The sequence below is a fragment of the Telmatherina bonti genome (assembly GCF_933228915.1).
Source record: "Telmatherina bonti genome assembly, chromosome: 24".
NCBI classification, from domain to species: domain Eukaryota; kingdom Metazoa; phylum Chordata; class Actinopteri; order Atheriniformes; family Telmatherinidae; genus Telmatherina; species Telmatherina bonti.
Genome location: NC_136633.1, coordinates 17,545,418 through 17,689,596, shown reverse-complemented (window position 1 = coordinate 17,689,596; position 144,179 = coordinate 17,545,418). Strand labels below are relative to the sequence as shown.

The following is a 144,179-nucleotide window of genomic DNA, read 5'->3' as shown; positions in this document are numbered from 1 at the left end:
ATATATTGTAAACATAAGCATAAGCATAAAGCAACAAGATGTAAAACCATCTTTAACAGCTGGACTTCTGGTACTGAACAGCCAGAGACCTTCAGGTCATAATAAAGCTGTTTGTTTTCTATCTACATTTGAACTAAAGCAGCATTTAGAAACAAACTTCTAATACTGATGGTAAAGCTGGTTTCATCTACAACAACACGACACACGCATGTACGTGCACACACTCACAGCAGCATTTCTTCCTTAATGATTTTAATGCAAACGTGTGTAACAGAAAAGGCCAAGGCTAACGGTTTAGCATAGTTAGCTTAACTTTGGAAGTATCAATACTGTTACAAATAATCTGCCTCATATTCATGTTATTTTGAGGACATACAGGGCTTAAATGACTTGTTTGTTTACTTATTAAGCGTGTTAACTAAGAGACTGGTCTGTTTACTGGCAGCCATCGCAAGAGTTGGTTCTACTCTTTAAACAAAAGTCATCTGATGTGTATTTTAACCGCTGAGCATATCTGCTTTAATTCAAAATAATGAATTCAGATTAGGGATAAAACACCAGCTGTCAGCAAATAAAACACGGAGATTGTTGTACTTGTGTTGCATTCGCTGAAGTCAGGAAATTACAAAGCTACCTTCTTATTTAATGTCATATAGCGGCTTATTTTTTCTCTTTTGACATCTATTCTGTCTCAAACATTAAAAACGTAGTATTCATCACTTTTTTTTTTATCTATTTATTTTCCTATAAAGCATAGCGTGCCAGAAGTTAACTTGTCTGTATGAACTGTTCAGCTTCCCTGCAGCAGAGCAGAGATGTCTGTGACATTGTTCAGTTGCAGAAGTCTGCAGGAGTGCAAAATTTTATGCATGCTCATAAATGTGGTATAAAGCTAAGCAGAAACAGTGAGTAAATGTTTGGTTGTAGGGCCTTATTCCTTGGCCTGGTCTTGTGTATAATCATTCAGCTCGTATCACTCGATCTGCTCAGGAGTCAGACGTGCCACAGCCACCATGCTCTCCTCCAATCAGCATACAATCAGAAATTCATGCCAGGAAGTGCCCGACACATGTTCATCAAAGCTTCCTGGTAGATAAATCAGATTCATATGTGTAATTAATTAAGAGTAACATATAAAGGATCAGAGAGTAGGCAAAAGTTCCAGGAAGCAGATCCAGGTTTTCCACAGAGAACTGAGTGAACCCAACAGTCTTTCTGACAGAATCAGGGTGCAGCTTATTCCAGAAAACATCATCTGATTCTGTAGTCGGGGTGGGATCTTGCTGCCTGTCGGCCACATCCGTTAGTCTTTTACTTCCAGAAAATCCCACAACTGAAACACAGTCTGAGGACAAGGAGGATCCATCACCTCCAGAGGTCAAAGGTGAAAATCCAGCTCACATGTCCACCATAGGAGCCATATCCACACTGTTCACAGTCACAACCAACAGGGCTCTGCCGGACCCTCTGGTTCTGGGATCTCCGGGCCCCATCAGCAGCGGCCGGGTCCATGCAGCCACATCTGCATATCAGGTTCTGCTCCAGGACTTAGATCGGTCACAGAAGGGAGGTGGAATGATGCTGTAGGTTGTAGGGACCGTTTCTGCTCCAGTCTCCTGACTGACCACGCGTGACACCCAGAACTCTGCAGTGACCCGGATCAAGAACTCACTCTCCCCCAGCCCCTCCTCTGAATCCCCTCAGGCAGGATAGACATTTGAGGTCCCTGTGGACCAAGCTGCATGCTGACAAGGGTTTAGAAGGGAAAGCTGCAATGTGTCCAACACCATACAGCAGACGAGCTTTTGAGACTGAACCATTTGGTCATGTGGTGTATTTTCTTCTCCAGTAAGGGGAAAATAAAGATCATAGCCTCATAATTATAATAGTTTTCTTCTGAATCCTGTGGCAAACATATTATGTGAACCATGTTCTGTGCTGTGAACATCATGTAACTTGAATATTACATTGTAATTGTGTGTGTGAGACTATATTGTCAGTGGATTCATAACTCAGTTCTCTCCTGGGAAAGCTGAACATGATCTTGCTAAGAAGATACACTTGTTCTGAGAACTTCTCTTCTTGCCGTTAGCTCACATTTAGCTAAAGTGAATTTATTGCAAGAGAAATTTACTCTAGCAAAGTTACGTTGGTTCACCATTCCTATTTTAAGGTCAAGAATTTTCTTTTTTTCCTAACATTATGCTTAGTTTCAGCATCCTTCAGCTGCATTATTTATTTCCAGTTTATCTAGATTTATTTAGACATGCTAGGCATAAATTAATAATTGCAGTAGTAAAGGAATAAAAATCACCTTATGAATGTCTGAAAGGGAACAGACAGAAACCTAAGCTTATTGCCTACACAATGTACAGTAATTAACCAGAATAAGTCCCTAATACTATAAATCACATCTCTCACATTTCTGATTTTTCTTTCTTAATATGTTGTTGCTCTTTAAAATGTTCTCAGGTGATAATAAAGAATGCTTTTCCTCAGGAAAAGGTTCCACATTCATACAGGGAGTGGCTTTTATGCTCTTATAAAAGCTTTAGGAAGAAAAGCACAAGCAGCTATTTTACACAGGATTTATATGTTTGTTTCTGCCTAACATGCTATGACATCATCTCCTTCAGTGAGCAGAAGGCCTTTAATGAACACACTCTTTTCCTCACTTCCCTCTCTCATACATTTTTTGTTGTTTGTTTTTTTTTTTCTTACTGCAGTAAATTAGATTTTACACAAACAATTCACTCCAACAGTTGGATGAATGCATGTGAATGGGTCGTGCCCCCACGTTTGTCTACCCCCACACAAGCTTCTAGGCTCTCCTGCGAGAGTCCGGTGTGGCTTCACAAGACGTGGTTTTAATTCTCCACACAATCAGTCCAATCAAGTTTAACACAGGAAATTTTACACAACCACCCCAGTTTCCCCTCACATGAAGACAGAGATTTCAACTTCTTAATGGTGCTGTACATCAACCTCCTACTGCAAAGGAACTAGTTCTGTTTGCAGCGGATGTACACAGAGGTCAATCCCACACCTTTGTAGAATTATCAGGCAAAATTCTCAATGTCTCCAGAAACCAGCCCACACAGTTTCTTCTCTGTTCCTCCTCACTCAAGATGGCTATCCCCTCAGTTTTCTAACTCAAGGTTGGCCTGGTCTTGCTTCTCGAGCTCACAGGACTTACTGACTAATTTACTGGTCTCGGTCTTGTAACTCACAAGATTTACTGGTCTGGTCTTGCTACGTCTAGCTCACAGCACTTACGACTTGGTCTTGTTACTCACGATTTTTAACTTAAACTTTAACCTAAACTTAACTTAAACTCACAGGATTTTATTTATGACGTCAACCTGATCTCGTCTTAAGTTATTCTCTTATCCCTTGAGTTATTCTTTCGATGAGGAGGTGAGGAGGAGAATCCCTGTCACAATGAGAATAATGAAGACAATTGACCACAAAACAGAAAAATATTGTGATTATTAATTAAGATATTGATTATTAATTTGTGATAAATTTCTAGTAATGTTTGACTCCAGTTTGAGTCTGAAAATTAATATAAATTTAGAATAACACTTCTCACCATTGTCTTTTCACACTGGTTCAGAAGGAGTCCTGGCGTAGTCGACCACGGGTGGGAGAAAGACGTCCTGTCCTCTGAAATTCTCTAATTGAGGTTCTTAGGATGAATCTGTGGATTCAGGTGGCCAACCCGTCTAACCCCAACCTGGGCGGACTGACGCAGGATCCCGAGACGAGCCCCCAAAAACTGTGGTGGAAAATACTCTGGTCTTGAGAAGTTGTAATACATCTAAGAGTCAACTGTCTTCTTACAATGAACATTTTATTATAAACTAATACAAGCACACGCTGGAGCTTGGAGAGAGAACCCTCTCTGCAGATGCTGAAGTAACACCCGATTATAAACCATGCTTAACTCCTCCTAGTTGCTGGGCAGACCACAGAAAACAATCATTCTCTTCCTGACCTTTAACCTTAAGCAACTGGTCAACCAAGCAGCTGACAAAAACAGATGTCCTGCAGGAAACTCTTCCTGTCTCAGACTTTGTCTGCACATTCCAGACAAGGATCATATAACTTAAAGAAAGCTTTGTGCATTGACACAAAACACAGCAGGATCACAGCAAATCAATGCATATATGTCTAATACTTAATTCAAACCAAAACCCATAACAATTTTCCCCAACACAAGTTAAACAAAAGCTTTCTTTACAAAAGTCTCCATCTCATTCTCCAGTCCTGGGTTTTCAGAAAGCAGAAAGTCAGCCTACAGTGATTACTATTCATGCAACCAGTTAATCTCTTTTCTCTTTCTCTCTTCCCTTCAGCCACACACTCCCGAATCATGCTTCTGCACAGTCTGAAGAAAGGCAACTACCGGCTGCTGCTGATCATCACTGACTCGGGGTTCCCCCCTTTGTCCAACAGCACAGAGCTCAAAGTTGAGGTGTGCAGCTGTGATAGTCACAGGAAGCCCTGCAGTGGAGCCCCTTCCCACCACATCAACTTTCTCACCCTACTTGTAATTCTCCTGATGATTTACATCCGTAAGTTCCATCACACGAAAGCTTGTTGCATACTCCATGCAAAGGGAGAACGTTTTTCTTGTTCTTGAGTCCCCGAGAAGAAAATGATGACATTTTGTTCCCCGTGGATGTGGTTGAAGGCGATTCTCGTCACATCAGGCTTGCAGAACATTTTTTTCCAAGAAGTATTGTGTGATTGGTCGGACATTTGAGGTGGGCGTGGTGAACATAGAAACCATGAAGCGGACAGTTGCTGCTTCCGCATTTTTGCTGATGCAGGTAAAATGGATTGTTTTGATAAAACAGCTGATCAAGGAGGTAAGAAAGTATGAATATTTTTACAGCATTCAGCATTTAAAGACACAGATGCAGGCGAATGCATAACCCTCCCTGCCAAGGACTAAATTTCTTGTTAAATATGAATTTACCGGGTTCCTTGCACATAAAACCAGACATCGCTCGTTGCAGACAAAGCTTCTTGTGGAGGATGAATAAACCACACCAGAGTTTTCTTTTTCTTGTTGTTGCAGCCTTGAGAGCAAGAATAAAGTTCTCGCTTCTTATGGAGGACGGAACAAGCTTTACCCAACAGTCACAGAAAAGTGGCCTCTTGATCTTGCTTCTGTTATTTAAAACTGAGTCCTTGTGCTGAACAAGTGAGCAGTAAAGTCTCCTGGTTGTGGCTTAAAGGTGTCTTTAATTCAAACCCAAGGCTCTTCTCAGAAAGTCTAAGTTAAGCTCCACTAAAAATGCCATTTAAGCCAAAAAGCAGCATTAAAAATGCAGAACACGTAGTCCATGGCTGAGGAAGTTAAACAGCTAGGCATTCACAGCACTGTTTTCTCTGGTCTGGATAACTTCTTTAAAGTTTATAGTCCGGCTTAATGTCCGCCGGAGGCTTTGTGCAGTGGAGTAGAGTGGTGATAGTAAATGGAAAGAGGGAGACAAGGAGGAATGAGACAAGCTTTGATAGGTGAAAGGAAAAGTGAAAGGGAATGTTTGACTTCAGGCCAAAAAGATGAGGAAGTCTTAATGATTTCATCTTGGTTGTGCTTGTTGGTGTTTGACTGTAGAATGAACCAACTGTCAGTCATTTGACAATCTCAGTCATGTTTTTTTCTGTCTTTCTGCTCTCTTTCCTCCTTTTCTTTTCTTGTTCTATTGATTTTACGAAAACCTGTTCATTTTCTTTTTCATGATAACTACGTGGCAAGAATTATGCCAAGGAATTGAGTGTTTTGGTGCATGTGTGTCCTGGTCTCTGAGAGGGAAGAGGACTCCTTCGCCTTTCTCTTGAGCGATACGTAGCTGACATTCTGTACTTTCAACCATATTGTAAAAAATATGTTGTTGGTTTAGAACTGTAACTCCACATTATATGAGTATAGGCGCAGTCCTTTAAGGCTACGGCTAGTGAGGTTATCCCTCTGTGCACATGGGCATTGCACTGAAAACTTTAGTCCATGTCCACCTACCGGCTGGGCCCTGTCTCAACCTCGAGTATAAATTAGGCTGAGTCCCACAATGGGCCAGCTTTTCTTCAGCCGGTTTAGGAACCGGTGAGGCCCAGGGCAAGTAAAAGCAGACATAGGGGCATGGTGATGCCTACCAAGCTGCATTACAAATTTTTTCTACTGTCATACTTCCAAGCAAAGCTGTGGAAGATGAATTTCCTCTGGTGGAATGAGCCCTGAGACCATCTGAAGGGGCCGATCCAATGACAGCGTGGACACCGGACAGAGCAAGTGAGAATGCACAGTCTCCTCTGACGCGTGAGGAGGAGGGTAAAATTATATAGCATAATCACTCTTGATCTGAAAGAGTTGGTGATGTCTTTTGCAGTGTAGTCTGGGTTAGGACACAACATGGCTGAAGTACTGTCCCCTTGTATTCTGAGGCAGGAAAAAGCCACTGAGAGAGCAGATCAAGTTTTTACTCTCTTTGCCGATGTCAGAGCGAGTAACAGGGCAATCTTCTTGGACAAAAACTTCAGTTTGATCCAAAGGTTCAGAAGGCCCCCCAGTAAGTGCACGTAAAACAAGAGATAAATCCCACTGGGGCACGTGAGATAGATCTGTGTCTCTGTACACCTTTCAGAAAGCGTTTGACCAGGGATGACTGATCTGTCATCAAAACGTTCCTGACAAGATGAAATAGCTGCAGAATAAGTTTAATGGTGCTGAAAGCCAGAATGCTCTCCAACAGCATCTGGAGGAAGGAGAGGACGCAGGGTAGCATACACGTCATGGGATTCACTCCTCTTTCCAGACACCAGCGCTGGAAAGCTGACCACTTAGTATGAAGCTCTTATTGAAGTGGCCCTCACATTCTGGATCGTGCACAAGACTTCCTGAGAGAGTCTGAGTTCTTCTAACTGTTCCCACTTACCGGACAGTCCCAGTGACCTATCTCTGGGTAACTCTGGTTCAATCACCCAGTTCGGAAGAGTGCGGCTGTGCGCCACAGGCGTTGCCACAGTCGGCCTCCTGCATGAGGAGGGTGGGATGCACTCACTGTTGCAACCGCTGTTAAACATCTCTGCTTCTGTCTGTGGTCCCGGCTGTCCTACCAGTGACCAGATATGCGGCTGGGGTGTGAGTCGGTTTGAGGATGTTCCACATGTTTCCTGAACCTCTCTGCTTCTTCAGAGGTGTACCCGAAGAGATCGGAAGTGAGGACCAAACAAGCCATGTGGCCTGATGGAACCTTCCAGTGGCTCCTTCCTCACCTCCTCACGAATGGAGGATGACAGGTGCAGCCAAGTGTTTCTGTGGATCATATGCTGCTATGTAGGGCTGGGTATCATTCAAAATTTTTCGATACTGGTACCGGTACTGATACCTTCACTTCAATACCGGTTCATCAACGATACTTTTTTCGATACTTAACAAAAATAAGTTACACATTATCAATAAATTCTGAGTTTTATTTTTCAGCTTTGGCTTTCTTACACTCAAAAATCAGTTTTCCAACATCAATTTAAATGCAAATTTTTAGTACAAAAAAACAGTTGCAAACAAGTTACAAGGCAGCATCTGGTGCTCATTGCTGCAGACTAAACACCCTCAAATTTTAGTGAGGCTTTACTTAGTAATTCTTTTTCCTACCTGAGAAATTAGCATGTCTGCTTTCTCAGGTAGGAGACAAGCACGCTCCAGGCTGATGGTGTCCCCAGCAGTAGAAAATGTATGCTCTGAGGGTGTGGATGATGCTTGCACACAAAGATGCCTAGTTGCCAAGTTTGATAATATTGGCAAAGTATCCCTCACATTCCACCACCAGGTTACTGGATTCACTGAGGTTAGGGTGGATGGCAGATCCCTGTAATGCTGTATTTCTCTCTGAATTGTCTGTGCGGTGGTTAGAGTACCCTCTTGTCTCCTTTCAACTGCCATGTCCTCGTCCGCAAATAGCTCCTCAAGGGCAGAGAGCTTTGGCTTCTTCTGGAAACAAAAAAAAGGAAAAAAAAGAGAAGCAAAAGACAATCAGCTTTGGTGCCAGTCAATTTTCTTAAAATGATAAATGGGGGAATATATATATATATATATATACACACACACACACACACATACATACACACATTCATGCTATATTACCACTGTTGCTACTGCAGCTGTACAGTCTTCATCAGAGGAGTCATCAGTAACATGGTCACCAGCAATGGTGTCTTCAAGGTTCTGTTTCAAGTTCTGGGCCTGGACCTTGGTCTTTACACCCTCATTCTGTATTCAATAGATTATATGAGTCATATACACTGATATACTACAATGGAAGAGGAAAAGAATACGACCAACAACAATAAACACCTGTTGTGAGGTTCTACTCATGAGCTCCTCCTCTAATCTGGTCCACACTCCATCGGCCACTTTAGACTTGAATCTCGGGTCTAAGGCTGTGCCCTCCTCTAAGAACTGCTTGATGCTCTCATCCTGCACAGCAAAAACATGCTATAGTAGTTATGTCTGTTTGAGTATATTTAATGAAAACAACAGAGAAATCAGAGTTATGTTACACACTTGGTATCGTTTTGAGAGGTCTTCCCAGATCTTCTCCTTTATGGACTGTGTAAAGGAAGAGTCCTCATCAGTGGACTGTAAAGTGCTGCTGGAAAGTGCTGCTGGAGTGTAAAGTGTAAAGTGCTGCTGGAGCTTCCCCAAGATGGGTAGAATCTGGCCCAGAGTTGGACTCCTTTCAGCAGAGATGCAGATGGTTGACGTATAGAGGACCTTCATTACTTTGACAAACTGTTCTGCTTTTCTGTAATCGTCATCAGAAAGTCTCTCCAGTCTGAAAAAAGTACACATTTTTTTTGTAGCTACAGCCTTTTGAGCACTTTAGCTCACATTGATAATGGAATCAGGTAATATCAATGTACTTCCTGATCTACAATACCTGTCCTTCTCCATTGGTTTTTTTAAACGAGGGTCCATGGAAGCTGCCTGGATAGCAGGGAACTGCTCCAGAAATCGCTCCACCATCAGAAACAAGCTGTTCCACCTGTTCTTCACATCCAGAATGACAGCATGTTGTGGAAGACCTAGAGAGAGCATGTGTTTGGTTGTCAAATCGGTTGTCTTTTTGTAGTAGTAGTAGTTCAATAACTGATTTAGCCATGGAATTTTGCTCCAAGTTTAGTCTGTTTCCATTTCCAGACTTACCGAGAAGATGCTGCTTCTCTTTTAGGACAGGTTTAGCCAAACTACACCTCTTTAACCACACCACCATAGCTCTGATCCTTCCTGCCCACCTGGAGACTGCTGGTATAGTGTACAACTTTTGAGCAGCAATGTTTAGAGTATGAGCAAAGCAGCCAATTTTTCTAATGCTCTTTTTTTTTTTACTGCTACATCCATATTAGCTGCATTGTCTACAGTAATGGCAACAACTTTTTCCTTGATATTAAATTCATCAGGAATATCCCCTATTTCCTCAGCTATTACAGCCCCTGTCTGTGATGTGTAGACTGCCCTGGTATGCAGGATTTTCTCCTTCATGGCACCCTCTCTCACATAGTGGACTGAAACAGTCAGGTAGTGGTCCTGTGCCACACTGGTCCAGCCATCTGCGGTCACAGCCACATCCCTGACATCTTGCAATTCTGTCTTGACATTTCCCTTCTCTAATGCAGGTATGAGTGTATTTGACAGAGTGTCTCTGCTGGGGGACTGATATCTGGGGTTTAGGGCCCTTATCATCTCCCTAAATTGAAATTGGAACACAAAACATCAATGACCATATGGTTGTATTATTATTACTGCTTACTATAAAAGTAAAAAAGAAACATCATCTAAGCTGTAGCTGAGAGATAACTAATCAACAATAGCTTTTGAGGCTTACTTACCTCCACCATGGAGCCTCCACTGTGGAAAAAGGCAGCAAACCTTTAACAATAAAGTTTGTAACTGCCCTGTGGCACTCATCTTGTTTTTCTTTTGACAGTTTTCCTTTTTCAGCCAGTGTGAAAGGATTCACATTGGCTGGCCTTGTCTTCCTCCCACCATGGTGAACTGGATCAGCAGTTTCTGTGAGGAGAAAATAAACAAAGCACCTAAAATAAGATGTACTCTTCAACCAATCGACCGACCTAACAGATAACCTCTTATAAAGATGCTAATATCAGTCACTGTTGTTCATTTGTTAGCTTTCTAGCTATATAGCCATAAAATAAAGCTACACAACAATATATCCAGAACGTGATAAAGTGACATTTTAGTCATCTTGGTGCATCTTTTTAGTTGCAGTAACGTTAACATAAGTAAACAAACATAACGTTGGCCCAATTTTGCTAAACTTACCTGTTGTAATCCCAGACACAGTGCCGTCGTCGGTCCGCTTGGGTAAAACGGGGTCCGTTGGTGCAAGTTTTGGAGGCCGCCCAGGCTCTTCAACGTCCTCAGGCGGACTTGAATGATGTGAGGACGACACATGCGGTCCACTCTTCTTGCAGTCAAACACGGAGCAACTTTCTGCCCTTAAACTGATTCCGTGCACATTCAAATGCTTCATCAAATTCGTCGTGTTACCAGCCTTAGCAACTATTTGTTTTTGGCAAATATTGCACCGCGCACTGTTGGCATCAATCTTGCTAAAATGGAGCCACACTTTTGACCTGGGAGGCATTTTTTCCCTGCTTTGAAAACACTCGCGCTATAGTTAGCAACACAAATACACGTGAACCTTGTTGTGGGTGTAACCACACAGTATTGTCACTATGTGCCTGAACCACGTGTGGCATTACAGCCAATCAGCAGCAGCATTGCCAGATCTTGTTCCTGTTATTAACCCTTAAAGGCACCGAAACTTGGCACCGACAGACACGTCATATTTTGATACTGTCCAGTATCAAAGTTTTTCGGTCGGTGTAATAAAAGAACCGAAGTTCGGTACCCAGCCCTACTGCAATGCGAGCAGTGGCAACTGCTGTGGCTGCGCACAGGTTCAAGATGGTGCTGGCTGCATTAGCATTATGTCGTCTGCATGGTCGGCAAGGTGGTCGGGTTTCTCAATCAGCAGCAAATAGAGTACCATGTATCCAAAGAGATACACATCCTCCACGTCATCAACTGACAGAACCACCAGACACATTGGCCTTCACTTGGCCCATGAGTCCAAAACTTTTCCAGCAGGATGCGTGTCGTCAGGACATGTGGGCTCCCCTTCTCCCAATCTCTGGGAGGAAAAAATGTAGGTCAATTGCATTGAGAGACCAGCCGATCAGATCCATGAATATAAAAAGTTAAGGAAATCAGAGATATAAAGCGAGGCTCTGAGTCAGACAGGAAAAAGCAGCAGGGCAGAATGGGGAGGGGGGGGGAGCAGAAAGGGAGCAAAGAAAAAAGTGTCCACCTTCACTGAGAGCAAGAGAAGAACAGGCTAATGCTGCAACACGCTATTTGTTATTTAGCTTTGAAATGTTCTGGTGTTTCATATTTTCCATCTTGTCCTTTTCAACCATTTGATTCCTTCTTTCCCAACACCACAGACAAATGAACACCACAGGAGATCACTCCTACCTGTCGCCACCAAACTGTACTGCTCCTCTTCCTGACATTTGTTCTTAAATATCTGAACTAGAACAATTTAGCAGTGTTTGATACAGTTCAGTTATTATGTGCTCCAGTCATTCTTCTCCATGCTTTATGTAAAACAAACACTTTTACTTTCCCATTTTTAATGTTTCTATTTCTTCATGTTTTCTATGGTAATATTATGTATAATTGTGTTGATCTTTTGGGGTTAATAATATACTGTTATTGTCTTTGTGTTTCTCACACTGTAATCACAGGAAGAGAACACAGTGCCGCTGTGTCCCAGGACATCAGTATGGTGGATCTGACTGAATCCATCAGACACACATCAAGTTGAGGATATTTGGCATTTTTATGATTAGAACTGCAACAGGTGGGCTTAATTTGACCCAGTCTGAACTTTCAAATGAAATGAAATGAAATGAAAAATACTTTATTAATCCCAAAAGGGAAATTCAGTGTTGTAGTAGATAATAATAATAATAATAATAATAATTAGTTTGAGGAGGTCTTGTTCCGGAGGCTGATGGCTGCTGGCAGGAATGATCTTCTGTATCTTTCAGTCTTGCATCGGACCTGAAGAAGCCTCTCGCTGAACACACTTTGTTGTTTCATCACTGTGTTGTGGAGATGGTGTGAAGAATCCTCCATCATCTTCATCAGCTTGAGCAGCATTCTTCTTTGGACAATCAGCTCCAGCGGCTCCAGAGTTACTCCAAGCACAGAAGCAGCTTTCTTGATCAGTTTGTTGATTCTCTTCAAGTCTCTGTTTCTGATGCTACTACCCCAGCAGATGCTGCAAAGCTGACTGCACTCTCTACAACAGACTTACTGAAGATATGCAACATCTTGGTGCAGACGTTCAACGATCTGAACTTCCTTAAGAAGTACAGTCTGCTCTGACCTTTCTTGTAGATGCAGTCAGTGTTGCATTTCCAGTCCAGTTTGTTGTCCAGCTGAACTCCAAGATACTTGTTTTCCTCCACCACCTCTCCCAGGATGGAAACAGTGCTTTGTTTATTCTTGTTCCTCCTGAAGTCAACAATCATCTCTTTTGTTTTGCTGCTATTTAATATAAGATGATTGTCACCGCACCATATAACAAACTGACTGACCAGTTCTCTGTACTCTGCTTCTTGTACATCCCTGATACACCCCACAACTGCAGAGTCATCAGAGTATTTCTGCAGATGACAGGACTCAGAGTTGTACTGGAAGTCTGAGGTGTACAGAGTGAAGAGGAATGGGGAGAGTACAGTTCCTTGTGGTGCACCAGTGCTGCTGACCTCCATCTCAGACACACAACCTTTCAGTCTCACAAACTGTGGTCTGTTTGTGAGGTAGTCATAGATCTAGGTGATTGTGGAAGTATACACCTGGAATATTTGGAGCTTCTCACATAACAAATCAGGCTGAATGGTATTAAAAGCACTCGAGAAATCAAAGAACATGACCCTCAGAGTGCTGCCTGAATGGTCCAGATGAGAGGGTGCTCTCTGGAGCAGGTATATGATGGCATCTTCAACCCCAAGTCCATTACGATATGCAAACTGTAATGGGTCCTGAAAGGTATTTACTTGCTTGTTGAGGTGAGCCAGTCAGAGTCTCTCCAGGACTTTCATGATGTGAGAAGTCAGGGCAACTGGTCTGTAGTCACTTGGTTCAGCTGGTTGTGTTTTTTTATGCACTGGAACAAGGCAGGAGGTTTTCCACAGCACTGGGACTCTATTTTGTCTCAGACTGGTGTTGAAAAGGTGCTGGAGAATCAGACATAGTTGTTTTGAACAAGTCTTGAGAACTCTTGGACTGACACCATCTGGACCTGCAGCCTTGTTCTGGTTCAGTTTCTCAAATTGCCTCTTAACCTGATTGCAGGACACAAACAAGGTGGAGGTCTCAGGATGTCCTGATGTGGAGGGAGATGAAGCTGTGTTCTGGTCCATGACTGAGCTGCAAGGTGACAGATTGGAGGCGTGACAGGAAAGCAGTGGACTTATGGAGGGTGTGTGATCTGGAGGTAGGGGGTGAACTGAACCTGTTGAAGAATATGTTCAGCTCATTAGCTCTGTCCAGACCTCCATCAGGCTGGTCCCCCTTTAACTTGAAGCCGGTGATCTTCTTCATTCCAGACCACACATCCCTCACGTTATTCTGCTGGAGCTGCCTTTCACAGAGGACGTTCCAGTTTGTAGCCTCAAAGCCTCCTCTAAGAGCATCTTCAGCTTCAGCAGACCAGATTGTGATAGTCTTTGTGATGACTGGTTGCTGCTGAACAATGGGCTTGTAGGTGGAGGTGAGAAGAACCAGATTATGGTCAGATCTTCCTAAAGGAGGCAGGGCAGAACAACTGTATCTGTCAGGTTTAAAACCCCTGTGACATGTAAAATAAAGATAGAGACACGGACTTAGAACTCAGTGTAACCTTTGCAAAGGGGAAGAGAACAGTCTCAGAGCTCGCACAGAGACTCCTAACTGTCTTCTTCGCTTGCTCTTCCTCTGCTCAGGCTTTTTATTTGACAGATAATGGCATGACACATGTCATGAGTTCAACACACATTTTCCAGTTAATGTATAGTATTAACTTCATTTACTCCTGCAGCTGCTAAAACAATAAGCATCTATTTTAACAGACTACCAGAAGCAAGTCATGAGTAAAACACGAGGTGCAAAGATAACAATAGGTTGGTATATCTGTGTGAGCCAAGCTCATTAAACATGAGGCACCCTGCTTCACCAGAAAGAATCAATCTTTGTTAAAGTAATCTCAAAAGTTTAACATATGATAAAAGAAAAGATAAGTCATGAACAAATGATAATATATAAATTTTCTAACAGTATCCATTATTCATATTTGCATAAAATAAGTCCAAGATCTTTGGATCTTTATTTTCTTTGGTGGAGCAGCTGACAAACTGCTGGAATTTTGGTAGAGTTGCAGAGAGGGAGGCGTTGTTGAAGTCTCCAGAGATCGCCATGAATGAGTTTGGACTCTGTGTTTGCAGCCGGGCAACGACGGAGCTGATGACGTTACAGGCTGTGTCTGGTGCAGTACCAGGTATTATATAAACCGCTACCAGAATAACACAGGTAAACTCTCTGGGTAAATAATATGGACCCAAGCTCACAGCTAACAGTTTGATGTCGCTTGTGCATATCTTCTCCTTGACAGTAACATGTCCAGGATGACACCAACGCTGGTTAACCAGCACTGCAATTCCACCACCCTTTAGCTTTCCGCTGTGTTGTCTACTGCGGTCTGCACGGACCGTTTTAAAGCCTGGTACAGAAACATTACAGTCAGGGATGTTTTCATGCAGCCATGTCTCGGTGAAGCACATAATACTGCACTCTCTGTATTCTTTTTGAGACCTTGTTAGCATCTCGAGCTTGTCTGTTTTGTTAGCTAGCGATCTCACATTACCCATGACGACGGTCGGGCTCTCTCAGGACCAAATGGAGTAACCATGCTCTACAGAATATTCCTCCTTTTCTTTTTCTCTTCAATCCATTTGTTTTTTCCTCTTTTCCCCTCATCTGTCCTCCTGTCTGTCCTCTGCTCTTCCACCAGGTCTTTAGATCCTGCTGAGACCTCCCATCATCCTCTTTGCAACAGTGAAAAGCATCGACTTATCCTTCTCACATGACCCAGGCTTAGGAGAGAAGAAGAAGCAAGATGTCTTCTCCCCACCATTAATCCAACAAGCAAATACACACACTGCCCATGGTACCACTGCTGTGTAGCACCACTCTGTCATCTAGTTATTTCTTATCTAAATGATTCCTCACTTTTCCTCACTTTTCTTTTTCTCTGCTTCTCTCATTCTTGACTCTTTGACCTTACTCTCTATCTTTACTCTCCTTTCTGTGTTTCATCCACTGTTACTCAGGAGACATTCATGCTACTGTGATCCTGTTGAAACAATTAGTTAAAAACTCTTTGCCAAAACCAATATGAATTCAGAGAACAACATATCATCATTATAAAGCCTGAGGAGGTCAATTCTGCTTTGGACAATGATGATTTTTTAGACCTCCAGGTTTACACAGAGTCAGAAAGCTAAACCCTGTTATGGTTTAGAAAAAATGAGAAAATCGGCTGAAATTTCTCTTCTAGCATATGACATCACGCATTGTAAATCTGACCCAAAACTTTGTTCTCAAAATGTCTGTATACAGATGTGCATGTCAGTGGCTGCCACACTGGGGAGCGTGCAGTAGCTGCATCTGTACTCATCACAATGTTCTAGTTCACTAATTTACATCATTTGCACCTCCTGGAAGCCATTACTTCATCATAGACAAATATTTATTTGCTTGGACTCGAGCATACAAGTGTCCCTCAATGGCCTAATGGTCATACTGGGAGATTGTAGCAATGAGGGACATAAGTTAAAGTCTACTAAGAACATCTTTGAATAAGAATCTGCTGATTGCACCAGCCTCCTCTATAAAATATTCTCATCCATCCATCCATCCATCTTCTGCCGCTTATCCGGGGTCGGGTCGCGGGGGCAGCAGCCTAAGCAGGGAAGCCCAGACTTCCCTCTCCCCAGCCACATTTGCCAACTCTGCGGGGGGGATCCCGAGGCGTTCCCAGGCCAGCCGAGAGATGTAATCCCTCCAGCGTGTCCTGGGTCTTCCCCGGGGTCTCCTCCCCGAGGGACGTGCCTGGAACACCTCACCAGGGAGGCGTCCAGGAGGCATCCTGACCAGATGCCCGAGCCACCTCAACTGGTTCCTCTCGATGCGAAGGAGCAGCGGCTCTACTCTGAGCCCCTCCCGGATGACTGAGCTCCTCACCCTATCTCTAAGGGAGAGCCCGGCCACCCTGCGGAGGAAACTCATTTCAGCCGCCTGTATACGAGATCTCGTTCTTTCGGTCACGACCCACAGCTCATGACCATAGGTGAGGGTAGGAACGTAGATCGACTGATAAATCGAGAGCTTCGCCTTCTGGCTCAGCTCCTTCTTCACCACGACAGACCGGCGCAGAGCCCGCATTACTGCAGACGCCGCACCGATCCGTCTGTCGATCTCACGCTCCATCCTTCCTTCACTCGTGAACAAGACCCCGAGATATTTAAACTCCTCCACTTGAGGCAGGACCTGACTCCCGACCCGGAGAGGGCAATCCACCCTATTCCGGCTGAGGACCATGGTCTCAGATTTTGAGGTGCTGATTCTCATCCCAGCCGCTTCACACTCGGCCGCCAATCGCTCAAGCGAGAGCTGGAGATCACGACCAGATGAAGCCAACAGGACCACGTCATCCGCAAAAAGCAGGGACCCAATCCTGAGGCCACCAAGTCGGATCCCCTCAACCCCTCGGCTGCGCCTAGAAATTCTGTCCATATAAGTTATGAACAGAATCGGTGATAAAGGGCAGCCTTGGCGGAGTCCAACCCTCACCGGAAACTAATCCGACTTACTACCGGCAATGCGGACCAAGCTCTGACACCTGTCGTACAGGGACCGGACAGCTCGTACAAGGGGGTCCGGTACCCCATACTCCCGGAGTACCCCCCACAGGAGCCCCCGGGGGACACGGTCGAATGCCTTCTCCAGGTCCACAAAGCACATGTAGACTGGTTGGGCAAACTCCCATGCCCCCTCCAGGACCCCAGAGAGGGTATAGAGCTGGTCCACTGTTCCGCGACCAGGACGAAAACCACACTGCTCCTCCTCAATCCGGGATTCGACTATCCGGCGGACCCTCCTCTCCAGGACCCCTGAATAGACCTTACCAGGGAGGCTGAGGAGTGTGATTCCCCTGTAATTGGAACACACCCTCCGGTCCCCCTTCTTAAAAAGGGGGACCACCACCCCAGTCTGCCAATCCAGCCGTACTGCCCCCGATGTCCACGCGATGCTGCAGAGGCGTGTCAGCCAGGACAGCCCCATAGCATCCAGAGCCTTAAGGAACTCCGGGCGGATCTCATCCACCCCCGGGGCCTTGCCGCCAAGGAGCTTTTTGACCACCTCAGCGACTTCAGCCCCAGAGATAGGAGAGTCCACCCCTGAGTCCACCAGCTCTGCTCCCTCATGGGAAGACGTGTTAGTAGGATTGAGGAGGTCTTCGAAGTATTCCCTCCACCGACCCACAACGTCCCGAGTTGAGGTCAGCAGCTCCCCACCTCCACTGTACACAGTATTGATGGAGCACTGCTTCCCCCCCCCCGAGCCGCCGGATGGTGGACCAGAATCTCCTCGAAGCCGTCCGGAAGTCTTTCTCCATGGCCTCGCCGAACTCCTCCCATGCCCGAGTTTTTGCCTCGGCAACGGCCGAAGCCGCATGCCGCTTAGCCCGTCGGTACCCATCAGCTGCCTCCAGAGTCCCACAGGCCAAGAAGGCCCGATAGGACTCCTTCTTCAGCTTGACGGCATCCCTCACTGCTGGTGTCCACCAACGAGTCCTGGGATTACCGCCACGACAGGCACCAACGACCTTGCAGCCACAGCTCCGGCTGGCCGCCTCAGCAATAGAGGCACGGAACACAGCCCATTCGGACTCAATGTCCCCCGCCTCACCCGGGACATGTTCGAAGCTCTGCTGAAGGTGGGAGTTGAAGCTCGCTCTGACAGGGGACTCAGCCAGACGTTCCCAGCAGACCCTCACAACACGTTTGTGCCTGCCAGCTCTGACCGGCTTCCTCCCCCACCATCTGAGCCAACTCACCACCAGGTGGTGATCAGTTGACAGCTCCGCCCCCCCTCTTCACCCGAGTGTCCAAGGCATGTGGCCGCAGGTCCGACGATACGACTACAAAGTCGATCATTGAACTGCGGCCCAGGGAATCCTGATGCCAGGTGTACATATGGACACTCTTATGCTGGAACATGGTGTTCGTTATAGACAATCCATGACGAGCACAGAAGTCCAATAACAAAACACCATTTGGGTTCAGAGGGGGGGGGGGACCATGCCTCCCAATCACTCCCCTCCAGGTCTCACTGTCATTGCCCACGTGAGCATTGAAGTCCCCCAGCAGAACAATGGAGTCCCCAGAAGGAGCACCCTCCAGCACTCCCTCCAAGGACCCCAGAAAGGGTGGGTACTCTGAACTGCTGTTCGGTGCATAAGCACAGACAACAGTCAGGACCCGTCCCCCCACCCGGAGGGGGAAGGAAACTACCCTTTCATCCACCGGGGTAAACCCCAACGTGCAGGCACCAAGCTGGGGGCTGATGAGAATGCCCACACCTGCTCGGCGCCTCTCACCATGAGCAACTCCAGAGTGGAAGAAGGTCCAGCCCCTCTCGAGGGTACTGGTTCCAGAGCCCAAGCCATGCGTCGAGGTGAGTCCAACTATATCTAGTCGGAACCGCTCAACCTCGCGCACAAGCTCAGGCTCCTTCCCCACCAGAGAGGTGACGTTCCACGTCCCTAGAGCCAGCTTCTGCAGCCGGGGATCGGACCGCCAGGGTCCCCGCCCCTTGCTGCCGCCCAGCTCACATTGCACCCAACCCCTACGGCTCCTCCCGCAGATGGTGAGCCCACGGGAGGTGGGGCCCATGTAACCCTTTCGGGCTGAGCCCGACCGGGCCCCATGGGCGAAGGCCCGGCCACCAGACGCTCGCTCTCGTACCCCGCCTCCATGCCTGGCTCCAGAGGGGGGTCCCGGTAACCCGCGTCCGGGCAAGGGAACATTCATGCCCAGGTTGGTCGTCATCATAGGGGTCTATGAGCCGTGCTTGGTCTGGTCCCTCCCCTAGACACCTGTTTGCCATGGGTGACCCTACCAGGGGCATAAAGCCCCCGACAACATAGCTGCTAGGATCTTCGGGACGCACAAACCCCTCCACCACGATAAGGTGACGGCTCAGGGAGAGGAAAAAAAAATATTCTCATATTCTTTCAAAATAAATGACTGTTTCTGCTTGTTGTTAAGTATTTAGAATATTTTCTGTGGTTTTCAGCTTTGTGCATTTTCCTTCAACTATTCAGTATTAACATATTCATCCACATTGTTATGCAATAGCAGCAAATGTTTCTAGTAATAAAGAGAAACAGCCTCTCAATAGTAAACCTTTGTGAAGCCATATACAACACTTAAACTGTGCTGAGGTCATGCCACCAGTGTCCTTCGCTGGTCTAATACCTAAGTGGGGGAAAACAGCATTGTCTCGGGAGATGGGAAGTTCAAACCCAGGAAAGAAACTCAATCTCAAACCAAATATGAAAGTACAATCCTACGTAAGAAAATGAAAAGAAATCAGATCAGGCAAATTCTGGCCAAACATATTATAATAAAACTAGTAACCAAACACAAGTATGACAAAAAAATATGTTTATATTTGTCATACATCTGAAAATGTGCACCATTGTTGTCCTGCTAGAACACACTGACTGTTAATGATTTCTCTGTTTCTAGCCATGGCTCTGCTACAGAAATGTACCATAGCTTTATCATTTGCACCAGTGTAGTATGCATCTGCTTCTATGCATACACTTGCTGCTGGTGGTTTAGCAGAATGACTGCGGTTCTGCAGGTTAAATCCATCAAGAATGAGATGCAATATTTACTCTGGAAACCAGCAGAAGTTTTGGACAATTTGCTTGACTCTACAGTCATTTTGTGCTGAAGATGGACAACTCTGCGTGTGGTACATTAAAACATGAAAGCTGCAAAAATACTACATATTTTTTGTAGGTGGAAAGTAAAGGACAAGTTTAAAACATCAGACAAGTACGGCAGACATAACTGCAAGCAGTAAACACAATTATTTCTGCTTTGTCTTCAGCAGTTAGTGACGTGGTTTCTTTCAGCAGAACATACTTGCATAATTCTGCCATCTTGTGGAAATTTCATGCTTCTGCCTGTACACACAATGATCCTTCAGACCTTCAGATACTGACAGTGGTCTGTAAAGTAGTAAAAACATGTGCAGTTTCAGTAAAGTTCACATTCTACTATCAATCTGTTGAACACATTGATTCTACTATTCAGAAACTCTGATGTCGTTTTTTCATGCCGCTTCTGCTTTTGTTGTATTTGTTGTCATAAAGTGCAAAACTGTGTATCTTTATAGTATTGCTGTCAAAAGGAAGAGGAATTACTGTTACCTAAATATTTTATCCATCACTGTGGTATTTAATATTAATTAACTTGTGTGTGTTGTACGTTCTGTGGTCAATAAATGTGAACTTGTGTGTGTTGTGGTTTTTGTGGTCAATAAATGTAAACAAAAACTGTCAATTTAACAATGACTAAACCAGTTTCATGTAAATGTAGGTATTGTTTCTAGTGCAGATGACGTGTTGACTAAGATCTTATCTAGTTGATGACTGTATTTGTGTTTAGGTTTGAGTTTTATCTCCTATCTGGTCTTTGTTCATTTCTTGTAACAAGTCACAAGAAGTTGTGCAGGAAGAAAACAAAGGTTGTGGTTTTGGTAGATAGTTCAGCTTTTTTTTCTATTGAGCTTATTTAAAGAACTTGTGTTTGATGGTTTAAAACCACTTTATAGAATCCATCTGTGATATTATCAGAGAATATGAACCAATCAGAGTTGTTAGATCCAAAGACTCAGGTCAACTAGTCCAGACCAGAGTCCAGACTAAACAAGGAGAAGCAGCATGTAGCTGTTATGCTGCAAACAAGTGAAACAAACTACCAGTGGAGATTAAACTTTCACTAAATGTCGATGCTTTTAAATGCAGGTTAAAAACTCTTCTCATAAAATCAGCACGCTAACTTTTAATGTATCTGCTTTTAATCTATGATTTTTCCTATTTGTGGCTGCCTTTTGCTATGTTTTCATGCTCTTTTGCAACATCTGTAATTCTATTAAAGTTTATGTAAAGCACTTGATTTGTCTTGAACATGAAACGTGCTGTAAAAATAGTGTTACAGACAAAATGACAATCGGAATGTGTTTTGCGCCATTTTAATAAAGTCTTGAATGTTCCACAGTGCTGTTTTACAGAGTATTTTTTCTGTCAATGATGGTGTTATGTGAAAGTGGCTGTGCCAGCATTTACTTCAGTTTTTTGCTTTGTATGATCATATGTTTGACAATGTGACACCAAGTCTCAGGGGCCACCATAGAAAAAACAGATTCATGATTCATCATAATCACAGCATATCTGAAATTACACATCTTTCAGACTTCTGAATGTTGAAATGTGATCCGGTGTTGTTGATGACTGTCAGTTAGCCGTCGGTCATATGATTGATATGAAGAGGCATGAGACTGCTTTATAATCCAACAATGAGTACAACTCTTTATTTCAATGTACATTCCAACCAATATCACATTCCACACAGATACAGCAGGCTTTTATACTCTCTTAGAAATCGGCCCATTACAATACCTACAATACCAAAACCACAAAATACTAACACCTATTTAAAAGCATTAAACACAACAAAGCATAAATATTTACATATACACATCTCTTTCTATATATGTACATCAGTCCGTGACTATCAAACCTTGATACATACATACAACTATTTTATCTTTAAACTATATCCCCCTCCTCATTAATATGGTCCATTCCTGCAGCTCTTAAGCAGGTAGTTGAGCCTACTTTCCTCTTTTAGCTCCTGCAGTTCTTCAAAGAAGACAAGAGGTATGTAGTAACTTTAGCTCTTGAAACGATAACAAAAACAAATGCATAGGAAGTTTTATAATCAAACAATGCTAATCAAAACTTTCTTCACAGAGGAAGGATGGCCAGTCCCCCTCCACAAACCTATCAACATTTGATTTTGAACATTTTCAATAAACAATTGATCAGTGTGCTTACTCATTGTCATCACATACCTTTTGCATCAGCTATAAAACAATACTTGGTGATGGAGTCACACATCTCCATCACAATGACCTGTTAACAGGAAGACAGTGGGTGTTTCTCAATTCAGGGTCTGCACACTTCCAAGTGTGCATACTGCGTAGGCAACGAAGTGTTCTACGTGGTCTGCACACAAGTGCACTTACTGCCAGTAAAATGAGACTGCCTCTCTAGTGGACGAGAATTACCCATAGTGCTTCAGTTCAGCCAAGTTTATCTAATTACTGATCCCATACTGCCACAAAAAGACACAAAAATATGTTTTTAAATGACAGAAAATGGTGCCAGTAATTAAACTTTGATTTATTTTCATTTTCCTTTATGTGTAAATAACCAACATGAGGCGGTTTATACAGCTCTCCTCTGGCTGACAGCTCATCCTATCAAGCTGACGTTAACTTCAGTGGAAAATAATCCTTGTTTGACGCATATACAGTCGTCCTCATATGTATTCATACCGTCCCATTAAAGAAGGAGAAAACAGCTGCCTGGGAAATAAGCTGAAATTGACAATAGTACTAATAAATAAGTGTTATGAAAACCATGACATTATTTTCTAATTCAATAGAAATGGTTCAATAGAAATATTTTTAACAAACCAAATCAATAAGATAAAATAACATATGGTACATCACTCAAACTAATTATATATATATATATATATATATATATATATAGGCAGCTCTGCAGCATTGGCAATCTAAGAATACATAAGTTCCTTTCAAACTGCAGTGAGGTGCTCGCATCCATTCCCAAGGAAGAGTTTGCAGAACCGACTCAAAATAAAGATTTAGCTCTGGGTGAGCCACAAATTGAGAGAGCTCTTGGGATTAAATGGTGTATTACCTCAGATCAGTTCAGATTCAAAGTGGTAGTCAATGAACAGCCATTCTCTAGAAGAGGAGTCCTGTCAACCGTGGCATCTATCTATGACCCACTTGGATTTGTAGCTCCATTTATTTTGGTTGGGAAACAAATACTTCAGCAGATGTGTCATGATAAAGCTGGATGGGATGAACCTCTGTTGGATGAACTTCGACCACACTGGGAGTCCTGGCTTTTTGACTTAAAGAACTTGGCTGATGTCCCAGACAACTTTGGTCAAGTTCAGCGGTTTGAACTGCATAATTTCTCAGATGCAAGTGTTTCAGGGTATGGTGCATGTTCCTATCTTAGAGTAATCAATGTGTTAAATCAGATTCATTGCTCTTTGGTTATGGGCAAGGCTAGAGTGACTCCTTCAAAGGTAACAACGGTTCCAAGACGTGAACTGTCTGCAGCTGTGGTTGCTGTACGAACAAGTGATCTCCTCAGAAAGGAGCTGGATGTGGAGGTTAAGGAGTTTTTCTGGACAGATTCAAAGGTTGTCTTGGGTTATGTGAACAATGATGCAAGACAATTTCACATATTTGTCGCTAACCGTATTCAACGTATCAGAGAGAGTACAAATCCAGATCAGTGGAGATATGTGACCTCTGACGAAAATCCAGCTGATCATGCGTCAAGAGGCCTCAAGGTCAGAGATCTTGTCGCTTCCAATTGGTTGAGTGGGCCAGATTTCCTTTGGCATGATGATCTTCCCAGTGGTGACATTATGGTGGGAGATATAACAACTGAAGACCCAGAACTGCGTAAAGCCTTTGTGTGCAAGACCTTGACAACACAAGACTCAATGCTCAGTCGCTTCTCAAAGTTCTCCAGCTGGAATAGGTTGGTCAAAGCTGTTGCTAGACTCAAGCGCTGTGTTAAAGAGTTCAAGGGCTTGACAAAAAGAACCAATGAGGCTTCAAGTCTTGAAGAGAGAAAGGAAGCGGAATTTACCATCATAAGTATTGTTTAAGGCGAAACATTTTCTGTGGAGATCCAAACTCTTCAGCAGAAAAAGGAGATGACAACAAAGGACATGTCCAACAGGCTGCACATGCTGAATCCTAGGAGGTCGATTGGAGAACTCCACCTTCCATCCACATGTCAAGCATCCAGCAATCTTGCCACATAGCAGCCATGTATCAAAATTGTTGATTGAGCACTATCATCAAAAGGTACAACACCAAGGTCGTGGCATAACCATAAATGCACTACGATCGCATGGCATCTGGATACTTGGATGTAGTCGCGTAGTGTCTTCCTATATTTACAAGTGTGTCAGATGTAGATAGTTTAGACGGCGTGCTGAGGTCCAAAAAATGGCAGACTTACCTCATGAGCGAGTAGAAACAACTCCTCCATTTACCTATTGTGGAGTGGATTGTTTTGGCCCGTTTTGTATCAAGGAGGGAAGAAAGGAGCTAAAGCGCTACGGTCTGCTGTTTACTTGCTTATGTTCTCGTGCCGTGCATATAGAGGTACTTGATGATATGACTACTGATGCGTTTATCAATGCCCTTCGTGCTTTCGTTGCTCTACGGGGTAATGTTCGCCAACTCCAGTCAGATCAAGGCACTAACTTTGTTGGTGCAAAGCGAGAGTTTCTGGAAACTGTAAGGGAAATAGATCATGAACACCTGAAAAAACTGGGTTGTGAGTTTGTAATGAACGCTCCATCTGCTAGCCATATGGGCGGAGCCTGGGAAAGGCAGATTAGAACAGTTAGAGGTGTTTTGACATCCATCCTTGACAAGTCTTCTGGAAGACTTGATACTTCATCCCTGCGTACCTACCTTTATGAGGTCATGGCCATCGTTAATAATAGACCTTTAACAGCACACCTACTTAATGATCCCACTGGACCACAGCCTCTTACACCCAACCACATTTTGACGATGAAATCTTCTGTCATCTTGCCTCCTGCTGGGCACTTTGTAAAGGAGGATGTTTATCTTCGTAAAAGATGGCGTTGAGTTCAGTATTTGGCTAATGAGTTTTGGTCCAGGTGGAGGAAGGAGTACTTACTGAATCTGCAGCAGAGACAGAAATGGCACAAGACGCGCAGAAATGCACAGATCAATGACATTGTGATTCTGTTAGATGAATCAGTGCCGCGAAATGAATGGAGGCTAGCTAAGGTCTCCAAGGGATATCCTAGTGATGATGGACATGTCAGGAAACTGCAACTTCTGATGAGTGATTCAGCCCTTGATGAAAAGGGAAGAAGGCTTATCACTGTTCCGTGACCAGGACGAAAACCACACTGTTCCTCCTCAATCCGAGATTCGACTATCCGACGGATCCTCCTCTCCAGGACCCCTGAATAGATATTACCACGGAGGCTGAGGAGTGTGATTCCCCTGTCATTGGAACACACCCTCCAGTCCCCCTTCTTAAAATTTGGGACCACCACCCCAGTCTGCCAGTCCAGCGGGACTATCCCCGATGTCCACGCGATGCTGCAGAGGCGTGTCAGCCAGGAAAGCCCCACAGCATCCAGAGCCTTAAGGAAGTCCGGGCAGATCTCATCCACCCCCGGGGCCTTTGAAGGAGGTTTATTCATATGTGTACTTACTCTCATCATATTTTTTGAACATTCACACTTTTATATAGTCATGCAATATAATTTCTTATTAGTAAAATACATAGGCTTGCTTTCAAGGCTGAACCTCTCTCAGCTGCAGACTCTAGCAGTGAGAAGATATAGAACAGGACGCTTCCACGGGCGTCTCCTCCAAAACAAGAAACAGATGGTGCTGCGCCTCAGATAGTGAGGAGAGCAGGTTATGACTAACTTCTGAGTCTCCATGTCAGCAAGACCGAGAGTAGAAAACAACTCCTCATGAGAAATATCTTGTGTGAGAAAGAGAATCTTCCCTGTGTAACATATTATGCTTGCTGTAAGACTCCACCTATAATCTCTGAATAAAAACAGCCTGTTGAAAAGAGGAGGCAGACTCTTGCTGCAGATTCTGTGGTGTACGGAGCTGCACAAGACTCTCCCTTTGCAAAGGCAAAATAGAGCTAGAAGAGTGTGATTTTATTGAGTCTGATTTTTCTCGTCCGGCATCAGGCGGATCCTGAACCTTGGAGAAGGCTGAAGGTTCTTCAGCGCTCCAACACCTTGCTGCCAAGGAGTTTTTTAACCACCTCAGCGACTTCAGACCCAGAGATAGGAGAGTCCGCCCCTGAGTCCCCCAGCTCTGCTTTCTCATTGGAAGACGTGTTGGTAGAATTGAGAAAGTCTTCAAAGTATTCCCTCCACCGACCCACAACGTCCCGAGTTGAGGTCAGCAGCTCCCCATCTCCACTGTACACAGTATTGACGGAGCACTGCTTCCCCCTACTGAGCCGCCGGATGGTGGACCAGAATCACCTCGAAGCCGTCTGGAAGTCTTTCTCCATGGCCTCGCTGAACTCTTCCATGCCTCAGTTTATGCCTTGGCAATAGCCAAAGCCGCATGCCGCTTAGCCTGTCGGTACCCATCAGCTGCCTCCAGTGTCCCCACTCTTTCTTCGGCTTGATGGCATACCTCACTGCTGGTGTCCACCAACGAGTTCTGGGATTACCACCACGACAAGCACCAGTGACCTTACAGCCACAGCTCCGGCTGGCCACCTCAACAATAGAGGCACGGAGCACAGCCCATTCGGACTCAATGTCTCCTGCCTCACTCGGGACATGTTCGAAGCTCTGCTGAAGGTGGGAGTTGAAGCTCTCTCTGATGGGGGACTCAGTCAGACGTTCCCAGCAGACCCTCACAACACGTTTGTGCCTGCCAGATCTGACCGGCTTCCTCCCACCATCTGAGCCAACTCACCACCAGGTGGTGATCAGTTGACAGCTTCGTCCCCACAGAAGTCCAATAACAAAACACCATTTGAGTTCCCAATCACTCCTCTCCAGGTCACACTGTCATCGCCCACGTGAGCATTGAAGTCCCACAGCAGAACAATGGAGTCCCCAGAAGGAGCACCCTCCAGCACTCCCTCCAAGGACTCCAGAAAGGAGTCTGTCATTCGATGCATAAGCACAGACAACAGTCAGAACCTGTCCCACCAACTGAAGGCGGAGGGAAACTACCCTTTCATCCACCGGGGTAAACCTCAACGTGCAGGCACCAAGCCGGGGGCTGATGAGAATGCCCACACCTGCTCGGCGGCTCTCACCATGAGCAACTCCAGAGTGAAAGAAGGTCCAGCCCCTCTTGGGGGTACTGGTTCCAGAGCCCAAGCCATGCGTCAAGGTGAGTCCAACTATATCTAGCTGGAACCGTTCAACCTTGCGCACAAGCTCAGGCTCCTTCCGCACCAGAAAGGTGACATTCCACGTCCCTAGAGCCAACTTCTGCAGCCGGGGATCGGACCGCCAGGGTCCCCATCCCTTGCTGCCACCCAGCTCACATTGCACCCAACCCCAACGGCTCCTCCCACAGATTATGAGCCCATGGGAGGTGGGGCCCACGTAACCCTTTCGGGCAGAGCCCGATCGGGCCCCATGGGCAAAGGCCCGGCCACCAGACACTCGCTCTCGTGCCCCACCCCCAGGCATTGCTCCAGAAGGGGACCCTGGTAACCCGCGTCCAGGCAAGAGAACATTTATGCCCATGTTTGTCGTCATCATAGAGGTCCATGAGTTGCACTTGGTCTGGTCCTTCCCCTAGAGACCTGTTTGCCATGGGTGACCCTACCAGGAGCATAAAGCCCCAGACAACATAGCTGCTAGGATCTTCGGAACACACAAACCACTCCACGATAAGGTGACGGCTTAGTGAGGGGGTAACTCAGTAATATATATAAGTGTTCATATTAACTCTGTAATATGAACACTTATGCAAAATAAATAGAAAAATAAAATAAAACTCAAGAATGTCAAGGGGATCATTAGATGTAGATTGATGATAGATTCTCTATCAAAAGGTCAAAGTTAACTCATTGTTACCTGAAGGCAGATTTGTTATGCAATAACAGGAGATTTACAGGTACTTGTCATAGAACTGTTTTGTCATGTAACATGAACATGGCTTGAAATATTATGCAGTACATGTTTATTTATTCATTTTACTCTTTTGTTTCTATAGGTAGTTTTTTTTTTAAAATGTCCTTTAAAAGAGAGAATCATTTAAGTATACCTGGAACATGATGTGCAATACATGAGTTGACCACTCTGTCTCACTAAATTGACGTGTGAGTTTTGAGACACAAAAATGTTGTCAGTCCATCTGCCATGTTGATGACTTCATGGTCCTGCAAGTGTACCAGGGCCTGTTTTATGGAATAGTTGACTCGATTGTTCACCTCAGGCCACATCCTTTCCACTCGGTGATTCTATTGTACAGAAAACACACACAAAACAAAAACCCATGCACGTGTCATAAAAGGAATATAGTGTATAACGCAAAACCCTTTTTTTTTTTTGGCTGTGGTGAATAAACAGAGAAATTGGGGACATTTAGATGACTACTGAAAATTGGCTACTTCCTCACACTGATTTCTCCACAGTAATTTATGTGTCTGTTCAAATGTGAAAGCAGTTGATATACAGACCCCAGTCTGGAGTGCAGCTGATAATTAGTCTTGCAAAAACCTTACCCTTGTTGATGTAGTTTGGATGTATGGTGGCCTGCTGAGGTTGTGCCTGTGTCCTGAGAGCTTCTCCTGCATGTATAAACACATGTAGAACTCCCTGCCATGATCAACTCTTAGTTGGTCCCACATCCCGTGCTTAATCACAGCAGATCTGCAATTAAAAGAATGTGTGTGCATGACTGCACTTGGTTTAACTGTTCCAGTTTCAAAACATTAAATTAAAAATATACAGTACAGAAATATTTACAATTGTATCTTTGATTCTGTAGTCATCTGTAAACTTCTTCATAAATCACAAGGTTATTTTTAACTGGAATAGTAGCATGAGCAACAACTTTTAGATTTAGATTACGTGATCCCTGGAAAAAAGAATGACATTAATGCAGACATCCAGATTTGCCTAATTGGTCTGCAGTTTTTCTGAATATGTTTCATGACCAATATATGCATTTTAATTTTTTTTTAACATACAAATGTTATCAATGAAAAATAAATCTGTTCATCGGTTATATGCATGCTCATCTAAGCGTGTCTGAGAGTTTTGTCCCTGCACCAGCCTGTCAAACCTGACTATTTCCAGTCTGGATGGAGTTTCATCATTGTTTCTTATCATCCCACCATGGTCTGAGTCTTAGAGCTGTGGTGTGGTGAAAACCTGACTGGTCGAAAGAGCAGGTATATATTGTCAGGAAATTGTGGAACTGCTTTTCTTACATTATTACTAAGAAAGAGGAGGTTTGATATCAGGCTGTAGCTGCTCCTGAGAGAAGAGTCTTAAGTTTTCCTTTTTTAGTAGTGACTTGATGACGGCTGATTGAAGGGTCTGAGGGGAAGGACTGGAAAGCAGAATTATAATTTATAGAGTGAAGCCATGCATCCTGAAACATGCTGGAAAAATCCTGTTGTCAGGGCAACAAGACACAGCAAGCAGTGTTTTCAGATTTTCAGATTTTGTGCCATGGTACGTGCCCTGATTTAAGAGGTCTTTGTCGTAGTTTAATTTCAGGAGCTAACACAGGAGTTAAGTGATAAGATCATATAAGAGCAACAAAGACAGAAGACAGATATTTTAGAGTTTTATGTAAAATCAAATGATACAGTTTCATGGAAATATGAGCTCCAGTTTGTTCTGAATTTTTCATTTACTTTAATTCTGGATGTTGTTGGTCTGACAGGTTCTTTCCACATAGCAGTGCTCAGAAGGGCCTGGAGAAGTTAATACCAAGCACATTTTAATACTGAAGCTGGTTTACCATAAGGATGTGGGGGAGTGTGTGTGGTATATAAAAAAAAAAAAAAAAACAAAGGACAAAAATGTCAAATGTGAAACTATATAAAAGATAACTAATAAATAATGAACATTAAAAATATCTGACTGGAAATATGTTAATTTTTTCAAACACACCAAATAAGCAATAAAGCAAATATAGCCCAGACATGAAAGGGGATAGTAATGCAAAGGCTTGAAATAAAGCTGCTGGACTCTGGCTCCATCTGGTGGGAGCAAACTGAAACTGCACTGCCTACCTTGTACGTGTGAGTGACCCATGGACAGAAGTGTCAGATTAATCATCAGTGCTTCTAATGCAACAAGGAGCTTGAAGAAGAACTAACCCTATGCATGTAGAAGTTTACAGAGACACTCAGGAATACAGCTTAAACTTGAACAATGTATCACACTCCAACAAAGATTTCTTACACAGTCACGTGTACCTGATCAACTACAAAAACATACTCCAAAGAAACATGCACATAAAACACAGAATAAGTAGACAGTTTAAGCACACAGTACCTAAGCAGGCTCTATTTTGTATAGGCTTCACCCATTAAGGCATCACTCGTGGATTTATCCACCTACTGGGTGGGCGCCACCTCTGCATCCTCGACAGTAATCTGCTCTGTGAGTGTGAAGGTTACTTCGGTCTGCAACATACCGTGTTGGTGCTCACTCCTCAGACAACCTATTCATTAGACCTATTCAAATTTGATCTTTTTCATCAAACACTTACAAACTGATATTATTTCCATTCTCCAAGGTCTAAATGAACTAAATATACCAGTTACTTTGATCTTGGACCTTGGATATGCCTGCCTCAAGAGCCATATAGTTTTATTGTTGAGGTTTTTCAAATACAATGCAAAATCTGGGATATTATGTCCTTGTTTTCATTGTGCCTTCCCAGAGGTTGATGCTATAGCATTGAAAGTTGTACCAAATGAAAGCTAATAAAATGTTCTTGCATATGGCTGTAAACACATTAACACCTGTGTGAATTTGAATTAATCTTAATGCACAATGTCAAACGTTCATATTTTTTTTATGCTTGGAACGGATGACATCATATGATAATTTTATCTCAAAATTGTTACTTTTAATGCATATACATCACATTTTTATCACTAATCATGTTTCATCTCTTTATTTCAGATTGTCAGTTAAGATTGATTTGTTAAGATTTGTGAACTGCTGACATCATGGCATCTGGAAGACAACTACGCAGCGGGAAAGTGGTCAGCGAAACAAGTGAAGAGGATGAAACAACTGAAAACAGAAGAAAGGTGGCAACTCCAGGCACAATGTTTTTCAGTGATGTGTATCTCATTTGGCAACCCAGCTCCAGCATCAGTGGCTGTCAACTTCCTACTAATTGCCAGGCGTTCCAGTATTTCCTTCATTTGAGGAATGAGAATCCTAACAGTGACAATAGGTCTCTAGCCCATGATACAATACAGCAATTCGCATTATCAGTGAATATATTACAAATGTACCTCCAAATTATACATTTGTGAAACAGAGAGTGTGCATGTCAGAGTATTGAGACTGATCTGGCCTCATAGAGAACCTGAGACCACCTGCGAACTGATGCACAGACCAGAAAGAAAAAAAAAAGAAATAAGAGAAAAAGAAAAAAATAAATAAACCCAAACCAAAGCACACAAAAAACAGCCAAATGATAATAATGTATATATATATATATATATATATATATATATATATATATATATATATATATATATATATATATATATATATATATATACACACATATATATATATATATATATATATATATATATATATATATATATATATATATATATATATATATATATATATATATACATATATATATATATATATATATAAAATGATAAATAAAGGATAACAGAAGAAAAAAAAGTTACCAGTACTTTACCACAATTATGGATATCTAACCAAAAAAATACATATGGGGAAAAATACCGATAAATGGAAAACACTAAAGAAATCAAGGCGAGGAAAAACTTCATCATAAAGAAAAAAAACACATAAAAATCACTAAAAATTGACCAAAGACCTTCAACCTCGCTGGAAGACCTAAAAGGTAAAGCAGTGTCACCAAACACTGCCTGGGGAACACAAAGAGGAAAACACTTATCGACAAAAACCTATTCAGTCAAGTGAGTTTATTTATCACTGTTTGGAAAATAGAGGTGTATTCAGTCAGTAAGTCATTATCTGACCCACTTAGTCCAATTCAGGGTTGTGGGGAAGCTGGAACCAATCCCAGCAATCATTGGGTGAAAGGCAGGTACACCCTGGACTGATCGCCAGTCCATTGCAGTATAGGTATATAATTTTGCGGCAATATTTTAATTTTGTTGTGGTTTGCTGTCTGAGACCCTCACTTCTCTCCCTTTTGCATGTCTTCCAACTGCTGCTGACTGTTAAGCAACTTTCTCACCAGCAGCAGGTAAGAAGTGTCCCACCACAGAAAGGCGACACCTGGGCGGCTGCCCATGTCGCCCATATCAAAAACCACCACTGGATGTAGTCACCTTCGGAGAAGTGCTCAACACAACCCACAGAGTTGACTGATACCCAACAACTGGTGAAACACTGCCTTTTTTTTTACCGCACAATTCTCACCAAAGCCCAAAACGCTTTTTTTTCTGCTCTGAAAGTCTATGTACACAATGTCCATACAAACTGGAGTTCGAACAACCCCCACATAGGAGTTTGCCATTTCTCATTAACTGCAGCTGTTGCATAAATAACAGGTGATGAACTCGACCTCTTACCACGTAATGCGTCATGTGACTCTAAAGCGCCACATTATTTTGGAAGCACAGTATTTTTTCCTTGATTTCAAACTTTGTAACGATGCTATTTATTTTGAAACCCAAAAGAAAAAAGAGACGTACATTAAAGATGCTCTTTAAACAAAAATGTAAGTAGTTCCTGTATTTGTCCAGCAGATGGCGATAATGTAATTGTAAAACATCAATGACACTGTTAGGCCATACAGACATAAGCTAGCTTCGAACAATGGTAAATACACAACAATGCAAGACATGCTGACCAAAGAGATCATGAAATCTAGCAAGGATGACAGGTGTCTGGATAGCGCAAAGCTAATCAAAGAACTCCTCACAAGGAACAGGGAACAGTGTGCCTCCGAGACAGGGAACTTGTCAGATTACAGTCTCAAGTCTGCAGGACTGAGGTCACTGCAGAAAAGTCCAGCAAAAATAGTCCCTTTCCCAGCAGTTGTGTACATTCTAGAAAGAAGAAGTACAACGGAAAGTGGTTGTACAGGGCAGCTATAAAACCCACAGCTGTCAGACAGTCGCAGAGGGTGGACAGTACCCCCTAATCTGGAAAGACGCAGAGTGAAAGATCACACAAGATCAGAAAATTCAAAGGAAAGGAAGATAGGGAGACATTGAGAAGACCTAAAAGAAGGAAGGGATTATTGAACAAACAAACGCATGTTGAATGCTGACTCATGTAACGAATTTGGATGACCAATCTGACTTTGATACATCAGACCAGGAACCAGACAGGAGATGACTTGATAAATACATTTTAAATATATGACAAGATCTGAAATGTCGTTTTGTGTGACTAAAAAGAAACCATCTGTACCCGACCCCCACAGTGCCCCCATGAAACTTTATTTAGAGGGTCGAGCTGATGGGATATGTGTCTCACCTGATGAGCCACCTTCCACACTCCTGCTGTCATGTATACGTTCTAATTCAGATCCGAAGGAGAAGAACTCTGCAGTCGCTCCATATACGTCAAATTTCTTTTTTGTTGTAAAAAAAAAGGCGGATCAGTGCAATGTGTTATTTTGATGTAATTTTATTGCTTTTATTCCTAGTTTTTTTCCTGTTTACATATATGTATGCAGTTTAGTCTTTGTCCATGTGATGTTTTTATGTGTGCGCTCCAGGCCCTGTGATGGACAGGCGCCCCGTCCAGGGTATACCTGCCTCTCACCCAACGATTGCTGGGAAAAACTCCAGTTTTCCCCTAAATACTCCTAAGCAGTTGAAAAATGGATGAATGAGTGAATTAATCAGAACCAGAGAATTAAGGAAACTTTTCCCATCAGCCACTGCGTGGCCAACATCTTGATGTAACAGTCGTAATTATGGAATGACCCTTTAAGAACACTTTACCTGTCCACTACTGGTGATGTCATCGGACAGCGCCGAGCAGATTGGGACGTCGCCTCGTGGAGAATGAATGGACATTTCTCTTGAAGAACGCTCGTTTTGGTTCCCGATCTCATGGTAATGGGCGGGTTGTGTAGCCTCTGTGTTATTCATGTATGATAAGGCAGTAGCCGTCCACCCGGGCTTTATAAGGTTGGTAAGTTTAATAAACAAGGAGCACTGTGGAAATCCAGTACCAGTGTGTTCGTGAGTTACTTATCGTCACGTTTTTGCTATGTAGCTATCAGGTTAGCCTACCGCCCACACACAACCCGTCACCATTACAGTGACATCACGTTGCCAAGTCCCATAATCAAAATATTCTTGGATAGCAGCAGCTATGTTTGGGCTACGGGCATAGACTGTATATAAAAAGCTACGGGTTACGTCTATGTTTTGAAAACTACACAACAACTTCCGGTTCAAAAGCCATCTGGCACCATCAGTGATTTCTCTTGTTGCCCGCTGATACCTACCTCTTCCGGTCTGTTAATGTCGTTGTGCTAAGTTTGTTGTCGTTTTTTATTTGTCATTGTGTTTTATCATTTTTTTGTTGTGTTTCTTTTTTTTTATTTGTTGTGTTTTTTAGAATGTTTTGTAGTGTTCATTAAATTTGTGTTTTTTTTTATTTGTCGTCGTGTTTTTTGTAATTGTTGTTGTCATTTTAAATTTTTTGCTGTTTCTTAATTTGTTGTTGCGGTTTTTTTTTTGTATTTGTGTTTTTTGTTTTGTTGCTGTGGTTTGCACTTCAGGGCCACCGTAATTATATCTGTAAAGGAAAAGTACATTTGCTCAGCAGAACACGGCATCCAGACCATCATTCTGCTGCTTCAGTGCAAAACAAGACAAAACTGAAAAAAAAGAATGAACAATTAGCGCTAGCCAATGGATAAAACTGGTTACTGCTTCCAACAGGTTGTAATAACATAGTGTTCATTTTCATTCTCTTTTTGATGATTTTTTTTTCATTGTGTTTTCATTGTGTTTCTCTCTGTTATATATTTGGTTCCTTTTACACCCACTTTGCATTTTCTAGTCTTTGAAATCTTTGTCATGAATTTTCTACTCAGAAAAAGGAAGACCTTATATGTTAAACATTTTATTCAATAGTTAAAAAATCTTGTGGCACAAGGGCTGCACATCACCACACTGCCTCCTCTGTGTTTGGCCATCATTATAACACTCCGGTTACTGACACATGATGGTTATAAAATGATGTAGCTGGTTTTAAACAGGCTTTGATGTGTCCACTTCAGCTCATCAGTAAAGTTGGGATTTAGTAACTGAAGGCTTTCTCTCACAGGCCCACCTGCTTGTTGCTCAGTGGTTAAAGTTAGTATCTAAAACTGGCAGGTTTATTCTAAATGAATGCGTTTTAAAGCCCAGTAGTTTCTAGATGAGTTGAGTTCAACAATGTTTTCATCTTCCTCAAACTCAAAAGCTTGCTTTTTGTACTTTCAGTTTGACATGAAATGAAAGAAACTTTTTTTTTTCTAAAGAGAAAAAGTGGTGATTTACTACTTTTTCTGCACTCAGATTTATTTGTACTGGTTTATTTGCACAGGAGACGTTTTCTATAATCATATAAAACCCACAGTGAGGCGCGACCGAGTTGTACATTTACCTTTTGCTGCAACAATGGCACTGGGCTGTTTGGGTTTTTGCTTTGTGTGTGTGGAGTCTCTTCAAAAAGTAAATGTTGCAGTTTGCCTTGTTTTTTCTGTGACAGATGGTAACTTTTATATGATTCTTCTGGTTCAGAACAGTTCAACATTACATAAGTATCTTTTCACAGTTAAAGTCACTTATAAATCTACGTCTCAGTCAGAAGATTTAGTACTTTATGCTACTATTTTTAGAAATGTATTGCTAACATTACTTGCATTCAGCTGGAGTTAATAAGTACATATAATACTGCAAAATAATTTCATAAGCTAGTTTAGAAATTTCAGTCTAGTTTACACTGGATAAAGTAAACCAAGCAGCACAACTTCATGCCAGGTGGAAATGAAATTTCAGCTAACACGACATGAAAACTGACACTTCTGGCATTTTCAGTGTCTGTGGCTTTGCAGCTTCCTCTTAGGAGGTGGTTTTAGGTGTGATCTTGCGAAACTGTGTGCGCGAAACAAAAAACGGGAAATTAACAAATGCACAGACTCATTTTATTGGGACTATCGTGACTTTCAGTGCTGTCACTGCCATGATGGTGCATGGTGTGTTCGTGTGTCTGATGTTATCATGTGGATTTTTTCCAAAAGGTAAGATGAAGAAGCATCAGCTTGTACTGTTGTTTTTACCCTTGTTGCTAGTAACCGTTGTCGTTATATTGATTTAAAGTACAAAAGCCTAAATAAAATCCTCATGAGACATGTTTGCATGTGGCTGTTGTCATTCAAGGTGTTGAGCGGCCTCTTTAAAAGCTCAAATTCACAGCTGAAATAAACCAGATGTCCTTATTTCTGTGTCTAACTTGTATTTAGTCTGTGCAGGTCGAACAGAGCTGGTAGTGACACAGGAAACTGTCATGGCAGCAGTGGGAGGAGAAGCTCACCTCAGCTGTCAGCTCAGAGAAACAAAGCACATCCTTCAGGTCACATGGCAGAAAATCTTACACAATGAGGATAAAAACATGGCAACATTCAACCCAGTTTTTGGACAGATGGTGAATCCAGACTTCAAAGAAAGAGTTGAGTTTAAAGATCCTGAACTGAATGAAACCTCCATAGTGATCAAGAATATAACAAAGGAGGATGAAGGCTGTTATGTGTGTTTGTTCAGCACCTTCCCTGATGGAGCTGTGACAGCTACAACCTGCATACAACTCTATGGTAAGAACCTGACAGCATTAGATTTAAAGTGTTTAACTTCCATTCTGGTTATGATGATGTTTGTTTCCTCTGCAGAGCTGCATGAACCCGTCCTTCATGTCAGAGAATCAAACTCTGCAGAGTCAGATGTGTCCTGTTCAGCTACAGGTCGACCTGCTCCCACCGTAACACTGACGTCTACACAACAGCAACTTAACTTCTCTCACCACAACGCTGTCAGTGTCCACCACACCAACGGTGCAGTCACCGTCACCGTGACAGCTGTACTGTCAGGTCTCCGTGACAACAGCATCCAGGTTGGATGTGCAGCCCGAGTGCTCTCAGGTCCTCAGATGGAGGTGTTTGTGATGATTCCTGAGCTCAAACAGACCCATCCAGATGGTGAGAAGCAGTTTGAAGCCTCAGATGTAGAGATTTGTGATGACTTTCTGATTCTGATGTTTCTTTTACCACATGTAGACGCAGAATCTGGATCTAATCACAGAGCATTCAGAAAGTTAATGTTTATATTTGTTGCTTTATTATTACGGATTGTGTCACATCCTAAAACTTTGTTTTTTTCCCTCAGGGATGGTCTGTGGTTGTTTTGCTGTGATCTTCTATGTATTGCTCAGAAACAAAGATCAGAACAGGTTCATGTTTAACCCATAAGAAACCAGCAGAATAAATATGAAACATACCATTTCTAGGACTCTTGACACCACTTAATACAAACTTTGCTCAAAACCTTGTGGAACACAGTCTGATTGTCGTCTTCTGTCCTTTAATGGACACCAGAAAGTTGGATATTACACTAAATATTTTGACGTATCACCTGGTTATAAGTGGTAAATATCCTTAAAACAGTTTGGTCCTATTTTATTTTACATTCTGTTAAAGGGACGAATGAAGACTTTATATTAAAGAAACTGGACTTATTTTGCCTTTTTTTCATATGTTGGGTCTTTATGGGTAAAACAATGTGTACTGTAAAACCTCAGTCTTGCCTGATGTTTATAAATATTTGATCTGCTCTTAAATTCTGTTTCAAATAGGAAACTTCATGTTGTTGTGAATCCTGAAACTGCAACCAAAGACATTTTTAAGAGATCTTTCTTTATTCCTTTCGTTCTTAACTGGTACAGATATTTTTTTAATGAAATAAAAATACTTTATTAATTTCAGAGTGAAAAGAAAAACTTGTTAATTCAGAAAAACAGTGGTTGTTTTTCCAAGTGAGTGCAATACTCTTCCGTACCATTACCCCTTCCCACAACTCTGCAAAATGATTCATTTCACACCTGAACCAGTAGTTTATTTGTCACTGCTGATGACAGATTTTCTCTGTGTGTTTTAGGGTTTACTGGGCTTATTGTGTCATGTGTCTGTGCGGGTGTTGCTCTGCTCATCATTGTTCTGCTGTGTGTTGTTAAACTAAAAAGAAAAAACAACACAAGGTAAGTCTTTTTAAAGAAGCTAAAGATCGAATGTTGATGTAGTTAATTTCATACAATGAGGTTAATGAAATGATTTTTGCTCCATAGGCTCTGAGATAAATCCCAGCTGAAATCATCCAAATCAGATGAGAGTAACTGACTTGCCACGTGGTTTCACACCTCTTTGTGGATATTTCTACGCCTCACCGAAGTCTCTGTTTGTGTAAAATTGTCTGTTTTTATTAGAAATCAGGAAATCAGGTGACACACACCAGACAGAGAAGTGAGGAGACTGTGTGAAACCACAACCTTTACATAGTTTACTTTACAAGTTAAAACTGGATGAGATGCATTTGAGGGCATTTTTGTGTTTTTTATACTTTTAATGATGTTAATTTTTTTCAAATAATTTTTTAATAATAACTCCTTCAGTTTAGTTAAAAAGTGTTTAAATGTTGCACCGATGAGGCGTTTTCTAAACCAAGTTTCTCCTTTTATTCATATTTTGTTGACTTATTGCTGCTTTGCTTTCTTTACAAGTGTGTGGGTGTAATAAAATAAAATGTTGCATTTAATTATAAATCAGCTGCATATGTAATATTTCTTTCTGCACCATTGTTTGTATCAATTAATAGTTTGATATATGGCAACAATGGGTTAAGAGTAAAATCTGCCATGCTGGGCAGCATGTTCACATTCATGTGAAAAAGAAAGTTCCCTCAGAAAAGAACTTAATCTTCTGGCTTTCATGGTAAATAAAATGTTGGGTAACAGGCAGCTGCTGTTCATCAAATGATTTTCATGTATTTATCAGGGCCATTTAAATAGAAGATTAGGCTTCTATTTGTGGTTTAGGCTTGTTGTTGGTAGAATTTGGCTGTAATTACACAATGCCAGGAAATAAAATGATATTTTATCTTTCTACAGTGAGAAAATTATTTGCAAAATCAAAACATTCAAAGCAGTTGTCATTATACCAGGAGTTTACGCAACAGTAAGCTCAACCTGAGCTGCAATGTTCACAGAAAGTGTGACGCCTCATTAAGCATGTCATATGTTCACAATTAAAAACAAATAAATAAATACAATCGCTCCTGGCAGCTGTTTAAAATTTATTTTCTTTCTGTCAAATTCCACAATAATGGAGGTGTTGTGGTTGGACCTCAAGAAATCAGCAGAGAAACAAACTGCAATACTCAATGAACTGAAGGAATGTTGGAAGGAAAATTCCTCTCCAACACTTCGAGATACTAATAGTATAAAACATAAAATAAGGTATTCTTTGATATGGCATCATTTGGTGAGTTTTCCCCCCATCTGATTCTATATTATGGTTTAGTTTTTGTTGAATGAATAATGACACAGTTCATGATTTCTTGTGCTTTTGTTTATCTAAGTTTTAATTTATAAAACTTTAGAATGGAAATAGGCTTTCAAACATTTTACATTAAATTACAGGTCAACAACTGACACAATGTGTACTTTTTTGTAGTTCAAGCTAAAAATAACTCCATTGATTTTGCACTCACAAAATGTTTATGAATTAAGCATGGCTGGGATTTTATGGCTGGTCTTTGTAAAACTGTAAAAGTTCATTTTTTCCCTTTGTTTAGAGAGAATATTCAGTCATCCTGTGTAAGATTTTAACAATATATACTTTATATTACTGTAACAAATGATTAATATTAAAAGTCTGTGATAATTCAATGACTCATCTTTCAACAGACAACCAGAGGACACAACAGTTTTAGTTTCTGTCTGTGAATGAAGAATTGTAGCTGCAGTAGCACCTTATGGCCACTAGGTGTCTCCGTTTCTTCAGGTTTCCACAGGATCCGAGGCTGCTTGTGGAGACCTGGGACTGCGAGAGGCGACAGGAAGTCGTCCACTGTTAAATGTATGAACATCGGAGCGTGCAGCTTTAGTTTGACTCGACCTCTTGGACTGGAAACATCTCAAAGCTTGGGAGTCAGCTTTTTTTTTTTTTTCTTCTGTGAAGAAATATTTATCAGAAGGTAAGTTTAATGTGTTTTTCATGACAAAGTCACAGCTACAGCGACTCAGAATCAGAAAAGTGCGCAGTTTTCTGAATTTGAACATTTCATTAAATCCACCTGCGGGGAGTTTTTCTAATTCTGTGGCAAATCAACATTCTGATAGGACGCTTAGAATTAGTTTGTTTGTTCTCTCTAACAAATTCCCTCTGAATGTTTCAGAAAAAAAACTAAAACTGCCAGATTTACCACAGATGTTTCCTTGCAGCACCTGTTCAATCCATTTAAATGTTTTTCTTATGGTAAGTCTTTCAAGAAAAAGATTTACAGGAACAGAATGGGCTGGCTCATACTAAAAAGAAATGTGGAAACAATTATAAACTTTAGTTTTTCCCTCCAAAGAAAGCCCATGTAGAGCAGCTGTGGATGTAGAGTAGGGATTTACTTGGCAGGGTGGTTTTCCTTCCACAGACATGTGTGACACTCGTATTGCCTGGCATTTTATTTATTTTGCAGCCTTTTCATTTCCAAAGAAGCTGAAAAGTTCCTGAAATATCAGAGGAAATTTTTCTGCCACAGCAAACATGCTGCACAGATTCAAAGCATCTGCTTTAAAAGCATTGAAAGCCTGACATCTGATTGATTTGGGCACATTGAGCCATTAAAGCTGTCTGCACCAGTGGTTTTGTAGTGGAAAAGAAGTTTAACTGTTGCCCAACAGGAGCAAGCTGCATGTTTGAAGCCAGATGGTTGGCACTGTAAAAGAGCAAATATTGCCCATAAAGCTTTGAGGTCTGGACCTGGTCTGTCTAGTGGTTGAGGCTGCGGGGGACGGATGATATACTTTCCCATTAAGTCCATTTTACTTTTGATTGAAACCTGATTCCTCATTTTTAAGGATGTTTAAAGCTGATCTGAAACTAGTTTTGAAGCAGATTGAAAGTGCTTGGCTTTGCCATATGTGGTGTTTACAACCAACCAACCTCTAGACTTGCCTGCAGTCTGTCCACACACACCCTCTGTTCTATATAAATACACTCTAAATGTGATAACCTGAATGAGTAATGTCTTCTCACCGTGATCCGGCCTCTGTAATTTCATTGAGGTATTGATTTGGAAATCTGAACCTTTGATGCTGTCTAGACATGAAGGTGGCAGCTTGTTTTGCTCTTGGATAATTATGGGCTTCCCGGCATGGAGCATGCTGTGGATTAATGTTTAAAGCCCCCATAAGACCCCAGGTGATGTCTTTAATTAGAAGTTGTTGCTGATGCTAAAATATTGCCATGGTGACTGCAAACCACAGCATTACATGCACAAACAACCCCCCAAAACGTGTTGACATATTTATATTTCTCATCAGCTACTAGTAGTGTAATCGGTTATGCTGCTGAGGCGATGTTGTCATCACTAATGTCGTCCTCTGGCTTCCTGTTCAACAGACGCCTTGCCAATAAGATGCAGCTCTGTTTGTGCAGCTGGACAGCTTACAGGGATATATCTGCTCAACGCCTGCTTGATTTAATCTTTGTAAATTTGACAAATCTTTGAAAGTTTTTGTGGCCACAAGATGTGAAAAATGCTTGATGCTGAGGTTCGCCAGTAGGATTTAGGTTGCGGTTGCAGCACTCTGACTGTGTTTGTGTTTCCAGCTGCAGACTGGATGTGAGACCGGGTCAACGTGTGAGTTGGTAATCCGGGTCTGGTGTGCGATGCGGGGACCCACCCTCATCATTTGTCTTCTTCTGTGGATCTTAGGAGCAACAGTCTTGATGACACAAGGTATATTCTGCATGATGGGGCTTTTTGGAATCTTTGAGGATTTCAGGTCTTATCATTTCCAATTTATCCAAACTGAGAACTGTCATATCTACATTAGCTTTATTATTTCTTTTACAGATAATAAGAATAATTAGAGAAATATTTTCTTCGACCAAACTTAATCACAAGTTACTATAAATGGTGCTTATCAGGTGTGAAAACTTTAGGGTTTTCTTGTCTTAGATTTGACATAAAAATGTTGCTGCAGATGTTTTCAGCCTCTTCATTACAGTCCAAACAACATATTGCAAAAGATCAGTGATGATGGCATAAATTTAAAGGTCAAATGTTTATTTTCCTCTTGTGCAATTTTAAATGTGTACACACAGTTGTTCTGACATGTCTGCATAACATTCCAAGGAGAAACTTCTTGTCCAGCCTTCAAGGCCATGTCGACAGTGCCAGATCCAGATAACAGTCTTATTGTTTGGGTCAGGCTGGTATTTCCCAGCCTTGAGTCTTTGCATGGTCTCAAGAATCCAATCAGCCGAAATGGTGGTCAGTTTCCAGCGATCCGAGCAGACAGTCTCTCCAGGTTGTTATTGACTCCTTGGACCAGTTCAGGAATCACAGCCAGTTTGCCACTGTGGGCAAGGACGGCATCCAGTTTGCGATTTTGTTCGTTCAGAACCGGAGTCACACTGTTCTGAGCCCGGATCTCACACACTGCATTGCTCTGCAGCAGTTTCAAAAGTTTTCCAATTACCATAAACCCGCAAACGCCAAATAACAGGAAACCAGTTAACAGGAGTCCAATTGTCCAGTCTTCTTCCATATCCTCTATGGACAAGCACATGACTTTCCACTTAGCTCAAGAATCCATCACGTATCCAGCCATATACATTCCGTCAGGACACGCGGGTTCCCCTTTACCTGCTCTCTGAGTGGAAAAGATTTGATCTATTGCGTTGAGAGACCAGCTGACCCGATCTGTGGTGATTGTAAATTGTGAGTTTAGGAAGGGATACAGAGAGAGGCTCCTAAACTAGAAAAGCACGGACAGACAGTGTAGGAAAAGCAGAGGAGGAGAAAAGAAAAGCATCCACCTCGCTCAAGAGCCAGTGACACACACCAAACTGCGGCCCATCATGTATAAATGGTGCTTGCTTTGTGTCCTGGTGTGCAGTCATGCTGGAACAGGAAGGAACCATCCCCAAACTGGTCCCATAAAGTCAGGAACATGGAATTCGCCAAAATCTCTTCAAATCTTTTAAAAAACGAAGCATCCAGAGTTCCTTTTACTGGAACTAAGGGTCCAAGCATAGCTCCTGAAGACCAACCCAACATCATAACCCCCCTCCATCAAACTTTTAGCTTCTGCTGGGGCCTCTTGCCAGGTCATCGTTGTAAATGAAAAGTTATCAATTGTTTTTACCTGATAAAATAAAATAAACTTCACACTTGGCACAATGCAATCAAACAGGTCCTGTTGTCCTGGCAACCACCAAACCCAGACTTGTCGGTCAGATTGCCAGATGGAGAAGTGTGATTTGTCACTGCAGAGAACACGTTTCTACTGATCTGGAGTCCAGTGGTGGTGGGTTTCACACGCTTTGTATTGCACTTGGTGATGTTTGGCTTGGATCCAGCAACTCACCATGGAAACCAACCACTAAGGTGTCTCGACACTGATGTGGAGCTAATCTGAAGACCACATGGAGTCTGGAGGTCTGCAGGAATTGGAGGTTGTAGACCTTTGTGTACTATGAACCTCAGCATCCGCTGACCTGCTCTGTCATTGTACATGGCGACCACCTCATGGCGGAGCTGCTGTTGTGATGGCTGACTGCAGAGTGTATATTAGCAAAGGGCCAGTTTTTCAAAAGATATAATCTGGATCTACTTTTTAGTATCCATGATCTGGTTATCAGTCTTAATTTTATGCCAGTTTTTCAAAGCAACATTAGATTGGATCACCCTGATCCACAATCACAGTTTTCAGATGACCAAATCCAGATTAAAGGGATTGTGTGGGTACTAGCTATGTAAAGGACGACAGATAGAAGATCCAATACAGGGTCACTTAAAATGTTTTTCGTTTTGAGAAACAACACAAAAATCATAAACATTCACTTTTAATTTGATAGTAAAAGCAAATTAATTGATGACACTGGATATTGTGCCAATGTTTCAAATAGTAAAGGCTCAGTGTTCCTCTCTGAGCCCCATGTTGCGGAATCGGACCCTGTCACTGCCTGTCAGAACGAGGGGCTGACTGGACGTATAGTAACGGATGCCACTATTAGAAGTCAAGGGCACAATATAATCACAAGCACTGAATGGAAAAAATCTATTATTTGACCAAGTTTGTTGTTTTACCACATTTTCTTCCTGAAATCCAACAATTTGTTTGGATCAGGATAATCCGGTTTTCTTGGATCAAAGTTATCCAGATCTGACCCCAACGTTTTGAACACAAAGTGAACACTTTATCCAGATTGGTTATTTAATCCAATCCTATTTCAAAATCCTCCTTCCCCTTACGAACAACCCATTTTCAAGATTTAATCCAATCCGATTAATGAAATCTGATCAGATTACATTTGAACACCTGGCCCAAGGAAATTCCATGACTGGACTTTACTGAGTTCCTGAGATCGACCTTTTCTTTCACAAATGTTTGTAGAGGCAGCCTACATGTCTAGAAGCTTGATTTTAAACATATGTGGCCCTGGAAGTGATCAAAACACATGAATTCCCTCCTTTGTATCGATAACTCAATACTTTTGGCAAAATTGTGTATTTATTCCTTATTAGCACAAATAGCATCTTAATGCATCCAGGAAGGAAGGCATGTCGAGACGACTTGCTAAAGTTAAAACGGGGAAGCAAGGGGAGTTAAGTGACTTTTAGATAAACATGGTTGTTGGTGGCAGACAAGGTGGTCTCAGTATCTCAGAAACTGCTGATGAAATTAAAACATATCCAGCAAGCAGCAGATGTCTGAACCAGAATGCCTTGTTGATATCATGAGAATGGGCCAACTGGTTGGAGATGTAAGAAAGGCACCCAGGAAGGTCAGAAGCAGCAGAACTGGTGTTTTTAAAGTAAAATGTTTAATCCATTTGCATTATTGCTGATTTAATCTTCTCCTCTTACAGGCACTTTGAGATTCTTCACTCCCTGACTTCTGCTAATCAGCTTTTTGTGCCCGCCTTCAGGTCTGGTCACAGCTCCTGCCAGTCTGACCGCAGAGGCAGGTCGCCCCCTTGTGCTTGGCTGCAACATCACCACGGCACCAGGTGATACCATCCGCCAGGTACGCTGGCTCAACAGGCACTCCAAGCTGCTTCTGGCGTACGAGCACGGTGCAGCGGTTCACATCTTCCACCAGGAGCCAACTGTGCAGCTCACTTCCACCAACAACGATGCCAGCTACATCACCATCAACAGGGTGCGGGCGGATGATGGAGGCTGCTATAGCTGCATCTTTGACGTTTATCCCAGAGGACAGGAAGCAGCCAAGACCTGCATCAGCGTTTCTGGTTGGGCACCATCACCTGCTTTATTTATGATTTAGAGAATGAACGTTCCTTTTTTGTTATGGGGTTTCTCAGTCAAGAGACGCTGCTTGTTTTTCAGTTCTTCCCACTTCCAGCACACCAGGTCTCGATTAATCGAACTGCTCGTCAAGTTCTTTGCAAACCTGCTTTCATTTCAGCCAGCTTTTCTAAAGTATGGAAACCTCTAAAATTGGCGGGGCAGAAGTTCTCCGAGGAGGAAAAAAGTGCTTCAATACTGCGCGGCCCCACCTGATGGTTGAACTTTTGTTCTTTCTTCGAGACTAAGCCTTTTTCTCTTTGTGTCAGGGTCGCTGATTATTCACACCAAGTCCTGGGACTGCTTGTTTTTCCCTTAAAGAAACAGGAAGTGATTAGGACATGGTTTGAACTCCCAGATCAGCAGGAGAAGAAACCCAGCGAAGCTCTGTGCTTCCTGTGTTAAATGCGCACACACACATTTTTATTACTCCCAGACTTTTCATGTTATCTCAAACCCTACACACACTGTAAAGATTCCACTTTACATCATGTAAGCAGGATATTTCCACAGTGACTTTCCATATTCTGAAACCTGTCTTTGTTCCTACAAGGTAAAGTTCATCTGGAGGGAAACAGGACCGCCTTTAGCGGGAGGCCTGCCACTCTCTCCTGCTGGTACAGCCTCCCTGAGAGAGTTCACCAGGTCCTGTGGAGGAAGACGGCCGAGCAGGGTGACACCACCACCGTGGCCTACTACTCAAAACGAAGCCACCACACGGATGAACATTTCAAGGGTCGGGTTAGCTTGAGCCAGACGTTGGGAGACACCCAGCTGACCATCAAACAGGTCCACATGGAGGACGAGGCCTGCTACACCTGTGAGTTCCACACATACCCAGATGGCAGCAGGAGCGCCACCACCTGCCTCTCTGTTTATGGTGAGACCTTTTTTTTTTTCTCTAATTATCTGTATTTTCTTTTTCTATAGAAAATGTTCCAAGTTTACCTTTAAAAAGAAAATAAACATTTTTGCCACTTTACCTTTTAGAGGCTCTAAAATTCATCAAATGAATTGTGTTTTTGCTAGTGTTATGTAAATATGTAATGTAAATATGGCAGCATGAAAAGATTTCTCAAAATTAGAGTTAAAACTGTTTTGGGGCCTGATAAGACGAATATTTTTGTTACAGATGATTTCAGGGTAAAAAAAAACAATTTGCATAATAATAGATATTTGGGCATCTCATGATTCAAACTAGTGTCTTAACTTTTACTAAGTGGTTCGTTCTTAATAAGCAGGCCTTCGAAAAGGTCAGAGAATTGTACTTTACAGCTTTTGCGGTTCTTGTACTCCTCAAATCTTTTCCCAGTGATTAGCTCTTACGGTTTCTGCTAAAAAGCCACCTGGATCTCCATTAAAATAATGGTTCCCCACATCGCAAAAGGCGGCTAAAAATGAAGAGCAAAGTATTTTCTGGTAGCTGCTTCATTGTTTTTCTGTTTTATTTAAACAGTTGTTGATGAACAGGACAAACTGGTCTGAAAGACTGGAATACTTTTTGGATTGCTGCTTTTCTGACTGTAGAAGATTTTAGGTGCATTTAGGAGACGTTTGTAGAGGGGTTGTATTGTTGTATTGTGTAGAGGGGCAACCCCCCTCCCCCACCCCAAAAGAGCTGATAGTCTAAAAAACCACATTTATTGAATATTTCTTCAGTAACTTATTCATTTCCAAAATCAGGTTATGTTATTCATAATTACGTGCCTTGGTTAAGTTGAACAAGTTGTTTTGACCTGCAGACTTTAGTGCAGGTCAAGCTCCAAAAACTTAGAACGCAACTAAATAATGCTTTATTTGATCATCCTCAGTAACCTACACAGCCCAGTGATCTATGATCTATGAAAAACTGATGACGAATGCAAATATTTTATCAACTTTTCTTCAAATGTTGTGCACTGGAGAGATCAAATAGGCAGGGTGGAAATGTGTGTTATTTATATGGATGAGGGTGTATCCCTGGTGTAGTTCAGGAAGGGGAAGCACTGTGTATAAACAAACCCCATCAGGCTAGAGGTGAAAGGTACTGAAGTCGATCATTAAGCTACTGCATAACCCGCCTCTGTCCCTCAGCAACACTTAACACTTATACGCTTCTTTTCCTCGCCAAGCTCCGAGGGGATTTGTAGAAGTCCTGTGCCAATTTTCCAGGAGTGTCTTCCTCTGTGTGTGTGTTTTTCCTTAGATAAAGCCCACACACATAGGGGAAAGTGGGAATAAAATTGGGATTAAGCCCAGGAGATGACTGGTGCTCTGTTTCCTCAGACACAAGGCCTCAGTGTGTTCGTGTGGGTGTGAGTGCATGTTTATCCCTCTTGCTCTGTTTAACAGGCTTTGTTTTTGTCTAAACTGATGGAACCAAAGATCCAGACACACACACAAACACACACCAGTCAGTAAAAGCTGCACTGCCTACATTCTGTCTGGCTTTTGTTTCCATGCTGGCCCCTCAGATGGCGACTTGTATCTGTGAGCGCTTGTTTCCATTTTGCTGCCTTTACAGATAAAAGTAGCGCCACACGAAACCACCAGGGTATTCATTATTCTGATTGTAGCCTTCAATCATTCTTTCTTCAGTTTTACCTAAACCGGAGGTGAACCATGTGACGGCGTCTCCAGGAGTGACAGAGGCCAACTGCACCGCCCAGTCCCGGCCCGCAGCAGAGATCACATGGGACGTCGGCGGCGACAACCAAACTTTGGGGCCGCCCATTTTGTCAGCTTATGAACAGGGCGACGGCACGACGATGGTGACGAGCACGGTGTTCTTCCAGTCGGCGCTGCTCACCGACCTGACAGTCAAGTGCATCGTGCACCATCGGGGGTTGGAGAAAGCCCTGACTCTGCCCCTCAATACAAACGGTGAAGTTTATTCAACATACATTTAGAGCAGGGATACTAGATGTGGTCCCATGAGGGCCACAATCCAGCAGGTTTTCCATGAATCCCTGCTCCAACACAGCTGACTCAAATAAATCTGAACCTGATCGGCTGTTGGATCCAGTTTATGATTCAGGTGTGTTGAAGCAGGTATGCATGGAAAACCTGCAGGGTTGTGGACTTTGCAGAACTGAATGCCTCTGATTTAGAGTATTTTAAGATTCATGGGGTTTGAGGTTTTTGTGTGTTTTTCCCTTTTTTCGTCGCGGGTAATTACGGCAGCTTTGATGAGCTCCTGCATCCTGTAACGTCAGCTTACAAGGGAAAGATGATTTTCTTTAAAGTGATTTATTCTTCTCAGGCCACACCACTTAACATTTTTAGTCCACATGTCACAAATTTTACATTTTTTTCTTTTAGTATAAACAGTATTTTCATCTAAATGTGTTTGTGTGCCACAGTGCGTCCAGCTGTAATTATCCTCATCTCAGTGTGTGGCGTGGCAGCGGTCCTCCTCCTGTGTCTCTGTGTATGTCTCTGCAAGTGCTGCGTCTGTACTGACGGTGAGTCTGAAGTCTACTTCACATCCTGCAGAAACACTCTACACATTTAATACCTCAGTGCGATTACAGAAGAGCGTAAACTTCCAGTTTTCCAACAGCCTTGCAGGAGAGCTGTGCATGAATATGGCTGTTATTGTAAGTGCTCCACATCCTGATGTATCTTTGCAGAGTTGCCAGTTTCAGGATCTCGTAGCTCAGGAAAACGTGGGTGAAAATGATGAAAAACATCTAAGAAATTGCCTAAAATTGAGCAGAAAACTGATGTTCTGGGAAACGCTTGTCTAATTATAGGAATAAGAAATGTGGTCACAGAAATGAGCAATGACTTAAAAGCAGGTTGAGCATTTTAAGGTTGTACTTCAAGGAAGATAGTAAGAATATACTTCTTACTGAATCATGGGAGCAGAAACCTGCAGCCGGTATGCAGTGCATTGTTTGGCTCGTAGTGGCGGCCAAGTTTTGAGTGCCTGTCATTGCAGTGACTGTGAAATGTTCCTGTTTCTCCTGGTTACATAAGCAGATAAACATTCTGGTAGGTTATTGCCACTGACTAAACAAGCCAAGAATTACAGTAGCACAGCCAACCTTTGTCTTATTGTTTTTATTCTTAAATCCCAACTGCCACTGGCTTTTGTTCTGTCATCGTTGAGCTTAATGTTTTGGTCCTGTTGCACCAAATGAGTTTTGTTTTCATTAAAAACCTAATTAATAATAAAAGATAGTAAATTAGAGCACAGTTGACAGACTGTACCTAAAACAAAATGGGAGGCAACAAAAGCTTCAATACTAAGTAGCAAACTTGGTTAAATTGCTTTGCTTGAATATTTGAATAAATCCCACATACGTGTCCCTCTCTGCTGTGCTTCAGCCCAACTCCTCAAGTCCCTCCACATCTCTTCCTGTAGTCATCTTCATGCTTTTGATGCACAAACTGGAAAGAAAGTTAAAGCTTTCAGCTCTGCTAAGTAGTTTTGCTGTGAATAACAAACATTTTTTAAAAAAAACTTATGTAGTTCATTTAACTGAATGAGAGAATTTGCATTTACTGAAAAAGTTGCTTTTCCTCCCCAAAAGCAGAAAGTTGTGAGCCTTCAGGTTAAAAAATATAGCCCAAGTCTGACTTAATGTGATGTTGTATCAGCACTTGACCTTGTTGCTGGGTTTAAACAGTCTGAATTTGCCTGTTCTTGATGTGCCCACCTCCAGTCGCATGGCTCTTCTTATGGAAGACTTTAGTCTTGACAGCAGTTCTGGTCTTGGCGTTGCTGCTTCTGTTTCTGGATGTTGTGCTGCTGTTATTTATAATAAAGATGGATTACTTTTAAAAAGCTGTTAAAACACTGTATCATGTTGCATATCCAGCCTTTGTTGGATTTTTTAAAAAGTATTTTCAAGCAGAGGTGTATGAAAGTACAAGATAACCTAAATTTTCCAGGAATTGGACTTAGAAGGTCAAGTCCAGACTATCTCACACCCTACGCTGGCAGAGTGACTGCATATATGTGTCATTAACACTCTCCAGTTAACGCCTTTCCTCTCACGGTGCCATGGAGACAGTGTGGTGCCAGTGCGATGTGGCATGTGGACCTCTGCCCATTTCTCCTTTATCATAAATCTTTTGGAGAGGCGTGAAACCAACCTCGATCTGCAACAGAAGGCTGGAGAGGTGGCTTATGTCAGCCAAAATGAAGTCCCAAAGGGAGAAAAACAAAAGCAGAGCAAATATGTTGAGGTCAGATGGTCACATGGCCACTCTCGATTTGGCTGCGTACAATTTGGTTTTAACTCTGTCATAAACTCAAGCAATGATTAAAGAGTTTCCTTTTCCGTCAGCTCCTCCTCCTCATTGCTTCTGAGCGCGATAAGAAAGCAAGTGGGACTTACTTACACTTTTTCTTGTTTCCTAAAGATGGAAAGTAGTTGACAAATGGCTTCATGCTTGTTTTCTCATCAATTTATCACATCAAACTCCCAAACCAACTTTTTCCCACAGTTGCGGCGCACCAGAAAGGCCCTCAGCCGGCGTGTTGATTTAAGGCTGCTTTTGTTTTTACGTGAGAGTGATTGTGTTGTCTTTGACAGCAAAATGCTCCATGAAATACCTTGAATAGAAATGCAGAAATAGATTTTTTTTTTTTTTTTATCTGCCTCGAAATAAAAGCACCTGTTTGCTTGAGACTTTTCACACAATTTGAACTTTTCTCATTTTCCAGCTCTAGAAATCCTGAATAGAATTTCAAGTGGTTGTGCTGATTGTCTGGAGTTAACAGCCAGAAGAAAGGACCCCCTTTCTCAGTCTAATCCCTTGGGCTGAGGTAGAAGACAGACACTAGGGGCCTGAATGAGTGAGCAGGGACAAGCCTCTAGTTGAAAGGCTGCCCAGTGACGACATCGTCCCCTCTCACACTCAGCTGTGTAGACACGAACTATATTTCCATGTCTAGGCTTGGCAGGGAGGTGCCGGGAATCAAGGCTTTTACAGTGATGTGGTTGATTGCTGTCAAGGAGGATGACTGTTGCGAAGTGTCTCCTTCTTTGGAGCTAGCATGATGGCTGGATCATATTCTTGACATCACACATGCAATGACTAATTTGGGATGGTCTCAGGAATCATCTGCCACTTGATGACTGGGAGGGTTTTCATTACCTACATTTTTCCACCATTTTTCTGCACTGTTTAATATTTATGATGGAAAATCTAAAGCCGGAGGTGATATTTGAGACAAAATGACAACTCCTTTATTCTAAAAGTATTACCAAGCTTTGTCTTTTTGTCAGATTTCATAAACGGGCCAAACTCGATCACAACATTACAGCAGATTATTCTGTTCCTAAAAACAAGCTTTGTGATCCATCATTGCTGTGTAAGCTACTGAGTCCTTTAAAGCCTTTACTGTGACTTTGTGTCTAATTGGTTCCACAAATCTCACTTGAATGGCTTAAAATGGAAACAAATACTACAAAACAAAGCTGCTTGCCAGACTTGGATCCTAGTACGGTTGAGATTGTTGTTTTTGAGCTAAATGTAGTGTTTACTACCAAATCAAACAAGTAAAGTCTTCCCTGATTTGGTGGAACAGCTGAAAATCCTCGTGTGTGTGTGTGTCTCTCTCTCTCTCTCTCTCTCTCTCTCTCTCTCTCTCTCTCTCTCTCTCTCTCTCTCTCTCTCTCTCTCTCTCTCTCTCTCTCTCTCTCTCTCTCTCTCTCTCACATATTCATATACATATATATATATATATATGTGTATATATATATGTATGTGTATATATATATATGTATGTGTATATGTATATATATATATATATATATACATACACACACACACACACACGCAGCAGCAGTCTGGAAGTAAAATGTTGACAAAAGCCTCTAAGCTACAGAGAAACCCGCCATGGGCCCATGATAGAGTTGTGATGTCTGCGGCTGAGGTCAAACCAGAAGCTGGCCTCAAACAGGCCTCTGTGGCTCCCCCTGATTGAAGGACACCGTTTGGCCTCTGCTTGCTTTAATCATGGCTGGGAAGAACGGTCAAGGCTTGAGGCGCTTCCAGTAAAATGCCGCTAGTCTATTTGTGGCTGTGTTTCCATGGTCTTTGTGGAGGATGGGTGGAGATGTGCAGATTACAAGGTACTGTGTGGACAGGAAACTGACACCAGATTAGAGTTTTTACTCAAGTAAATGTTTTCAGAGCAACTTTGAATCTGTGGTGCTGCAGGAAGTAAGGGGCAGGTACCACATCCGGTCCAGCATACAAACATGGTTGGACCTTGAATAATGAGGGCAGACCTGACAGAAAAGGAGCAAAATGAATCCCAACCTACCAACATGATGAAGGTGACACCCGCTGGTCACTGCGCAGAAAAAACTTTTAACCCAAATTCTTCTTTTCTCAGATGAATCAAAAGATTTTTTTTTTTTTGTTTGTTTTTCCAGTGTTTGATTTAGCTGTGCAACTTAAGTTTGCTCTAACTGGCTTTTTGGTACCATGTGTTACTTCAGCATTGGTCGTTGTTGCCACATGTACGATGAGGTGAGGCAACCACTTCATTATAGCTGTAGAATTCCTGTAATGCTTCATTATTTTGTAAATGCGGTCTTAGTGGATGAGAGTGGGTGTTTTTGTGTGTATGCACAGGCATGTTTGTACTTGTTTTATTATTTTAGTCCTTTGTGGAGTTTATATGCTATAATTCCAACTTCTGACCATGACAACATATTATTAAAATGAGGAGCTCATGTTCTGCATTCTGCTTCTGAAATATTCTCAATACATAACCACCACATCTGTAGCTCCACTTTATTTTATCTGCTGATGTTAAAAGACAATGGAACATTCAAATAAGTTCGGTTATCAAATATTACCATGAAACGACCAGAGATTTATCATTGCTTCTGAACCCCCTAATTTTGTTAATCAGCTTGAGCATCACGGTGGTAAGTTGAATACCACAAACAATGGTGGATTGACATTCAAAATTCCAACACATTGTTATGTTTGGCCACGTAATGAAGTAAAATTGTTGTGGTGATGCTTCATGTTCCAACATTGTTCCAAAACTAGCAGTACTTTGAGTTTATTCCAGGAATGTAACATCTTTGTGTATTTTCTGACTGCACTGACGTACAAATATTTGGGGGGTTTACACAAGTATTACTTAAATGCTTTCTATTTTTAACCATATTAGAAAAATGTACTTTTTATTAACTGTATGTATATACGGTTTTAGTTATTGCTTGACAGGCCTAATTTTAACAGTTAGTAAAATTTCTGATAATAGTGACATTACACAGTCGCACATGTCAGGTTAAAGTTCAGTCTTTAACATGTAAGTCAACATTTTTACAGTATTTTAGTAGGTTTTTTTGGGGTTTTTTTTTTTTTTTTTTTAAACCTAAGTGTTTAAATACTTACAAAAGTGAGAATTAACTAATAGTAGCATGCTAACATGTTAAACAAACAACCTTAGCATAGTAACATTGTCTTTGCTAGAAGTTTTTTGGCTTCAGGTATGGTAGTGGTTTTGTAAGCTAACATTGTGTTGAAATATGCTATTGTATTTCAGATTTATTCAAATTATTCAACCTATTTTAAGGTTTACAAAAATGTAGCTATTTTATGGCATTATTTGTTGCTATGTCTCCTATAGGTACAATGTTAGCTCTCAGGCCCAAATCTGGTTAGCCAGATGAAGTTACCTACCATTGTGATATCTGATACTCTAATTCAGACCAGAAGAAACGGTTCATTTTTGGCCTAACTGTGTTTGTTAAATCTTTTACGTTCCTGGGCCACAGTCAATTTGCTAATGTTAGATGTTCCATCTGACATTAGAGGGGAGCAAATCTGATCAACTGGAAATGTTCATTTGGTAGGCAAACCAGGAGTGAACACTGGAAAACCATCTCTTTTTCAGGTCTGGGGATTAGTCAATGTTTTAATGTTATGATTCTAAATGGGTGACTGGAACATGTAGATGTTTCTAGGTAAAGTAACTTTTGTCATGTGTTGAGACAGAATGATTTCCAGGTGCTTCCAAACCCAATAACCTCTAAAGCGTAACGACCCACACTGCAGTGGAAAAGATTCAGGCTGTTCTTTGAATTAGCCACCCATCAGTGAAACAAAGACATGTTTCCATTCTATTTAAAGCTTACGCATGGATTAATGGGAGACTTGTGTTAGTTGATTGATAAATACCAACCAATTGACTAATGGCCCAAAAATCTGATGTCCTCTTTGCAAAACACTTCCATGTTGGACCTTTTTAGTGAAAGCTCATGGATCCCCTATCAGGAAAGGGTGCCACAATCCAAATCAGACCCACAGCCTGCCAAGGCAGAAATGCATGATGGGAGGAAGTAAATATTGTGGAAGCTTTCTGCTTGCAAGCTGATGGAATAACTGTCTCCTGCTCTCTTCTTTTGTCTAGACTGATTTGGTCCGGCATTGACGCTGCTTTGATGAAGGTCCAGCAGAGCTCTGACCTGACCTAGCTGCTCAGCACCATGCCCTCAATGCTCAGATGAGGGAACAAATCTGCTGGTTCTGCTCCCATGAACTGGGGAGGCACTGCTAATGAAGACACAAATCGCAATGAAGTAAAAACTAAAACCACATCATTTATGATGGACGTTACTGTTACTGTAGAATAATGGCTTTGATTGTTGACACAGTCAGCATATGGCATTATGGAAGGACCAGTAACCATGGGTAGCTGGATTTTGTCCAAAACTTTAGTTTGGTATAACCTACTTATATACATATTTTTCTAAACTAAAAAATCCAGTGGTTAAAGTTAAGGTTTGTCATTCTCTTTATAGTTTAGTACTTAAAAACTCTGCTGTAGTTTGGTCAGATTTATGTGCTGGAAACTACGGCAAAGTAACTAATCAAACCTAACTGTTGTCATCAAATTAGTATTTAAAGCTACTCTTAAGACTTTTTGAAAGAAAAATAACACTAAAACTTGAGTGAAGAGCAGAGACAAAACCACAAACAAGCATTAGAATAACGTCAATGGTTTTAACTTTTCAGACTTTGCTTCTCTGATTCAGCGCACTTTAGAGCCTGTGTGTTCTTCTTTGGGACACCAACATGACCATCAGAGGTCGGTTTAGCCACCTGAAAGCCCTCCATTTATGGTTGTCAGAGAAAAAAGTTGTGGTTACAAGGAATCCAAATTTAAACCTGCAAGTAACAGGAAAGCTGAAAGATGCCATGAGACTGAGACTCAATCTGACTTTTCCTTCAGTGAACCAGCCTTGTGTGAGTCACTCTGAGCAAAGAAAAGAGAGCTTTATTCTGTTGCATGTGGGACAGAGATGGGTGGTCAACATGTAACCTTTGTGTGATCTGTGGTTAACACTCCCCCAGAGGAGTCCTGCAGTTCACAATCGCTGTAGTTATAAATGCCTTTCTGTATTGCAGGCATTTCTTTCTGTGAGTCTGTCTTCATGTGTTTTAAAAGAATTTGGAAGAATTTTGTGTGTGTGTTTACATTGTGTATTGTACAGTATTCTGACTTGCTGTGCTGAACTTTGGTGAACACCAGTTTTATTTTTTTAAGTGTGTAGGCCTGCAGAGGATGTGTACAGAATAAGCTTTTTTTAATGTATCAAGAAAGTCATTCTAACAAACTGGGGATCTAATTTTAGTGTTTGTGTGTATATATACAAAGATGATTTTAAGTTGTAAATGTTAATAAATTCTATCATTGCAGATAAAAAAACTAATTTGTTATGTTTTTTCTTCTACTAATCAGGGTCAGAAGTTTTAGTATTTCAGTAACATTTTCTTTTAAATTACGCCCAAAAATCTTAGTTGAATTTTTATTTTGCATTTTATGCCAGGGCTTTTAGCAGCATTAAGGACCAACTACTGTGGATTTAAATTATTTGTTTGTCATATTATTGCTTTTTACTAGGTTTCAGGTCATACAACTGGACTCTTTTAATGCAGAACCAAACTCTTTATCACATGCAAAATGTCATTTTCCATTTGTCTGAATTAAGCAAGGTGTTCAATAAAAATACTAACCGGAAGGCAACATTCTGCTCTAAAACTGGTCTACTTTGTGAAAGCAGATTTGCACTAGAACATTTTTTCAAGTGTTAAAGTTCTTGCAATAAATGTGCCAAAAATTCTAAGATGGCTTAACTTTCTGAGCCCAGTCAGTGGTTTTCGTGGAACTGTGACATCTCAAAATTTGGTATGTGCTGCTTTTTTTTTTTTTTTTTTTTTTTTAATATTAAAACGGTTTTATTTTGTTAAATAATATTGGACTTGAACTATTCTTACACATATGAGAAAAAACAGGACCTGGGAAAGGTGAATATGCTCTGTAAACTGTCGCAACAGGGATCAAAGTTTAAGCTCCATCCTACCCCCTGTAATGACAAGGATGTTATAAATTGTAGGTTTGCTGCATGTTGCCTCGGCAAAGCCCTAAAAAACACTGCAGCTCGCATTTTCCTAAATGCAGGTTTGACTTGTAGAAAACATACGGACTAGTTTTTTTGTTTTTTAACCTAAATTATTGTGCTCTTCTTTGTCCAAAAAATAATTTCTAATTTTTATTCGAAGGCAGAAGCATGAGTCTTGAATTGATCTATTTTAAAAATGAACCCTTTCATGCATGAATTCGTAAAAAAAAAAAAAAAAAATGCAAGAAGTTTTTAATACAGTATTTTACCTCTGCAGATATATGCAATGATACTTTGTTTATTAATGATATTTAGAATTGATCCTGATTTTTTAATTTATTTTAAAGTATTCTATAAAATATTTATAAAATACATCATTAAATGTATATCTATAAAATATATCTTGCAATGGCAAACTTGTGTAATTACAATGTGTTCAGTTTTATTTTTATTTTTTTATTTTTGAGTGAGTGGAAACGTATTGGATGACTCGCTAACGTCCACTAAAGTGGTTTATTTACAAAAATGCCATCCCTGTTCATGAATATGCAAGAAAAAAGCTTGTATAGGTGTTCACTAAATGGCCACTATGCATGAAAGGGTTAATTCAATGAATTTAACTTGCATTTGGATGTTTTAGAACAAACTGTTATGACAGATGTTTCCATGAGTGCAGTGATTTCTGGGATGAAACATCTTTTTCTTTTTCCAGAGCAGTTGTTCTAGAGCTTTACAGTCCTTCAGCGTCCTGCTGACTTGTCATTTGCAGAGATTTCTTAAGGATCTGGGAATCTTTTAGATTATACAATTAATTATTTAAAATTCAGATTTTTTTTTTCCTGTTCCTAAAAATGTTAATATTGGAATAATAACTCTGTATCCAATACTTTTTTAAAAAAAAAAAAATTTTTAAAAAAAAAAAAATGGGGTAATTAGGTTCAGTATTTGATTTGTGTTTGTTCATAATTGCATTCAGGGTTTAAATATGGACAAATCATTGCACTTTTTAATTAAAAAAAATATGTGAACAGATTTCTCCAAATTGTTTTGGCAATGTTTGGTCATTTCATGTGGAGTCTGTGGTTGGGGAAAAAAGCTCATTATTTTCACAACCCACTGAGGTGACTGTGTAGGTTCACTTTCGGTTAAAAGGCCACAGTCTTTTACTTAAGTACATTCACTGTACTTTTTTTTTTTTTTTTTTTTTTAAATTTAAAAAAAAAAAAGTTATGCTAACATTTCAATTTAAATGGCTTCTGAGAAAAACTTTTGTATTCCTGTAATTGTTCTTTCAAGTGTGATTCAAATGAGATTAATCAAGTTTCATGTCAAGTACGATACCTGTGTATCAGTTCCACAATGGAAAAACTACAAGCACTTTGTGGGTTAAACTTTAACAAACATACGTGGTTTTTCTGAATAATCTTTAAATGTTTAAATGCCTCTTTAGATGAAAAACATAAACTCAAGCAGCATGCTTTAAGTTTAATGCTGTTCAGGGACTTGAGAACTCATAAACTTGGACAAAACAAGTCACTGGTTTTTGGTAATTCTTCCTGCCATTTTCTCTGGAACAAAACGGGATGAATCCCAGAAGTCCTGAACAAAGTTCCTCATGCAAAGGAAAAGGTGGACTTGCCTGTTTGTGGGTGAGATTAGTCAGACTTTTCTTCATGGTTATCAGCAGTTTTGATGTAATAAAAGCAAATAAGTTGGCCGTTTACAAAAACAAAAAGGTTTATCAGGAGGAAACATGCTTTTATTGCTGTTCTCGTTATAAAAACATTAGTGATGTTTTTGGAGTCACTCTGCTCGGAAATTATTTCACTTTTACTCCCCTTTTATAACATCTGGTATATTTATATGTTTTAAATTTGTCATCTGGCAAGTTTTACATTTTCACCACTAGATGGCAGTCTTGTTGTTACACTTGCCTGAGGTCCCCCATATGGTTTTGAAAAAATGATAAATAAAATCATTTATCCACTCTTGCTGTTCCACAAATAACATTACGATGATTATTTTGTTTGAAACACTGAATAATACACATTTCCATTGTGTTTGTCACAAGGAACTAATGACCTGTCTGTCTGTGTGCCTGCTGATTTACATATTTACTGGTGAGCATGTGGGATGTTTTGTGAAAAGTGTGTGACAGACTGTGTCAAACTATGCAAACAGTGCGTCACTGTGCATAACTCTTTTAGCACTTTCAAAACCACAGAAATAAAACATCCCACAGACCACGCTGCTCCACATGCTTCATGCTCCCCTGAAAGCATTCACACGACCCTTTCTGTCGCCGCTTCTGCTCATTCTAAAAATTCCTTTTAGTGATTGTTTTTCTGTTTAAAAAGCAATCTGTTGTAGTTTGTTGGTTGTTGACAACTACAACCAACGTCTGATGATGCTTAATGATGTGAGGATGATGGTCTTATCAGGCAGTCGCTGTGGTTGAAGCCTAAACCAATATGCAGTTCAGATGATATCAAATTAAATGTAAGGCCACGTAAAAGGATGTGGTAGTTTGTTTTCTTTATTTAGATTAGGCTCAGTTTGTACTGTGGCTTCTGCATGGTCATAAAGCTTTAATATGGCACCAACTAGTCACGCTTTATTATAATTTCTTGTACAAGAATCTAAAGGAAAAAATTGGTTGGGTGATTGTTCTTAAGTGGTTCCTGTCTCAGATATTACTTTCTGCCCTTTAAAGTTTCACTTGGGGTTGTGGACTTTTTTGGTTCAGGGTTTTTTTCTGTTCTTTTGTATATACTGCTGGAGTTTCAGTCTGAAGTGAAAGGTGTCACATCCTTGATTGTTGGTGGGAGAAAGACTTTGTTATCAGCTTAAAGGAGACGTTTCCCCCTGTGTGTCCCCTTTGTGTGCTTCAACAGCCTAGATCCTGTTCTCAAGTCTATTTTCTTTTTTAATTCTAAACTTGTAAAAGGAAGCTCGCTGATGTTTTTCATTCATACATTATCTGACCGCCTAATCCTATCAAGGGTCGCAGGGGAGCTGGAGCCTTTTCCGGCAGCTTTCTGGCAAGAGGGGTACACCCTGGACGGGTCGTCAGTCCATCACAGGGCAAAACATATTTCATTTGTTTCATTTTATCACACAATAAACTGCAGAATCAGAGCATTTTAAGCTTTGACCAAGCTATTGAGCCTAAAATTAGCCAGATAAGTAGAGCTAGCTAGCTAGCTGCGTTACTTGAGTACGGCTTATTGCAGTTTCAGCTAATATATAGATTCTAAAATTTGTTTATTAGTTTACCAAGTATGTATATATTATTTTAGCATTATTTAATATTTAGCATAGCCTTGCTAAATTAGCCTACATCATCTTTTTCTGGTGAGCTAATAATCTGTTACACTTTATTTCCTGGATTTAATGTTTGCGTTTGTGTCATTATAACACAAGTTATAATCTGAAATGCATCAAAGATCACAGAAGCCGGGGAATTGTGGGCTTCAACCTTACAAGAGAAAGGTGGGTTTATGATTTGAATTTTCCACTCTGAAACTCATTTGGCTGCTTTTTTTATATATATTTTTTTGTGACATGAGAGTTAGTTCTATTTCCTTTCACTGAAGCTCCCAAATGCACATCAGAAACTACAAAAAAGGAGAAATGTTTCTAAATAGAAGTGTTAGAATTGTCAGAGGATGAAGACGGCTTTAAGCCATTAAAGCATGATGGATGGTTGTTTTTAAAGATATTTACACAGAATATGTGTGCTGTAAGTATAAGGTGAACAGAAAACAAAACTACCAATGAGTGAGTCACATACATACATTTTTTACATTAAACATTATGTTTACATATAAAATTTGTGTGGTGTTTGCATGTTCTCCCCATGTGCATGTGGGTTCTTTCCCGGCTTCCTTCCACATTCCAGACATGTGCATGCTGGGCTGGTATGAGGCTTAATTCTCCCCAGCAATTGAAAGATTCTTCTTCCAGTCCCTTTCAGAATAAGTTGAAAATCTGTGAGGTTGGCATCTTTGGATTCTGCTGATCAGGTCATCTCACTTCAGTACAGAAACATTAGAACTACAGATCATTCTTTTAGATGTGGTGAAGTTAGGGACATTATTGTTTTTTGGGTTTTTTTTGCAGAATTATTATAACTTCTAGGCCAGGGATCCTCATACCAGGTCCTCGAGGACCGGTGTACTGCAAGTTTTCCAAATGTCCTTGCTGGAACGTACCTGACTCTGACTCATACAAGCTCTGCACATGTCTGCTAAATACACACTGATTTGATTCAGGTGTATCCCAGCAGGCACACTTGGAAAGCCTGCAGGACACTAAGCCTCGAGAACCTGGATTGAGGATCCCTGTTTTAGGCAAATCACACTGACCTCAGAGACATGCATGTAAACTGTATGGGTTTTTCATGCTGCACGACAAATTTAGGCCATGCAGCAAATCATCTGCGGTCTAATGTGTGATTTGGTTTTAGTGCTCCCTGCTCCACATTCTTACAAATTAAGCCCACTAAGGTTTATTTAGGGGGAGTGTGGCTCATGAAATTTTGGAGAAATCATGTCCAAGAAGATAAATCCTAAAATATTCTGTTCCATGTTTTTATTCTTTTTAATTTCTTGAACATGATTTTTTCATCATTTAAGATGCAGTCCATCTACCACTATTATTGCAGTAAGTAGTCACATTTTATCTTCATAAAGTCTAATCACAATACAATCTAAGCAGATGTAACATTCAATTTTGCTCCTTTCTCTTCATTCATTCATTCATTTTCTATACCACTTTTTCCGATTCAAAGTCACAGGGAAGCTGGAGTCTATCCCAGAAATCGCCAGACAAGAGACAGTATACACCCTGGATGGGTTGCCAGTCCATCACAGGCTCCTTTTCTTATTGCATGCAATGTACTCATTAATGTACACAATGTAAACTAAATATATTAAACAGAGAGGCAAAAATAAAATTTTAGACCCATTGTCCAACTTGTGGTTTTGAAATTCTGTTTTCACATTCAGCTCCACCTTTCGAAGTTTTATGGCTTTGTTCTCAAGTTTATGGGTGTCTTCATGCAAAATCTGTTAAATAGTTATGTGTGAGGTATTATTATTATTGTGTTTGAAACGTTTCAGGGTCTATATAAGATTTAAAAGAATCAAGCATTGTTTGCCCCATTAATCCTTCTATTATTGATGAAAACAAATGATGACACAAAGATGCAGTCAGAATATGAGTGAATAAAGGACAAGTATATCATGGTAGGTTATTACTTATCAGCATCCAGAGTACAAGATAGATACGGCTGAGATCAGGTTTCATACTCAACACAGAGGTTACCATCCACTTCTGATAAACCTGTACGCACAAACATTATGTCTATGTGTGGTTAACTAGTTCCTGTTTTTTTTTTTTTTTTTTATGACAGAGGTCTTCGGTGGATTTTTACTTCTGTTACAGTTTCCCCTGTAAGGACCAATTCTCTCATCATAATCATCGCTAAACAACAACCAACATTTTCAACACTCTTTTGACCTCAGTTGACCTGAAGTTACAAGATTGTGTCAGCAGGGGGGTTGCTGAGATATTTGTCTACTTAACTTCTCCATTAAAACAAAAGCCAGATGCAGAGACAGAATCCTGAAGTTAGTAGTTTTTTTATTTTGGCATAAATGGTCAGGGGAAGGGTTGGGTTGTGTGCGAGTAACGTGCGTGTGTGTTTTTAAGTGTGAAACTGTTTTTTGTTGTTAGGCATTTTGATATGCTTTTGGATGAAAAGTGCTATACAAATAAAGTTTTATTTGATTTCATCCATAAGCTGTTAACATTAACTTTAGTTTTGCACAATAACCCATCAAGTCATCACTTTACTAATTTCTAGATGAAACATGCTGCCATCCTCTGGTTTTCACTGAAAATGAAGTTGTTTTCCTTTACAACATAACCATTTGTATTTTTTCATGTGTTCCAGGCAAATTTATTCTGACCCATTATCACATCTTGATTCTGAAACTCAGTTCTGTTGTTGCATACATTCCATGCACCTGTGAAGATGTACCTAATTCATTTTGGGTATGTCATTTAAGGCAGGAGGCTGAAAAAAATAGGTTTTCTGATGAAGTGGTTAATAAGAGTTATGGGTATATAGTAAGTTTTAATTATTTACAGTGATTCATATTAAGAATCACAATCAATCAGTTTTTCATATAAACTTGGCACATAGAATAAGAAAATCAATATTTGGTTGTTACGATGCCCAGGTCTGGGTATCTTGTTTGTGTTTGGTAACAACCAGCAGAAAGAGAAAGTCTTTCAAGAGAAAGACTTTTTAGCTCAAGGTCAAACTGTGCCATAGTCAGTACCCACAATACCAACCAATACCTCATAAGTAACAGGATAAGGTTTTAATATCCCGGACGAGCCCCCATTAATATTTTAACCCTGACTCAGCTAGGGGAAAAGGGCAGCAAGATTAAAGACAGAAAAGTAAATGGTATAAAGAAAAGGTTTATTACTCAATCAAAAACAAAACCAGGGACAAAACAACCCTTAATGTCAGAAGCAGTTCTACACACTAAAAACACCACAAGCTGTTCCATAAGGCCCACTATGAGGATTTAAAGGCAGCTACAACCATAAGCCAGCAAGTCACCAAAACACCAAGCTTCAGATGGCAAGCTGCTCTAAACAACCACTGCTGCCCTGAATGTTCGTCAGCAACGCGGTTATGTAGCTCCAGCTGGACAGCAGAGGACTGGCCCAATCAAAGGCAAGGTATCACAGATCCAGCGAATAGCAGACAGGTGATGGCACAGTGGGTTGTGTGCTGAGGAGTCAGCATATTGCTTAGTTGTTACAAAACACAAATGTCCAGCCACAGGGTTCTAACATTGGTTGATTTCTTTTTTCCCTTTAATGACAGCAAACTGGTACTGTATTGTACATCTTTGGAAAGCCTGATTAGACACCTTTACATAGAGGTATAACTTTTAGGGTTCCTGCTTTAGTGAAATGGGAAACACAAATATGTGGATAGTACACTGTTTTGCATTGTAGTTTAATATTAGGTGCGCATGCAGTCTTCACCTGTTGAAGAAAAAATAATTTAAACATTCACGAGACAAGAAATATATAGTAATTTATTATTGATACAACAAAAAATACAGCCAGAGCGAAGAGACCATTCCTCGCCACACACACAGGGGAAAACGAAAAACATAAGGTAAAAAAGGGAAGAGAAACAAAAGGGTACAAATTAGAGTCCCAAAACTGATACTGTCGAAAAAAAGCCTCTGATTATTTCTCATCATTTTTGTAATGTCCTTTTCTACCTGGAGGTAGACTAAGACAAAGTTAAATCCTGCATGTTTGCTGTAAGAAGCCCCATCTGCTATTACTTTTGAAAATATTTATATTAAAAGTAAATTTATTATTAAAAATTAATCTTGCATGCAAGTCTTGTGCCTCAGCTTTATGAACGGGAGATGCATTTATAATGCCATCATGCTCTTAAGTTTTTATTGGGTAGCAGACCAGTTTTGCTGGTATGTTTTGCTGAAATAGTAATGGTGTGTTCGAATTAACTCAGAGGTCTGAAGTCACAACTGAGAATGACATCTCGGTCGGAAGACACGGACGTGTTAGCAACAGTTCCTAATGTTAGCAGAGAGACTACATCCATCACTTTTTTTAAGTGTTTGGACATTCACATAGTTTATAAACTTAATCTCTGTGTACAATTAAAAGTACATTTAGACATAAATGTATGCTTACTCTTGGTTTCATTCAACCTTGTTTTGTTGGCAGCCATCTTTACTAGTAAGCTTGGGATTAGGTGGGTCTGCACCACAGACTGTATATAAAGAGAGGTCTGCACCCTCTTTCCCAGTCAGGGCGTTCACATTGTGTTTTCAACTGGTAAATACTACAAATCAAGCACAGCATGACTAATGAATTTTTGTACTTCTTGTATTGCACCTTAAAGGTGCAGTATGTAACAAAATCAATGACAGAAAAATGTTATAGATCATTAAAAACTTTCTGTATTGGTATTTAATCATTTAACTAAAATACCTTTTGTGGATTTAATTCCTTACTATGAGCCATTTGTATCTTCTTGCCTTTGATCCACATATATGGAAGTTATTTTTGTGCCACCCTTTTTACTATGGTGTCTCTGAATGGACAAACAACTCTAAATGTAAAGGGAGAATCCTCTGTGCTCTAAAACTGCAGTATCAGCCTTGTTTAAGAGGACATATTTAGCTTTGTTTTTAAAGTAGTTACGTGTAGTGCAGCCATCGCTGCACCTGAATCCACTGAATGCACTCTCAGATGGAAACGTCATTTTGTAAGAATTTGGCCACTGACAGTCACCGTCTACTTACAATTTTGCGGATTAATACACCCCACATTTAATCATTAACTTGAATGATTCAAAGTATTCACTCTAAACATGTTTATTTCTGAATTTAATTAGCTTGAAACCAAAAGCTAAAACACAGAGAAGATTTTAAAGCCCTAACCCTAAATAGCAATAATTCTTGATGTTTTATGTTGTTCATAAAAACAAGTATTCTTTCTTTGATTACTTTTTAACCCTAAAGATATATTTTTAAAGGAAGATGTTATTTTTAGCCACATTATCTTGGCTAAACTGCCTATAGCCTAAAAATGAGCAAGTACAGCTAGCTCTGAGCACTGCTTTAACTATGTGCATAAAGTTTATTCTAGTTTTTAGACAAAAGGTGAGGTTAAATTGTGGCTTCCTGTCACTGTAGCGTTCACACACCCATCAGATACTGTCCAAAAGAAGAGAAATGTCTTTAAAAGACAGACAACCTAGTAAGACATGTCTGCAACAATTGTAGCCTAGACAGGAAACAAAAACATTTTGTCAAATTCTGTCTATATTCTTAGTCACATAGAAACACATACATTAAACAGCAGCATTAATCATGTGAAATAAATTTGTGTTGATTTACAAGAATGCAAAATCAGATGATGAAACTAACAGAAACACAATTATACAAAAATCTTCATTATAATAGATTTTACTTAGTCAATTCTGTCAGTAACAGCAAAGCTTATTGACCTGTGCTGAGTATGAAATTTAAAAAAAATTTAAAAACATGCTATTCTGTATTATAACATAACATTCAGCTCTTTTTTTAAAAGTCTTCATTTAAATGTTTTGTCCCATTCAGTCTCATTTATGAGAGACATGTTTTGGACTAACTAAAAATGTAAATAGCTTTAAATTGTTCTGATGGGATTGAGATGAACATCTTTGGATCTTGCTGATTGAGTAGTTTGACTACAGATCATTGTCATAGATGTGATGGAAAGCCTGGCGACTTGGATTGGATGAGTTCTTGGCTTCTCCTGCAAAGTGGACACAAACTTAGATCGGTTACGGTTCCCAAAAGATATAAAATTATATTTCCTACTGACTAGTGTTAGTGGTCTGTTGCTGTTAATTCTATTTTTTTTTTTAGCTTGAACTTTCCCCCTGTTTCGCATGGTTAAAGTTTTATATGTGCATGCAAAAATCAAGAAGCCTCACCTTTACGCAGGAACTTTGATATACCGCAGATAGCACTTACTATTAAGACAAATGCCACAATTCCAAAAATTCGATATATATAATGCCAGAAAGTGTACTGAGCTGATTGTCCCTCTGCAAGATCAAAAAGAAAAGAAAAAAATGTGTTTTAATGAAAAATCAAAGAAATATTTGAGCTGGAAAATGGTCAGTTGTTTTAGCTTGACCATACATCATTTTACTGCTTTTAAAGGAACAAAGAATGAACAGAAAGAGACCAAAGTCGTCTGAGAGCACGACAAGTGAACTAAGCAATGTTTTTCACACATTTAGGTCACACTTTATTTAATATTTAGCCAAAAATAGGGACAGAAGAAATGTTGCAGTATATTGCTTATATAAGTTGAGTAAAAAAAACATTTAACGCTTAATACCTTTTTGTGTTGTGCTATTTGTCGGTGAAACACTGGAACTTTCACTGTGACCTAGAAAGTACAGAACGTTACATCTTAGAAATATCTGGACTTTATTGTAAATTTCTATTTTTCTTTCAGTATTATATAAATGATTAATTGACACTCACCAGAAACATTGACCATGATGCCGAAACCCATATTGCCTGAGTACTGACATTGATACACACCTGCATCATCGTCAAGTATGGTTTTGAAAATCAAATATGCTTCCCCTTTAGACTGATCTAACGTCTTCCACTCTGTTTTAATGTGACTTTTGTTGCTGATGTTAAAAGAGAGACTTTCTTCAACTTTATACCAGGAGACTTTTGGTGGCTTGTTGTTGCAGAAAGTAACTGGGCATTTCAATGTGAGCTCTTGTCCAAGAGAGACTTTGTACATTGTGTGGCGTTGTACTTCAATTCCAGGAAAACATTCAGAGTCTTCACCTGCAGAAGAGAAATGAGGACAAAAGTTCAAATGAGACACTTTCACCAAGTTTTAATCTAAGATTTCTTCAGGAAAATGGCATGATGTAAAGGATTTGAGATTACCGGACACCCTTTTTTTCTACAGCATAGTAATCATATACTGGCAAACTGACCTAAATATGTTACAGGTAAATGCACAGGGTTTTCATGCTGCAGGTGGGCTCCTCCACATTTGGGTCAGCAAACCATCTGTGGTTTAAGCACAGTGTGACTTTGACTTCATTGCTACTTAATACAAATGATTGCAAATTAACAGTGTTAGATTGTGGATGTTTTAGTAAAGAATAAGAGACAAATCATATCCAAGAGGTTAATCTTGGGAAAAACAACAACTTAATTTGAAGACCTAGTCAGTGCAGACACTAAGGAGCCTACTTTTTCCTTCATAAAGTCAGAAAACAAAACAAGCAAAGCAGGTGTTCTCTTCATGGCGGCCCTTTTCGCATGCATGAGATTTACCTCATGATGTACACAATATGAATCATATAACAAATATATAAAACAGAAATGCAAAGCATGAATTAAAATTTACTATGTGGTGTCAAATACTCTTTGTCCAAATTCTGGTTTTGGACTTTTGTCTCCACGTTCAGCTCCAAGTTTTATATCTTAATGCTGTGTTGTCAAGTCTTTTACACATCTGTCAAACTATCAAGCCTTTAACCCATAAAGACCCAACCCATGAAAAAAATTAACAGATAAGTCTAAGTCCTTTAATATGAGGTCTTATTTATTCCTTAAAAAATGAAAATAATAATGTGCCTATTATTGGGGAGGATATTTACCATTTATTACTTTGTGATAGTAAAAATGTTTACAGTGAAACCTTCTGCTTTCTGGTGTCCATTAAGGGCCAGAAAACAAAAAAACATATTATATCCAACAGGATTTTGAGCAAAGTTTGTACCATAAAGTGATGCCAATTTCTCAGAAACTGCATATATCATATAAGTCATGTTGGGTACTTATGGGTTAATTTTTACATAATTAAAAATCAAGAGAAATTTGTTCTGATTTCTTTGTAAAATAATAGGAATATGATGCTTTTCTTTACAGAGGATTGAGATGTAAGCTAATCGTAACAATAGTTAGATGGTCATAACTGGAAACAGACTTGTGATGGTTTTAAGATTCACTATTGAAAATGTTAAAAGAATAAACTGTTGCTTGTGTGATATTATAACTATGTTTGAAATCTTTTCAACCCCTTTAACATTTAACAATACTAAAAGCACTGTGTAATTAATGCTTTTATAATTCATGACCAAAGACACAACGACCCAGACAGACCCATTCTGACCCAGTCAGAATGAGGGTTAAATAAGGATAATATAAGTGATAACTTACTATCAGCATCCAGAGTACAGATGAGTACCGCTGAGATTAGCACAAGAATGAAGACTTGTGAGCTGTACGGTTTCATGTTCGGCACATAAGCCATCCACTTCTGTTAAACCAGTGTGTCTCAGTATGTCACTTTATGTGTGGTTAGCTACTTCCTTCTTTTTTTTTTTTCGTTACAGTGTTTGGTGGATTTGAGATTTTGTGACACTTCTATTTCAGAACAAAAAAACATCACAAGAGACAGTTTAATATGATTAAACAGTTATGAATATACATTAAGTTTTGATTGCACACATATTACATTCTTTTCCTATCAAAGAACCACAATCACCAATCACAAAAAAGCATTAGTCATTCATAGAGGCATAAAATTAGTCAACAGCGGATATGTTACAAGTCACCATACAATCCACCATCATTGAAATCAGATGTAATGTTTGTCAAGAAAAAGTTCAAGTCACAGATGTGCAGTTGCACCACATCACAATTTTAGCGCACTTATTAGAAGGACACAAAACATTCAGAACAAAAAAAAGAAAACAATCAAAATTTTGTTCGTTAAGTGATGACCTCTCTTTAGTACAGAGTAAAAACCCTTATAGGATGATTTTCGCTCTTTGCCCAGCCTTGTTTTAGAGGATTAAAAGGCTTACTGAAAATGAAATAAAAACAAATATAAATACAGAACAATTTTGGTTTGATCAAGTTAAGCAGAAAATATAACATGATCTAAATTTGTCACAAATATACAATTTTATTTATTTGACTTGAAGGCCCTATATTTTTCTAGACTAGCTGGACTTGTTTTTAGCAGACATAGCTCAAACAAAAATTAAAAAGAAACATTTCTTGTTGAATACTTTTTAGCAATAATACACATTTGGTGTTATAGTTAAAGATTTATCCGGTTGACCAAAGGCAAACCACAGCACCCATGTTTTTGCTTGTGCTAGTAAAATTGTGTATCTAGTGTGTATTGGAGGGTACAAATGAGGCACAAAATTGAGTCAAGGTTCAATAATCGTTGGAATTTGTTCTGTCATGGAATTTGTGAAAGATTAAAAAACAGAATATTGTCGGCTTTATAATTTAACATCTAAAAGGCCTCCTGTGAGTGACTGAATCACAAGCTAACTAAGCTAGCAACCTCATCATTTCCAAACCCTTGTAGTTAAATTAAAAGTACCAACACTTCTAAGTTAATCAAATGACATTTGTCAATTAAATACAGATTTACAAGACAAAAATTAAATATTGTCTACTATAGTTGGTGGTTTTTTTGTTCTGTTTTTGTGACTTAGTTTGTTCTCGTAGCATGCTAGCGCCAACAGGAGCACATCATTGAGTGATAGCTTGAGCAGCTACAGAAGGGAGATATTTTATATTAGAAAAGCGAACTAATTATATTATAGCCAATTTCGTAGTAGAAAATAACTTTTTGTTTGTCGTTTTCTACTTGATTTAATGTGATTCGGTTTCCCCATTTCATCATGCATGAGAACGATATCACATGAATTTGATTGGAAAATATCAATCACATTATAAAAATGATACTTTTGGTTGGCATGGTGAGCGTTCCCATACAAACAAATAAAAGGGAAAGAAATAGTTTTCATACTGCAATATGACTCGATATTACTCTACTTTGATTAACAGCTCAGATCTTGTGTTAGTTTAAGTTTGGAAAGTAGTAAATTTAGAAAGTTAATTTTGTGGTTAATTTTGCCAAAATAATGAACATTTTTATTTTTATACCACACTTTTTACACCTTAAACATGAAAGGGAACTTACATGTTTACCTGTGGCTGGACTTCATAAGCCATTGTGGCACACTGCTTGTAATATTTACCACAAAGTGCTGGAAACCAAGCTAAAACTGGAAGTCAAAGATTTTACATCCAAAACTGAAAGAGAACAGTAAACACACAGATTAAATCAGGGCTAGTTTGTGCCTCATATCTTAAATCATGCTTTGAGTACACTAACTTGTCTACATTATGTTGTAATCAAAGAGCAGTGTTTACAAAACTGTAAAAAAAAAAAAGTGGGGAAAAAATTGTTTCTCTGTGCCAAAAGTTCATCTGGAGGAAATCCACCAGACTAAAATGTTCATCTGTGATCCTCTAGTGTGATCAGGATTGAATTCTTTATTTCACTCGTATAGCTGCGTACTCCGATTGCTCCTCCACTGGCCTTGGTTGTCGAGCGGGTAGCCTCTGTGGCAGGTCATGGTTGAGAGCAGCATACACAACAGAACCACCTTCCTCCACTTGTCTTTGTCTGTTTCTGTCTTGACGTATCTGATCATTAAGCCGCTCATCATCCCTGGAAGATCTCAACTCGTCAGGCTGCCTTGATGGCGATTTCCTCTGGGTAGACCTCCGAGATGGCGGCACGCAGGGGCTTCCTCTTGGTGAGAGGTGAAGTTTGACAGGTTGCTCAACCATGGGTATTGACATGTACTGTAAGAGTTTTTCAAATAAATATTACTGGAGGACCAACAATGGAAAGGGAGAGAATGTCAGCTTGAAATGTTTTCTGTCTTACTTGATTTTCAGACTGTGCTTCTGTCTTTGATTTTCCTGCAAGATGTAGTTTATTAATATTAGCAATGATAGTTTGTATTTTTATCACACAAAGTAGTTATTATGTAAAAATTAACTCCATAGAAAGGATTAATAAAACTCACCTTTGCACCCTTTCATAGCTATGATAGATATGATTATCACTACGATGACAAACGATGTTATCCCACCAGCACAGTACACATATATCAACTCATCTGTGTTTTCACCTTCATGGTCTGAGCTGCCTGCAAGAGGTTGGACACAAAACTGGATTAATATAGATGAAAGTGTCTGAGATGGAGGATTAAACAGTATGTTAGGTTTTATATCAACCTTTTTGTGTTGTGCTATTTGTCGGTGAAACACTGGAACTTTCACTGTGACCTAGAAAGTACAGAACGTTACATCTTAGAAATATCTGAACTTTATTTTAAATTTCTATTTTTCTTTCAGTATTATATAAATGATTAATTGACACTCACCAGAAACATTGACCATGATGCCGTGACCCATATTGCCTGAGTACTGACATTGATACACACCTGCATCATCGTCAAGTATGGTTTTGAAAATCAAATATGCTTCCCCTTTAGACTGATCTAACGTCTTCCACTCTGTTTTAATGTGACTTTTGTTGCTGATGTTAAAAGAGAGACTTCCTTCAACTTTATACCAGGAGACTTTTGGTGGTTTGTTGTTGCAGAAAGTAACTGGGCATTTCAATGTGAGCTCTTGTCCAAGAGAAACTTTGTACATTGTGTGGCGTCGTACTTCAATTCCAGGAAAACAATCTGAGTCTTCACCTGCAGAAGAGAAGTGAAGACAAAAATATACACAACAAATGAGAAATTAACAAACTCATGAGTGACACAACGAAACATATATTTCTGTTAATGACAGCTGAGTAGGATAATGCCCAACATTTGAATCCAAGATTTTATTTTTATTCATTGATTTGGTATGAAATGCTTTTAAAAAAAAATCAATAGATGATGGAGGTTCTTGCACCAAACCTGTGTTCAGTGAAACCCTGAAACCTTAAAAATAAAACTTTAACAGAAACAGAAATGTAACATTCAGATCCAGACCAGTCCAGGGTCTACCCTGCATCTCACCCAGTCACTACTGGGATAGGTTCCAGCGTTCCCACAACACAGAATTGGATCAAGCGGTTTGGAAAACAAATGAACATTCACATCCAAAATAATGCAAAACTAAAAGATGCACAACTCATGAGAAAAGTAAGTGAGATATAGAAACATGTGACGATGTTTCAGTTTTTGTAAACGGTAACTCAGTTTGCATGAAATCCAGCTGCGGGGGGAAGTGCAGCTGAACCCCACCCAAAGCAGACTGTCTCTGGGGGAAACTGAAAGCCACAGACCTCCATCACACCTTACACCTTGTGTCTGTGCACCAACACTGAACACATGTGTAACTTTTCTTAAATATTGTGTTATTTTCTCACCCTGGAAACCCTTGTGACCATCTCACAAGTTCACCATCCAGGATCTTTTATTAAATATAATCTGAAGTATAGTTGTATATTTGAACATTTACTGTACGCTTAAAGATGAGTAGAAGCTCATTGTTGTCCTGAAAAGTAAACATGTCTTTTCACATTTGTTATCCAAGACTTTTCAGTTAAACTAGTTGGTTTTTATTGTTCACTGATGTTAAGAATAAAGATTAATTTAGGCTTCATTTAATAAAAGAATGTGCTGTTAAATATCATCAAGCTTTATGTTTATTTTTCATATTCATTTTGTGCAAGTGCATATATAGAATTTGGGTTGATAGGAATATATACACTCATAGATACGCCTTGCTTTTGGATATTGTTTATAAATTATGAAGTTGAACTGAACTTGGACTTCTGTGTTCTTCACACTGAAAGAGCCGTCCAAAGAGCACCGCTCTTCAGCCAAATGTCATGTTTCTATAGTGTCCTGTGGCCAACCGTATGTTTCTTCAGTGCAAATGTGTATGGGTACATGTTAAGTATGTATGCATGTAGATACTTATGTATGTATAACAACATGTAAGCGTGTATGAAAAAGTAAAGTGGTATACAGTATATTTAGAACTGTAATGACACAGAGGTAGGGAAGAATTATTGTTGCAACATGGGTAGGGGATATTTGGTCATGGTTTGAGTTGAGTTGACCATACATACTTTATAATAGGAAATGCCATATAGTAAATTTTTCCTTTTTTTTTTTTTTTTTGTCAATTATTGGTTATATTAAAGACAAAACGGATTCAGAAATAGTACAGAAAAAACATGAGGCTACAACCTAAGATGTGTTTTTTCTTTTAGCACAAAAGAAAATTTTGCATTCAATACCAATGAAAGATAAAACAAACAAAATAAAATGTTGGATTGTTTGTGAAATTGTTGTGTTGTTGACTTGCGATGCTTTAAAAAACACCAAATAAATTGGTTAACAGTCAACAAGCGAGCAGCAGATCCACACTCTGCAAAAGTAATGTCTTAATGTAAAATTTTCAGCAATTTGTTCATATTCATAACCAAAACAAAATGCAACTGTACACATCCCAATATCCCTAAAAAAATGAAAAGATTCTATTCTGTAATTAAATGGCCCTTTCAGTTCTGAGTAATGCTGTTCGTATAATATTACAAAAAGACATGAAGAATCAGAGACACATCACCTCTATGCTTCTTAAAGATGGGGGACTATTCTGTTATCAAAATGTGAAATTATTTTCAGAAAACATGAACACAGAGGCTTGTTGACAGTGCACAGTTTTAAAGTTAGCATCAGTGATAAAACTGAGGAGTAAAGGTACTTTTAATGCCCAATATTATATGTAGCTAATAGATCAACATAAGCTGCATTTTGAACTAAAACTGATCAGCCTGTCGACCACTGAAACCTGGAGATGATAAAAACTATTAAATTAAACGCAACAGCCTCCAAACTAAGCTGCAATAGCACAGAATAGTATGAAAGCATCTGACTTTAAAACTACAACAAAATGACAACTGCAAATGATTGTAGTTGCTTTTTAGTTTAACTGTTTTTTTTTTTTGTTTTGTTTTGTTTTTTATCCAAATTTCAGGATCACTTTATTCATCAGTTTTGTTACATTCCACATTTTCACACTTGACTGTGGCCTTTTAAAGCTTCATTCCCACAGTCATTCTTCAGTATTGGACAAAGCACCTCTGCATTTTTCAGTAAAGAAGACATACATAACATACACACACACACACACACACACATATATATATATATATATATATATATATATATATATATATATATATATATATATATATATATATATATATATATATATATATAGTTACAGGAAATTAAATTAATTATAGTAAGTGTGACTTTCCTAACTTAAGCTCAGATAAAAAGATGCAGTCGATTAAAGAAAGTAATGAGTAATTTTTGGAACAAAAAAACAATGTTTAATTTGATTGATGTCAGAAATATTTCTGCCTTGTTTTCATTCATATAAGATCTGTTTCCATCCAAGGTTTCATGTATGACAGCACACACCGTCTTATGGAAGAAATTATCCAAATGTTGCGTTTTATAATCTGAAAGGTACGCATTTCCAAATGAACAGATCTCTTGATGTGAATCAAATTGTCCTTTATTTGTGTTCAACTTTCTTTGACAAGCAAAACTTGATCAACTTCTACTTTAAACTAACAACAATTTAGTTTTGGATGTAACACTGGTTCTGCCATTAAAGCTCATTTTACTGACATTCTGTTTTCATTGTGGATGACAACACAGTGACGATATCATGTTAGAGTTCATGACTTCTGCAGATCCCAAGTTTAACCTTTACAGCAGAATTTAGTCAGTGGTCACAAAGAGCTGACTTCTGTGTGTAAAGCAGAAAGAAAATTAAGTCTGTGTAAATACTGAGAAAGCACAGTTTGCAGAAAAATGCACTTACTGTCAGCTTTCAAGGTGAGAAACAGGACTGCCAAGATGGATACATGAAGGGCAGTCCGGCACTGGTGAGGCCTCATGATGCAGCAACTCAGAAAATGTCATAATCCAGTCGCTGTTGGTTCAAGAAAGAAATGCTCCACTAAACAGATGATCACCTGACTAACTAAACAGAAATGATTAAATCAGAGCTGGTGAAAACACTCTGCTTCCTCTTTCTACTATAATTGTACTCTTCCTCCAACAGTACTGCTGTTGCTTTCCCCTACACAGGTAAGATGAGTGTAATTCTGGTGGAACTCACTGCAGCCTGGTGGGTGATCTCTCTTCTGCAAAGTCCAATAATGTAAAACATTTCAAATCAGGGGGTTCCCACTTTATCCCTCCTCAGCAAAAAATTCATCTTGTACTGAAATCTCACTCACACACTTTAAAAAAAAAAAAAAAAATTCCGAGATGTTGTTTTAGCCTATGCACCTTGACGACTCCTTCATCACTTCTTGGCAGTATCTGTGGTTTGTCTTCTTCAAGCAGACTTCCTCCCTCTCTGTTTTCCTTTCATGTTTGCCTCTGCATCTCCTGCAGACTTGTGCGACCTTCTGCAGAGCTCTGTGGGTTCATTGTAGGATCTATAGAACTCTGATGAGATGAGATGAAGATACTGCGGCCTCTTTAAAAGCTTAAATACCCGCTATGTTGGTATGTTGTGTGGTTATTGTAATGCACTATTACCAACTCGTGGACTGTTATGACATGAATCAGCTTGTTTCTAGTTTTATGGCTGTAATGTGGTTTGGATCAATGGACAGGTTGTTCAAGTAACTTCAGGCTCTCCAGCTAAAACTTTTAACTGAATTAAATCTATTAATTGTAACTCTCCCGAATTGTGCCATAAACATGCGAAGAACATCACAAAATGCGCTGGATAAAAATAGTAGCATGTTTATAATGTTTTATGGTGGTTTCCGCTAGAAGGAAAAGTATCTCACATATCTATAGATGTTTGAGATACATAGTTTTGCCTTTACATAGATGTGTAGCTAATACTGAGATGTTTTGTAAAACAACACTTTATTAAAGTGATAAATGTAAGAAAGAAAGTTTTATATAATTTTGCGAGCGATATGTAATTTTTAACTATTCTAGGTCTACAGCGCCGTTACCAGGTTTGTGAACGTAAGTACAAATCAACGCTCAACTACCACTGCGCAGGCGCTGTCTTTTACGTAATGACGTACTTGAAACCGTCTGAGACGGAGCGAAAATGGCGGAGTACCTGGCATCCATTTTCGGCACAGAGAAAGACAAGTAAGTTTTATGCAATATTACCACAAGTGTTACCCCAAATATGTCTTTTACTCAGAGCTATTTTACCATGGTTGATTTTTTGTCACCTGCTGGGACTCAGCTTGATGGCGAAGTACTGTTCAAGTCCCAGTCATGCTTATATTAGCATGAGGAAGCTAACAGTCGGCTAACGCGTTGAATGAAACTCATGAAGTCTCACTAGCTTGTGTGAATTTACTCTTTCTTTTATGTTTGCAGCCAGATATTTAAAATATCACCATTTTAACGTCTTGTCAGTTTTGTGATTAACTTGCAAACGTTTGGAGTATTTACAGGGTATATTAGTAGACAGTCGGATAACATGTAGCTTGTTAGGCTAACGTTAGCAGAGGACCCGCTCTGCTAGGCGGAGTGTTTTGTTCTATTTCGCCAGAAGAGAGCAGCAAAATGCATCTTCTACTCACAGGATGGTAGTTTTTATACTGCGCTTTTATAATAGCAACTTTATGACGGCCCTTGTGTCAAATATAGAGTTGATTAGTGGCATTAAAACGACTCAGCTCAACTTAATAGGTAAAAAAAAAAAAAAAAGATCAGTATGTTGCATTCATTTTTATAATTTTTTTTCATCCTTATGCGGCATAAAAAGTATATGAGATTTATCTGACAATATATTTAAATGTCATGTTCTCAGACAAGTCAGTGAGAGGGAATCCTTACATGATTCATGGGTTTATTTAACTTAATGCTGCTTGTTTTTGTTTTTTGTTTTTTAAAGCTGAATTTGTTTACTAAAACTTGGTTGTCATGAAACATAATTAAACTTAAAATACTAAACCTTACAAGACATTAATTGCAGATAACAGATTGTCTAATCCCCAATGGTAAACCTGCCCCTCGGTACACCTAGAATAGGACAAGTATGTTGACTTATTTCAGATAGCAAGTTTGTGATCACCAGACATGTCATGTGTTTTTGCCCACTTGTTAAATCTCGTTCACCAAAGGCTCTTACATTAATCTTTGTGAGAGCTAAACCAAATACTAACTCTGTGCCATTCTGTGATGAAATGCTGAAAAGAGTATGTGTATCTTAAAAGGAGACTTGTTTGCAAAAGTCATTTTGAAAAAGGCCATGAGTCAAGGTTGCAATGCAGAGATTATATGACCTTTCCAATCAACTGCCCATGGTTGAGTTTGGGATTTTTAAATAAGGGCTGAGAGCACAACAAAAACCGAACAGTTTCAAAGCAGTTTAAACTATCTTGCTTTCAGTCTTTGCAATCTAAAATGCTAATTATAAGTTTGTTTTGAGTCTACTTAATTAAAACCCAGTGTGTGAGGATTGCTCCCATCTAATGGTGTTCTCATTGAATGCAAACAACCAAGTCAGCCTCTCCGGTTCCTTGCTATTAAAGCATGTTATTACCACTACCGAAGCAGCAGAAAGTCACAAATTGGAAAATGTCAACATCTTGCACAAGTTGGAGTGTCCCAACAGGTGATGATGTACAGAAGGACACATAAGTCTTTATTGTTATGGATGCCATTAAGTTGCATGTAAGCCATGTATTTGGAACCAAGCTACTGCTCATAGCTAATGTCACAGTGTGATTTTAAGGGGGGAACATCAAAAAAGAAGCAAAACTTTTCTTCTCCCACTTCTCCCCCACTGATTGGGACTAGATGAAGGAAAAGGTTTGCCGCCGCCAATAAAACACAGCAGAAAAGGATGTAAACGACTAAGATAAAGATAAACATTTGGCGTTACTTTATACAGAGGCATGAAGCTGTCATGCAAATTAAAAAATGGGACTACATCATGTTATAACGAGATACTATCAAATTATCAAATTGTAAAACTTTTCACATTATAACTTTGTAGGTTTTACGTTTTTACAATGAAACTATGACATTATAACGTGCTATGGTTTTTGTTTTTATTTTGATCACAGCTCAACGTATCTGTAACGTTGAATATAATAAAAACTAAACTGCTTCTGGCAGATCATGACTATGGTAAATGAAGCCAAACAAAAACAAATGAAACTACAACTGTTGTGTTGTCCTGAGCAAAAGCATAAATATTAAACACCACAGAACTGTGAATTACACGGTTAAAAGGTGCTTTAAAACCATGTAGTGCACAGATCCAAGTTTTTATCCCACAACATTTGCTAAATATGTTCAAGTATAGGAACTACTTTATGTTGACCTCTGGACTTTTTATGTTAAACAACTTGTGAAAGCAAACTGATCTGAACCACTTGATTAATGTGTTGCTGTGGTGACGCCCGTTACAGAGTGATATAACAGTGATTAAACTTGCCAAACTACATGTGCGTATAAACAAAAATAAGGCAGGTCAGTCGCCGTGTTTTGCTGACCTTAAACAGTGCCATGGATGATAGCGAGTACACTTAGGGATTTAATGGGTTGGCGCAGATGCAATGTGGCAAAAAATACATGTAAATTTAGGATAGAACCCACACAGTTTTAATACATGTGGCTTTTAATCTCATCTTGATGATTTACCAGGCGTTGACGTGATTAACACAATGAGCCAAATAAAAGCATTGTTAAAAAAAAACTATAAATATTTTATTTTAGGTTGGGTCAACCATTTAGGATCCCAGAAAACTTTAAATGTCTGTCACCTTCTTTTTGATTAACAATTATTTTGATTAATTAACTTAACATTATTAACAATATTAATGCTATGCTTACAGCGAGTGATCCATGGTTATTTGCATGTACTTTGATCTTTGAATTTACTGCCTCTGTAAATCCAAAATCCTGGTAGATTTTTATTTATATGTTGATGTTAAAAAGTGACATTATTTAGAAAACTCATTTATTTGAATAATGTCTGGTTACTTAAGAATCATGCTGAAGTTGCCAGCTAGTTAGTAAGTGGGGAAACTGTGACCAGTGATCCTGATCAGACGGATGCTGCTGATTCATGAAGACCTGCATCAGTCCTGTTTGCTTCAGTCTCAGGTTGAACTCCCCGTCCAACTTCCTGTGTTTCATTTTAATATCTGCAAGGGAAGAGAAGCTTTTTTTACATTGTCCTGCCATTTACAGTCGTTATCGCTGGATCTGCGATCATTGCCGGTATAATCAGATCACATTTTCACAGCACCATAGCAAAAGAAAATAAGCCAGGAAAATTGCTCCTTTATCGGTATATTGTCTCACCCTCTGATCTGAAGGCAGTTTCACTTCAGAGATCTGGGAAGAAAATCCCTGAAACAAGCCCAGTATGAAGGTTTTGGAAATTTGTGTCCACAAATGTCTCTGCTCCACATGATTTCTGGTGCTTCTCTGAAAGCAGCTTTTGTTTTAATAAATAATAAATGCAGCGTTACCAGCAGTACTGTTTAGCAGAACCTTTAAATCGGCTGATTTCATGTGTATGTGCTGACAGCATTACTCCTTTTCCAGGGTGAACTGCTCCTTCTACTTCAAAATCGGAGCTTGCAGACATGGAGATCGCTGCTCGAGATTGCACAATAAACCAACTTTCAGCCAGGTGGGTTGCTGTCCTTTTAAAAGTGAGTTTATTCCACTAGTTTGGCATTCAGCCGCCGTCTTCAAGCTTGTTTCATCTTCTCCTGTGCAGTGGCCGTCACAAACTTATGTCCATTTCTCATCAGTTCTGAAAAGTTAACATCCTTCATACCTGTATGAGTATCAAGGATACAGATCGTCCTGCTCACAATGTCCTGCAACACAAACATGTTGCTTAATTCATTTGTTTAATTTGGGTTTGATTTTTCGTTTGATTTTTACCTCTTGTTCCCACTTGTTTTTTTTTGTTTTTACATGTGCTTCCTGAACTTAAATCCTAAATATTTTCCGGTGAATAAAACCGAACCAGTCTGTATGTGGGACTGCTGTTGCAGCAGTTTGTCATCGCTACAGTAAAACTGCAAGTTATGATGCACACAATACCCGAGCTACAGGCTGGGACGTCAGTAACATGTTCTGATCCTCAGATTTTCGTGCTTCTTAGTAAACACCTGCACTGTCGTGTCTGCACTAGTATCAGGATACTCAGGATTCTCAGATCTGTTTTTCTGTGTTCTGCAGACCATCTTGATTCAGAACATCTACCGCAACCCCCAGAACAGCGCTCAGACGGCCGACGCTTCTCGTTGTAAGTGGAAAATGTGCCAGCAACTTCACTTTGTTTGCATAAAGCAAGTTCTACATGAAAAGAGTTGTAAAAGCCTCTTTTAGTCCATTTAAACAGAGATCTGTCTAAGTCCACATTATCTTCCCAGAACTGCTGCTTATAGCTGAGCCTTGATATGGATTCATGGGCCATTAAACACTTGTCTGACCAGATATACAACGCAAACAGAACTTAAAGATTGTGCTGATCAAATGCCTTCGACTTTAAGAGCTGAAGCAGAAAATAAAAGAAAATTCCAGCTAAAATTCAGCCTTAACTTTTATATTTCTGCCTATAAAAAGCTGTTTCACAAAAAAGTACTGGCTATCTACTAAATAGTAAAGGATGTAAAAAAATCTTCTACATAAGTGATATTATTGCAAACTTCATTTGTTACTTAGCAGGATCTCAGCACAGCAAGCATGTAATCTCTGTTTCTTCCCTGGCTCTGCATTCAGTCGGGTTTTATATCACAGAAGCTTACATTTTGTGTTTCAGACCTTTTCTCTGTTGAACATTTGCCTTCATAACCTTGAAAACATCCCAGTCTGATGATGGCTTATACTGTAAGTTCCACCTTGATTTGCAGGACCCTCCAGCTCAGACCGCCCTTAATTCATGCAATCACACCAGCCCGAATCCATGTGGTTCACTGTGCATGTCCTTCAGAGATGCCCAGCACAGCTGGTTGTTCCCTGCAGTTAGAATAAAAGGCCTCCTGGTGTTGTGATGCTTTGGACTGGAACTTACAAATATGATCATTGATTCAATGTCATGACCCACATCTGTGTACAGAGTTGCACAAACAGCTTCGTAAAGGAGGTCAAACATTGGCAAATGTTATTTGAAACTCGAACCCCACAGTCTAGGGGAAGACTTTGAGGGGTCAACTTTAGTTCTGATTTCTGTGAAAGGGGCTGAATTTATTTCAGAGCAGCCAATAAATCCTAAAAACCACATCTTATCGTTTACAGAAGCAGCTTTAACAGTGAGACGTTACAGTAATAGTTAAATCAGTCTCTGTGAAGACTTGCATCACCTCTGAATGTCTGGTTTTTGGCATTTTCCAGGTGCCGTCAGCGATGTGGAAATGCAGGAGCATTATGACGAGTTCTTTGAGGTGAGCGACCTTTTTGTTCCAGATTTGGCACAATGTGACATCAAAGTTTATCTGCTTTTTTTTTTTTTTTTTTTTTTTTGTAAACTTCAAAACGTCAAAACTTCAGCGACAGCGGCACGTAATTGTTGATGCAAGCATAATTCGTCTGTTTTGGAGCCAAAATTATAGCAGCAGTTTTAACTGTCCCGTACAGAAAGTTTGGAGTATTAAATCTGGCTTTTAGATCTTAAATACAGTTTTGTTTCATTACATTTCTAAGCTGTGTGAAGAGTTTGGTGTGTGTGTTTGTTTGACAGGATTTAGTATTTAGAGTACGACTCACCATTCTGTTTAGCCTGAACTTGTCACACAGAATTAACATTAGTTTTCTTTAGTTCTCATCATAAGTTTAAACAACACTTCTTCTGGGTTTCCCCCCCAGGATGTGTTACACTCAGGTAACAGATTTCCTGGTTAACACTTTGTATTTTTAAAGCGAGAGCCTGTTTGACAGGTTAGTTGTCATTTTCTTTTTATTTCCTACTCAGGAAGTGTTCACAGAGATGGAGGAGAAATACGGAGAGGTGGAGGAGATGAACGTGTGTGACAACTTAGGCGACCATCTTGTCGGCAATGTTTATGTGAAGGTAGGTGGCGATCTCGGCGTATTTCAGATTAAAAAGAATTTATTTGGCGTGTTTAACAAGCTGCCACTTGTGACATTTTTTTGCATAAAGTTTCGCCGTGAGGAGGATGCAGAGAAAGCTGTAATGGACCTTAACAACCGATGGTTCAACGCCCAACCAATCCACGCAGAACTCTCCCCAGTCACTGACTTCAGGGAAGCCTGCTGTCGCCAGTATGAAATGGGGTGAGTACCAGGAGCTAAGCTCATGACTAAGACTTCATTTTCATGATTTATATTAACCTGCAGAGCAAATATCTTATGACTTGGTCCGATTGTCCATTTATAAAACCGTTCAGCTATAATATGTGAAAAACTTAGAAATAAGCAACTAATGTTTTTTTTTTTAATTTCATCATTAAAACAAAGATTTCATAGTTTAGCCACTTAAAGCTGGGGTAGGTAATGTTGGGGAGCTAGCAAGATGTGAAAGATGCACCCTGTTTTGGCTCCTCCCCCTCTGGTTTTTCTCCTTGCGTGATCCGAGGCTTTTGTAGTTTGCAGCTTTTTCCACCAACAATTTTCTTTTTTCTCAGCTGTTTAGCAGGAGGAAGCAAATAAACCGAGCCGGGTCGGGAAATCATTCATGCCATGTTTATCTTCTTCTCCGGTTTCTTCTTCACTACTCTGTATTTTCTTCTTAACACGCTGTTTATATGCAGGGTGTGGCAATCAGGTAGAAGCTTACGAAATATAAGAAATGAACAACTCCATTTCAGTCTGAACATTTGGATTGGTCAGAGTTTTTAGAGATTTACTGTAAACTGAGGGGTCTAACTATATTTCTCATTGTTCATGATTACAAAATGTACAGACTATCTGGACGAGGAACCACTCCACCCAGAGTAAAATGTCTCTGAGCAAGATTACCTAAACCAGCTTTTAAAAGTAGTTTGCATTATGACTATCAGCAATGTGTACAACACCAGTTAAAAACATTGGCATGATGTGCAAAATGTTATTAAGACAAAGAGTTAATTGTAAAAATCAGTGATATTGTGGTTTATGACACAGGCGTGTCGACAACTGATATTTAATCACAACAGAATATGTTGGCAGAAGAGCATTTTACAGTTTACTTTGATAGCAGGAACCTGGCAGAAAATTAGACAGGGATTTGAAAATTGTTTCATTCTGGTGGCGTATTTTGCCATAATATTCCAAAAATTACATAAAATCAGGTGAAGTCTTGTCCAATAAGAAAAGGACTTGATACCTTGTGAATCAGAATCAGAGGGGTTTAGTTTTATGGGAGCAGCTTCAGCTTGTGGTTTATCTGATAACTTTCATCAGCCCTGCTCTATACAGACAGAATCCTGAAATGTGGCATCAGCTAATGTTCAGGGTATGTATAGTACCATCTTCAAACCCACATGTCCAACCTTGAAGCAGATGGGCCACGGCAGCAGAAGACTACATCTGGTACCAATTGCTGTCAGCCAAAAACCAGAAAATGAGGCTTCAGTCCAAACAGTCCCACCAGAACTGGACAACAGAAGATGGATCCTGGTCTCTGACCAGTCTCTCTTTCATCTGCAACATTCAGGATCAGAATTGGTTGGAAACCACATGAAAACATGGATCCTTCCTGACAGTGGTGGTGTAATGGAGTGGGAAATACTTTTAAGTACCAACTGGGTATTATTTAACCACCACGGCCTACCAGAGTATTGCTGCTGACCCTGTCCATCCCTTTGTGAGCACAGTGCAGCATGTTCTGATGGAAACTTCCAGCAGGATGACGCAGCATGTCATAAAGCTCACATCATCTCTACCTACTGTACTGCATCGGCCTCCACTGTCACCAAGTGGCAGACCAGTGGAGCCGCTTTGGGATGTGGTGGAACGGGGGGATTCTTACCATGGATGTACAGCTGATGGATCTGCAGCAACTGTGTGATGCTGTCGACACAATATGGACCAGAATGAATGTTTTTGACACTTACTTGAATCTATTGCACCACATTAAGGCAGATCTTAAGGTAAAAGGAGGTTGAACCCGGTACTAGTACTGGCGAGGTGTACCTAATAACGTGGTTGGCCAGTAAGTGTACAGTAGATTACACCTACATACAGCACTGCATGTCAGAAATGCAGCGGTCACAGCCCTGCGATGTGTTGGTGGTGTTTTGGCTGATTGAGGAATGCCTGAAAGCCCCCACTGTGTTTTACTGGCTCCTCTAGGAATGTGTGTGATCCCTCACATATGGAGCGGGCTTGTGAGATTAAACCGAGCACTTCAGGGAAAACTTTTAAAACTGACATGATTAGTGCTGCACTGACAAGGCAGTTTTTGTATTTTTCAACGCAGTAACCCTTGTCTAAAGCGTAGCTGTGCCTGTAGACCTGGTAGTATGACACCAGGCTGCTGTTCTTCCAGATGTGCAGCTCCTAACTAATGAAAGAGATCTCTAGCGTTAAGCAGTCTTACCATATTACCATGCTGCTACTCTTTGGGTTCTCCAGGAATGATGAGCTTTACTGTTGGAACTTTCTATTAATGTAGCCCGACGCAGTAAAAGTGTTGTACACAGATAAGCACTATCATGGAGCCTGGACCTACTGAGTTATTTTATGAGTGCTTATGTGACACCTAATCATCATGCACTTTACAAACACAAGTAGTCCTCAGTTGCACTTGCCTTCCCTCTAGACTGTTGTTGTACAAAGCATTTTATGTCCACTCTTATGGAAACTTGATAGGTTAAAATGTAACGTTTTTTATGTGGAAATGATTTGATTTAGTGTTTATTTAGCCGTTTTATTTGTCATGCAGAAATAAAACATCTGTATTTTGTGTGTTTTCTCGTATTTGCAATAAAAAGAGCATTAAAAAAATAAGTCATTTTAGAAGATATTTGATAATCCAGCTGTGCTGTTGATGTAGAAACTCAACTGTCATTTACCAGTACATGGAAATTAGTCTGAGGTTGGCAGGATGTTGGTTATTGGGACGAAATTCTGCCCTGCAGCGGATCAAGCCATGACAGAGCTTCACTGTTCACCTTCAGTTCGGGTCGGATTACCATGCGGATAGTGTGCAACCTGCCTGAATCTGCTGCTTTCAAGGGAGTTTGCAAATGAACTGAATGATTTCATTACTGTGCCACTTGGGCGCAGTGTCGACTAATGTGACCGTCCCCAAGAGAACTGTCCATATGGGACACAGCGAATCTTCCCTGAGCTGCACTCAGCCTGTCCTTCAGCAAGACGCTGAAACTAGCAGCTGCGCGGGTGCTGTGTGAACTCCTACGTTTTTATTTAAAAACAAAGATAAGCTTTGTCCTCCCCAGTGGGAGGAACTTTCTGATACTTCATCTGAGCCCTTCAGGGATTTTCCATTGGATCCTGTTTGTTCCTCCAGTGATAGGACGCCCTGAGCATGGAGGGATATAAAGATTAGGTGTTCTGCTTGGTGGGCTGGCGTGCTCTTCACTATGTATAGCTAAGAGCCAACTTTTTTTGTGGCAGGTAGCCATCTTATGCAAGGAAGTTTTTGGGTTTTTTTTTCTTCTTTTAACCGTTGATGTGCCATTTGTCTGCAGAGAGTGTACCCGAGGTGGCTTCTGCAACTTCATGCATCTGAAACCGATCTCACGGGAACTTCGAAGAGAGCTTTACGGTCGCCGCAGGAAAAGGTACAGAAGTTTCTATAGAGAAAAACTAGAATGTTTTGAAATCATTTTCAGCTCCTAACTGAATCACTTCAACTCTCCCTACAGACATCGCTCACGTTCCAGGGAACGACGCTCCCGCTCCAGGGATCGGCGACGGGACCGCGAAAGGCGGAGGTCGAGGGACCGAGAGCGTTCTGGAAGATTCTGAAATTAGCCAAGACTGACCCACCAAACCCCTCCTCCCCCTCCCCAGCAGTCATGACAAAATCACTTTTTTTGTTTTTCTTTTCTTTTTTTGGGTGAATTGTCAAAAGTGTTCTTTTCTTTTATTCCCTTTTTTAAGACAAGCTTGTGTCGCTTTCTCAATAAAACAGATTTGTAACTGCACTGTCATGACTTGTTTACATGAACATCTTATTTACATGTGCAGCTTTAAAAGGAGGTTTGGTAACGGTGTGACATTTTATTGAAACAGATTGGACATAGTCATAAGGGCCCAAGATATACAGATAAATATTTACAAGTCAGAATCTGGTTTATTTTTCTAAAACAAATATGCATATTGTTTTTAATGTGCATATTTTGTACTGACAAAACTTGAAATCTTATATTTTCCTAAATATATGTGGATAACTGATCTGTTAATAATTTCTACCTTACTTTGTGCATGGATGTGAGCTAAAATAGTTTTTCTCTTTCCTCTGTGGGTCCAGCATTACATTTATTTACAGTTTTAAAAATAATACATAAATTCATTAAAGATATGCTTCTAAGTATTAACACTAGGAATCATGAGTCTTAATACCTGTGCAGCTATTTTGAGCAGTTGATATGGATAATTTATCGACTAAATACAGTTAGGAAGCTCAAACTACAGCAGCGCTGTTGAAAATAGAGTGAAATTAATGTTCTCTTCTGGATCCTGCTCAGATTACCAAACAGGTCGACTACATGCATATGCAGGGGCCTCGTTGTATAATAAAAAACCAAATATTTTATCGTCCAAAAGACATTAATTGCAAAAGGTACAACGGGACTTGAATGATCCTTAAGGCATGACAGATACCAAGCAATTTAAAAAAAAAAAAACTGTCAAAGATCATTTAAAAATAATGTATGATTAGTATTATTTCCTTGTGTGTTTTAAGTGCACAAATCCACATGAAAATTTGTTTTAAACCGCATTTATGAAGTGCGTGGGAAACATTTATTGGAGAATTTGACAGCAGCAGCTGCCCATTCCTGAATGTTTCATCATATTTGGCATGAAGTCGTTGAGCTGTCCTCCAGGTGTCACATGCACCGAAGCCTGCGCTGCGTGTTGGGTCGATAAAAGGTAAACATGTTCGCGGACAACTTTAACTCGACGTTTGGCCAAACCCCCTTATAGAGAAATCTGTATTCTGATTGGTCGATCATCTTACTCTGACGCCCCCGGCGTAGCCAATCACGTTGCAGACTTACGCACGCCCTCTACGTGAGGTACACACGTGCGGCTAGACAACCGCAGGCTTCGTAGGAAGCGGCTCATTCGTCTGCCTACCTCTACGTCGCTTGTTCACCGGTAAAGTTTTTACAGGTTCAAGATACATTTAAATCTCCAGGTGAGTGAAAATGGAGGAGAAGGGGGTCAATAGAAAGAATATGTATCACAGTTATGGATTTATTAATGGTTTTTATGGTATTACTGGTTTTATTCTATCAGTCAAGCTGCTTCAAGGACGGCGAGCTGATGCAATCATTTCTACTGCGCAGTCCAGGCTGGTGTGACGTGTTGCTTTTGGTTTTTTAAATATATAAAATGTCTATGTATGTTAGATGTAATCAACACAGCCATACGTCTCTAATTTTACGTGACTAATAGCTTTATTTACGGTTGTGTTTATATTTTGACATGTCGGGCTCATTTCTTTGCTTGTTATTTTCCCAGTAGAATAACAGGCTGGTGTAACATTTCTGGTTTAGCAGAAAATCTTTATTATCTAAAGCCACACTTTTTATTTGCTGTTGAAAAGCTAAATAATAGAAATGTTACAGAAGCTCGAGTTGACATTCATCTTAATTTCTAACCACACATCCCAAAGAAAACGATCTGTAGATTTATTTTCTTCTGGGAGTGAAATGGTCAAATATATTTGTGTGTTAGCGTCTCAATGGCATCTTTTTTTTTTTTTCTTAAATTATTCTCTAAAGTCTATAAGACCTCAGAAAGGCAGCAGATAACAGTAATCCTAGAGCATCAAACCATCCAGTAACTTGGCTTAAAAAATAAAAAGAGTACATCAGCCTGTAATTGGGTTGTAAACTTAGTCACTTATTTTGTTTTTGATCATTGCCTATTGCAGCTGTGTATCCGGATGCTTGCATTTTTTAGACTAAAAGAGAATCCTAATCTGGCTTCCTGACCCTGCAGCGCTCAGGTGAACATGTCTGCACTTTTACATTGTGGTTCTACTTGCAGCATTACTACTGTGCAACATTTGGCACCCATTTTTATGGCTGAGTGGATATTTATAAAGAATGCTGCTCTTGTGTTGTTAAAAGCTGATACTTTTTGTTTAGTTTAGTTTAGGTTTTTTTTTTTTTTTTTGCTGGCAGTGCAGCTGTCTGAGTAAAATGCTCCAAGTGCTGCTGAACAGTTCACACCCAGACTTCCCCAGCAGCGAGCATAGCAGAGGTGATTAGAAATTAAGTAGATTAGAAATAAATGTCTGATAAGGGATTTTGTGTTGGATTGGGTTTGATTTTTCCAGACTGATCAGGTGATTCTTTTGCTGTTCATTCAGCTCGGTGGGATTGGACTGACAGCTTGATGGGGGTTTACTCAACAATATTGTAGTTTTCTCCGTGTTAAATCCCCTTGTAAGTCTTTCCTGGCCTGGAAGCTTGGCTCAAAACTATGTGTATTGTCACTGGGGATCATGTTTCCTCGTTGAACCCTGCAAGGCTACCACATACCACACGCTCTTTCCCACATTTAGAACTGTGGTTGTAACTAGTGTAACCTTGTATTAGCAGTATGAGAAGCAGTGGTCACGGAGTTCACAAGATGCACCATGTAGACACGAAACACCCTCCTTCTCCTTCAGAACAGATGGTAAAACCAACCATTGTAATTAATGTTAAGCAAATAAGGGCCACTGTTTTGTTTTTATTCAGAGGAGCGATGGACCACTGAACATTCAGCATGTCTCCTTGTGGATCTTAGGACAGTTTTCTCCCCCATGCGGAGCTGTTTGCTTAAGAATATGTAGTCATTTAGCTGTGTGAACATCGTTTGAACTCGGACTGGAGTCAAAGAGGGGCCAGGGCTTCGACAGCTGGCAGTGCTGTGTATCTTGTGTATTAGTACAGGTTCACGTACTACCAGTTTAGCTGGGTCATGAAGGAATATGCTGGGAAGTGGGGCTTTAAACGACCATCATGCACATTCAGGCATTTGTTAAATGAGTTTGCACATTGCTGATTAAGCCTATCAGTGCAAGGTAAATCTGTATGGCCTGTGCATTAAATCTGTTTGTGTGAATAAGGAGGAAATCACATTAAGTAATCAGCCTTTGTGTGGTCATTAATGCAACTGATTAGCCAAATGAACAATCAATAACTTGTTGTGAAACCCGCCTCCCAGTTCCACAGAGCTTAACTTAGAGATAATCTTCAGCATTTAGTTATGTAATTACTTATAACTATTATCAACAATATAGGTTCATGTAAGTAGACACTTAAACTGGCTGATCATAAATACAGGACATGTTTGTCTCTCTATAAGCAGATTGTGGTTATAAATCTGGTGTAATAACTTGACTTACTGGACTGCGATCAAGATTTTAATTCTTTGAAAGCTTAAAGCTTATTAAGTTCTTCAGTAAATGCATCAAATAGTTTTTTGAGTGACTGATGCAGTTTTTTTAAGACTACATCAGCCAACCTTTCTCATGTTTCAGTTCTGCTTTCGCGGGTATGTCTGATGAAATCTAAAGTTTCTTCGCATCAGGTTTGCTTGCTATGACGAGGCATACAGAGAGATGAATGCGTATGACTGGGAAAGGGAGGGAGGAGTAGCAGCACCTTTGTCAAAACAAGCATAATAAAGCTTGTTTTTTTTCACCAACATGACTCATCATTAATAAGAGGAAGGAGTGGTTGTTTGTTCTCGAATGGGCCTTGTTTTTTATGGCAAAGCAAAGGACATGTTTTCCTTTGATTAAGTGGTGGTTTCATCAGACAACTGCAGCTGTAACTGGAGGTCACCTTGTTTTTTTTAAGAGACGGGGTATTTTTACTTCGAGCTGATGCAGTGTCCTGCAGTTTAACATGTTTGTGATATGTGCTGTGGTGAAAATACTGCAGAGAAGCATGACTACAGTTTACTTCTAAACCATAAATGTACAGCTCTTTTTTTGTTGCAGTTGGCTTCAGGGTGTAGAGAGAGCAGTCCCACGCCACCTACTCTCTACTGTGCGGGGTGTGTTTTAATTTACGACTTATCCTACACGTTCAAGCTGCAATTAACGTGAAATCTTGGACACAAATTCCTCTGAGCCATAGTGGGAACATGTTATTTGTGCACCCGATGGCACGTATTGCCTTACCGTAGAGCTCACACTGAGCTCAGACCAGTGGTGTAGTCCATGGTATACGCAGGTATACGGACTGTACCCACTTCTAAAGAACCCGTGATGCTGCTTTTACAATTACAAACATTCCAACGAATGTATGTCCGCCAGCAGCTCAGCTAATTTTACCAGCGAATATCGGGATTTTTTTTGCTTCACAATTTTAAAATCAATTTTGTTGTTAAAATTGATTTTTTTTTTTTTTTTTTTTTTTCAAATAAATTAAAAAAAGTCGTTATAAACTTTTTGTCATTTTTATTGTTTTATTGATCTTTTTACTTGTCTTCTTGAACATTATAGCAGCAGAATGATGGTCTGGCTACTGTGTTGTTTTTCCTAATTGAAATCAAGAAAAATGACGAGCAAAAAAAAGTTTTGTACATCTTTTTTTTGTTTTTAATCTACAAAAATGAGCAATATTGAAGAATTGTGAGAATCGCAATTTAAATCAAATCGGCACCCAAAAAAATCGGAATCGAATCGGGACAGATGCATATTGTCACTGCCCAAAATTTCACCCTGAACATAGACATGATGTTTATATGTCTAGCAGCCAGACGCCCACGGCCACTCTTTTTTTTTTTTTTTTTTGGCAAAAAATTGATGGTACACCCACTTCTTGAGAGACCACTGTCTCAGACTAATGTTCTCCAAACTAATGAAAATCATCTGAACCCTAACCCTGATATTTGATAAAGCTAAGGATGTAGAGACTGAAAAAAATTTAAACTGCTACTTTAAAATATCACTTCAGACCTGGTCAGCCCAAACAACAACTATTAGAGGGATTTCCATTCATTTCTCCTCCAGCTTTGTTCATTTGCAACACTGACGTTGCTCCACTTCAGCTTCAGTGTTTAGTTCTAATAGACAAACGTTAATCAGCTGAGAAGCATGCTAGCCTGTCATAGACATGCTGTTAGGTCTGCGGACACCTTAATCTTAAGTTATGAAAAAACTCAGAACTTCAGTGAGGCATTGGCACGAGTGCTGATTCTCCTCCCAATTCCCGATTTATTCTTCACTAAACAGCTGAAAATAGTTTAAGTTAAAGAGCCACATGTGACAGTGTCAGAACGTATTAACTTGTCAAGAGCTGCTTTTTCTTCAAACAACAACAACATATGAGGACAGTGTTATCTGTCACAATTTTATCTACAAGATAAAGTCTCATGGTTACACAATCCTGTTTCCTGTTTTTCTCCAAGGGTAAGCCATGCCGTCTGTGCCCTCAACCAAAGAGACAGCCATCAAGGGCCCCGTGTGCCCACATGCTGCCAAGATGCACAACCACACCAATGGAGAGGCCAAACTGCGGGAAGGCTCTTTTCCAATGAATGGAGTGGAGAAACTGACCGTAGTGATGAACCCAGAGGAGTCGAGCAGAACCATTCAGATAGACGGAAAGAGCACTTCTCCTGAGAGGATATGGATCCGGCCTGACCTTCCCAGCCGTTGCAAATGGAGCCTGGGAGCCTCAAACGCTGACTCCCCACATGCACATGTTCAGCGGTAAGGCTGGGGTTTGGGTCTCCACTGCTCTGTGATTTGGGAGGGGGGGTGGGGAGTTGGCACTTAAGAGCAGACTTAATCCAAGAAGACGTGAAAGCACTGAAGGAAAGTCTTGTATTAGTTTTAAACAGTGAAACAATGTCGAGATGGATCAGTGGTTACTTTGGACTTCCCAAACCAGTGAAACAGGCAGAAAGAGGGAATCTGATTGGACACTCCCAGAGGTGGGGTTTCTCTGTGTTGATTTTTTTTTTTTTTTTTTTTTTTTTTCTCCCCTCACACTCTCACCTCCCAGGGCCGTCCCTCAGACCATCCTTCCAAACATCTTGCACCGGATTGGCGACACTCCCATGGTACGCATCAACAAGATCCCCAAAGCCTTTGGACTCAAATGTGAATTATGTAAGTCATCATTGCATCCGAGTCACATTCCCAGTGGAGACAGGAAGTGTAACTCCTGAATAAGATGGGCTTTGTTGTTTACTTCATAATAACGAATTATGTTTTATATGGGTTGAAAATTTCTGAGCTATCTACTGTCTTACATCCCTTTAAGTAAATATTCTGCATTGTTTGTGTGTGTGTGTGTGTGTGTGTGTGTGTGTGTGTGTGTGTGTGTGTGTGTGTGTGTGTGTGTGTGTGTGTAGTGGCCAAGTGTGAGTACTTCAATGCAGGAGGCAGTGTCAAGGACAGGATCAGCCTGCGGATGGTGGAGGACGCTGAGAGGGCTGGAATTCTCAAACCTGGAGATACTATTATCGAGCCCACGTCTGGAAACACCGGTAACTCATCTGGTTGCGTCTGTTCTGACGTCTTGCTGTGAGGAAATGTTTTTAAAGCTATGACTACGATGTAGTGAAACGCTTTTGCTCTTGTCCTCAGGGATTGGACTTGCTCTGGCTGCAGCTGTGAAAGGCTACCGTTGCATCATCGTAATGCCTGAGAAAATGAGCATGGAGAAGGTGAGTTGCTCATAAAATTGAAGGGATAACTTTGCCTGTCAGGTTTTTTTTCTTTGGTGTGTCTGATTCCAGTCAGTCTTCTTTTTTCAGTTCGCTTTGTTGCAGTCTGCATTTTAACCACTAGATGTCACTAAAGTCTGCACACTGTGCCTTTAAAGTTTAATTCAAACCCTCGCGATTCGTCAGATTGGCTCATTATTGGCAGCCAAACAGGTTTGCAGGAACATGCATCTTTTTTAGATGTTTTTGGTTGTTTAAGGATGAACATTCTGCAAGATTAGTGTAGTTTTAATGCTTTTTATAATCTATAGTTCATCTGAAGTAATTACAATTATTTAAACAATTAACAAGTAATAATGTAACTTTGGGGATTGTTGTTTTTTTGTTGCTGTTTCTTGTTTTGTTTAGTTTTTTCCCCGTTTCGTTTTAAAAACATGTGTCTTCATTGTTACATTTCTGTCTGTAGGTGGATGTCCTGAGAGCTCTCGGCGCAGAGATTGTCCGTACACCCACCAGTGCTCGCTTTGATTCCCCAGAGTCTCATGTGGGCGTGGCCTGGCGCCTCAAAAACGAGATCCCCAACTCGCACATCCTGGACCAGTACCGCAACCCGAGCAATCCTCTGGCTCACTACGACACCACGGCTGAGGAAATCCTGGAGCAGTGCGATGGTATGGAATCAGTTCAGAGCTGTTATTTGACGAGTCCAAACTGAAAAATTGTTGTTTTTTTTATGTTACAATTTTATTTTTTCCAAGATATTTAAGCCATATCTGTGTGTCCAAACAGGTAAAGTGGACATGCTGGTGGCCGGTGCAGGGACAGGAGGGACGATCACTGGCATTGCCCGCAAACTGAAGGAGAGATGCCCAAACATCAAAGTAAACTACTTTCTTATATCTAAATTATGATTAATGAAAAGCGATATGTCCGCTGTAGTTGACAGGAAGTAGGTCATGCAGTCACCCAGGTACTTTTCGCTCATTAACTTTGCATGTTTTGTGCAGATTGTTGGTGTTGACCCAGAAGGCTCCATTCTGGCTGAGCCTGAAGAGCTGAACAAAACCAATAAGACTCAGTATGAGGTCGAGGGAATCGGGTATGACTTCATTCCGACTGTGCTCGACAGATCAGTAAGTTCTAGTCACTTTTCTTTCCAAATCAGTAGTTTTTGGTGGATTCCTGACATCTTGTGTTGAATCCTTCCAGGTCGTTGATACCTGGTACAAGTCCAACGATGAGGAATCCTTCAATATGTCTCGAATGCTGATCAGAGATGAAGGCCTGCTCTGCGGTAAGTCTGTATGATTTACTAAGATGGCTTTTTAACCCTTTGTTCCCAGTTAAAGTCAACTAATCCGTTGCTCTTTCCTGTAACAGGAGGCAGCTCTGGGACGGCCATGGCAGCAGCTGTGAATGTTGCCAGAGAGCTGAAGGAAGGCCAGCGCTGTGTGGTAATCCTGCCAGACTCCATCCGAAACTATATGTGAGAATCTTCTCATGAACCAAACGGACTGTTTATGTCACGTCCAACAGGTTCAGGTCCAAGCATTGAGGTATTCTGCTGGAGACATCATGTCTTTTCTTTTTCTTCAAGGTCTAAGTTCTTGAGTGACAAGTGGATGCTCCAGAAAGGCTTCCTGAGGGAGGAAGACCTAATGGTGAAGAAGCCATGGTATGCAAGTTCAAATGTATATACCCGTCCAGCAAAGAGGTCATGTCTCAAGTCTCGACTTCTGTCGGTTTTTGTAATGTGCCGTGTCCCTACCTAACAGGTGGTGGAACCTGAAGCTGCAAGGCTTGAACATGTCAGCTCCTCTCACCGTCCTTCCCACTGTCACCTGTCAGAAGACCATCAAAATCCTCAAGGACAAGGGGTTCGACCAGGCACCCGTAGTGGATGAGGCAGGGTGAGGATCTATCTCTTACAGCAGCGGTGTCATACTCCAGTCCTCCAGCAGGTTTTTGTTGTTTCCCTTTACCAACACGGCTGATTCAAATGAAATGGATCCAGAAGCTTCTTGTCAAGCTATTTATGAATTTCAGTCAGTGTGTTGGAGCACGGAAACAACAAACCTGCAGGGTACCAGCCCTCCAGTGCTGGAGTTTGACATCTGTGTCTTATAGGAACAAGCTTTTTAAAACATTGTTAGTACATGATGTCTTATGTATTCAGCTTCTTGTTAAGCATTTTGAAGGTGTTAACTTTAACCTGTCTCTGCGTGTGTGTGTGTGTGTGTGTGTATAGGTTGATCCTGGGCATGGTGACTTTGGGAAACATGTTGTCATCGATTCTTGCAGGAAAGATCAAGCTCTCCGACCCCGTCAGCAAAGTGCTCTACAAGCAGTTCAAACAGGTCAGACTGATTGTGGAAATATGGAGTCAGTTGGATCTTTATGATATGGTCCATTTTAGGACTACATTTTTAAGTCAGATGCTGCTGTGGCCGGTCAAAATGCTTTAAACTGCTTTTTTATTTTATTTATTTATTTGAAAAGGACACATTGCACATTAATGAACATTAGTATAAAATACTATAGAGGTAGCCAGGCAGATAATTTGCATCTGTTGTACCTTGGCAGGTCTCGGACAGCTACAACAATACACATATAATCACAATGTACAGCCAAAAAGTAACTTATTAATCCTGTATGGCCAGCAAGCAGATTCAGAAGTGGTACCTGTGCTTTAGTTCATCCAAAGTTAAGATTCTGAAAATAAAGTTTGCATTTTCAAATCACATCTTCATGAAATATATTTGTATGTGAAGAGTGGGAGCAAATCTTAAGATATTTTGTCCTTTAGCACCACCTTGTGGCTGTAAAGCAGTTTCAGGACTTTGCATCGGTCCCGATTCGATTCCGATTTTTTTTGGGTGCCAATTCTATTTTTAAATTGCGATTCTCACAATTCTTCGATAATGCTGATTTTTGTACATTAAAAATACAAAACCTTTTTTTTTCTTTTTGCTCATCCTTTTTCTTGATTTCAATTAGGAAGAAACACAATAAGCCAGACCATCATTCTGCTGGTATAATGCTCAAGAAGACAAGTAAAAGGATCAATAAAAACAATAAAAATGCAAAAATGTTATAATAAATTAATTTTTATATAACAAAATTAATTAAATAAATAATATTGCAAAGCAAAAAATCCCAATATCCAATTTTTCGATTTGATTTTCCCACCTCTAGTTTAAACTTGTATCTGTCCACAGTTTCACCAGTTTCATCATTACAGTGCATGCCAAGCTTCCCCTTCTGCATACGTTGCTAAGATTTTTATGTTGTATTAACTAACCTTTTCCCTTCTGGTTCATTTTCACTCACAGATCCGTCTGACTGATAACTTGGGAAAGTTATCCCGCATTCTGGAAATTGACCACTTTGCCCTGGTGGTGCATGAACAAATCCAGTGTAAGTTTGCAGCATATTTTCTCAATCGTAACCATGATTTTTAATTTCTGCATTTCCTTAAGCTGCTTTTCTCTCCTGTCAGTTGTTATAGTTAACCTATTTTCAGTTTCTTATTCTAATTTTTAACCGTTTGGGTTTGTGAGCCTGTGCATCATAGGCTTACAGCTGAATGCTGTTGAACCTCTCATTCTGTCACACCCACATTTGTAATGGAAAAATTGGTCAACTTTCCACTGATAATCTCTATTTCAGTGTTAAAGTCCAGCAGTGGCGCAAGCATACGAGTTTAGGCAACCTTGACCTCTCTTTTGGAGTGTGGCAGCGATAGGCTTGCTCTGCAGCTTTTTATTTGTTCGTTTTCTGTGTTATCAGAAACATTTTCAGATCCTTTTTATTGAAATTTTCCTTCATCTGATGTTGGGAAGGTTACAGCTTCTCTCCTGGAGTTTGCATAGTGACTCATCTGCTTCCATCCAACTCTATTTTCTCTTACACCAACCTAATGTCCTCTTTCATCCTCAAATCTCTTCTTTGGTGTTCCTGTAGGCCTTCCAGCTCTAGCCTCAGCATCCTCCTGCCAACATATTTACTCTCCCTCTTGAATGCAGCACTAAACCATCTGAGACTGGCCTCTCTAGCTTCATCTCAAACATCTGACATGTCCTGTTCCCCTTGTGCCTTCCTCCCTGATCAATCCACCCTTGTAAATCACCTGAAGGCTTTTCCTTCTGCTGCCCCCTAGTGGGTAAAAAATGAATCAAGCGAGATCTCTTCTGTGGAAATCTGGTTTTAACTTCTGTCTTCCTCCATCAGACCTGACAGATGGCTCTCCTGTACTGAAGCAGATGGTTTTTGGCGTGGTGACGGCTGTCGACCTGCTCAACTTCGTCACTGGCCGGGAAAGGAGAGAGCGCTCCATATCAGAGTCCACTGATGAGATGTAATTAGCTGAAATAAACAAAGCACACTCATCCTTTTCTTACACTAAAATAAATGGTGGCTGGTTTAGTAAACAAGTCTTAATGATGGAGAGGGTTGAGGTGATTTTTAGTTTGAGGTTGATTTTTATTTTCTGGTTGAAAATAATCACTTTTCATGTTTTAAAGCCAATGCTGATGATTTAATTAGGAAAATGCATAATACCACTTTGTCAGCTTGTAGTTTTGCATACATCTAGCAGTGATTATCTGTATTTGTAAAGTTTACAGCAAACATTTTGTAACATTGTAATTTGTGGACAGCTTTATGTTTTTATAAGGCTTTTCTGTTGCTCTCGTTGGTTTAAAATAATACTTGATTGTATCTCTTCTGCCTTGTGCATCCAACATAAGTAATAAGACTGAACAGTACAAATACCACATTGATCTTAATGATAAGAAAACCGGTGCTACTGTAAATAGGCATATGTTGTTTTGCTTACTGTTAGCAGGTGTTTTAGTTTTACTTTTTTGGGAGGATCATCCATCGTTTTTACCTACTTCTGTTTCAGCACATGCCTGTGATGCAACTGTAAAGAGGTTTTGAATATTTAATTTTAGCTTGGTCTAGGATAAAACATTTTGTATTGCAAAGTTTGTTCTTTAAGGAATGTACATGATGGAATAAAGTTTAAAGAATGTTGCAAATCTTACAAATTTTCAGACAATTTTGCTTTTTTTGCTTGTAAAATTTCAATGCAAATTCCAAGTATGTCAGTGTTTCCATGACTTTTTTTTCTTGACTTTTTATTAGTGATTCTGATCATTAAAGTCTTATCAATTACAAAATACCAGTGTTACTTTCCACATTCAAGACATCTACACGTCACTGGATTTAAAGCTGCTTTTGAAGAAATATAAACACCCTTAGACCTGATTTTAGCTTGGTTATGTGGATGACCATGTGGATGAGAAGGGCTTAAAGAGGAGAAGTAATCAGCAGAGAGGAACTAAACATAAATATCCTTGCTTTTTGAGCTAAGTATAGACATTTTGATTCTGTTGCTGTGCAAAATGAGTGTCATGTTAGTACAAGTTCTCTGCTGTATACCAGTACTAAAAAAAATACACCTAACAATATTAATAAGCACACAAGTATGTTCTTTTACCATTAAACCAAGCAGCATAAAATCCTGAACTGCATATAAAGCATAATGACAATGTTTACGGGTGCCTTTTCTACGGAAGTGCAATTCCTTTGTTTACTGTGGCTGAATAACTCTAAATTAAATTATGTTGTCTTTATCAGTATTGGAAAGCCTGGTCACATTTTGCTGTGGGAAGGCATCCCATTCCTGATCCAGAAGTTTCAATGGTTAACCAGCATGGTTGTGCTGCTGAATTTAGCAAGTTTAGCAAGCCAGATCCTGTAAGTGTTTTGTTGGATTGAAGTCTGAGGTCATCCTGTTCATTCTCAAATTCTGAAGGTACTCCCAGATCAGCTTCCATGTGGTCAGTCTGATGTAAACTACTTGTTTTACTGTGCAAAACACCTTTTATTAAGGGATTATTATTATTATTTGACATTTGGTTGTTGCCATTTTGGGTTTTTTGGGGTCAGTTGTGATCTTCTTTAGACAAGATGGTGGAGAGAATTTAGTGTTTCTCAATCCAGGTCCTCAGGACCCCCTGCCCTGCATGTTTTATAGGTAACCGTACTGTAACACACTTCACTGAAATAAAAGGCTTGTTAACAGGCTGCAAAGAGCTTGATGAGGAAGTTCAATAATCTGGATCAGGTGTTAATGGGGAGGAATATCTCTAAAACAAGCAGGACAGTGTGTCCTGAGGACCTGGATTAAGAAACACTGAGCTAATTAGACAAAAATGTCTTCTGGTTAATAGTTATTTTAAATTGAAGTTGTTTACAGAGAGACCACCAGCACACTTATCACTTGGGTTTTCACAATGCCGTGGAAAAAGTTTACTGATTTAGTGTCTTATAGGAGAAGTTGACACATCAAATGTGGAATTAGATGTTTGAAAGAGATCACCCCTATTAAACATCATGTCATGTACAATAATACAGTGTACCCTTAAATCATGAACTGCAAAAAGTAGAAATTTTTAAAAAGTATAGTATAGAGTATAGTATTTGAATTTATGTAGTGATCTTTTCCTGTTGAAGCCATTTTACTGTTCATATCCATACCTGGTTCTTCTAACTCAATTGCATGATGTGTGCAAAACTGATATGTTTGTATATTATAAAAGATTTGCACTTGTTTGAATTTGTTCAGGCATGAAGTGAAAGTTGCTGTCTATACAGTAAGAATTATAGTTGTAAAATGTCACTGTAGATTCACTTTTGTTAATATCTTAAAACAATATATGAGAGGTCGAAACAAAAAATAACAGTAGTGATATTTTTCTTTATTAATATTTAAATGTTTCCTTTTTTTTTTATTAGTAAATGTAATAAATACTGATTTATACAAATTTAGACAAATAGAATAAATATTAAGTAATTAACGCGCTATGTTTGTGTCTGCCATGTGGTTTGTGGTACATGTAATGCTATTCCGGGTGCACCGTGTGGGCGGCCCATTATGAGCTCCCATTCATTTTAACGCAGCCCAAAATCTCCGCCTCAACGAGCTCTCTTTCGGTGTAAAACGGTGTAGTAAAGGAGCGCGCCCCTTAACGACGGCGGTATCCAATCAGCGCTGTCAATGATGGCGATATGTGTTGTGTGGTAGCTGTTACGAGCAAGGCCAGACAGGCAGTATGGCGGAGGAGAGCAATACGAACGAGTTAGATGGGCTAGAAAAACAAATACAGTCTCTTTTAAGCCACTACTCAGGTGACGAATGCCGAATCGACAGTAAACCATTCTGCTTAGACTTTTGCAAGGTAAGAAGACGTAGCTGAAGTTGGTGACAAGTTTATTGTCGAAGATACGAGCTTAAATGTTAGCCGACTCCCCTCCCCCAGAAACTGCTAGGGTTAGCAGCGGAGCTTGTTAGCATGTAGCCAAACAGTCGCAGCGCAAATAAGTGTTTCAGTCTGTGTAACATATCAAAACAGCGTGTCTGATAACCCAGAGGTGCATATAGATGAAGATGTGAAAATATCCGAGTCAGGAAGTCAGTCATAGCTTGACATTTCTTGCTGATTGTTCAGCTAAATAGCTAAGGCGGCTTGTCGTGTGAGTTAGCTGGCTAACCCAGAATGTACGTCTGCTATATGAACACATTCAGTGTTTACCTAGCTGCACAGCTAACATCGTTAAGCACGAATAATGGTTATGGTAGTAACTAGTTAATGATTACCTAACATTTTAGTTAATTTAATCCTGCTTAGTCGGTAAATAATCATTTCAGTAAAGCCTATTTTGCTTGTTAGACTTCACGACTGGTTACATTTCTCATAACCTGAAGCTGCTGTGTGAAAATGTTCAGATGAAGGTAAAAGTGAGAGTTACATGTATTATATGTGCTTTTAAAAATTAAATGATCAATAAATTATTTAGGATTGCAGGGGGATTATAAAGTATTACCACAAACATGCAATTGTGTTTACTGATGATCTTTTTTGTAAAACAAAACAAAACTTCGATCGTACAGATTTAACTTGACCAAACCGGGACCAGTTGCTTTTTTTTTTGTTGTTGTTGTTTAACCCACATTTTTTTCTTTTTAAAGTTGGCAAATGATCTTCAACTAAATCCATGGCATTAATATTAGCAGATGCTAATTGAAAAGATGTTTTTAGATGAGAAGTTAACCACTTTGACACATATTTGTCTTCATTATCTTGAGGTCAGATAAAAGTTGAGTAGTCAAGATGTGGATATGGTGAGGTAAATGAGGCATATCTTTTAGTGTGTGTGTGTGTGTGTGTGTGTGTGTGTGTGTGTGTGTGTGTTTTTCTATACAGGTTAGTGGATATTATTCCATCTATTGTACAAAGTAACAGTAGTTAAGTAATTGCTATTGGGCAATTGTTTTATAATTTCAACATTACAACTCAGTTATATAGTATTCTTTATATTTTACTTCAATATGGTGCTCATTTCATGGATTTTAGTTGATGTGACCCTCCCAATCGGAGGCTAGTGTAAGCAGTGTTTGGGGAGCTCTAACAGTGTGTGTGAGACAGCAGTGAGAACCTCATTTTGTTTGGATTCTTGCCATTGAGTCTGTTTATCACTGCACTCTGTATCAAAAGCATGTTAAGTGGAAAACCACTGGCCAAACTCACCCAGTTTAACACGTAGATTGAGGTCATTCACTGCAAGTTTGATTTTTGAATTTTAGCAATTGAAAAGTAGCCTGTCGCAGCCATGCTGGTTCGTCCAACTGTATCAAATGATGCAAATATGGTTATTGTATTAGATGTAGCAGCCTGATTGTCATGGGTGAAGTTCATGTACAAGGAATGTAGGTTAGTGATCTCTGTCCATTGGTTTGATTCATCTGTAATGCTTAAAAAATTAGTTAATGTTGGGTTCCAGTCTGTTTTGTTTTAAATGTCTTAGGAATCAAATGTATTACTAAATATTTCTTAATTATCCCATTAATGAATTACTATTTATTTTTTGTTGTAACAGAACATAGTTAATGGAATTGTTCACATATTCTCCAGTGTACCTGAATTTAAAGTCTAAATTACTGCCACAGAGCTAAACATTATTTCTGGTCCCAACTTTAAATAGTCTTTGTAACGTGTTTGGATTTGTCTTTGTTGTGCTTTCACGCTGTGCAGTTGGTGGAGGAGTATGCCTCTCACTGGCAGGAGCCGCTACCCCAACTCAGGATCCTCAAGATAGCTCTGTGCTATTTTGTTCAAGCCTCCACTTTCTTCACGTCAAACTGTGATCATGTGCACCAAACAATCAGTAGTCTGGCTTTGTAAGTACACCATCTTTCCTGGAGGGGTTACATTCAGTCTTTGGCGAGCTGAATAGTTGCTTCTTGCTCCTTAAAAATGACAGTTTTCCTTAAATTGATTTTTTTTTTCTGCTTTGCACGCAGGTGTTTTGGTAAAGGCTTGAGTTTTTAGTGCTTTTGCTACCCATCATCTACATGTAAATACAGCGGATATAACTTGCAAAATTTGAGTTGTCAGTCGGTAAAATGCTCACCCAGATACATTCACATCATTTGTGATGGCAAGGCATTTTTAAGATGGCTTGCTTTGGGAGTGGTTAATGGCAAATTATGGTGCTGCAGCTCTGGTATGTCCTCACTTAAAAGTGAGCCCAGTCAGAAAAGGTCTAAAGCACCGCTGAAAATGTCTCATATATTAACACTTAATAAAAATTCACTCATGTTGTGACTTTGTAAAGTAGAGGCCAAGTACAGCCAGATTATAATTACTCCTGGGAGGGAAGAACGGTGTAGTATAACTTCTTTAATGCAATATTCACCTGGACAGTTTACTGGAGCCAGTGATGTTGGGATATCCTTTGTGGGATTAAATTCAGACCAATACATAAAATGTTGGTGTTTTTTCTCTAGAAAAGGATTGCTCTAATATTTTAAACAACTAAGGTCGCTGGCTTTGCACAATAAAACTTGAGGAAAAACACATAAATTTCACTTTCTGTCCCATAAAAGAAAAACAAACAAAATAATCCATCTGAATTGATTCTGGCTTCACACGTCTTCATGTAGACAAAAATCTTTTACTTACACTTTCTGATTTATCAATGACTTTGTGGGTTATTAGTCGCAACTTTTCTCAATATGCAGTGTGATTTGTTTGTTGGATCACAAAAGCATCTTGGTGAGCCAAGAAAAGTGGCTGAATGCTGCCAGTTGGTGTCCACAGTCTCTAAACCCCCGTGCCTCTTGCAATCCATCCCAGAGTTTTCCTCACTTTCATAACAAACTGCTTTCCAGACTCTCTTTCACTGTTACTTTCTTCAGACACACACAAATTGCTTTGTTTATGTGATTGTCTGATCTCATCCTAGGAGTGTTTTTGAGTTGCTGCTGTTTTTTGACCAGAAGGACTTTGATCAAGAGCCGCTGAAAAGTTTTACAGATGCATTCCGGGTGAGAATAAATTTCAAGTCCTCTATCACTACCTATGTAAAAGCAATTGTGATAACTCTGCACATGAACCATAAAGTGATTTTGTTCGTGGTCTCGTTAGTTTTGCCTTTCGCACGAATATCTTTGAACATAACTTAACTTAGCACCGTGGCTTCACAGTAAGAAAGTCACTGGTTCGAGCCTCAACTGTGGAGTTCAACAGCGGCCTTTCTGTGTATAGGTTGCATGTTCTCTTCATGCATGCTTGGGCTCTCCGGCCAAAGACATGCACGTTAGGTCAATTGGACACTTTAAATTCTGCCTGGGATTGAGGGTGAATGGTTGTTTGTCTTTTTATGTTAGCCTTGTGATGGACTGGCGGCCTGTCCAGGGTGTAGCCTGCCTCTCGCCTGCTAATTGACAAGAGGCAGGCAAGAGGCAGCCTCTTGCCTCTCGCCATAGTTAGACTCCAGCCATAGACTGTATATAGAGATGGGCAGAGCCTCCGTTTCGGCACCCATAGGCTTCTGAAGAGATGAATTGAAGCTCCGTGGGCGGTTCCTAATATCGACATCTTGCCAGAAGCATGCGCGTCGTCTCACCCGGAAAATACATTTATGGGCAAAGAGGTAGAGCCGAGAAGGGGGCTGTGAGCATCATGGTGGATGATTGACATCGAGCGAACTCCGAGCTGCCTATAGCTAAGAGCTAACTGAGCAAACCCGGAGCTAACAGGGGCAAACCGGCTTATGGAGGTAAGCGGGCTAAAGCTAAGTCACGCTGTAAAGTGGCTAAATACCGCTGTTGTTCTACATTCTTCTTACTTGAAGCGGGAGATTGGTATCTGTCAATCAAAAGGACATGCCCCTAAATATGCCTGATATTTGAGATTAAATTACTTTCAAACGGGCGAGTTAGAAAAAAATTCACTTCCCCCATAGTTGTCATGAAGGTAAACCTGACCTATTAAACCGAAAACAGATTTTTGAACCAGACTGTTAACATGTTTATTTCTGCCGTGAAGTTGGCCTTTGTAACATGGGAGTCTACGGGGATTTGCTCTGTTTTGGAGCCCCTAGTGGATGAAGGGGGAACTGCAGTTTTATGCACCTCCGCATAGGCTTCACTTTTTACCGCCAAAGGCTCCATCTTTCATGTTCGATCTATACGGTCCAGCCCCCTGTAAGTCATAATAACAATTGGAATAAACAGTGTAGATAATGAATGTCTATGAGTAAGATATTGTTTGAAATACAAGCAAATTCAGACTGTTCTTCCTGTTCTCTTACAGGAATGTCTTTTGGTCCTAGCGAAGTATCAGAATGTTCACTTACTTCAGGTGGAGCATTTGGTTCAGGGTGGCGGGCCCTGGGCTAGCCCAGCCTTGCAGGGAATCCTCAGCAAATCCAGTTTACCTCAGAATGAAGGTCAGCAGAGTAATTCAGTGTAAAAGGATGTCATTGGTGGTTTGAGTGTCAAAATAAACTAAAACTGCCTGTTTCTCTTGCTTTGTTTTCCTAAGTGGATGAGTGCATCAGTTCTGAGCTGCCAGTGTTCCTCGAGCTCCGGGTGCGCTACCTTTTATCCTGTGAGCGTGTTAGCGAAGCCATGGCCCTGGCTAAATGTTGTGCTCAGCATTCCACAACAGGAGAATATTTATTCTTCCTTCAGGTCTACCTTTCATGGCTTTACAAAACTTCACAGCATGAACTGCTACATAAAGAGGTAGGTGGAGTAACGGTGTGTTCAGACCAAATGCGTTTTGAGTCGCTCAAAACGCTGAACGCTCGACGCTGGTCACCAAACTGCCACTTTTGTGTCCGTCCAAAACACTGCCAACGCTCCCGCCGCGTCTGCCGCTTGTGTGTCTGGAGCGAGTGGCAAACGCGGCGCTTTTCTTCCGGTCAGTTTGAATGATGGCGGATTCAGTAGCGATATGACATGGTTTTATTTAATAAATAAAGCTAGAGGACGTTGTCATAGGGCAGTTAGTCAGTGTTAATGCAACAAGAGCCGCGCTCAGCAGAGAGCCGCCGCCCCCGCCCCCAAACAAAGCGTTGCTAGGCAACATATCCTGCTACATTGCCAAATCAGTAACATTCAGCTTTTTAGAAAGGAATGGTTATCCTAAATATTGCACGGAGTGATGGCATCTCAGCCCCGTGTCTGGGTTCACCACAGGAATCCTCCAGGAGCTGCGAGCTGATCGCTCTGATTGGTTGACGCCCCCGCGTCGAGCGGCCAAAGTTCAGCTTTGTCCATCTCTGGCTTTTGACGCGCGTTCCACGCGTCAAGCTTAAAAAACTTCTTACAGTTTCGGCGCGTTCCACGCGGAACGCCGACACCCAAAGCGCAACGCGAGAAAGCTTGACGCCTCCTTGCCACGCCTCCCCATAGACTTTACATGGAAACCTGCCGAATTTGGTCTGAACACACTGTAACTCAGTGCTTGAGGCTAGCCTGTACTTGAGTCAGATGGTGACAGCTTTGCTTCAGTTTGTGCCTTTCTTTTGTTTATATCCCTTTAACTGTTTTCAGGTTGCTGAGGTTAATGGTAAAGACGCAGTACTCATTATCTGTAGCTTGGAGTGTGAGGAGAAGGTTGAGCTGCTTTTGGGCCTCAGCACAGCCATCTTGTCACAGCAGCTATGCAGGGGAGACATGTACTATGTGTGGTGAGTAAATGAAACTTCATGCTACTGTCATGAGAAATTTGACAGTAGTTGAATCCAATTTAACAAGCTGCACTATTGAATTTTAGTAGAAATTACGACCATTTAAATTAAATATTTTTTCCCCTTTCTGTAAGCATTAAGAACTTTTCATATCCCCCCAACTTTGCAGCGATCTGGTTATGGTCTGGACCAATCTTCACAGACGATTGAAAACATCCAAGCAGGCGCTTCAAGACGAGTGTCAGCAGCTGATGCTGTCTGCCACAAATGTCAAATCTATCTTCCCCTTCATCAGAGCCATACTGCAAGAAGTGAGAAAGAAATGGGCTTATAAGCCTTTTTTTCTTTTAGATTTGCTAAGACAATCACATCTATTGAATATTTAACTTGTTTGTTTCTCTCTAGGTGGGTGAAGAAGGTATCCAGTTCTGCGTGGAGCTCTGTGCTCACGCCCTGCAGTCTTGTCTTCCCTGTGATGTTGTTTGCAAGTCTCTAATCTACAAAACCATTGCTGGTCTGCTTCCCAATGATCTGGAGGTTTGCCGGGCGTGTGCTCTTCTTGTCTTCTTTCTGGAGCGTTCTGTTGAATCCTACAAGATGGTGTACCTTCTTTACATGCACCCTGATCAGGAATACCATGTGGATGACACCCCCATCAGAAATAATGTTCGCTTTGAAACGCTGCAGGTAAAGCATCTTTTCATAAATCCAATGATTGAGGGAATACTTAAATTTTAGCTGATGAGGACTGTTTTTACAAGCAGAAAAGGCCTATTGCTTGCAAAACAGATGGGGAAAATGTAAATTCTATGGTTAAAGCAACATGGTTTTTACTGTGCATTCTCTTGTATACTTTGGATTTGTTTCATATCTGCATGTTTTGCAGCTATACAACTATGCTAATATGGATGCAAAAAAGACAGTAAATGCAGAAATTGTCAAACTTTTTAGCATGGGGTGGTAGTATTATGCTCACCAGGCTGTTCACAGGTGGTTTGAACAAAATGGCTGGAATGATTTTTGATTCTTCAGTGGTACTAACAGATGGGCAGATTGCACTTGTAAATAATATTTTCCATTCAGACAGTGAACCCAAAGTCTTAAATTAACTGAATGTATGACTGTTAAGTTATGTTGTGTCTAAAAGCTGGATTTACACTCATGTGGCGTTTGCTTCAGATTGGTTCTCTGAAGCTTCTCTGCCGTATGCCCAGTAGAAGATTGATGCACACCTCTTGCAGACCTTACAATCCCTGCCTGCTTGGGGTGTGGTTACACAGAAGTAATGCTTTGTGATTGGTTGGTTTGTTCAGATTTTTAAGCTTCTAAATGAATTTAGGGCACTGTAACCTTACACTCAAGTGCGAGAGCACATTTCGCTGGCACACGCTGGGCCGGCTCTATAGTACACAATCGCCAAACAAGTGTGAATCCAGTTTAAAAGTTGCAAATGGGATCATATGTAAATGCAGTTCCTATAATTTTGTATGTCTTTTTTTCTTTTAGGTGTTAAAGAAGGATCTGTATTTTGATCCAGAGTTTTGGAACCTTGTTGCTCTGCGGACCAACTGTTTAAGGCTGATGAGTGAGAATGTAGTTAGTGCAGCTCTTGAAGAAATCTTGGAGGACAAATGGATCTCCAAGTATTGCACCAAAGAGCTTTCTCTCCGATCAAAAGGATCAACTTGTCGTAAAGGAGATAGAAATGAACTTCATGCTGCATCTAAAAAGCGACATTGTAAAGAGGATGCAAACATTACATCTAAAAGACTTAAGATCGATGCGGGTAAAACACGGCTTAATGATCATGCTGTCAGGAGGAAAGGCAACCAAGGATCACAAACCTTGAAGCAACCTTCTGGAGCTTTGAGGCGCTCATTTTGGCAGCTAGACAGAAAGCACAGCAATTTAGCCTTGAGGTATGAGGAACAAAGACGCACTACAAGACTCTCAGAGAAGAACCCACCTAAACGAAAGATTAGACAACCCAAGTGGCTTCTGCAGGACTCGGGAACGTTTGAAGACAATGTTTCTCTGAAGGTTAAAAAGAATGGACTGAAACGGGCAAAGCACATTCGGTCGTGTGTCGTAAAAAGATCTGAACATGGTCAGAACAAGAACACCAAACTCAAACCTTTGATTAACTCTCATTTAAAGGAAAGGGAAAATGACAAAGTCCGCAATGGGTTTTCAGCAGACCATTCTTCACAAACCAGCCCGCCTCAAGTTATCCTGGAGCTTTCCCTACCAGATAATGAGCTGCTGGGTAGCTTTGCTGAAGATGCTTGCAGCAGACCCAGAGGGTTCCCTCAAGTGCTTTTTTACAAACCTACAGTGAAACTTCCTGCAGCTGCACAACCTGCCAAGCCTGTACACCGCAAAGAGGTGATTCTCAGAGCACGAGATGAAGCTATGTTCATGAAGCTGTTGCACTGCTATGGTCGCCGACAAAAAGGACAAGGCAACGGACCAAATGTTCACAGCTCTGTATCAACAATTACACGGTCATCAGTGCAGGGAAGCCCACCAAAGGATCTGCCAGAAAAGTCTGAGATAAAAGGAGAAACCATATCTAAGACAGCAGTACCTGCTAAAGACATGGGAGTTTCAGAGAAAGTCCTTAAAGCTCAAAGTATAAAATCATTGTCACAAAAAACATCAACTAGAGAGCTTGCTGAAAAGTCTGCTGTTGAGATGAAAGTTGCATCACAGACAACTGGAGCAGAACAAGGGACTAAATCCTTGGATTCACATAGGATTCCTCACGCTCAGAGCCCAAGAAAAACCTCACAAAGCATCAATTGTGCCAGAGCTTACTCTGAAAACTCTTCTGCTAAGCCGAGAGCTACCACATTGTCACAGACCTTATCAGCAGCTGAAGTAGCAGAAGTCCCAAATTTGCACGAGCTCCCTCAAATTCAGACTGTTTCGTCAGCAAAGGAGCCCTGCGAGGAGCCTGCTGTCGAGATGAAAGTCACCATTGCCTCACAATCGACAGTTTTAGACAAAGTCTCTAAGGCTCCAGCTGTAGAACGGGTCTCTAAAGCTCAGGTTTCACAAACCACAACTGTCAAGATTAAGAGAAAAGCTACTGGTGAAAACCATCCAATCTCCATTAATGCTGATTGTTCAAGCACTGACTCCGCAGGCCATGTTTCGTCACGCTCTCAAAATGGTGTCATAAGAGATGGGGAAGAAGAGCTAAAGTTGCTCCCGTCTCATAGTGAAAGTGGTAATAATTCTATCTCTGTCAGTGTTTCCACAATGGATGTCACAGATGCTTCACCTAAAAACTCAAAAGGACACGTGCCTTGTAAAAATGACACAAGCCCTGGAGGAAGTATTATCAGACAAAATAAGATATCCGAAACCGAGGCTCCTTGTACGTCTGTAGACCAGGCCAGTCCAAGGGCCATTTCTGCTCTGACACTAGTTACAGAAATGGTCACTGAACTTTCACCTAAGCAGCTTGCTCAAAATCAGGAGCACGACAAACTTCAAACTCCAGCCCATAGTGCATCCAAAGATTCAAGAGGAGGAAGTAAATCTACAACCCATCACAAGATACAGACTACCTCCAGCTGCTCTACATCTGAACAGGATGCCTATGTAGTGGACGTACAAAGGGAGAAAGGAAAATCAAATGATGCAGATGATTGTTCTGATTCACCAGAAGACAGTGAGCTTATGGAGCCAGCACCAGAATCAGAGGAATCCAAGCTGGAGTTTTGTTGTACTTTCTGCAACAAGCCATTTAAGGGAAGTCGAGTTGTAGCACATGCAATGTTCCATTTTCGTAAGGACGAGTGTATGTTTTGTGGGATGATGTTTAAAGATGACCTGTTGGCCATGATGCACTTGTCTGATCACATAGAGAAGCTAAAGAGAATGAAAGACCAAGAAAATGGGGTCTCTGACACCAAATGCACCACCACAGCCAAAACCTCTCCCAAAGCAAAGTTAGTAAACATGCCTCCTGGTTGTAGAAGAAAAGGTAGGCCTAGGAAATCCACTGTCTCTCCGAAATCAACACTTCCATCTGAATCTAGAACATTAAGATCTAAAGACAAAGAAGTTTGTGGTACATTTTCAAAAGGAAAACAAAGCGAAGCAAAGGATCTTAAAGACAAACCTGCTGTTCAACGGGTAAATGGACACATTAGCAAAAAGAGGAAATTGAATAGGCTACAAAACAAGTTGGATGCCAAGCAGAAACTTGGACAGCAAGATATGCCTCAACCAACAAGTGAGGGAACTGTGAGTTCAAGTTTAGCAGAAAGCGAAGATATTAAAATGGATTCTTCTGCAGCTTCATTACAGGGAGACAAGGAATTTAGTCATTCCACTGAAGACAAAAAGAGAGAATCTCTGCAAGTCCTGAAGGTGAACTCAAAACAAAGCAGGAATGTTGCTGAAGAGAAAAATGTGGAGCCACAAGAGAAAGTTTTCTGTCCTATGGATGGTTGTTCTTGGTCCACAGATCTATCAAAGAACCGAGTTGCTATATTGTACCATGCTCTTGAAAATCACTATGGTGAAATCAAACCTCTAGAACTGGCTTTCCGTGTCGGAAATAGTAAATGCAGTATTTGCATGAGGGTGTTATGGAGTTTTGAACACTTTCAGCACCACGTTGAAAGACACAGACTCATTCCACGGCATCCTTGCCTTCATCAGGGTTGTGCGGCGAGATTCAAAACTGGGATAGAAATGAGACGGCACGCCAGGAAGCATAGTCCGCTGCAGGCTGTGTGCTGTCTCCCTGGATGCTCCAAACTATTTATTTGTCTTTGGGCGCTGAATCTTCATGAGAGGGACCACTATGCTTCCAAGTCTGCTAAACCTGACAAAAACACCAATGTGCCGAAAGATAATAAAGCTACTGAGGCACCAATTGAGGAGAAACCTCAGAGTTCAGAGGATACTACTGCCTCCACTGCTGGAAGAAGCACTGAGAGTGTCAACCCTGCCGACAAGTTAAGACAACTGGCCACTTGTGACTTGGAAACGAGAACAAATGTTAAGACTGCACCTCTGATGAATAATGAGCACAAGGATTCAAATGTGTTGACGAATCTCTCCAATAAGGACACATCTTCACAGCCCACTGTTCGTAATCTTAGATTAAGGCAAATATTACGGAAAGTTCAAGAAAGACATACAGTTCCTCAAGCTTCCAAAGTTCATAACATCATCTCGTCATCATTGTTAAAGCACAACAGAAGCACGAAGCAGAAATTGGAGGAAAAACAGGTCAAAGGAAACAAAAAAGGCCTCAAAAGAAGAGGCCGCCCCCCTAAGTTCAAGAAAGTCGAGCATGATGAAAATACTACAGCAGGTCCAACAGTGAAGATTTCAGTGGTGACTCACAAGTTAAAAGAAGAGGGTGAGAAGAGTCTGCAGGTCCTGGATGAAGACAGAACCACAAAGAAGTCAGCAATGGATGCAAAGACCAAGACCGCAGTCGGCAAGCTGACTACAAGGAACCGAATACATAATCCAGCTCCAGCTAACAGTTCGAGCTCAGAGCTCAAACCACTAAAGCCAAATGCGGTTAAAGCAAAGAAATTACGCAGGTTCAAAAAACATTACACACTTTCAGATTCCAGCAAGGCAAAGTACAAGACTGCTAAAAGTAAAGTGAACAAAAAGGCTGTTGGGAAAAAATGTCGTAACCCAGATCTGGCCATGTCTTCAGGTTTAAAAAAACCGTCCAAGCCCAAATCTGTTGTCCCACAGGTGAAGGTCAAAGAAGGTTCTGCTGATGAAGAGAGAAAAGCTAAAGTGGAAAAAGCAAATTTGGCACAAAACGACTCAGATGACACTGTACTCGCCATCCCAACTGAAGACTTGACCGTGCCACCCTCTACGAGAAAAATACAGAATGCGAAAAGAGAGAGCAAGTCCAAGAAATCTGTTGCCAAAGAAGGGAACAGTCAGTGTACTGCATCTTTAGACTCAAGCAAGATAAAGAGAAGGAATAAGGAGTGGTCAAAGAAACAGGTGGACAAAAAGTTAGACAAAGAAAAGGGTCTTGGCAAAAGTCAAGACAAAACCTTGGCCTTAAAGATGACAGGCTTGAAATGTGAAGTCAAACAGGATGAGGCCGAAGGAAAGACTGCTCTTAATGAGGAGGCGACAAAAGAAAAGGCTTCAGATGCAACACTTGATAGTTCTGCTACATCCAAGCCAGCTGCTGCCCCTGAAACAAATAAGAAGGTAAACAAAAAGGGCAAATCTAAAAAGGCAAATGTGACCTCTGAGGCTAGTAAGGCAAGTAGGAACTGCAAGGATAGTCACAAAGGTGATGCAAAGAAGATTGTAAAGAAAAGAATAAAAGATCCAACAGCAACTAAGAAGTCTGCAAAGTCTGCTAACGTCCAGGCAGTAGCAGGAGAAAGTTCTGCAGGCGAGGAGGGAAAACCTCCTCCACAAACATTGCCATCGACAGTCTTTGATTACATTCAAATAGAGAATGGACAAATATCAAGCGAAGAATCCAAATCTACCCTGTGTAAGGAAGCTCTTGCAGATTACAGGAAGCGGCCATACATACGGCCGCCACCCACAGCATACCTTGACGAGAAGTACATCACCATGCCAAAGAGAAGGAAGATGTCTGTGTCTGTGCCGTATCATGGGAATGCCTCTTGTGGGCAAACCTGGAAGGCGGCAGCTCTGCAGAGACAACGATGTGCCAACTGCTTCGCAACGTTTAACAGTACCGAGGACCTGCAGAACCATCTCCATCTGAAAAAGTGTTCAAACGTGTTTGGATTCGACTCTGATGATGAGGGTGAGTATGAAGCCTTTACTTTTAAGACATTAGGTGTGCAACATTAAGAGTCTATTGTTTTAGACATAGAAATGATTCTTCCATGCTGTTCAGAAACTATCCATCCATCACACCGATAAAGCTAATCAGGCTAAAGCTAAAATCAGGACTAAACATCTGCTTATGTATGCAAGCTGCAGCAATTGTGCTCTGTTGTCATATCATGCTGTTTTGTGTTTTAGGGAACAGTTGAACATGATGTTTTGGGAGCTTAATAGACGTGTGAACCTGCATGAAGCCCGATGATGGATTGTACCTCAACAGATCAATACTGTGTGACTTGTTCTTTACTGTGGGCAAAGACTTGCACGTCCATGGAAGAACCGAGAGCTAAAGGGGTCACCAGCTGCAGCATGTGCCTGTCGAAAAAGCTCAGAAGAGCCGGCAGAACGTATGACAACAGTCAACAAAAAGAGAAGACGCCTACTGAATTGACTTGTCATCAGATGGAAGGACATTTAGTACTGAAGTGCCTGCTCTGGAAGTGCTGTGCTATATTTCAGCCGCTTCACCTGGTATGGAGGTGAAGCATTGTGGCTTATAAACTGAACAGTTGAAAGCTGTGGAAAAAAAAAAAAAAAATACAAGCCTACATATTTTCACACCAGTAAGCCATACGATGATGATGTTTGCTTTTGCACTCAAGATTTTCAGTTTTGTTCTCAAGTTGTGGGGAAGAAGAATGAAAGAAGCATCGAGTTCATCCACTTTTATCATTCTGAGGTCACAGATATAATTTAGACTGAGTCTAAACTCTAATGTTGTAAGATTACTGTATCAGTCTTCTTTAAGGAGTTTTAAATGTATAATTCTTGTTTAAATACTAATTGTATTTTATTAAAAAAAAAAAAAAAAAAAAATTCCCTATGGGTCTCTTTAGCTCTGTGCTCCCAATGTGTAACCAGTAGGGGTCAGTGGGCACCAAGCTAAATCCTTCCTGTTTCCTATTGGCAGAACTTTTTTTTGTTCCGTTTTCTTTCTAGCATACAAGTCTGCCCTGCTTTATTTACTGCTCTACAGGACTGAAAAGTGGTTTAATTTTTAGTAATATGCACCAGGCTGCAGCTTATTTAGCAATAACAATTACAAGCCACAAATTATATCAGTATCCAACTGATTTATCACTGTATTCTGTTATTTTTATTTTCTTTTAGTTATAAACTATCAGCAGAGCACCTGGTGCTCTGGCTTTTCTCATTTAAACTGCATAAGTGTAGATTCTGGATGACATCATACAAGTATAATGATTTCTCTGTTGGCATGAAAGTTGTCTTTCAAGATCGATTCCAAGGAAAATGTGTGGCAGATGTCAACCTCTGCAGTTTATAAGTGTTAAAAGGAGGCCGCATGTGTCTTTCATGAGCCACAGGTTTTATTTATTTTTGTTTCATTTTCTATCTTTTGTAAATATTTGAAGAGTTTCAATGGCTTATATAAGGGGGATGCCGGAAGTGGGTTTATATTTTGGACTTGGAAAAAAATAAAGTTGCTTCAAATGACTCCCATTAGTTTTGGGGTTATAATGGTCTTATAATAAAGTATGTAGTGTTTTTTTGTCACAGCCAAGATCTGCTTCACCGCTTTGGCTTGAGATGAGAAGAAGTATTGGACAGCTGCAGAAGGGAAAGATTAAATCCTGAATTGGCAGATAAAGACTTGACCTTCAACCTTTTTGCGTGTCGTTTTGCCAACATTTAAAATTAAAACCCAGCATATCCAAATATGTTTTTTTTTTTTAGTGACAGCGTTACTTATAGATTAAATCATATTCCTACCTTGTAAAACCATCACGGAATATACTAACAAGTTATTTGACACAGTAATCAAAACAAATGAAATGGTCACTGTAGTCGAGATCAGATCATTTCAGCAGGCAAATTTGCAAAGGGCCAGACAGAAAGGTGATCTCCGTTTTCCATGAGTTTGTTGTTTTAGACGGCTCCAGAGGAAGGAGAAGAAGAAACATGAGACCACACGAGGAGTCGAGTTTTAACCCTCATGTTTGCATATGTGCATGTGAGAAGTCGATTTCTTTTCCACTTAATTACGATTAGTAACATGAGGAACTTGACATGTAATATTCACCCTGGAGCCACCTGAGAACTTGCATGCAGTAGGCTTTTTAAAGGCACGATGACCATTTTTGAAGAAATGTATTGCTGATCACATGAAAGACAAAGTACACACTGTCAGTTTGAAATCTCATATGATGAAAGAAATTAATCCTTGTGAGCTTTTAAAATGATGTAATATGGCTTCAGATATATTACCGGTAAATCACATTATCTAACATAATCTAATTCAAAGTCCAAAGGCAGTGTGGGGGAGCCCATCCCATGACTCATTTGTTTGTTCAGTCACTTTTAGCATAAACCAGGGGTCCTCAAGGGCCATAATCCCGCAGTTTTCCATGCATCCCTGCTCCAAAACACCTTACTCAAACTTATCATTCTGCAGAACTTCATCGGCTGTTGAATCTATTTAATGATAGCCAGGTGTGTTTGAAACCCGCAGGACAGCGACAGCGGACCAACTTTGGACACCCATAGTATAAACAATTTATTTCAAAGTAATCATTGTATTATTTTAATCTTTTGCATTGTAGAGAAAATTTAGTCCGCTCTCCTTTCTGCCTTGCTCGTGCACATCTCATTTAGAGATTATGTTGCAGGACAGTCAGATGGACTCACATTTGGCTGAACAATACTCATATGTTCATGTTATTGTTAAATCAATGGCTGCAAAAAAAAAAGAAAAAAGAGAAGCCCATACCATCAGCTTTCCACTGCTGTGTTTGACTGTTTGTGCTGTTTGGTTTGGATCAAATCTGCTGCAGTGTGTTATGACAACACATCTCCAACTGGCCTTGTGTTTCCAAAGGAAATAAGTCCTGTTCAGATGCAAATTTTCAAACATGAACATGGCCACGTCATACTACCATGTTTTTGTTTCGTCTTTGCAGAGAAGACGTGTTCTGGCTAATTTACGATGTCAGCGTTTTCTGCCTCCTGTCTGAAAAGACATACCCAAAGTAAATAACATATATTCACAACTACAATGGATTATGTATTGTGTTGGACTTTAGATGTGAGGTTTTTACAGAATTGTCAGAATGAAGATACTGATATGTGTTCACCTGGAACAGTTATACTCTCTAAAAGAAAACGTGGAGAAAGCTTTTTTCATTTAAAAACAAAGTGAAGCTGCTCAATTCTTCTAAGGATTATGGAAGTAATGCCTGACAAACTGTGAAGAAAAGGAGCTTAAAAAGTGAACCAGGGCATTTTTAAATATGTTTTCATGGAGTTGTCAGTGTAATGTCAGAATCCCATCAGCCAATGTTAATGATCAACACTTCTTTCAGTTGTTAGAGTCAGGAAAACTGAGGTGTAGCCCCAAACTGACATTAGAAAAACCATGAAGATCCAGGAAGATGTGAATTCAGAGTCAATATATAATAAGAAGAGTAAATAAGCGAGGTTCTGTCTCAAGTGGAGGAGTTTAAATATGTCGGGGTCTTGTTCATGAGTGAGGGAAGGATGGAGCGTGAGATCGACAAGCGGATCGGTGTAGCAGTCGATCTACGTTCCTACCCTCACCTATGGTCATGAGCTGTGGGTTGTGACCGAAAGAACGAGATCTCGCATACAGGCGGCTGAAATGAGTTTCCTCTGCAGGGTGGCCGGACTCTCCCTTAGAGATAGGGTGAGGAGCTCGGTCATCCAGGAGGGGCTCAGAGTAGAGCCACTGCTCCTCCGCATCTGGTCAGGATGCCTCCTGGACGCCTCCATGGTGAGGTGTTCCAGGCACATCCCTGTGGGAGGGAACCCCGGGGGAGTGCCAGGACATGCTGCAGGGATTATGTCTCTTGGCTGGCCTGAGACGCCTTGGGACACCCTCCCCTATACACAGAATTGGCAAATGTGGCCAAATGACACATTTGAACAAAGACACAGTCATAGAAGAGCACTAACAGAGATAAAACCTTTGACCAAAAAACAGCTGAAGTAAGACATGATTTATTAATACTGGATTCTCTTTTCTTTCTTCTTTTTGAGATTCTTTGGCTGTGAGGTGGCAGTGTTCTTGTCCCACAGTTTCATGTGAAAAAAAAAAAAACACTCCTGTGTGTGGTTTGCATGTTCTCCCTGTGTATGCGTGGGTTCTCTCCAGGTACTCCAGCTTCCTCCCACCATCCAAAGACATGCATGTTAGGTTAATTGGTTACTCTAAATTGCCCATTGGAGTGTGAGCACGAGTGATTGTTGGTCTCTGTGTGGCCCCGCAATGGACTGGCGAGCTGTCCAGGGTGTACCCTGCCTGTCACCCAAAGCCAGCTGGGATATGCTCCAGCTTCCCCGCGACCCTGAAGTGGATTAAGCTGTTCAGAAAATGAATGAATGATTTTGCTATGCTATATACTAGGATTTCTGAAAAGATCTGTGCTGCACCTATCTCTTGCTGCACCAGTACAAAGAACTCTTTTCTTGTTTTAATTGAATTGTCAGTGAAATGATGCTAAATGAGGCCTAACATGTTGCTTTTTCAAGTTTTTGCCATTTCTTTGAGCATTGCTGAGTTACTGTTAACTTCCTTTGACTTCTGTCTTAAAGGATTTAAAAAAATTTTTTTAACTCCTTGACTACACAATAATGAGATATGATTATTCTCTATTGCATTATGTTAACACACATCTGAATGTTCCAAATTAGCAAAATGACAAAGCTTCTGCTGCCATCATACTTGCTGACGATATATTCAAGTTCCCTTTAAATAGTAGCACCCAGCTGCTGCTTAGTATGAATATGACACAAAGTATGTTTCAATTAACACATTTCAATAATACTACTGTTGCAGTCATAAAAGGTAAAAAAACAAAAACAAAAAACATGAACAACCTTTCAGTAAGACAAAGATTTTAATCAGTACTTAATAATTTACGCCAGGAAAAAGAATTTTAATTTTAACTACATCCACAAAATACAAACACTAACAATCATCATCTACACTGCAAAACCTCTTCATCTCAACATTTTATTTCCTCACACCTTTAACGACTGCTTAAAGTTGTTTTGGGGTCTGAATAAGCTGCTTATAATGAATGTGCAGCAATGCAGGCTGTCCTCATTCATTCCATCAAATTAAAATTGAGTTGAAAAGCAGAAATTGTTTCACTTCAAAACAAAATTCATATCAATTATAGCAACTTTAAATACAGTATTGTACAAGCACTAATGATTCCATCTTAAACATTTCATGGTTTTAAATATGAAAACATTGAGTATTTACAAATAATATTACCTTGGAAGATGTAAAGATAAATAAGTAGAAGACCTGGAACTGTACCCACGTTTTTGATTGGATACATCAATGATGTATTAATGAAATCAAATCAATGCATTGAAATAAAATAAAAGTGGGGGGATGTTCATGATAAATTTAAATTACTGACAGAAACTGTACCAGACTTTTTTGTAAACCCCGCCCCCTCACCTCAGCTAAAAGAGGGATATAAGGCCCCACGACATGCAGTAAACATCACATAACATGATCTCTCCACAATAAATTGTCAAGCCTCTCATGAATCTTATCTTTTTGCCAGAGTATGAAGTTTCCCAGTGCTGATACTGATTTTTTTAATATGGAGTCTGGTCTGTTATTATCTTATTCCACATTCCATTTCACAGAGGCATGAGCATTGCCCCTGCGGCTGGTTGGCACTCCTGCTCCAACATGTTGCAACTTGGGTGAACGCTGGCTCCGCTTCTGATTGGTTCGTCCTGCCTCACTGTCATGATTTTTAGGTAGTCTCCAGGTTTTATTGGTTGTTTTCAGTCAGAATTGTCTCGTCAACAAAGGAAAAAATGTGAACACGTGGGCAGAGTCACTTCCACAGAGTCAGTTATCACTCTTTATTTCCTGCCTCCGAAGGCCGACTGTTTATCTTTTCATTTTTCTGGGAAGTTCTCCAGTCCTTCTTTATCATGTTTGTTTGGAGTAGAGCATAAAACTCTCCTGTATGCTGCTTTTAATGGGTTGTAAGATTGTGTAAATATAGCTTTTCTCTCTGCCTTGTTGTCTGGAAGAACTCCCACAATATTTTTACTTGTTTAGCTATAAACATTGATGCTATGTCTTCAGTCCTTCGCATCTACCTGTCACTTTGGCGCTTAATTCCACTTCATGTAGTTGGGGATGCACTGACAGACCTGGTAGTTGTAGTAAAATCCATCCTGGCACACAGGTCTGGGCTTTCTGCAAGGGAGCCTGTAACAACTAGACACAAGAAAGACATGGATAAAGAAAAAAACGTTCGATAAGAAGAAGAAATGTGACAAAAAAGTGAGAGGCGGTAGGAAAGAAGCAAATTTTTTAAATGGGTGAGGTTGAAAGGAGGAACTAAGGAGAAATAAAATGCATACACAGGGGAGATGATATTCTCTCGACATGCATACTATGGATTATTCACATCACCACATCCCTTTTGGAAAACGCCTGATCCAAGTTTTATCTGCATGTGCATCAAAAGATTCTCTGTGAGAGAAAAAAGGAGTGTTTTTCTAGGAAGGAGAGAATTCTGGGAACTCTTCTTCAAAATCTCAGCAGGTGTATGGTTGCCTGTGGACTACCTCCTGTGACCAGATGTTGAGTCAAACAAAAGAGACTAAACAATACAAAGACTGATGGAAAAGAACAATAAATGCCTGTGCGTTGAAAAAAGAAAAACTGGATTTGGTCACACAAGCATTTGTAAAGTTTTTGCTAGAATTACATCCTGGATTAAAACCACCAACTTAGCTGCTATATTTGCTTTCACTAACAAACAACTAAACTTGTGGTTATGGTTATACCACCACTTGCTGCCAACAAAGCATAACCTTTTAGGAAAAACAGACATGTTTCACAGAGACCCCATGGAATTTTTGCACATGTGAGACATATGTCGTAAATGGGAAACATGTCTTTTAGGAACCTTTTCAAAGTAATAACTTATATACCATATAATCTATCTAAAACACATGCAAATTCACATCTAAAACCCTGGAAAGTTTCATTGCCAAATGCATATATAACTTATGGAATCTATGTGTTTCACATGTAATTGTTTGCATTTGTGTTCCAAAAAACCAAAACCACATTTACATTTGCAAATTGTCCTTTCCCACGTCTCACATGTGCTTCACATGTGCAAAACCACACAAGTCACATTTAAAACCCCTATGATCATGTGAAACCAATGTAAATTCCAACATGTGTAACTCATACAAACACATGTGAAGCCCATGTGGTTTTGTATGCTCATGTTTTACGTCAAAAGTAGCATTAAATATGACAGTCTAAACCGCATGGGTTCTACATGCCAATAATAAAAAATGTTCCAAACCCACATTTGCAATGTAAAAAATTTGTTTCTCATATGTCTAGAATGGGTTGCATATACACAAAACCATATTGAGTCCCATGGGAAATGTGTGGTTTTTCATATGGGACAATTTCCAAGGTCTGAGCTTTGGGGAATAAATATTGCTATTCGTTTTATATTAATTATGACTTCCATAATTTAATTAAATATTTGTTTTTCTTCATATTTACTAACACAGAAACATGTGTTTCAGAGTTCATATGATTTTACGTTGTGATACCTGATTTAGCTAACCTAGCATTTACTGGGCTTCCGACATCTTATATACAACAATTCAATCTGTAATTTACTAACAGCATAATATGTCAATTCACCTCATTATTAATGAAAACTATATCTGTTCAGATTTGTGGATCCTATTTAAATGTGCCCCTTTTGGTGTTTCTTAAAGTTAATTTATTAGCAAGTTAATGCTGCCAGTTAGCTCATTTAGCAGTTAGCTTAGTTTGTAGCCCATAGAAATTTAGCTTGCAACAACTTTGAGGTTTCTATCTGTAAATACAGCAAACAACATGGCTGACATGAAAAAGTTTAGGCCTTTGTCAATGCAAAAGGGTTAGTATTCACTCAAGATAATGGTTGTGATCAAGTGGCAACCTCCGGCGGTTTGAAGTGAAGCCTGTGTGGAAGTGCCAAAAACTGCAGTTCTCCCTCAATCCACTAGGGGATAGCTGCAAAACCGAGCAAATCCCCATAGACTCGGCTCCATCCATCTTTTTATATACAGTCTGTGGTTGTGATCAGGTTGTGATGCAGATTTCAGATCTTTTGACAAACTTTGCTAATCAACCATTGTCTGCTAAATCAATAGAACAGCTGATTACTGGTATTTTGTTCAGCTGATAATCAAAAACATCAGTGGTACTGAAGGCCAAGACTGATTTCCCCTCACTGATTTATGTTGCTAGGTACTGTGCCGCCCCAGCTGCACACTGTGTAGCATGGAAGTCGATTGATCTTGATTGTGGCTTGTATTGCTAACAGTGGTATTAGTTAAATAGCTGTAAATTCAGGTAAGAAACATTACTCTGCATGGAAATATTAATCTTATACTTGCTTCATTCACAACAACAAAGATATCAGAGTCGAGTTCCCAGTTTTTTGCATGCCAACCTATTTTTTAACTGGTGTATGTTTAAATAATAGATTTTGAACATTAACAAATCACATTTGATAATTCTATGAATGAAAGTACAGATTTTTATTAGCTATTTTTGTAGCATTCAGCGATATTTAAGCTATATTTAGGTATATTTTGGGTAAAGATCTTATGTCAAGTTTAGGAAACTACTATTAAAGGTAATTTGTCTGTGTATTCTAAACCTTTCCCATATGTAAAATCATGAGAATGAAACAGTTACATAAAAGCTCATGCCTGCTCATTTGTTTTTATAATGCCTGCTCCATCTTTCGCAGAACTACCCGCCTGTCTGCGTTACTTGCTGTCATCAAGTTCACTAAGTCTCTTTCTCTCTCTCTAGGCCTCTCGGGTCAGAGAAAGGTTGGAGCTTTGCATGCTGGCTGTGGGAACCACAACACACATGCAAAATACAAGCTTTGAGACCCCTGATGTCCATAAAAGGTCACATTGAAACATGTGAACGAAAGGGCATGAAGGGAGAAAGTTGTAAGGAATGTTTGATATGTCTATCGAGTGTTTGTTCTGCAGAAGTACTGGTTCATCACCCCAGCACTCCCAGGATGATGACTTGGGATTACATACCAATGGCCCATCAGTCATCAGGAGCATCATACAGAGAAGCAGTTCTTCCTGTGGAAGCTGCAGTTGCAGGTATTTATGATGACAGCAGATGTACCGCTTTAAGCAGAGGACATGTGAAGTTATACTGAACAGTTTAATATTTAAATTAAGTTACTGTGGTGTCATAGTTACCTTTCTACTTAAGTTCTACAGCAAAATATTTTTTTTTGGATTTATGTCCTTCTATAGGAGCCAGTTTGTCTTGGCCAAGTAGTACTGAGCTAAGCAACAATCAGGTACAGACTCCTTGCTTTCTTGTGCCCCTACCTGCAGGTGTTAGGGTTGAACCTCTTGCCCTGCCGCAGACACGACTGTGGACTCTCTCTGCACTGACACAGGCAGGTGTCGGGGTTGAGGGGCTGATTCCCAGGACACTGCGCTGCACATACACAGCCACACAGCTCATCATCCCACCGCTGGCCAGCAGGACAAGACTTCCCCTCACCTTGTCCTTCACACTGGCACTCACCTGAAACAAGATTTAGATTAACATCCCTAGGTAAGACATCAGGGGAAGCCACTGTCAGAATCAATCTAGCGTACAGATTTTGCACAGCACATGGGGAATCAACACAGTTTGGCTGAATATCAGATGGTCGTGTTAGGACTTGTTAGAAATTTGCAAGAAACCCTACTTCCCAAAAGCTTCTTATATCTGTCTATATTTTGATCTTCATCAGTTACGTGGGAGTATTTACTGTAAACTGGTTTCAATGAGACAAGAAACAGCTAACCAGACCTCTGTAGGTCTTAAATTAGCTAAAAAGTCGGGTTCACAGTGATGATGGCCCACTTTGATTTTGCTCAATACAAACTGATGTTATCCAAGACAATTGGGTTAACCTATGTGGGATTCAAGCCAGATCAATACGAAATACAAGAATAAGCTTGAAATGACTAACACAAATGAACAAATAATAAGGAAACACCTTATTTCCTGCATAATCCATAATAAAACTGACAAACAAACCCATACAGGGCCTATATGTCTGTTTATTCACATCTGCTGGGAGAACAGGGACAGTGCCTTTCCCAGCAACCTTACTTCTTCTTCTTCTTTTCTTCTTCTAGATGACAATATATATTTTTTTTAAATATTGTCATCTTTTCTCATTGATCAGCTGAAACAATAAAGTGCCTTAACCGAAATCCTCCTTACAGGTGTTGTGGTCCAGTTTCCAGCCTGGATCACAGCTGGCTTCCGTGAGTCCGTTTTGACAGACGCACTCGCAGGTGGACACCTCTAAAACCCTGTTGGGCCCACAGAGAGCCAGCAGACTTGAGTCCAGCGCCTCTGGAAGACATAGTAAGAAGAGATGAAAAGTAGTATTTAGTTGTCTTTGCTTTAAATCACATTTCCCACTCATCGTCCAGAGAGGATGAATCCTGATGACTTTTGGGATTTCTGCTGTCAACGTGAGGTTGATGTTTTTACCACAATGTTCTGACTTTTCAGTGATTTAAATAATATTTTGCAGAGATGTTCAAGCCTTGTGGAAAATTCATTTTAATCATCTGGTCACAGATTAGATTCATTTTGTGGTTCAGTTTGGATAAGGATGAGGATGGTGCTAATTAGCAGATGTAAGCATGATAACAGGCTGAGCTCAGAAGAATTTTATAAACATTGTACCTGTTAATCTTAGGCATCTTGATGACAATGTTTAGCCAAAAGTGGCAGGGCTAATTATTGTTTCGTGGATGCCAGCAAGGCAACCGGCTACAGTAACTGTTCTTAAAGTAGCAGATTATAGCAGAGATGCTGGTCTTTCTTTTTCTTGGCTGTCAGTGAAGCTTGACACATAACTGTGGTAAGTCCAAAGAACAGAAAACGTCTCGTTTTGGCTTTTAAGCAGCGTTGACTGGAAAGATCAGCTGGATATGTTGGCACCACTATGTCCAAAAGGGGCATATATGTATTGCTCAGAAATATGTGGGGTTTTCTATTCTCTTTAGGCATTGGAAAAATTCAAAGTAGCTAAAGATAGTAGCTGTGCATGACTGTACAAGTGAAATGCCACAATGACATTCCTGCTACAACTGAATTGACATGCATCGGAGAGAAATTTTCTTCAAATCATTTAATTTCCTTCCCAGAAACTGTCATCATTGTTGTCTATGGTTGTTGAGTTCTGCGGAAGAAAATATTAAAATCAACATCACATTCCTAAATGAGCACGGCAGGGATACTTTACTTTAATTTTGCACTCTGCATTGGAGCTGTGGACCATTTAAAAGGCCTTATCCACCTTCAATGTTCGTGCCATATTTACTGACTTAATTCTACATGTTTGTTTTTTCTGTGGCAATACTTCAAAAAGTGATTGGAACTAGAAAGAAGACACATAAAGCAATGAATTTCTACAAATTAATTTAATGGAAAATACTTTAGAGGAAGAATGCCGCGGACACTTTTAACTTGTTATTTTAAAAAAAACATGATCGCCTGCTAGAAATTGGATTTCCTAGCTAAACTATAATACATGAAAGTACTGGCAGAGTATTATTCATTTGTTTCTTTTCCTAGGCTGAGTGAACTGGATGGCTGGCTGCCAATGAGAACTTGCTTTGAATAGCAAAGTAGAGCTATAGTTTAAATTTCCTGATTTTTGAGGTACAGCAAATGCAGCATAATTTGAATTTGATGCTGGGCCAGGATAAAGAGTTGAACGTGGATGGATATTATTACCAGGAACTGTGACACATAAATCCACTATGAACCCGAAATGACTCAAAGAACAAAATTCCCATTATTTCTTGTGAACTATGGGAGGAAAAAAGTACCACAATGAAAGATAGAACAGTTTTGAATAATTATTTAAATAGGTAATTAATTTATTTGAATTGGAAATGCATAACTGAATAAATCATTTAATATGTAATGAATGTAATGAAAGTATCACTGAATTAAATATTTAAAGATTTTTAAAAAATATTTTTAATGAATTATTCCATGGTCCCAGTGTACCATGGATTCCTCTTATCCATCAGTCTGACTGTCAAACCAAGTGGGCATGGCTAGTGTTGGGGGCGAATACAAGGCGAATACAGATGATATTCTTCTGAATCTTTTTTTAAAATCACCATTATAACTAACAGGTATAGACTTTAAATGTATCGATAAATACTGCCATCTAACAGGTTGCAGCAGATTGACTGCAGGGATCATTTGTGTAGTAGACTTGTAGACTTGTGGAGAACAATAACCATCATCATGTCCAGATCTGTTGATGAGCAATGGTAACAGTTTAAATTATTCCTTAATGCACTGAAGGTCAGGAAAATTACATAATTAAATATCCAAATAATTACATCTTTTTAATATGAATTTAATAATTTAAATTACTTAAAAACACTTGTTTGTGAACTTAACAAATTATTTTTCTTTTATTTATTGTTTCTCATTTTAAAAAATAAATGAGATTTATTTAATTATTTAATGCTGTATTTATTTATTTATTTATTTATTTAATTGTGGCACTTTTTACCCTCCATAGAAACAGTGCAATGCTAGCATGGGTTGCATGGTAAAGAAGAGTTTTCTGTTTTTAAACCACTGGCTTGAGTGTAACATACTTTGCATCTCTTTCTCAGAGTTTTGACCCCTGATACACTGATCAGCTTGAGTTAAACCACAGAATATTCTGACCACGTCCTTCAATGTGACTTATTCACACCTACCTGTTTCTCTCTGAGAGTAGTTGATCATGTCTGCAGACACACACACACAGTTCTCTGGATCCCATAATGACCCCAGGGCACAGGGATGTTCAGGAGGGGAACAGCTACACACACACACACACACACACACACACACACATATATATAAATGTTAGTACCAAATGCATACAAGAAAAGCGACTCATGAATGTTTGCCATTCCTCACACTAACTCACAGGTGGTCTGCTGCTGCTCGTCTTATGATGGAGTGGAGCGGCCGCTTGGACAGACATTCACATGATGTGTGATTGATGAACGTAACCATGACAGCTGAGCGATCCATCCTGGGTGGAGACAGTTCCATCAGCTGGCAGTGAAGAAGATAAAAGTTACATATGCGTGTGTGAAACAGTATATTGTGAAAGAAAACATCTTTTCCTTCTGCTGTGGCTCGCTTAACAACATGACTGATCAGTGGTTGTTGATGTAATTTTTAAGTGGTTGTGAAACTGAGCATGACTGTGTATACTATATTGATTGGTTGTCCGGTTGCAGCCTACTCCCACTGAAGGAGGGTGTGTTGTGTTACAATTGAGTCAGTTACATAACTGGGCAGAGTGGTTTCTGTCCCACATCCAGAGGCAGTTTGAGGTGTGAGAGGAAAAAATGCAAGCACCATCATAAATAGATACATGAGACGGCAAAGAGAATTTAACTGGGTCACTTACTGTTTTGTTGACAAAAGCGTGACTGGTGTTGGTGCAGTAAAAAGCCTCGTTCGTGCAGCATCCACCGCAGCGATGCAGCGCCACACAGCGAGGGAGATAGAACTGGCTGGTGGATTCTGGGTACTCCTTGGCAACCTCCACACACACCTCCCTGGGCTGGCATGAGGTTCGCTGCATTTCCTCGAGGATGACTGAAAACAGGATTAAGTTATTGGATTTTGTTTTCTGAGAACATAAATGCAAGAGAGCCATTTAATCATTAACTTGTCTATTACCACCCTCTTTTATCTGTCTCTTGTGTAACTACATCTGTGTGGCAGGTCATAAAAACCGGACTTTTCTGGTTACATCACCAACAAAACAATTCCCATTTCCAGCAAGATGAGGGAAGTTTCTAAAATGCATTAAAAACTTAAATGTCAAATCTTTCACTTAGTGAACTTAGCTTGACTGCCAGCCTCTTCACTGACCAACTTTATTAAACATAGAAAATTGATGCTAGCAAGAAGAGAAAAAAGACGTCCTTCCTTTTAATTACTTTTTCAGTTAAAGTGAGAATACTAATTATTGGGAGTTATTCAGAGGAATCACGCAAAACTCTCCTACAACGTCTCGCAGCGTCCCGGATGTAAAGGTTGTATAGTGTCAGTTTCTCAGCCTCGGGACAATGTTGGGCAGCAGCGGCTCAGATATATACACATGATAGATGTTACTATGTCATCAAAGAATCTGGAGTTTTAAGGTCAGAAAGTTATGTAATGCATCTTTAAGAGTCTTCTCTGGCAGACATAGCGGTTCTGCTGCTCAACAGTTTGGCCTATTTATTATCTGATTCTCCTCTCCATGATGCATCATACATTTTCAGTAAGAGATATGGATTGCAGGCATGCCAGTCCTAAGTCATGCAGAATGACGTCTTGCATTGTCTGGCTTCTATGAAAAGATATCACCTCGACTGTCACACAGAGGTATGTTTCTGTTTAAAAATGCAGCTCACAAAATAACAAATTGCAAAGTAACGAATTGCAAAGTAACAAATTACAAAGTAACAGATTACAGTAATGATATCATAAAGTAAACTAATGCACAACACCTAATATATCAGTAAAGATATTACTTTCATATACTGTAGGCATGCCTTTTCCTGCATTACTCAAGCCATGTTTGCTTGTGTGTAAAGTTCTGATCTGTTGAAGTGGTGCGTACATGCATTGCCTGTATAAATCCATTGGGCACACTGCCATAGAGACTGATTTGCGTGAAGTAACTGCTCATGTAAAGGAGAGAAGAAAACAAAAATGAGGACAGAGATGAGTTTTGGCCAGTGGCAATATTTCTCATTCCTTTCATTTAATTGTCGAAAGGACAAAAATGTTTGTATGAAATGCATTTAGTGCACAGGCGACAAGTGTCTTATAACTAGTGCCAAGTGAATGCGAATAGTATTTAAGCAAGTATCAGCACAGCTTGGCCTGATCATCGCTTCCTTTATCCTTTTGTTTGTTGGTTTTACAGTGAGGCACATTTCTGCAGACAGGAAAATTGTTCTTTCATATAGTTTATCTGCATTTATACAGTAAACAATATGCAGCTGGGCTAAATGAAGATATGTTAATGATGTTTCTGTATGTAGCTACCTAATAAATTAAGAAACAAGAAAGTAAATTATTAAGTTGTGAATTTACTTTTCAAATGCAGCAACTCATAAAGTAAAGTCATTACAATGTACAGAAGTACAACTAGTAAATAATTACTTTTTTAGTAACTACCCAACTCTGCTATATGTGCAAATCATCCATGACATGTGACTGATACACATTACAGATGCTAGTTTTCACACGTTTCCCTGATTAGCCTGGTTTCTCTTATCATTAACGCGTAAAACCAGAGGTTGTGTTCTTTGTTCATTTTAAAAGTAGCACAGTCTCTCTCATGAAACACTGACTCACCTAGTCACAGAGTTGTGATCTTATAATGCAGTTTCTTGCAACATTTTCCCAGATTTGCTGAATGTTTACATCATATTATACATAGTAGATTTTGAAACGCCAAAGTTTTTTGCAATCTTGGATTGAAAATGTTGTGTTTTTTGGGACTTATTGTTGAGTTCCTGACCAAGATTAGCATAGAAGGTGAGTCACAACCGTTCCATGCTTACGTAGTCTTTGGGAGATGCTCCTTTAATACCCAACCCTGACACCTTTATCTATCACAAATTAATAGTAACTTGTGTGTTCTTAAATATTTAGAATACATAAGTTAGAGATTTGGAATCAGCAGCACCCCATTCTTAGAATACCAGTAACTTAAAGCTATTGCAGGTAAGAAATACACCAGCTTCCTAGCAGGATAGCAGAATTGAATCCCAATGCCTCAAAGCTACTATCAAAATATATTGATTATTACTGAAGCTAGAAGATTCCATCTCTCTCCAAACTTCAAAATGGAAGCAGACTTATCCAGTTACTTTAGTAAAAAAAAAAAAAAAAAAAAAGGTCACAAATATGTTTAAACACATTTAAAATGACTGAGAATTCAAACATGCAACTATGCAACAAAAACTGGTTATACAGGACAAAGGATGTGCAGGATGGGTCTGTCACATTCAAACATCTGTCCACATTGTACTGGCACCTCCTGGGCAGATACTGAGCTGAATTTGGGGTGGGGTGACTGGGGTCTGTGCTCAGGTGTGGCTCCCATTCGCCCCGGTCTCGGGGTCCTCCTGGCCTGCCACTGATGGGGTCCCATTTGCAGGATCACTCTTCTTCGAACACTTCACTCTGTATATTCTGCATGCTGACACAGTCACTGTGTCATCCTGCAGATTTACTCACTAAGAGCTATTTTCAGTTAACTTTCTTTGTGTGTTTCTGATTTTAGTTGAAATATCTGACTTATTTTTAGCTTCTGACTGTTGTTGATTCTGTCTCCCTGCGGGGACCATGGGATGTCCTTTTGTTGTGTTTCAGTACAGGTGTTGCAGATTGTCTAGAATCTCTGGTTGGATTGGATTGTTTCTTTTGTGATGTATCTGTCTCCTTTTTGTTTTCTGTCTATTTTCCTTTTCCTTTCTGTTCTCTTTCTAACCTCTTTCTATCACTTCCGGTCAGGACCAGCACTACAATGTAAATTCTGTCAAACAAATATTTATTCAAATAAACACACAAATAAAATATTAATTCAGATTATCAAGGGAATCATCATATCTATTGAGCTCATCTTGCCAAAGCAAATTTGCTCAGCACAACACAGCAGCCAGACCATCACTCTGCTGCTTTAATCCTGGACAGGACAAGTAAAAGTAAAAAAGAAGAAGAAATGAATATAAAAGGAAGCAAGTTTACCTCCCAAAGTACCATCCACTTTATAAAGAGCCTCCTCCCTCAGCTGAACCCACATATCATTGTTGTTGGAGTGGACTAATGGGCTCGCTGAGGAGGCTGAAAATGACGAGGAAGATGGGAAAGAAGAGGCATGCCATGCTTTCTTCCTCATGCAGTGGTAAATTAAACCATATTCAGGGTAGATGTACTGTAGGAGTTGATCCACGCTTGTCACTGTCTCCAAGCTGGGCTGATCATCTGATTGCATTGGGGCCTGGAGAATGGAAAAAAGAGTCTTTTTACTGGGAATGCAAGACAGAATTGTGTAGTTCCATTTCATTATGTGTTACTGCAAAGTATAATCTACTGAGATAAAATAATAATGAAAGAAAAAAATAGAAGTTTAGGAAAAAATAGGTAGTTAAGACAATAAAAAAAACCTCTAATTTAGTTTATATATTTACAGTCAAATGTAAGCAGCTTTGTATATGATGCATAAAAGAATTTAAAAAAAAAACAAAAACACACTCTCTTGATATTGAAGAGTAGACCACTTGGAAAATCCATTTGGAAAATGTGGCACAAGGTTCTTGTTTATGGAAAAAATAAGATAAATGGAATTAACAGTGTCAGATTTGCTAGTCTGTGTTGGATAAACAGTGAATACCACAGCTACCAATGTGTTGTGACATGTTGGTGTTGGCTGTGAGTTACAAACAGCATGCATGTCCTCCCTGTTGTTGAATCTACAACAATTTAGCAAGTTTTAATTTCTATTTGAGCTTATGTTTGGCTTTTTGTTGCTCCATGTTAAACAAGCTGGACACTTGAAAAAAAGGCAAAAACTGAGAAAACCTGCTTGGCTACTGCAGTACTCTTGTGCAAAAGTCTGATCTAAATGTGGAATACTTATTAAGTTAATATGGCAACATCTAGCATCTTGTTTAATAGCTCCGGATGTGTCCATTAATGCAATGTTACTTTAAATGGACTAAACAGACTGGAAACTGTCAGCTCACATTATCATGTAGAATACTGACCCACATGGAAAGTGTCAGTTTACAGTAAACATCATTTTATAAACTGCACCTGCTGTGAGCCACAACCATAATAATTTTTCTATTAGCTTGACAAATAACTCTGTCAAGCTACAGTACATGAAAGCTAAGAAGTTAATTGTGTAAATGAATGGCTAATAGAAGCTGTTAAATCATCCTTGGGTTATTAAGTATCAGCAGTTGTTCTCAAGTGGCACTTTCTAGTGGGAAGGAAACAGTGTGTTTAGTTTCCCAGGCTGGGAAGGGACAGAATGGCACAGCTGGCATTACCTAAACAGAAACCTGAGCTGAACCCTGAGCTGCTATCAATCTTTCTATTTATCTCCAGTCTACTTCGCCCTCCCTATCACATCTGTAGCAACACATTTTACTGTCATTATTTACCTGATTAAAAATTAGACTCTTTATTTACTGTTCTGCTGATAAATCTTCACTTTAAACACATGGAACACAAGACTGCAGGCTTGCTAGCAGTGCATTTTACTGTTAGTAAATTACACTGTTAGCTAAAAGCTAACAGTGCAATGTTATGAAGCTCACCGAACATGGTTGCTATTTTCTCTCCTTTTAGTTTTAAGCATTTTTATGGTCTAGTGACACATATTTAACAGTAGATTAATTGGAAAGGGGTTGAAAAAGAGTGGGAAACGACCTGCTGCAAAGGGCACTAGGCCGTGACACGAACCTGAATCAGCTGCACCAAGGAGGGCACAATGCTAAGTATTCTAAAAGGTCTAGGTTAATTTATTTATGTATACATTTCATGCCTAGGTGTTGGAAAATTTTATCAAACAACTCTCAAAAGACTGATTAATACATATAAAGGGCTTTTTAGGTTACACTTAGTGGTTTATAAAATGTTTGCTAGCTACACATTCACACAAACGCTCCTACAGCATCTTTTTAAAGAGGAAAAAGTCCCCTAACTCAGATCAAAAGGTTAATCTGGAGGGGACCATGAATTGATTGAAATACTTCAGTATAACCAATGGACTATTAGTTGGCTGATATGGCAATAACTTTAGCCATCCTGCTAGCTTAAATTGTCTTAGTAACAACTGAATCTGATGTGCTGCTTGTTAGTTTTAGGTTTAAGATAAAATTTTTGTGTCCAAAACCATCATCTTTTTATGTTTGTTTCCAAAACTTTCAGAGATTTAATTGGATTTATTTGTATATGTTATATGTGTTACTTTCAGCAATTCAACCCCAAAACAGTCTTCCTTTGGGCTTAACAATAGAAGTATTTTTTTTACAATAAATTCATTCTTTTCTTTCTTTATTCAGACTCTAGGTCCATTAAAAATATAGATAAAAAATAAAAAAAAACAGAAAATTCTGCAGTTGTTTTTGTTTATTTAAACATGCAACTGTTAATTGCTACCAAAATGTTTGTTATTAATTTAGTTTCATAATTTTCATGTGAAATGTGTTGCAGGATGCAGGATTGCTGCTGCTGCACAGAACAGCAGTTCTCAACCACTCTGAGGCCTGTTTTGATCCATATTTTAAGCAGTTTTACCTCCAAGTTTTCTTGAATTTAACGTTTCAAATTGACTTCCACTCTTAATCAAAGTAAGTTTACAGGATTACTGAGGAAGTGCTGGATCACAATTATTTACCACCCAGTGGCTCTCTCCTGCATTTTTAGAACAATTTATCTCCTAAAGATCTGGGTCGCTTTTAGACAACCTTAACATCTTTACACGGTTGGAGGTTCTTTCCAGGTTTCAGTAGTGAAGGTGTCACCAAATACTTTCATACATTTGCCAGACATGACTGCAGGTCTATAGCCAAACCTAAGAGACCATGAATCAGAAAACAAATATCTACCAACAACTAATATTACTCAGCTTTCTTGAGAAATTTCTGCAGAAAATTGATGAATATATACTTTTTTCCTTTTAAGGCTTTCCCATGTTGGCTCTTTGTCTTGATCCTTCTTTCTTCTTTATGGTGATGAGCAATCACATGGCATGAGGTCATTGCTGAGGGACTGTGAGGTCATCATGGTCGGATGACCATTCATGTCGCATTCTTGGGTGTGTTCAGCATAACAAACTGCTGGCACAGATGTGAAAATGTACACACACCCATGCGTTTATCCCTCAGTCTCACATCTAACTTAAACATAACATGCCTGAAGCTATACTTTTATAAACACAACCTACATTTGCAGCTTTAACTGTTTGGGTGTTACTTTTTTTTTTTTTAATCTCCGCCTACTTATAAAGAATTTGTCTTTCTCAGGAAAGTTACCAAACTCCCAACAGTAAGCTGATACTCTAGTGTAGACGTCACAGCTTGAATCATTGTTGAGGTTTCAAACTTTTCTTTTCTTAGGTACAAACCAACGTCTCCATGAAGATTTGAAAATTTCAAAAGTGCTTGAAACTAAGCACAGATTTCTCTTTGTGCCTGTCCTATGGATATCACCTCTGAACCCAACTGATGCAACCTGAGCCGCCTCTTGCTCATGTTGGGCTTGAATAGGATCACAGAACACTTATGGTTGTATAAGAAGTAGCCATGTTTACTTTGTAAAATATATATTTTTTGTATACTTCTGTAAAAAGATGAGCTGAAACATTAGCAAGATTTCTAATCAGTGTGTCTCGCTTTTTTCTACTAAGTGCTGGACAATATAGACTAAAACAGGTCCAAATCCTGAAACCACCTCCACCATGCTTCATAGTTGAGATAAGTACTCTGAGAGTTTTTGAGTTGCCTTTTAGTGTCATAGCTTTTTGTTATTTACCCTTATCTACCTGCTTTCTTCTGAAAATGTACTTTTCTTGTGTATTATTTTTATTTTACTTTCAGAGTTAAACTGTAGTCATAAGTTAATGCTTCCCTCTTGGTGTCCGTCTTATTCTTGCCTGTTGGCTTCTTGTGTTTTAGTATTTTTTGCATTGACTTTTTGAATTAGCCTTTTCTTTCTCTGGACTTTGCATATTGCCATCTTTGTTTCAGTTAATGCACTTAAAATCACTGTTTCTTTCATCCAGCTAATCTGCTTCTCTTTAGTTCAACATTTAGATCCATGACTGACTCTATTTATGCAAAGTTAAGGAAGACTCCCAAGCTGTAACAGCAGAACTCTTCTTACAGCCTGATAATGGACTTAATCATTAGCCAGTAGATGATGGATGGCTTTAGTTACCCTGGTAATTATTCTTTGTCCCTCATGGACTATCATGCATGATCTTGTTGGGCAGCCACTCCTGAAAATGGTAACAATACTATTGAATTTCCATTTTTACACTGCTTGCATGTCTCCAGAGATGGTTCTGCAACATGTTGTAGACTGATCAGCATCAGTACCTTTAACTCAAAAGAAAACTCATTTGTTGACCCCATGATGCACTTCCACAAATGTGCAATAAAGACACAGTTTTTTTTTACTTGTTTCAAAGAACTGTAAGAAAATCTGACAATGATTTAGGCCATATATATGTAGAAATATAGAAAGGCAAAAGAAAAGTTTGGATTCAGATGGATTTGTTTTCTGATGGTGGAGATTATTGCATACATTGGTATTTTGGGGTTTAAATTGCTCCCTGAAGACCAAAACATGTGATTTCCACCACTTAGAAGACGGTGTAGTGACTGCTTCTGCCACTTCTGGAGGCATGCACCTTCACTATGTCGATTCAGTAAAATATTTTGCTTTTTCCCTTTCATTTTTCACTGCTGTGTAGTTGATTACAGACATCTTGACATGGTTATCAGGTTGCATAGATAAGAAAAAGAGAAATGAGATGTCTTACCTCTGTACCCATGTCTCCAGTTGGGTAAAAGTCTGTATATTCTTGTCCTGAGCACAAATTGCTGATATTAAGCATCCATAGGAGCACAGCTGGTATCCACATAGTGAGGGGATGGAGAAGGGAGGAGAGGCGATATCGGCGAAGACAGGAAGGTGGAGGAGTCTGGGATGAAGAGGAGGAAAACGAGGAGCTGGAGGGTTATGGCAGAGTTGGCAGGTATCTCTGTGCTCTCTTCATACTATCCTGGGACAAAGTTGCTCTTCCCGCACAGGCTGTTGAAATCTGGGAAATCAGCTGAATAAATCATGATGAGGAGATTTTCTTCTCTTCCTTGTGTTAAGCACAACTCCTTTCTTCTTTTCTTTTCAGAGGAGCTCTCTCCTCTCTTCTTGCAGCGCCTCCATTCTTGCTGTTAATTTGATGTCAGGTGTCTCTGCTTGGGTTTTGTCTTCACTCTGCCTTTATATCTTACTTGTCCTTCGACTTAAGTTATCCCTCAGTGTCCCATTTATCTCCTTCTCCCTCCAGCCTTGGTTGCCCTCGTCAGCCTCCTCTCCTCGCCCTTCACACTTGTGCACCTCCTTGCTTTCTTTATCTGTGTATTTTCCCTGCTCGTCGTACAACAGTTGAACAGATTACAACAGCCTCTTCATCTATCTGCTGTCTCCTCTTTAGAAACCTTCAGGGCAAATCTTTCTCTTTCGTCTTCCTTTTTTCGCTGGCTTGAAAATCTGTCACAACTTTTCCGTCAGGCTTTCTGATCCTTAGAAAAAGCATCAAAGAGGAACCAAGAACAGTAAGAGCTTATTTCAAATCCTGTTCCCAAATGAAGTTTCTAAAAGAAGTCCAGCTTTTGGTATTGAGTTCTTGTCCAAACAGAGGGAGTGTGCGTCCTGCTCTCAGGCGTCCCGCTGGAGTGAATGAGGGGGAAAAAAAAATACAAGAATGGAAGGCTTGTATCTCGTGGGCGGAGAGATGGATTTTAGAGATGGCTCGTGCATTTCATCTGATTATACTGGCTTACTTTTTTTCCTCTTTCTCTGAAACTGCAGGCTTTGTAGTGTCTGCAGAAGCATGCAGCGTCTCTGCACTGGAACGCTTTCACTCATCCTCTTCTTTGGAGGTTTTAAATGTGCTGGAGAAGCCATTCTTTTTTTTTTTCTTTTTTTTTTTTTAGCCCTTCTTGATAATATTCCCACACACAGATAGCAGGCTGATCCGCCACATAGAAAACCAGATTATCCTCCTCATCATTCTTCCTTTTCTCACACATTTATCATGTTGACATCGCTCCGTCTCTGTAATTCTGCTTAATGGGAGCAGCTGCTAAGTCTTTGAAAAATGCCTGTGTTCACCAGCAGCCAGTCATGATGAATTTCAGTGCCTTTTCATGAGCTGCTAATACCTTTGCTGTCTCTCTTCTGCTGTTTCTGCTTTATGTCAGCAGCTTGCAGCTCCTGCTGATTTTCTTTCAAGCCTGTGAGCAACGCCTCATTGTGAAGGCAAGCCTGTATATGTGTGATAGAGACATAAATGAAGCCACAAAACTGCTCTCACACCTGCAGCTCAGTCTTTTCTGTTTTTTTTCTCTCTCTTTCACACTTCACCAGGCTTTATCTTTGTGCCCCCCCCCCCCCCCCCCCCACTTTCTTCTTCTGGTTTAGTCCATTCTAAGTGCTAAAAAGACAAACTTCACATACCTTCTTAACTATTCTGCCCTAAGGCTGTGTATCACAGCGGAGGAGGAGGAGGAGGAGGGGGAGAAAGCTCCCAGAGCAGCTTACATCTTTTGTCTAAATTATAAAATCTTTTCTTCTCCCGGGGCAAAGCAGTTACCGACAATGGTAAAATAAATTACGGGGGGCACGGGCTGGAAAAGAGGAGGTAGAAGAGAAACAGGAGGCCGAGGAGGAGGAAGGAGGAGGAGGAGGAAGGAGAAAGAGGTGTGCCTGGGAAACACTCGTATGAGAAAACATCCGATTTCTGGGCCAGTCACTGCCAGCCTCCTCAAGGATTAAAGACGCACGCAGACACACACACACACACACACACACACACACACACAGTCAATCATGCTGGCAAGTGTCTGCTTGCAGTGCGCTTTATGTGTCGAAATCAACCAAATTCCAGTCATTTCTTTCTCTGTTTCATCATGGGAGCTTGGAACTTGTAGCTGGAGATGACAGAAGGAAGTTTATCAACACGAGGTTCATCTTATTGATTATTGGAGAACAGCTGTCAGTGTCGTGTAAAGAAAGGTAAATAATCATGCTGTAAAAATGATCCAATGACGTTGGTATCTAAGAGAATAAAACACTTTTCCAACATTAATGTAGCTGAATGCAACACGTAATGATTTTATTATACATTTAAAACTTGTGTGAGAGTAAAAGAAAAAAAAGGAAACCTGAAAAAATTAAACACTTTTTTATTTATTTATGTTTTTTTTTTTTTAGTTAAAACATCTGCCCAACCTGTCTGAGACAAATGAACTCTATGAACCCCTTTGAGATCAATCCAATATAGCTGAGACACGCAGGTCTCATCGGACTGGAATATCTGAGGTGAATGACGAGCATGCAGTCAGCAGGAAACCCACAACATGGATGGATTTTTTTCCAAACAGTTAAGCATGCAAGTCTCTAAAATGTTGCTTGTTTTTGTTGTTCCTGAACTGAAAAATGCAACCATCCTGCAGCATGAAGCTGAAGCTGAGCGGCAGGCATGCTGAGATGTTGCATTCTCTTACGCACAGAGAGAAATTCTCAGTGCAACATTTATTTAGTTCAATAAGTTCATTATTGATTGTGATAAACAATAAATCAACTATAAGACCAAAGGATGCCTAAAGTCGGTCCCTGAGGGCCGCTGTCTTGCATGTTTACCCTGTATCCCTGCTCCACCTGGTTTCCATAAAAATGAACCCAACAGCCAAGGAAGTTCTGCAAAATGACTGATTAGTTTGAGTCAGGTGTGTTGGAGCAGGGATACATGGAAAACCTGCAGGATTGTGGCCCTTGAGGACCAGAACTGGACACTCCTGAACTAGACTGACAGTGGTCAGTGAGATGGTAAAAAAGCCGTAAATCAGAGGAAACGTCCCTCACAGGGCAGTGAATGCAGCTCAGGTTCAACATGCAGTTTCTCTCGTTTCCCAGCTGTCCTTGCTCGGCGGCGTCTTGTTTGTTGAGCTCTGCTGGTCTCCCTCAACATCCTGTGCTCACCAGTAGATAGAGTGGCCTTTGCACCAGACAGCAGAGACACACTTCACATGTGGCAGAAACAGCATCCTGTTTTACTGAGCTGATGTTTTCTGGACTGGAGGTTCTTCTGCCTTTATTTCCACACTCTCATGTTTAAATGGGGTGCTTCATGTGGTCACGGCCTGGGGCAGGAAGACAGGGTGGGAAGCGTTAGAGGCAGCAATAATTCAAATGATTTTGATTTTAGGGTAGAAACGTGTTTAAAGGGATGGATGCAGATGAGGCCACCTGTTTCAACACACTGTGGGTATTTCCAGTGTTGGAGGGCAGATACGTTGTATTGGATTGTTTGGCGAGGTTGGATAGAAGCAGAGACCTACAGTTTGGCTACACTGGTCTGGTTATTATGAATTATGAGAAGCAAATCACACAGATTTTAGGATCATTTTAATCTTTAAATGAGAAACGAGGCATTAAAAGACACTTCATACCTGCTCTGCCAGAGCTTCTGACAGCAAACGGATGGCTTTGGCTTCTACTTTGGCTAACACAACTTGGGCCTCACCTGGAGACAACACAGCGTGTAAATTAACATGAGGAATATGTATTTGTGGGGATTTGTGTTACACTGCAGGCTTTAAAGACCCTTTTCTCAACATCCCTCAGGATTTAATGGCTGAAACCCTGTGGGATTTGTTTTGTGTGAGTTCTTGTGTGGTGTTGTAACAATCTGCAGGCACATACAGTAATTAAATGCTGTGTGGATTTAGAGTAATGACAGCTTAAGACCCTCAATTACATAAGTGATTTAAGCATGCAACCGAGTTGAAGGAAAACTCTCAGTTTAAGAGTTGTTTCTTTAAGTTGGATGTGAAAGGCATCGACTGGCCACTTTCTTGCCCTGGTCTACCCTTTCCACTGAAGCGAGGATCTTGGCCCCTGCAAAGTTGAGGCCACTTCCCACGTCCCTTCGGACTCCGGCGCTGTGGCTCTCTTCCTGTGCACGGCTTCCACCTACACACAAGAACTAATTCAAATATTTCTCTCCAAGGAGACTAAACAATCCTGAAATCACCCTGTGTAATAGTTTTCATAATCTCTGGGAGCTCTCAAGTGTTGTAACTGTCTATTTATCTCTGTATATACAAGCTAATGCAACAGGATGGTATTGGAGGTGGGTGGTCAGGGTCTGCGTGACCCTAACATGAGGTGTATTGATTCATAATGTCTGACGCTTGGTTGATAAAGCTGACAATGTTTGAATGAAGAAAGTCCCTCTCACTGAAAGCCAAAGACCTTCAAGTTTCCTCCAATTATTTTTCTGCAATGCTACAAACACAGAGCAGTGGTTCATTTCCCACCATCAGTACTTCATCCAGGGTTAGTTTGCACGGTTCTGAACCCGCCATGCTTTCTCCAAGTTGTGTCACAGCACATTCCGGGTCTTTGACACCATACCTGGCTTGGAAAGGTACAACTCATGAGATTTAGAAGAGACTTTATGAAGAAGACAAAGAGCTGGTGCCACCTGCTGGTTAAACTCTAATATATTTCATCAATTTGCAGCATCACAGGATATGTCAAGTTCAGGTGGTTATTTAATAACAAATGATAAGGTATAGTGATAGGGATAGTGCCTTGTCCTCTTGTACTTAATATTATCGATGGTAGTTTGACCTCTATTGTGCCGAGAGACTTTAAACATGCTGTGGTACAACCTGTTAAAAAAAAAAACCTGGTCTTGACCCTTTGGCCTTGTGCAGTTTTAGGCCAGTTTCAAAGCTGCCCTTTTTGTAAAAAATCTTAGAAGAAGTCATCTACATCCAGTTGAAGGCATTCCTGGATAAAAATAATATTACAGAGATGTTTCAATCAGGGTTTAAAATGAGACACAACACTGAATCTTTTGTATTATTTATTGTACAATCAGTTCACAAGGATGGAAGGATCTGAGCTGACTGTGTGTGAGGACAAGATGTTTGATTGTCTGACACCTTTTGTTCTTACTGATAAATTGTGTTATATAACCTACTTTGCCATCCTACCTACCCACTGCGGTGGTCTTTTCTACAGTCTGTTGTGTTTTTCTGACTGATGTGTCTATATCAGCAGGTCCCCAGAGTCTGACTGACTGTAGCAAAGATTTTTTACACCATATGTTTTTACCATATGTCATTGGCTTTCAAAGTTACAGTAAACCCTGAAGAAATTTCAGAGAAGAAAGTTATATTTTCCTACACAGTAATACTTGAATTAGAGCTCAACTGTGTATAAGGAGGCCGGAAGCTTCCATCTTTTATTGAATGCATGTTTATTCATGTATACGTTTTCCTGTTATAGTGTATGCAACTGCTTATTCATCTCTATTAATGAGTAGCTGAACACAAAATGAAGTCAGAGAAAGTGGTTATCATGCAGCAACAGACTCTAGATCAGGATTTAAACCTGGACCAGCTGCATTGTGGAGCGTTTGCCTTTTTGTAGGGGGCTACTCTACCCATTCAGCTAAACCCTGACTCTACATGTATGTTCATATTTTGTTTCTTTTCTTTAATCGTTATCAGAATTGTACCAAGATTTTCATGTAGACTTTGAGGAAAGAGAAGCATTTTTCAGTGGAATGTGAAACCAAAATGTTCAAGAACACACACATTCTTTCACAATATCTTTCAGGTAGAGGACTTATTCTTTAATCCCATAAGCATACATAAAGATGGTTTATGGTGATTATGACTGATGTAATAACAACTTGGATGATAAGACATATTACTCATTTTTCACACACTGTATCCATTTTGTATCTCTAAAAGGAAAAAATGCTAAAACATATGTTTCCATGTGTCTGTGTGGTTCTTAAGAGCAACCTTTACAGAAAAAACCCTTTAATGTGTCTAATAAGTAATTATTTTTACAAGTCATTTATGTTTATGTTTGTATACAGTATAGCATAGAATCATCCATCATGACTTTATTCCACTTGCACATGCAGCATGTGTGACGCAGCAAAATGCAAGTGGGTGTATTTAAACTTAGATATAGTTAAAGACCTTTGAATATTAAAAAACAAACAAATAAAAACAACCATGTCATTTTGAAAGAGGTCATTATTCTGAAATAAGAAGAAAAAAGTGGGTGCACAATTCCACCTGAAGCTGCTACTTGGGGTTCCTGCAGTTCAGCAGAGCCTTTGTGTTAAACCGAATCTAACGTAACACACTGGTCACACATGTAAAAGCTAAACACAAGATGATTGTGTGTTTTAAAACAGAAAAAAACACGCATGTAATCACCCATTATCCGGCCTGCCTACAGGAGCTTTACCTCCCGGGAGCGAGAATGCAGTATCTGGAGTATGAAAATACATTTCACAGCTTTTCTAAACCAGGGGTAAAACAGAGCATAGATCAGAGGATTCATACAGGAATTCATCAGCATGATCCAAGACAGCATGGCAAAATATGACTGGCTGGTTGAGGTTGCTTCACCTGCAAAGGAAGGATAGAAATACGGGCAGAAACATAATAAAAAAGCAACAATCACAACCCCAAGTGTCCTGGCAGCTTTCCACTCTGATCTTTTAGCAGTGAGAGCTCCTCCTGCAGCGACAGCAGTCGTCTGTGAGCGAATAACACGCACCTGAGATACTGAAACAGCTAAAACCCTCATACAGAGAACCACAATGACAGCACAGGGCCCCAAAAATGTGATAAAAAGGTCAACAGTGCCTGATAAGTGACTGATGACCACCACACACTCCCCTTGGCAGGAGCTGAACCTCTCTGGTTGTGCTAAGTGATCCTTCAGAATCAGCCCATTATATAAGAGAGAAAAGAGCCAACAGAGCGAGATCCAGATTTTAACATTTGCCACGGTGACCTTTGAAGAGTACAACAGTGGGTCACAGATTGCCACATAGCGGTCTACTGATAGAAGCACCATATGAGCTAACGAGACAGAAACCAGACAGTAAGAAACATAAGGAGTCAGAGCACACATCAGCCTCCCCAGCAGCCAGCACGTCTCTAGGTAGCGTAGCCCTTCGATGGGCATCACCAGCAGGCCCACCACCAGGTCAGATGCAGCAAGAGACAGGAGCAGGGCGTTGGTCGGGGTGTGCAGCTGTCTGAAGTGAGCGATGGAGATGATGACGAGCAGGTTGAGCATCACGGTGAGCAGAGAGACGAAGGCCAGCAGCGTGTAGAGGAGAGCAGCCTCAGAGCGTGGTCGAAACAGTCGGCTGCAGGAGTTGTTGACATTTGGAAAGCAGAGAGAGGGGTCTCCACTGCTGAACATCAGGAATGAGGCGGAGGAAGCTTCATCTATGCTTCAGACGCTTAATTTATCTTCCTCAAACACGCCCCCCCTCTGGAGAACAGCCTGATGGCTGATGCAACGTCTCTTCCTCTCTACAATTTGGTATTTTACTTTTGTTTGTTTGTAAAAATGTGCTCAGCGACGTGCTCGCTCCAAAGTTGCCATCACCACTTTGTGTCCCCTAGTGACACACCACCAGGAATTCAGCTGATCATACATTTATGTAGAAGTATTAAGAACCAAATGAGCTGAAATGAAATGATTGTCCAGGTCCAGATTAAAGTTCAAAGTAAATCCAGAACAGAAGTGGTGGATTGTGTGTTAGCAGTCAGATCCCGAAACCTTCATGCATTGTGGGGGAAAAAAAGAAAAACCCTAATTCTTGCAAAAGAAAGTATGTTAATTATAAATTCTAAATATGAAACAAATCAACATAAACATTCTCTGAACATTGGATCTGTTCCCAACCGTGTCCGTCACGTTGGCCTCGAGAACAAGAAAAGCATTCTCGTGCCTTGCAGAGAATCTAACACCCTTCAGTCTTCTCCTTTCCTTTGTGCACCAAAAAATAAAAAACAACATATTTGCATTTGTTAGAAGGCTAAGTACTTTAGTATAAAACCACCACCTAGCGGCATGTTAGAGATGAAAGAGTCAGTTTCATCGGTAAAAAGCTCCGACTGGAGAAGACTCCATGGGTTGAATAGCCTGCAGTGATGATTAAAGGAGAAATGCACTTTTCATGTCTCTATTGAAGCAGATACATACTTATAAGACATAATAATCTAATACTAATAATAGCAGATACTCTTAATTTAGTCATGCAGTGTTAAAATGAAGCTGTCAGGTCTTCCTCTTCCTGAAGATGACTTGTTCATTCATAACTGAGTCTATTACTTCATGATTGTGTAAAACAAACAAAGAAGAAAAAAAAAAACCAGGAGGAGACGTATCTCAAACCCTCTCAATACTTCAGAGGCAATGCAAACAAATTACACTAAACTGGTGGATTTTGGCTGAATCTTTTAAAACTTAAGACTCCAGTGAAGTTAATTAAAACCCTAAACAACCTCAGATGCTGGCGTGAGATGCTTGTTCTGGAAAGCTCTCTTCTCTTTTAAAGACATCTTTAACAGTGGAAACCTTAGAGGCTGAATTTGTTCTTTCCCTCTCCCATCAGAAGCTGAATAGCACGTGTGCCTGACTGGAGGCTGCGTGTAGATTTTCAGCAGAACTGAGTCCATCTATGCCATCATGTTTCACATGATCAACTGATTTCATTGCATTACTATCCTAAAATCTTTAGCAACTCTGTATGTGGTTATAAAACTGGAAAATATGAATGAAAACCTTAAATAATTATCAATATTTAATATTTAGGATGATCATTTTTATTTTTCAACCCAACCTGAACCTACCGGGGGAAGAGAGAAGGTTTGCTTAGGACCCCCTTCTAATCATTTGTAGTC

At 40.1% G+C, this 144,179-nt stretch overlaps 7 protein-coding genes across 7 annotated transcripts; 4 read left to right on the top strand and 3 right to left on the bottom strand.

Moving 5' to 3' along the window:
- The first annotated feature begins 40,500 nt into the window (after positions 1-40,500).
- Positions 40,501-56,587, top strand: LOC306774194 (poliovirus receptor homolog). The gene is made up of 7 exons (XM_079264176.1): positions 40,501-40,583; positions 42,215-42,344; positions 45,545-45,868; positions 46,477-46,803; positions 48,501-48,785; positions 49,265-49,366; positions 55,297-56,587. Exons 2-7 carry the CDS (start codon positions 42,275-42,277, stop codon positions 55,299-55,301), a joined length of 1,113 nt encoding a protein of 370 aa, XP_079120302.1. The 5' UTR covers positions 40,501-40,583; positions 42,215-42,274; the 3' UTR covers positions 55,302-56,587.
- Positions 56,588-71,259: 14,672 nt separating this feature from the next.
- On the bottom strand, positions 71,260-75,721 carry btla (B and T lymphocyte associated; the record flags this gene model as incomplete). Its single annotated transcript, XM_079264094.1, has 4 exons — positions 71,260-71,574; positions 71,660-71,694; positions 71,802-71,924; positions 75,628-75,721. Coding segments are annotated over 4 exons (567 nt in total), but the record flags the coding sequence as incomplete, so codon positions are not given.
- A 1,165-nt stretch (positions 75,722-76,886) lies between these two features.
- On the top strand, positions 76,887-86,878 carry LOC306773758 (splicing factor U2AF 35 kDa subunit-like). Its single transcript, XM_079263658.1, has 8 exons — positions 76,887-76,931; positions 80,358-80,445; positions 81,006-81,072; positions 82,161-82,210; positions 82,738-82,836; positions 82,927-83,060; positions 86,420-86,512; positions 86,597-86,878. Exons 1-8 carry the CDS (start codon positions 76,888-76,890, stop codon positions 86,697-86,699), a joined length of 678 nt encoding a protein of 225 aa, XP_079119784.1. The 5' UTR covers position 76,887; the 3' UTR covers positions 86,700-86,878.
- A 1,112-nt stretch (positions 86,879-87,990) lies between these two features.
- LOC306773997 (cystathionine beta-synthase-like) lies at positions 87,991-98,757 on the top strand. Its single transcript, XM_079263962.1, has 15 exons — positions 87,991-88,095; positions 92,316-92,619; positions 92,915-93,021; positions 93,267-93,401; positions 93,502-93,581; positions 94,048-94,252; positions 94,371-94,462; positions 94,589-94,714; positions 94,791-94,875; positions 94,962-95,067; positions 95,179-95,256; positions 95,357-95,491; positions 95,830-95,938; positions 96,914-96,998; positions 97,812-98,757. Exons 2-15 carry the CDS (start codon positions 92,324-92,326, stop codon positions 97,940-97,942), a joined length of 1,770 nt encoding a protein of 589 aa, XP_079120088.1. The 5' UTR covers positions 87,991-88,095; positions 92,316-92,323; the 3' UTR covers positions 97,943-98,757.
- A 1,945-nt stretch (positions 98,758-100,702) lies between these two features.
- On the top strand, positions 100,703-114,326 carry LOC306774211 (uncharacterized protein; the record flags this gene model as incomplete). The annotated part of the gene is made up of 10 exons (XM_079264202.1): positions 100,703-100,828; positions 102,683-102,828; positions 103,896-103,977; positions 105,248-105,383; positions 105,479-105,681; positions 106,495-106,631; positions 106,801-106,942; positions 107,037-107,318; positions 108,138-113,427; positions 113,649-114,326. 10 exons carry the CDS (start codon positions 100,703-100,705, stop codon positions 113,657-113,659), a joined length of 6,555 nt encoding a protein of 2,184 aa, XP_079120328.1. The 3' UTR covers positions 113,660-114,326.
- Positions 114,327-119,623: 5,297 nt separating this feature from the next.
- On the bottom strand, positions 119,624-136,050 carry LOC306773943 (vascular endothelial growth factor C-like). The gene is made up of 8 exons (XM_079263892.1): positions 135,194-136,050; positions 130,387-130,639; positions 127,040-127,230; positions 126,548-126,678; positions 126,333-126,436; positions 123,811-123,945; positions 122,919-123,120; positions 119,624-119,742 (listed from the first exon to the last, which is right to left on the bottom strand). The coding sequence occupies exons 1-8, from the start codon at positions 135,293-135,295 to the stop codon at positions 119,637-119,639; spliced, it is 1,224 nt and encodes a 407-aa protein (XP_079120018.1). The 5' UTR covers positions 135,296-136,050; the 3' UTR covers positions 119,624-119,636.
- A 5,652-nt stretch (positions 136,051-141,702) lies between these two features.
- On the bottom strand, positions 141,703-142,689 carry LOC306774007 (trace amine-associated receptor 13c-like; the record flags this gene model as incomplete). Its single annotated transcript, XM_079263975.1, has 1 exon — positions 141,703-142,689. One exon carries the CDS (start codon positions 142,687-142,689, stop codon positions 141,703-141,705), a length of 987 nt encoding a protein of 328 aa, XP_079120101.1.
- Positions 142,690-144,179: the final 1,490 nt, after the last annotated feature.

Bases quoted from the DNA above. Each gene is read 5' to 3' on its own strand.
- LOC306774194 (XM_079264176.1), top strand. From the start codon at position 42,275: ATGCGGGGACCCACCCTCATCATTTGTCTTCTTCTGTGGATCTTAGGA. The intron at 42,345-45,544 runs GTATATTCTGCA...GCCCGCCTTCAG, and splicing joins AACAGTCTTGATGACACAAG to GTCTGGTCACAGCTCCTGCC. The intron at 48,786-49,264 runs GTGAAGTTTATT...TGTGTGCCACAG, and splicing joins TCTGCCCCTCAATACAAACG to TGCGTCCAGCTGTAATTATC.
- LOC306773943 (XM_079263892.1), bottom strand. From the start codon at position 135,295: ATGTGGATACCAGCTGTGCTCCTATGGATGCTTAATATCAGCAATTTG. The intron at 127,231-130,386 runs GTAAACTTGCTT...TCCTGTTTTCAG, and splicing joins AGTGGATGGTACTTTGGGAG to TCATCCTCGAGGAAATGCAG. The intron at 126,437-126,547 runs GTGAGTTAGTGT...GTGTGTGTGTAG, and splicing joins CGAGCAGCAGCAGACCACCT to CTGTTCCCCTCCTGAACATC.
- LOC306773758 (XM_079263658.1), top strand. From the start codon at position 76,888: ATGGCGGAGTACCTGGCATCCATTTTCGGCACAGAGAAAGACAA. The intron at 82,211-82,737 runs GTGAGCGACCTT...TTTCCTACTCAG, and splicing joins ATTATGACGAGTTCTTTGAG to GAAGTGTTCACAGAGATGGA. The intron at 83,061-86,419 runs GTGAGTACCAGG...ATTTGTCTGCAG, and splicing joins TGTCGCCAGTATGAAATGGG to AGAGTGTACCCGAGGTGGCT.
- LOC306773997 (XM_079263962.1), top strand. From the start codon at position 92,324: ATGCCGTCTGTGCCCTCAACCAAAGAGACAGCCATCAAGGGCCCCGTG. The intron at 93,402-93,501 runs GTAACTCATCTG...TCTTGTCCTCAG, and splicing joins GCCCACGTCTGGAAACACCG to GGATTGGACTTGCTCTGGCT. The intron at 96,999-97,811 runs GTAAGTTTGCAG...TTCCTCCATCAG, and splicing joins GGTGCATGAACAAATCCAGT to ACCTGACAGATGGCTCTCCT.